The following is a 144179-nucleotide window of genomic DNA, read 5'->3' as shown; positions in this document are numbered from 1 at the left end:
TTTTCATAAAAGAAGGCTACCTGAGATATTTGAGATGTCTCACCGGAAGTAGAACTTTTTTTGTTTTTTTACCATGCGTAGATGACCGTTTGTATTTCTACAGCTTAAATGTTACTTCCATCTTAAGTAACCAAACTATTTTTTTTTAAATTGAAATGGGTGTACTTCCTGTGACGACTGGAAGTTACGCCGGATCAAACAAAATAGTGTTAACACGTATCCATACACAGGTCTATAATCCTACAAAGTTTGGTTGTTGAAGTCGTTACCGTTTTTGAGATCTCGTCGATATAAGTTTTTTTGTCTCGGGACAGGAAACGGACAAACGGAAGTGCTTAATGAAATTTAAATTTTTATACCTTGTTTACTTTCCTGTTTTACATTATTATTCATCGAAGTAGCTAAAACTATCAAATATAAACAGTTTAACGGATAAACAGTTTGATTTGTTTGAACTCTTCCGCTGTGGACCGGAAGTGACGGAAGACAAAATGAAACTGTTTCAACACATCTTCAATCAAATGTCTATGATTCGTGAAAGTTTCGTGTCTTGGTAACGTACAGTACCTGAGAACTTGCGGGTACAAAATATGTTTTAAAAAAGCTTCCTGAGATAATCGAGATATCTCACCGGAAGTAGAATGTTTTTGTTTATTTAACATTGTATAGATGACATATGTACGGATCTATACTAATATTTTTATTCTATGGAAAATAAATTAAATACGTAAAAACAAAAAATTTTGAAGAGCTTCCGGTGACGACCGGAAGTTACGACGAACAAAACAAAAATGTTTAAACACATGTACAACTATAGTTCTATCATCCCAAAAAAGTTTGGATGTTCAAGTCTTTACCATTTTTGAGATCTCGAGGTGACAAGCTTTTCGTCACGGGACAGGAAACGGACGACAGGAAATGAATTTTCAAAAAATGAAAAAAACGCCTGGAGATATGATCATTTTCTATCAATCTTGAAAACTTCAAGTAAATCTATCCAGCCATCTCTGAGAAATCTTGTGGACAAAAACTGGGAAAAAAATAATAATAAAAAACCTTACAATCTCTATAAGGTCTTCCGTTGGAAACGGAAGACCTTAATAATAACTAGACTCTTGTTGCTATAGCAACAAAAAGGTCGTCCGTTCTTCATGTATTAATCTGCACAAAAACTCCAGTTATCTTGTAAACAGAAAATTGATATAATATATATGAGTTTTGTGTCTTGATCTCTCACAGTTTCTGAGATCTTATTTATACTTTGTTTTTAAAAAAGAAGGCTATCTGAGATATATGAGATGTCTCACCGGAAGTAGAATTTTTTTTACCATGTGTAGATGACTTTTTGTATTTCTATAGCTAAAATGTTACTTTAATGCTTAATAATCAAAATATTTTTAAAAATATCGGATAAAACAAAATAGTGTTAACACATGTACATACATAGGTCTATCATCCCACAAAGTTTGGTTGTTCAAGTCGTTCCCGTTTTTGAGATCTCGTCGAAATAAGATTTTTGGTCTCTGGACAGGAAACGGGTAAACGGAAGTGTTCAATGTAAATTGTATTAAATATTTTTTGTATACTTGCCTTTTGTACATTATTTTTCATTTATCTAACTAAAAATATCAAAGGAAAACAGTAAAACTGATAAACACCTCGATTTGTTTGAACTCTTCCGGTGTGGACCGGAAGTGACGGAAGACAAAATGAAACCGGTTAAACACATCTTCAATCAAATGTCTATCATCCATGAAAGTTTCGTGTCTTGATCACTTACAGTTTCTGAGATCTCGCGGGTACAAAATATGTTTTAAATAGCTACCTCAGATGATTGAGATGTCTCACCGGAAGTAGATTTTTTTTGTTGATTAAACATCGCATAGATGACATATGTAAGGATCTATACTAATATCTTTATTTTACAGAAAATAGATTAAATACGTAAAAACAAAAAAAATTGAAGTGCTTCCGGTGACGACCGGAAGTTAAGCCAAACAAAACAAAAATGTTTAAACACATCTACAACGATAGGTCTATCATCCCTCAAAGTTTAGATGTTCAAGTCTTTATCGTTTCTGACATCTCGATGTGACAAGCTTTTTGTCGCGGGACAGGAAACGGACGAACGGAAGTGAATTTAGAAAATCTTTTACAAAAAACCTCTGGATGTTTTATTTTCAGTCATTCCTGAAAATTTCATACGAATGCATCAAGACATCTCTGAGACATTCATGAAACAAAAAGGGGGAAAAAAATAATAATAACTAGACTCTTGTTGCAAAAGCAACAAAAAGGTCTTCCGTTTTGATATACTTGTATCAATTTAACTGTAAGACATTGCTTCTCTCACATAGAAAAAAAGTGGATATGATAATGATTGTGAATGATATATCAAGACGTTACTTACATGTAAAACAACGAGAATGAAAAAGAAATCAATTTTGAAGTACTTTCTGTGACGACTGGAAGTAATGCCGAACTAAACAAAAATGTTAACCATTTGTACAATCATATGTCAATCTTTCCTCAAAGTTTGGTTGTTCACGTCTCTTCCAAATCTAAGATCTCTTTGAAACATTTTTTAGCTCACCTGAGCTGAAAGCTCAAGTGAGCTATTCTGATCACATTTTGTCCGTCGTCCGTCTGTCCGTCTGTCTGTCCGTCCGTCTGTAAACTTTTTACATTTTGAACTTCTTCTCTAAAACTGCTTATCCAATTTCAACCAAATTTGGCACAAAGCATCCTTATGTGAGGGCGAATATAAATTGCAAAAATAAAAGTCCGATCTGTATTCAAAGCGGAGAAAACCTTGAAACTGTAGAAAAAGGGGGGTGCATTTTTAAAAATCTTCTTCTCAAGAACTACTGATTCCAATTCAGCGTAGTTTAGCATAAATTATCCTTATGGGAAGGAAAATATAAATTGCAAAAATTATGTGCTAATTCTGTTTCAAATCTGAGTTATTACGAAAATAATAATAAAGGAAATGAGTGTTTCAATCAGTTTAATAGCTTCGGGTTCGGCATCCGGTAATCCGGCATCCGGTAAAATGGGTAGGCAGGACTTGGTCTGGGCAAAACAAAGATTGGCAGTTATTAATCTGCCAATCTCATTAAAATTTCAGGATATTTGATGGACTAGTATATTTGTATTCGCTGTAAATATTGCTGCAAAATAATGCGTATTTGGAATCGACGATTGTCGATCTGCCTTGGCTTTTATTTTGCCACGGCCCGGGTTTGCATACCCATTTTACCTAGACTCGTATTCCATACTTCTAAAACGAGGTTCTTTGTTTAAAGCAGCCATGACATTATACGAAAAAGGGTCGATCTGACTATGATGAATTTGCTTGTTGTGCAACAGTTCGCGTATGAAGGGAAATCTTTGAAACATGCAAAATATATTGTTGCCGATTTTGTGAAGTAAATTGAGGCTAAATATTTCAATGCGTTGACAGTTTTCACACATGACGTTGGTGTTAGCTTGTTCCGATTTTCGTTTCGTTTTCATTATTTCTGCTTGTAACCTGGGAACTATCGTCTGTATTATTTCGTGATTTTTACGTATCAAATCAAACAGAGACTTTGGTAAATCAAACAGTTAACTGTTTACCTGCGCAAATTAAGCAAAATCTGATGTATCAAAAAATAATGAAATACAATTCATTCTATCGGTAATTCGATCGGCATTATCTTTTGCGTAATGGTAGATTAATGCAATAGGTTTTGTTGCGATGCTCGTCATTTTCTCGAGTTTATTCAGTTTAAATAAAGTTTGACATTGCTGACGGAAATATGTAGGTATATACATGTATATATATGATTCATTTCGAAAAAATAAATTGTGTTCTTTATTTGTTATAGTGAATGTTTCTTGTGTTTAATTGTTTTCAATTTCTATTTACTAACCATATTTGAGTGTTAAGCTTCAAATTATAAGCAAGATACAGAAATTTTCTCACAATTCTATGTTTGTACACATGATCTTAAAAACTAAAGATTAAAAAAGTAAAAAAATTGTCAATATTTATTAAGAAAATTTTCAAAGTCTGTTCGTTCAGAAACAAACTTTAACATCTTATTGTATTGTATACTTAACATGTTTTCGTCATTATTACTCCTACTGTACTTGTGATCCTTCACTGTGTTTGTGTACATTTGGATAAACTGATTTTGAACCTCAAATACCAGTGAACTGGTCTTGAGTGAATAAAAGAATATAAAATCTTAGGCCATTCTTTTTTTTCATTTTAAATGCTGAATAGGAAATACTAAGTTAAAAATCATAAGCTGAATGTAATAAACTCATGTGAACAAAATATGAATCAAACCTAGGCGAACTGTGAGCTCTGTATCTTGCTTATAATTCTACGATTGACGCTGAAATTTTGGTTGAACATTAGAAAATCTCTATGAATTAGAATATGTTAAATACTTGTACAAACAAAATAAAAGAATGATACTAGTATTCTGTATATATCTACCCGGTACTCTCTGGGGCCCTCTCTTTATACAATAAATAATGTGAAATCTACATCAATTTTGATAGTTTTTCAGACACGAGTAAATAAAAACATCTTTAAAACAGTTTCCATATTTCTGACACATTTCTGTTGCGGGGATAAAGTTATTATCGCTATTCCTAAGAATATCACATCGGAAAATTATCCTGGTTTGTACGCGAGGTAAATAACAGTCATTTACTTATAATGGAGAAGACAAATAAAATTTTTGAATGTTTTTAATTTGAGGAATTGAGCACATTGAGGTACAATTTTCTTCTTCACATCTATACATGTAGGGTTTTTAAAATAAAAAACATAACTATTATTTTTTTTAATACAATAACTAGTAAGTACTGAGTAGTTGATGAAAAAATGTACCTATATGCACTCATATATTTTGATCGCTTTACAACGTGGGGGGGGGGGGGCAGAACGAAAATATAGGGATTTGGAAGTTAACAACTTAACAGTATACCTCTACCAAATGTTTAGTTTTATATCTTGCGTAGAATTTTCTTATTCTGGTAAAAAATAGTATTTCATGAAGGTACAATAATTATCAAAGATTACATGTATACAAAAATAAGTGTAAAATTCGAATACTTTACAATATTTATTTTTTGTTTTTCTACCGAGGGACCATATGACACAATATCTTTTGAACGCCCATTGTTGCTCAGGTGAGCGATGTGGCCCCATGGGCCTCTTGTTTTTGTCTCGGGACCGAAACAGACGAACGAAAGTGATTAATTAAAACAAAAGCTGGTATTTCTCGTACATTTGCTTAATGTACATCACTGTTAATCAGGCTAGATGAAATTCCAAGAAAGTCGGTTAAACTTGTTAAAAACAGGATTTGTTTGAACCATTCCGGTAAGAACCGGAAGTGACAAAATTAAACCCGTTAAACACATCCCCAATCAAAATTCTATCAATCATGAAAGATTCGTGTCTCAATCACTTAAAATGACGAAAATCTCGCGGACATCAGATTTGTAAAAAGGAAAGCTACATAGAGATATTTGAGATATCTCACCGGAAGTAAAATTTATTTGCCAATTTAACATTATATAGATGACATATGTAAGCTTGTATACTGATATTTTTATTTTATGTAAAATGAATAAAACAAATTTTTGAAGTGCTTTCGGTGACGACCGGAAATTACGCCGAACAAAACAAAATAGTGTATACACATGTACATACATAGGTCTATCATCCCACAAAGTTTGATCATTCAAGTCGTTACCGTTTTTGAGATCTCCAGGAATCAAGGTTTTTTGTTTCGGGACAGGAAACGGACAAACGGAAGTGCTCAATGTAAATTGTAATTAATATTTTTTTGTGCTTGCCCTTTCTACTTAATTTTTCATCGACTTTACTACAAATATCAAAGGAAAACAGTTAAATTGATAAACAGCTTTATTTGTTTGAACTCTTCCTGTGTGGACCGGAAGTGACGGAAGACAAAACGAAACCGGTTAAACACACCTTCAATCAAATGTCTATCATCCATGAAAGTTTTGTGCTCTGATCACTTATAGTTTCTGAGATCTCTTTGGTACAAAATGTGTTTCAAAAAGCTACCTGAGATATTTGAGTTATCTCACCGGAAGTAGAAGTTTTTTGTTGAGTTAACATCGCATAGATAACCTATGCATAGATTTATACTTATATATTTATTTTATGGAAAAGGAATTTTATGCGAAAAAGAATTTATTTTTGATGTGCTTCCGGTGACGACCGGAAGTTACGACGAACAAAACAAAATAGTGTGAACACATCTACAAAGTTTTGATGTTCAAGTCTTAACCGTTTCTGATATCTCGTTGATACAAGCTTTTTCAACGCAGGACAGGAAACGGACAAACGGAAGTGCTCAATCTAAATTGTATTTAATATTTCTTGTAAACTTGACCTTTGTACTTCGTTTCTCATCCAGCACACTACAAATATCAATGGAAAAAAAGTTAAACTGATAAACAGTTCGATTTGTTTGAACTCTTCCTGTGTGGACCAGAAGTGACAGAAGACAAAACGAATCCGGTTAAACACATCTTCAATTAAATGTCTATCATCCATGAACGTTTTGTGCTTTGATCACTAATAGTTTTTGAGATCTCATTTGTACAAAATCTGTTTCAAAAAAGCTACCTGAAATATTTGAGATATCTCACCGGAAGTAAAATGTTGTTGTTGATATAACATTGCATAGATAACCTATGTATAGATTTATACTTATATATCTATTCTATGGCAAAAGAAATGAATGCGTAAAAGTATTTATTTTTTAAGCGCTTCCGGTGACGACCGGAAGTTACGCCGAACAAAAAAAAAAATGTTAACACATGTACATTCAAAGGTCTATCATCCCACAAAGTTTTATTGTTCAAGTCGTCACCGTTTTTGAGATCTTATCAAAATAAGGTGTTTTGTCTCGGGACAGGAAACGGACAAACGGAAGTGCTCAATGTAAATGTTATCAAATATTTCTTGTACACTTGCCCTTTGTATTTTATTGTTCATCGAGCACACTACAAATATCAAAAACAAAAAGTTAAACTGATAAACAGCTTGATTTGTTTAAACTCTTCCTGTGTGGACCGGAAGTGACGGAAGAAAAAATAAAACCGGTTAAACACATCCTCAATCAAATGTCTATCATCCATGAAAGTCTTGTGCTTTAATCACTTATACTTTCTGAGATCTCGTTTGTTCAAAATGTGTTTCAAAAAGGCTACCTGAGATATTCGAGATATCTCACCGGAAGTAGAATTTTGTCGTTGATATAACATCGCATGGATACCTTATGCATAAAATTTATACTTATATATTTATTCTATGACAAATGAATTAAATGCTTAAAATTTGTTATTTTTTAAGTGCTTCCGGTGACGACCGGAAGTTACGACGAACAAAACAAAATAGTTTAAACACATCTACAACTATAGGTCTATCATCCCACAAAGTTGGAATGTTCAAGTCCTTACTGTTTTTGAGAGCTCGAATGTACAAGCTTTTTCAACGCGGGACAGGAAACGGACGACCGGCAATGTTTTTTGAAAAAATGAAAAAAACGCCTAGAAATATTATAATTTTCTATCAGTCCTGAAAAATTCAACAGAATCTATCCAACCATCTCTGAGAAATCTTGTGGACAAAAAACGGACAAAAAAAAATAATAACTAGACACTTGTTGCAAAAGCAACAAAAAGGTCTTCCGTTTTGATATACATGTATCAATTTAACTGTAAGACATTGCTTCTCTTACATGCAAAAAAAAGTTGATATGATAATTATTGTGAATGATATATCCAGACGTTACTTACATGTAAAACAACGAGAATGAAAAAGAAATCAATTTTTTAAGTACTTTCTGTGACGACCGGAAGTAACGCCGATCTAAACAAAAATGTTAACCATTTGTACAATCATAAGTCAATCCTTCCTCAAAGTTTGGTTGTTCACGACTCTGCCAAATCTAAGATCTCTTTGAAACAATATTTTTTGTCTCGGGACCGAAACGGACGAACGAAAGTGATTAATAAAAACAAAAGCTGGTATTTCTCGTACATTTGCTTAATGTACATCACTGTTTATCAGGCTAGATGAAATTCCAAGAAAGTCAGCTAAACTTGTTAAAAACAGGATTTGTTTGAACCCTTCCAGTAAGAACCGGAAGTGACAGTTGACAAAATTAAACCCTTTAAACACATCCCCAATCAAAATTCTATCAAACAATCTATGAAAGATTCGTGTCTCAATCACTTACAATGACGAAAATATTGCGGACATCAAATTTGTAAAAAGAAAAGCTACATAGAGATATTTGAGATATCTCACCGGAAGTAAAATTTATTTGCCAATTAAAAATTATATAGATGACATATGTAAGATTGTATACTGATATTTTCATTTTATGAAAATGAATAAAACAAATTGTTGAATTGCTTCCGGTGACGACCGGAAGCTAAGCCGAACAAAACAAAATAGTGTATACACATGTACATACATAGGTCTATCATCCCACAAAGTTTGATCGTTCAAGTCGTTACCGTTTTTGAGATCTCCAGGAATCAAGGTTTTTTGTCTCGGGACAGGAAACGGACAAACGGAAGTGCTCAATGTAAATTGTAATTAAAATTTTTTTGTACTTGCCCTTTCTACTTAATTGTTCATCGACTTCACTACAAATATCAAAGGAAAACAGTTAAACTGATAAACAGCTCGATTTGTTTGAACTCTTCCTGTGTGAACCGGAAGTGACGGAAGACAAAACGAGTCCGGTTAAACACATCTTCAATCAAATGTCTATCATCCATGAAAGTTTTGTGCTTTGATTGCTTATAGTTTCTGAGATCTCGTTTGTACAAAATGTGTTTCAAAAAAGCTACCTGAGATATTTGAGATATCTCACCGGAAGTAGAATTTTTTTGTTGAGTTAACATCGCATAGACAATCTATGCATAGATTTATACTTATATATTTATTTTATGGAAAAAGAATCTGATGCGAAAAAGTAGTTATTTTTGACGTGCTTCCGGTGACGACCGGAAGTTACGACGAACAAACAAAATAGTGTGAACATATCTACAGCTATGGGTCTATCATCCCACTAAGTTTGGATGTTCAAGTCTTTACCGTTTTTGAGATCTCGTTGATACAAGCTTTTTCAACGCGGGACAGGAAACGGACAAACGGAAGTGCTCAATCCAAATTGTATTTAATATATCTTGTAAACTTGCCCTTTGTACTTCATTTCTCATCCAGCACACAACAAATATCAATGGAAATAAGTTAAACTGATAAACAGCTCGATTTGTTTGAACTCTTCCTGTGTGAACCGGAAGTGACGGAAGACAAAACGAAACCGGTTAAACACATCTTCAATCAAATGTCTATCATCCATGAAAGTTTTGTGCTTTGATCACTTATAGTTTCTGAGATCTCGTTTGTACAAAATGTGTTTCAAAAAAGCTACCTGAGATATTTGAGATATCTCACCGGAAGTAGAATTTTTTTGTTGAGTTAACATTGCATAGATAACCTATGCATAGATTTATACTTATATATTTATTTTATCGAAAATGAATTTTATGCGAAAAATAGTTATTTTTGAAGTGCTTCCGGTGACGACCGGAAGTTACGACGAACAAAACAAAATAGTTTAAACACATCTACAACTATAGGTCTATCATCCCTCAAAGTTTGGAGGTTCAAGTCTTTATCGTTTCTGAGATCTCATTGTCCATAGCTTTTTGTCGCGGGACAGGAAACGGACGACAGGAAGTGAATTTTGAAAAAATGAAAAAAACGCCTAGAGATATTATCATTTTCTATCAGTCCTGAAAATTTCAAGAAAATCCATCCCGCCATCTCTGAGAAATCTTGTGGACAAAAAAAGGAAAAAAAAAAATAATAATAACTAGATTCGATCTCGTTGCGAGCAACGAGTGGGTCTTCCGTCCGATTTTTGAATAGATAAGATTAAACTTATCAATTTAAAGATAAAATCGTAGATCTAAGCGAAAAAAAGAGAAAAAAATTTTGCGGCACTCGAGGCTTGAACCCGGGTCGCCTGGGCCATGTCCACGACTATAACGACTGAGCTACTCGGACTCCGCTTCAGAATTTTGACGCTTAATTTCTCGAGAATGCCTTGATCGATTTTAAAACTAATTACATATTCTTAATCAGTAAAAGGGTCACTATAAGGTGTAAAAATTTCAAAGAAAAATATTAAAAAATAAAAAAGTCGAAAAATTCAATTTTTCAAATTTCCTTCCAGTGACGACCGGAAGTGACGGCGGACATTCTCTTGACCGAGGTACATTAGAAAAACGGTAGATCTATCATCTCTGAAAATTTCAGCCTTTTATCTTTACTCGTTTTTGAGAAACCCGACAGACAAAATTGACTTTTTAAAATCGTAAACGGACGATAACTTCTGACCGGAAGTGTTTTTCCAAAAAATAAAAATTATATATCAGCTTTAGATAAAAACACGTCTGTATTGAAAATGTGGGCGTAATCGAGTCACTAATCTTCGAGAAATCGTCTGCACAAAATCGGTAAGAAAAAAAAAGAATAATAATAACTAGATTCGATCTCGTTGCGAGCAACGAGTGGGTCTTCCGTCCGATTTTTGAATAGATTAGATTAAACTTATGAATTCAAATATAAAATCGTTGATCTAAGCAAAAAAAAAGAAAAAAAAATTTGCGGCACTCGAGGCTTGAACCCGGGTCGCCTGGGCCATGTCCACGACTATATCGACTGAGCTACTCGGACTCTCGCTTCAGGACTTTGACGCTTAATTTCTCGAGAATGCCTCGATCGATTTTAAAACAAATTACATATTCTGAATCAGTGAAAGGGTCACTATAAGGTGTGAAAATTTCAAAGAAAAATATTAAAAAATAAAAAAGTCGAAAAATTCAATTTTTCAAAATTCCTTCCGGTGACGACCGGAAGTGACGGCGGACATTCTCTATACCGAGGTGCACCAGGAAATCGATAGATCTATCATCTCTGAAATTCTCAGCTCTCTATCTTTGCTCGTTTTTGAAAAACCTGAGCGACAAAATTGACTTTTTAAAATCGTTTATTGACGATAACTTCCGACCGGAAGTGAATTTTCAAAATTTGTTTCAGCGGTATAAATTTCAGATAACGAGGCTTTAGTCCTGAAAATTTGAGAGAAATCGATCGTCCCATCTCTGAGAAATCGCCTGCACAAAATTTGTAAGACAAAAAAAGAATAATAATAATAATAATAATAAGAAAAGTGAAAAAGAAACCGAAGAATAATAGAAGGGTCTTCCGCTGAAGACGGAAGACCCTAATAACTAGACACGATCTCGTTGCGAGCAACGAGGAGGTCTTCCGTCCGATTTTTAAAAGGTAAATCACGTCATCGACTTTAATTTTCGAAAACAAAACATGATATGGAAATAGGAGTGAAGTACTAATGCTTACCTGTAATGCTTTTATAAGTTCTCTTACGTTGCTTTTTTAAATACTTGCATTTCTTTCAATTGAAATAGACAAGATTAAACTTTTTTACCTCTGGCCCCTAATATCCCTAGTTAGGTAACGCATGAGAAAATCATTATATTGTAAGGATATATAAACGTATTATACCTAAAGTCTGTCCCAAGATATTTTTGCCACACATTCTCTTAAATTATTTGATATTTGTAAATATCTCTTGATTCAGACGATGTTCATTCGATAGTATGAAAAAATCCCAAGATTTCCCTTTTGAAACGCCCCCTCTAGCTTGTCAGGTTTTAATACACGGCTAAAAAAAAGAACGTCTACGGGGATTTTGCATTGCATCAGCCATTATAAAGCCCGGATGATAACTTTAAAAAATTGTGCTAGATATTCCGAAAGACTTCCGAATTGAGGAAAGATGTAAACATTCCCCATTATAAATATCCGTAGGAAATCTGTTTTCGATCCTGTGAATGTTTACGAAGGAAAAATGGTAATTTGTAAATGAAGTTTGACCCCTAAAAACGTTATTACCTAATTACGTAACACATGTTAAAATCAATAGATTTCTTGGATACATAACAGTTGAGATCGACACAAAATTTTAAATTTTGTTTAATTCATGTGATTTTGAATGACAACAGTTGTGAATGGAATTGGAGATCATTGTGGAGAATAAGCAGGTATTGAAAATAATTAATGCACATGATCATGCACATGACAAATAAAGTGTCTTACACATGTAAATCTTAATGTTAAAGCTGCTTGGTCCGATTTTCAATAAAATAATTGTACGCTTTTAAACGATGGTTATGCTAAGTATGTGTGCAATAATATACGTTGCAGTACATGTAGTTTTCCCTGTCAATTAAGCCATATTTCAATGAAAAAATTATGTACATGTTGAAACTCGTTGAATCCGGATGTTGTTTATTACGGCATGCTGCCCAATCCGGCGACATTATTCAGCCCGTTGACATTTTCCCATTATTTTTGTTTAAAAAAAATTTGTGCAATCCGGATCCTATCTATTCTCTTAACTGGCGCAATGAAAAAGCCTACTGCATATTATTAGTGAGAGTTATCTCCCGTAGTCCGTCCACTTATCGATCGATCGGCCTTCTGCGAGATATTGACCAATTTTTCTGACGTTGTTATTGATTCAAACAACTCTTAATATAGATCCAAAGAAGCAACTTTTTTCAGTTAATACCGTAAAGTCTTGTTATGAATTGCAATTGAATAATTAGATTATAGTTCACCCAATTTTTTTCAGGCCGTGATTCAGGATACTGCGGGAGTAAGACTGCCGATATCGTTTGTTATCCCCGTTGCATGGCTACACGTACAGAGTTGCTGTCAAAATGCTCAATTTTTTTTTTTTTATATAAAATTCTCATTTATATTAATATTTATCTATTGTTTCCCTGCATCAAAACAGTTCTCGCCATCAGGTATTTCAGCCACCTGTTGATTTGTTAATGTTTTGTTTAACAATTTACGGTTAAGCATGCACTTTTCAGGTAAATCGGATGTTTGAAAGATTATCAATAACGACGATTTAATTCAAGGATTTCCATCGTATGTATTCCGTTATGGATTTATTGTTTGAAAAAAAATATCTAAAATGAAAATTTGTACCGTAAATAAGATCGATGAAATCTAATATAATTCAGAACAATTGAACATTTTGCAAGAATACACGATCAGGACCTACTGCATTAAATACTAAAATTAATTTGCAACAATATCCTCTAAACCGGATGTTGCCTAATCCGGCCATTTTTTTTTCAGAACCACCCTCCGCCGGATTAGACAAGTTTTGTTGTGTATTCGCAAAATAATCGACATAAAAGGGTTTTGCGTTATTTCGCCGCGTGTTTAAACTGGCCCCTCTCGAAGCTAGTATGATTGTATTACGACTTTGACATCTGTTTTTTTTATATAATCTATTATAACATATAAAATATACAGCATGACTATTTAAACAAAAATAAAGCAGTGTACATTTGTTCATTAATAGTTTTGATGTTTACGTTGTTTATAATCATTGCAAAACATGCAGGATGAATAAACTCAATCATTCGGAGGATGAAACCCAACGGTTTCCTTTTTTAAACATTCCAATGATGTATTTTGGGGGGGTTTTGTATGCCCCAAATTTATTTTTATTTACTTTGAATATTTCTAACGTTGAAAGGAGAGCACTTCCGTTTAAATACGTCTATAAATTTGTAAGATTATTCATTAGGTTTGCAAGGAAAATTATTTGATACTGTAATGGCAGACAAATCGGAACATGCAGCTTGAAGAAATTTCTCAACTTATTATACCTCGAAACGTTATTTCAAATCAGGCACCAAACAATGAAGGGAAATGGAAATATTCGGCGGATCCAAATGTTAAAATATTCTTATGATAAAAATTGGTATTTATGGCAAACAGATTAATCATTTTTTATCTCTTAAAGATATAATCGCACCTGTGTTTTGTATCCATCTCTTTTAAACTCTTTGTAGCCAAATCTGTCAAAATTCGTGGTCGTTTCACCCTCTTGTTGCAACCCCAAACCCCGCTGAAATGTTCACAATCGATGCGCTGATGAACGAAAGACTCGACTAGAAAAACTTGCTGCATGGGCCGTCTAACATTATTAATTTTAATGATGAATTCAGAAACTTTTACATTTCAAAAAGTGTCATTTTTTGTTAAGTTACAGGAACATTGTCATTCATGCACATAAAATTTGTACAAATTAAGTTATAAGTTATTCAACCAGTGTTTGAAATTTGAGACCGTTCTTGAAATATTTGGGAAAGAAATTTTAGGGGTCATCCTTTCATCTTCTTATCGGGCCCGTGTAACAAATTTGAGCCATTTCCGAATAAATGTGTGCACAAAATCGTTAATAAAAGAATGCAGGTAACGGGAGCTTTTAACACGGGAGCAGGGAGTGCTTTAAAACTCATATTTACATGGTCAAATTATCAGTCATAGGCATTAGATAACTGATATTGCCTGATTGGCGAATTTGATTTGCCTATTGACTCCATGACATCTACAATTTCGCTTAGTTAAACGTACACATTTTAAAAAAATTGTATATATAATAAGCATGTACTCCAATCAGGTGTTGTACTTTACAGAACGTTTTTTACGCGATCGCCGAGCGCTTCTTTTTGGGGAAGAACAGTCCTAATCAGACAGCAAATACATAATACAGCATACAGACGTTTTTATTAATATAATTATATATAATTTATGAATAAACTATTTAAGTGTGCTTGAATATGCAAATTTTAAAGCCAATTCGATTTGTATTAGACAATTAATCTACTAAGTCTAGTGTTCGCTACTCGATCTTCAACTGTCCGAATACAGTCAAAACTTTTACAATGAATGTACATGTACATTACATTTTTAAAACTCACATATTCTTTCAGAATCAAAAAAAATTAATTTATAAATGAATAAAATCAGCATTGAGTTTGCTTTTTAATGAATCTGACTACCACTGAGAAGAGGTTATACCAATATTGTGACCCTTATTATTTTACGGCCTGAATGTAAATAAAACCTCAACTTGTTTAAAAATGGTTTGTTTTATCGTGCCCGTACCTACCGCAAGCATGTAACATTGGACTTCTTAAGCTGCCTTATCTCGAACGCTTTTTAAATATATTTCAACTTTTACTTACTTCATCCTGCTTAACTCTCTCTCTCTCTCTCTCTCTCTCTCTCTCTCTCTCTCTCTCTCTCTCTCTCTCTCTCATAACTCATAAAAATTCTAATATTTTGTTAGCCAAATGAAGTATCACATTATCATAGATATGTGAATATCGCCTATATTTTGTTGAAATTGGTATTGTAATGCATTTAATTCTCAACAGCAAAATGTCACAAACGGACACAAGTGAATTTATTTACATTTCAAATCGTACGACTGTAAAACGTACAATTGTATTATATTCATTGATGGCAGCTTTTTTTTCCCCTTTATTATACGAACTATGATTTAAATCAATGGTTTGATGCATCGTTAACCAATATAATTGGAAATGAAAATAACAACGAATCAATGGGCATTGGAATGTGTGATAACGTATAAACACGAGAAGCATGTGTCCTACAGTGAATCGGCTGTCCACTAGCGCGGCATCTCCTCGGCCCGTGTTATGAAAATGTACACTCAACGTGGTGGGTTTGAACTGTTAACGTTTGCAGTTTGATAACTGAATTTTATTTTCCAACAATAAAACTGTTTCATGACATAGACAAGAACACAAAGAACGCCTTTTTTCAATGACAGCCATACTATCTATTTTTTTTTTTAATTACGAGAGCAAAACAGCAATACTTCGTAGGTAATAATATAGTCTTTTTTTTATTTACTCTTTAATATCGTTAAAATCTGAATTCATTGTGTTTGCAGCTACATAAATAAACCCGTGTGTGCATTACAACAATGCGTATATCTTGTGTATTGGATAACGGCAGACCGCTCGCTTGTCCAGCCGCGACCTATTTTCTCGGCCACGGGCAAGGATCGGATACGTATAATTGTTTACATACATGAAGCTCGGAATACAGCTAGCAAGATATTAAATGCGACTCAAATACATTGCATAGAAGCAATTCTTATACACATAATATATTTCCCTAGAAAAGAATTAAACTGTTTAAACACTTTCCGAATGCATGCTAGTACACTGTCTATGGTATTAGGTAAAGGTATAATCTTTTTTATTTACTATTAAAATCATTAAAATCGGAAGTTTTGTGTTTGCAGCTACATAAAAAAAACCCATGTGTGCATTACAGCAAGACGCAAATCTTGTGTATTAGATAACGGCAGACCGCTCGCTAGTCCATTCGTGACCTATTTCCTCGGCTGCGGCAAGGGATCGGATACGTAATTGTTAACATACACAGTTCGGTATACAGCTAGATTTTAAATGCGACTCAAATGCATTGCATAGAAACAGTTCTTTTATCCATAATGTGTTTCACTAGAAAATAACTAAAATGTTTAAACACTTTCCGTGTGTAAACCGGTACCCTTTATGTCAGTTATACGCACAAATACCCCGTTTATTTGCCAAATAAAACACAAATACATGGTAACAAGTCTGGCTTTTTACACTCATATTACGCAATACCCGAACAAAATATTATTGTAACGACATTAATAAGATCATAATGAACAACTTTTGCCGCGACAGCCATATCGAAATCTTAACCGCTTTTGAGTTATAAAGTGAAAACTTTGAAGGGTTCTAGGTCCTTAATTTGAGGGGCCAGCCCCTTTTTCTAGGAGTCAAACAAAAGATCTTGTAAATATAAATTTTTGTTCTTCTATATGTCTTAACAAAATATTTGTGAGAAAAAAGATAATCTAAGAAAACCAAGCAAAATCACAACGCTTTTTTCATCTCATTTTTTGAGCCCTACCGAGCTTTAGCGCCTTTTGTGCCTGAAATTTACTAATGCCTTATTACATATCTACAATCTTATGTCTATCATTCCTGAAATTTTGAACTTAATATCTTTTATAGGTTCTGATAACTCTCTTGGACAAGCCGACACTCTGAAAATCAAGAAAACGTCGATATTTCAAAAACGGAAATGACGTCATCAACCAAAAAAATTTCCGATCAAGTTTAAACTAATGTCAATAAGATCTGCAAATTTTATTAAAATCGATCAAACAGTTTTCGAGTAATCGCTGACACAAAATCGGTAAGAAAAAAAAAGGAGAAGAATGAGAAAAAAAAACCGAAGAAAAACAATAAGGTCTTCCGTTGGAAACGGAAGACCTTAATAATAATAAGAAAAGTGAAAAAGAAACATTACAATAATAGAAGGGTCTTCCGCTGAAGACGGAAGACCCTAATAAGAAAAGTGAAAAAGAAACAATAGAATAATAGAAGGGTCTTCCGCTGAAGACGGAAGACCCTAATAAAGAACTAGATTCGATCTCGTTGCGAGCAAAAAAAAGAGAAAAAAAAATTGCGGCACTCGAGGCTTGAACCCGGGTCGCCTGGGCCATGTCCACGACTCTATCGACTGAGCTACTCGGACTCTCGCTTCAGAACTTTGACGCTTAATTTCTCGAGAACGCCTTGATCGATTTTAAAACAAATTACATATTCTGAATTAGTAAGAAGGTCACTATAAGGTGTAAAAATTTCGAAAAAAAATATTAAAAAATAAAAAAGTCGAAAAATTCAATTTTTCAAATTTCCGTCCGGTGACAACCGGAAGTGATGGCGGAAATTTTTTTGAGTGTGTTGCACCAGAAAAACGGTAAATCTATCATCTCTTAAAATTTCAGCTCTTTATCTTTACTCGTTTTTGAGAAACGTCGCAGACAAATTTGCCTTAAAAAATCGTTTTATGACGATAACTTCCAACCGGAAGTGATTTTTAAAAAACTGTTCCGGCGGTACAAACTTCAGATGACAAGACATCATCCCTAAAAATTTGACTGAAATCAGGCAAGCCATCTCCGAGAAATCGCCTGCACAAAATCGGTAAGAAGAAAAAAAAAGAATAAGAATAATAAGAAAAGTGAAAAAGAAACAATAGAATAATAGAAGGGTCTTCCGCTGAAGACGGAAGACCCTAACTAGATTCGATCTCGTTGCGAGCAACGAGTGGGTCTTCCGTCCAATTTTTGAATAGATAAGATTTAACTTATCAATTCAAAGATAAAATCGTAGATCTAAGCGAAAAAAAGAGAAAATTTTTTTGCGGCACTCGAGGCTTGAACCCGGGTCGCCTGGGCCATGTCCACGACTATACCGACTGAGCTACTCGGACTCCGCTTCAGAACTTTGACGCTTAATTTCTCGAGAATGCCTTGATCGATTTTAAATCTAATTACATATTCTTAATCAGTAAAAGGGTCACTATCAGGTGTAAAAATTTCAAAGAAAAATATTAAAAAATAAAAAAGTCGAAAAATTCAATTTTTCAAATTTCCTTCCGGTGACGACCGGAAGATACGGCGGACATTCTCTTGACCCAGGTACATTAGAAAAACGATAGATCTATCATCTCTGAAATTTTCAGCCTTTCATCTTTACTCGTTTTTGAGAAACTTGACAGACAAAATTAACTTTTTAAAATCGTAAACGGACGATAACATCTGACCGGAAGTGTTTTTCCAAAAAAAAAAAATTATATATCAGCTTTAGATAAAAACACGTCTATATTGAAAATTTGAGCGAAATCGAACCACCCATCTCCGAGAAATCGTCTGCACAAAATCGGTAAGAAAAAAAAAGAATAATAATAATAATAATAATAATAATAACAATAAGAAAAGTGAAAAAGAAACAATAGAATAATAGAAGGGTCTTCCGCTGGAGACGGAAGACCCTAATAAGAATAAGAAAAGTGAAAAAGAAACAATAGAATAATAGAAGGGTCTTCCGCTGAAGACGGAAGACCCTAATAATAAAAGGCTGTTTTGTCTAAATCTTAAAGGAAGAGTGTTTTTCAACTTGTACTACAGTCCAACAGCCCCTTTATGTTGAATATTTTAGTTAGAAAATCAAAAAAAAAAAAAAAAAAAAAAAATGGAGAGAAAGAAATAGAGAGAAAGAAGAAATTTTAGCTCCGGCGAGGCCTTTGCAGGTGTCATAACAGTATTTCAGCAAAGGTTCACGTCAAAACATGGCTGACGCGAAATAATTCCCGAATTTCTCTTTGAATTTGGGGCGTTTCCGCCCGGGACAGGAGCTGAATTTTTGTATGAGATGAGGAACGATGTGTGAGATGTCTGACTACACAGGTTTGGTAACAGTGCAAAGTCATTTGAAATATTGATGCGTGTTTTTGTCTGGAGGGGGGTGAAAAGACCCGAGCTTGATTTTCGTCGTAAATAAATCGAAAGTAGAATTTTGAGGTGTGGATCTCGGATTCGGTTAACGACAATTAGGGGAAGTAAAGTCCTAAAGCAATGACTGATGCATTTTACACATGTATTTCAGTGTTGAGATTTTTTTTCGTGTCGTTTACTATTGTGTTTGACTGTTTTATTTCAACAGGATTGATCAAATCATTATAAATGTAGAAATAACGAAATCAGTAAGACGTAAATTTATTCGGTAAAAATTTGATGACAGTAATTTCCACAGTTTTAACATTCATAAGTAGTTCACACGCTATCGTATATACAGACTAAACGGAAAGCAAGAAATATACATGCAACAGAAATATTACGCGGCTGCTTACATCCCTTGTACTGTGTAAATTTGAAGTCCCCGTACAGACTATAAACGCCGCTTGATCTCAGGAATTTCTTCTGAATTGTTCAATCCGCTGCATATTTGGCAGACAATAAGAATGGGGTCCTAGTTACATTTACACAAAATTTCATTAGGATTGAGTGAAGGGCTCGGGAGTTAGAATTTTTTTCTACAGTACATGTCAAGCACGCCAATCGAAACTCAAATGTCCAAAAATTCATAACTCTCTTAAAAGTGAACGAATTGGTCTGGTAATTAGTACAGTAATCTAGAATGGTACTAGGTTGAAAATAAAGGTTCAAGATGAAAGATTCAGTAAAATCTGTCCAGAAAAACTTAATGATTTTGTGAATGGGGGGGGGGGGGGGGTCGGGGTCGGTGCGTATAGTGTGTAAATTTTATTTCCGCGTATAGGCTATAAACGCCGTTTGATTATTCTTAATTGTTCAATCCGCTGCATATTTGACAGACAATAAGAATGGGGTCCGAGGTTTATTTTCACGAATTTTCATTAGAATTGAGTGAAGGGCTCGGGAGTTAGAATTTTTTTGTACAGTACGTGTCAAACACGACGATTGAAACTCAAATGCCAAAAAGTTCATAACTCTGTTAATAATGAACGAATTGGTCTGGTAATTAGTACAGTAATCTAAAATGGTACTAAGTTGATATTAAAGGTCCAAGATTAAAGATCAAGTAAAATCGGGTCAGAAAAACTAAATGATTTTATGAATGGGGGGGGGGGGGGTGGGGCGGTCAGTGACTTCTATATTAAACGGAGAATATTAAATTCTAAATATCACATATGACACAATTTTTAAACAAAATACATATGTTAGAACAATTTATAGGCGTTGTTTTAAAGATGTAACTTTTGATGTTTTTCAACATGTTAACTTTATTTCAGTATGAATACATAGCTATGGATCTCAATACTCAAATACGAGGAAAAGCGATATTATTGTAACTTCTTTTACTAAATCAAAACAGAATAGAACAGAACCCATCATTTTAAAGATAAACAAATCAGATCTAAGCACAAAAAGAGGGGGAAAGAAATTCGGAACTCGGGGCTCGAACCCGGGTCGCCTAGGCACATGACCGCGACTCTAACGACTGAGCTACTCGGACTCTCGCTTCAGGACTTTGATGCCTAATATCTCGAGAACGCGTTGATCGATTTTTAAACAAATTACATATTCTGAATCAGTAAGAGGGTCACTATAAGGTGTAAAAATCTCAAAGAAAAATATCAAAAAATAAAAAAGTCGAAAAATTCAATTTTTCAAATTTCCTTCCGGCGACGACCGGAAGTGACCGCGGACATTTTCTTGACCGAGGTTCACCAGAAAAACGCTAGATCTATCATCTCTGAAAATTTCAGCCTTTTATCTTCACTCGTTTTTGAGAAACCCGACAGACAAAATTGACTTTTAAAAATCGTAAACGGACGATAACTTCTGACCGGAAGTGTTTTTCCAAAAAATAAAAATTATATATCAGCTTTAGATGAAAACACGTTTATATTGAAAATTTGAGCGAAATCGACCAAGCCATCTCCGAGAAATCGTCTGCACAAAATCGGTAAGAAAAAAAAAGAATAATAATAATAATAAGAACTAGATTCGATCTCGTTGCGAGCAACGAGTGGGTCTCCCGTCCGATTTTGAATAGATTAGATCAAACTTATCAATTCAAAGATAAAAACGTACATCTGAGCGAAATAGAGTAAAAAAAAAATTTCGGCACTCCAGGCTTGAACCCGGGTCGCCTTGGCCATGTCCACGACTCTATCGACTGAGCTACTCGGACTCTCGCTTCAGAACTTTGACGCTTAATTTCTCGAGAATGCCTTCATCGATTTTAAAACAAATTACATATTCTAAATCAGTGAGAGGGTCACTATCAGGTGTAAAAATTTCAAAAAAAAATATTCAAAAATAAAAAAGTCGAAAAATTCAATTTTTCAAATTTCCTTCCGGTGATGACCGGAAGTGACGGCTGACATTCTCTTGACCGAGGTGCACCAGATAAACGATAGATCTATCATCTCTGAAAGTTTCAGCCCTATATCTTTACTCGTTTTTGAGAAACTTGACAGACAAAATTGACTTTAAAAAATCGTTTATTGACGATAACTTCCGACCGGAAGTGAACTTTGAAAAAATGTCACTGGGGTACAAACTTCAGATGGCGAGGCATCATCAGTCAAAATTTGACGGAAATCGAATCAGCCATTTCCGAGAAATCGCCTGCACAAAATGTGTAAGGAAAAAAAGAATAATAATAATAATAGAATTGAAAAAGAAACCGAAGAATAATAGAAGGGTCTTCCGCTGAAGACGGAAGACCCTAATAATAAGAAAAGTGAAAAAGAAACATTACAATAATAGAAGGGTCTTCCGCTGAAGACGGAAGACCCTAATAAGAAAAGTGAAAAAGAAACCGAAGAATAATAGAAGGGTCTTCCGCTGAAGACGGAAGACCCTAATAAGAAGAAAAGTGAAAAAGAAACAATAGAATAATAGAAGGGTCTTCCGCTGAAGACGGAAGACCCTAATAATAAAAGGCTGTTTTTGTCTAAATCTTAAAGGAAGAGTGTTTTTCAACTTGTACTACATTCAAACAACCCCTTTATGTTGAATATTTTAGTTAGAAAATCCAAAAAAAAAAAAAAATGGAAAGAAAGAAATAGAGAGAAAGAAGAAATCTTAGCTCCGGCGAGGCCTTTGCAGGTGTCATAACAGTATTTCATTGAAGGTTCACGTCAAAACATGGCTGACGCGAAATAATTCCCGAATTTCTCTTTGAATTTGGGGCGTTTCCGCCCGGGAGAGGAGCTGAATTTTTGTATGAGATGAGGAACGATGTGTGAGATGTCTGACTACACAGGTTTGGTAACAGTGCGATGTCATTTGAAATATTGATGCGTGTTTTTGTCTGGAGGGGGGTGAAAAGACCCGAGCTTGATTTTCGTCGTAAACAAATCGAAAGTAGAATTTTGAGGTGTGGATCTCGGATTCGGTTAACGATAATTAGGGGAAGTAAAGTCCTAAGGCAATGACTGGTGCATTTTACACATGTATTTCAGTGTTGAGATTTTTTGTTCGTGTCATTTACTATTGTGTTTGACTGTTTTATTTCAACAGGATTGATAAAATCATTATAAATGTAGAAATAACGAAATCAGTAACACGTAAATTTATTCGGTAAAAATTGGATGACAGTAATTTCCACAGTTTTAACATTCATAAGTAGTTCACACGCTATCGTAGATACAGACTAAACGGAAAACAAGAAATATACATGCAACAGAAATATTACGCGGCTGCTTACATCCCTTGTACTGTGTAAATTTGAAGTCCCCGTACAGACTATAAACGCCGCTTGATCTCAGGAATTTCTTCTGAATTGTTCAATCCGCTGCATATTTGGCAGACAATAAGAATGGGGTCCGAGGTACATTTACACAAAATTTCATTAGGATTGATTGAAGGGCTCGGGAGTTAGAATTTTTTTCTACAGCACATGTCAAACACGACGATTGTAACTCAAATGCCAAAAAATGCATAACTCTGTTAATAATGAACGAATCAGTCTGGTAATTAGTACAGTAATCTAGAATGGTATTAATTTGAAATTGAAGGTCCAAGATCAAAGATCAAGTAAAATCAGGCCAGAAAAACTTAATGATTTGATGAATGGAGGGGGGGGGGGGGGGCGGTCGGTCGGTGACTTCTATATTTAAAGGAGAATATTAAATTCTAAATATGACATATTACACAATTTCTAAATAAAATACATAGGTTAGAACAATGTATAAATGTTGTTTTAAAGAGTTAACTATTGATATTTTTCAATTTGTTAATTTTATTTCAGTATGAATACATAGCTATGGATCTCAATACGCAAATACGGGGAAAAGCGCTATTATTGTAACTTCTTTTACAAACTCAAAACGGAAAAGAACAGAATCCATCATTTTAAAGATAAAAAATCGGATCTGAACACAAAAGGAGGGGGAAAAAAAATCGGCACTCAGGGCTCGAACCCGGGTCGCCTGGGCCATGTCCACGACTCTATCGACTGAGCTACTCGGACTCTCGCTTCAGAACTTTGACGCTTAATTTCTCGAGAATGCCTCAATCGATTTTAACACAAAATACATATTCTGAATCAGTAAAACGGTCACTATAAGGTGTAAAAATTTTTAAAAAAAATATTAAAGAATAAAAAAGTCGAAAAATTCAATTTTTTCAAATTTCCTTCCGGTGACGACCGGAAGTGACGGCGGACATTCTCATGACCAAGGTGCACCAGAAAAACGCTAGATCTATTATCTCTGAAAATTTCAGTCTTTTATCTTTACTCGTTTTTGAGAAACACGACAGACAAAATTGACTTTTTAAAATCGTAAACGGACGATAACTTCTGACCGGAAGTGTTTTTTCAAAAATGAAAAAAAATGTATCAGCTTTAGATAAAAGCACGTTAATATTGAAAATTTGAGCGAAATCGATCCAGCCATCTCTGAGAAATCCTCTGCACAAAATCGGTAAGAAAAAAAAAGAATAATAAGAAGAAAAGTGAAAAAGAAACAATAGAATAATAGAAGGGTCTTCCGCTGAAGACGGAAGACCCTAATAATAAAAGGCTGTTTTTGTCTAAATCTTAAAGGAAGAGTGTTTTTCAACTTGTACTACATTCAAACAACCCCTTTATGTTGAATATTTTAGTTAGAAAATCCAAAAAAAAAAAAAAATGGAAAGAAAGAAATAGAGAGAAAGAAGAAATCTTAGCTCCGGCGAGGCCTTTGCAGGTGTCATAACAGTATTTCATTGAAGGTTCACGTCAAAACATGGCTGACGCGAAATAATTCCCGAATTTCTCTTTGAATTTGGGGCGTTTCCGCCCGGGAGAGGAGCTGAATTTTTGTATGAGATGAGGAACGATGTGTGAGATGTCTGACTACACAGGTTTGGTAACAGTGCGATGTCATTTGAAATATTGATGCGTGTTTTTGTCTGGAGGGGGGTGAAAAGACCCGAGCTTGATTTTCGTCGTAAACAAATCGAAAGTAGAATTTTGAGGTGTGGATCTCGGATTCGGTTAACGATAATTAGGGGAAGTAAAGTCCTAAGGCAATGACTGGTGCATTTTACACATGTATTTCAGTGTTGAGATTTTTTGTTCGTGTCATTTACTATTGTGTTTGACTGTTTTATTTCAACAGGATTGATAAAATCATTATAAATGTAGAAATAACGAAATCAGTAACACGTAAATTTATTCGGTAAAAATTGGATGACAGTAATTTCCACAGTTTTAACATTCATAAGTAGTTCACACGCTATCGTAGATACAGACTAAACGGAAAACAAGAAATATACATGCAACAGAAATATTACGCGGCTGCTTACATCCCTTGTACTGTGTAAATTTGAAGTCCCCGTACAGACTATAAACGCCGCTTGATCTCAGGAATTTCTTCTGAATTGTTCAATCCGCTGCATATTTGGCAGACAATAAGAATGGGGTCCGAGGTACATTTACACAAAATTTCATTAGGATTGATTGAAGGGCTCGGGAGTTAGAATTTTTTTCTACAGCACATGTCAAACACGACGATTGTAACTCAAATGCCAAAAAATGCATAACTCTGTTAATAATGAACGAATCAGTCTGGTAATTAGTACAGTAATCTAGAATGGTATTAATTTGAAATTGAAGGTCCAAGATCAAAGATCAAGTAAAATCAGGCCAGAAAAACTTAATGATTTGATGAATGGAGGGGGGGGGGGGGCGGTCGGTCGGTGACTTCTATATTTAAAGGAGAATATTAAATTCTAAATATGACATATTACACAATTTCTAAATAAAATACATAGGTTAGAACAATGTATAAATGTTGTTTTAAAGAGTTAACTATTGATATTTTTCAATTTGTTAATTTTATTTCAGTATGAATACATAGCTATGGATCTCAATACGCAAATACGGGGAAAAGCGCTATTATTGTAACTTCTTTTACAAACTCAAAACGGAAAAGAACAGAATCCATCATTTTAAAGATAAAAAATCGGATCTGAACACAAAAGGAGGGGGAAAAAAAATCGGCACTCAGGGCTCGAACCCGGGTCGCCTGGGCCATGTCCACGACTCTATCGACTGAGCTACTCGGACTCTCGCTTCAGAACTTTGACGCTTAATTTCTCGAGAATGCCTCAATCGATTTTAACACAAAATACATATTCTGAATCAGTAAAACGGTCACTATAAGGTGTAAAAATTTTTAAAAAAAATATTAAAGAATAAAAAAGTCGAAAAATTCAATTTTTTCAAATTTCCTTCCGGTGACGACCGGAAGTGACGGCGGACATTCTCATGACCAAGGTGCACCAGAAAAACGCTAGATCTATTATCTCTGAAAATTTCAGTCTTTTATCTTTACTCGTTTTTGAGAAACACGACAGACAAAATTGACTTTTTAAAATCGTAAACGGACGATAACTTCTGACCGGAAGTGTTTTTTCAAAAATGAAAAAAAATGTATCAGCTTTAGATAAAAGCACGTTAATATTGAAAATTTGAGCGAAATCGATCCAGCCATCTCTGAGAAATCCTCTGCACAAAATCGGTAAGAAAAAAAAAGAATAATAAGAAGAAAAGTGAAAAAGAAACAATAGAATAATAGAAGGGTCTTCCGCTGAAGACGGAAGACCCTAATAATAAAAGGCTGTTTTTGTCTAAATCTTAAAGGAAGAGTGTTTTTCAACTTGTACTACATTCAAACAACCCCTTTATGTTGAATATTTTAGTTAGAAAATCCAAAAAAAAAAAAAAATGGAAAGAAAGAAATAGAGAGAAAGAAGAAATCTTAGCTCCGGCGAGGCCTTTGCAGGTGTCATAACAGTATTTCATTGAAGGTTCACGTCAAAACATGGCTGACGCGAAATAATTCCCGAATTTCTCTTTGAATTTGGGGCGTTTCCGCCCGGGAGAGGAGCTGAATTTTTGTATGAGATGAGGAACGATGTGTGAGATGTCTGACTACACAGGTTTGGTAACAGTGCGATGTCATTTGAAATATTGATGCGTGTTTTTGTCTGGAGGGGGGTGAAAAGACCCGAGCTTGATTTTCGTCGTAAACAAATCGAAAGTAGAATTTTGAGGTGTGGATCTCGGATTCGGTTAACGATAATTAGGGGAAGTAAAGTCCTAAGGCAATGACTGGTGCATTTTACACATGTATTTCAGTGTTGAGATTTTTTGTTCGTGTCATTTACTATTGTGTTTGACTGTTTTATTTCAACAGGATTGATAAAATCATTATAAATGTAGAAATAACGAAATCAGTAACACGTAAATTTATTCGGTAAAAATTGGATGACAGTAATTTCCACAGTTTTAACATTCATAAGTAGTTCACACGCTATCGTAGATACAGACTAAACGGAAAACAAGAAATATACATGCAACAGAAATATTACGCGGCTGCTTACATCCCTTGTACTGTGTAAATTTGAAGTCCCCGTACAGACTATAAACGCCGCTTGATCTCAGGAATTTCTTCTGAATTGTTCAATCCGCTGCATATTTGGCAGACAATAAGAATGGGGTCCGAGGTACATTTACACAAAATTTCATTAGGATTGATTGAAGGGCTCGGGAGTTAGAATTTTTTTCTACAGCACATGTCAAACACGACGATTGTAACTCAAATGCCAAAAAATGCATAACTCTGTTAATAATGAACGAATCAGTCTGGTAATTAGTACAGTAATCTAGAATGGTATTAATTTGAAATTGAAGGTCCAAGATCAAAGATCAAGTAAAATCAGGCCAGAAAAACTTAATGATTTGATGAATGGAGGGGGGGGGGGGGCGGTCGGTCGGTGACTTCTATATTTAAAGGAGAATATTAAATTCTAAATATGACATATTACACAATTTCTAAATAAAATACATAGGTTAGAACAATGTATAAATGTTGTTTTAAAGAGTTAACTATTGATATTTTTCAATTTGTTAATTTTATTTCAGTATGAATACATAGCTATGGATCTCAATACGCAAATACGGGGAAAAGCGCTATTATTGTAACTTCTTTTACAAACTCAAAACGGAAAAGAACAGAATCCATCATTTTAAAGATAAAAAATCGGATCTGAACACAAAAGGAGGGGGAAAAAAAATCGGCACTCAGGGCTCGAACCCGGGTCGCCTGGGCCATGTCCACGACTCTATCGACTGAGCTACTCGGACTCTCGCTTCAGAACTTTGACGCTTAATTTCTCGAGAATGCCTCAATCGATTTTAACACAAAATACATATTCTGAATCAGTAAAACGGTCACTATAAGGTGTAAAAATTTTTAAAAAAAATATTAAAGAATAAAAAAGTCGAAAAATTCAATTTTTTCAAATTTCCTTCCGGTGACGACCGGAAGTGACGGCGGACATTCTCATGACCAAGGTGCACCAGAAAAACGCTAGATCTATTATCTCTGAAAATTTCAGTCTTTTATCTTTACTCGTTTTTGAGAAACACGACAGACAAAATTGACTTTTTAAAATCGTAAACGGACGATAACTTCTGACCGGAAGTGTTTTTTCAAAAATGAAAAAAAATGTATCAGCTTTAGATAAAAGCACGTTAATATTGAAAATTTGAGCGAAATCGATCCAGCCATCTCTGAGAAATCCTCTGCACAAAATCGGTAAGAAAAAAAAAGAATAATAAGAAGAAAAGTGAAAAAGAAACAATAGAATAATAGAAGGGTCTTCCGCTGAAGACGGAAGACCCTAATAATAAAAGGCTGTTTTTGTCTAAATCTTAAAGGAAGAGTGTTTTTCAACTTGTACTACATTCAAACAACCCCTTTATGTTGAATATTTTAGTTAGAAAATCCAAAAAAAAAAAAAATGGAAAGAAAGAAATAGAGAGAAAGAAGAAATCTTAGCTCCGGCGAGGCCTTTGCAGGTGTCATAACAGTATTTCATTGAAGGTTCACGTCAAAACATGGCTGACGCGAAATAATTCCCGAATTTCTCTTTGAATTTGGGGCGTTTCCGCCCGGGAGAGGAGCTGAATTTTTGTATGAGATGAGGAACGATGTGTGAGATGTCTGACTACACAGGTTTGGTAACAGTGCGATGTCATTTGAAATATTGATGCGTGTTTTTGTCTGGAGGGGGGTGAAAAGACCCGAGCTTGATTTTCGTCGTAAACAAATCGAAAGTAGAATTTTGAGGTGTGGATCTCGGATTCGGTTAACGATAATTAGGGGAAGTAAAGTCCTAAGGCAATGACTGGTGCATTTTACACATGTATTTCAGTGTTGAGATTTTTTGTTCGTGTCATTTACTATTGTGTTTGACTGTTTTATTTCAACAGGATTGATAAAATCATTATAAATGTAGAAATAACGAAATCAGTAACACGTAAATTTATTCGGTAAAAATTGGATGACAGTAATTTCCACAGTTTTAACATTCATAAGTAGTTCACACGCTATCGTAGATACAGACTAAACGGAAAACAAGAAATATACATGCAACAGAAATATTACGCGGCTGCTTACATCCCTTGTACTGTGTAAATTTGAAGTCCCCGTACAGACTATAAACGCCGCTTGATCTCAGGAATTTCTTCTGAATTGTTCAATCCGCTGCATATTTGGCAGACAATAAGAATGGGGTCCGAGGTACATTTACACAAAATTTCATTAGGATTGATTGAAGGGCTCGGGAGTTAGAATTTTTTTCTACAGCACATGTCAAACACGACGATTGTAACTCAAATGCCAAAAAATGCATAACTCTGTTAATAATGAACGAATCAGTCTGGTAATTAGTACAGTAATCTAGAATGGTATTAATTTGAAATTGAAGGTCCAAGATCAAAGATCAAGTAAAATCAGGCCAGAAAAACTTAATGATTTGATGAATGGAGGGGGGGGGGGGGCGGTCGGTCGGTGACTTCTATATTTAAAGGAGAATATTAAATTCTAAATATGACATATTACACAATTTCTAAATAAAATACATAGGTTAGAACAATGTATAAATGTTGTTTTAAAGAGTTAACTATTGATATTTTTCAATTTGTTAATTTTATTTCAGTATGAATACATAGCTATGGATCTCAATACGCAAATACGGGGAAAAGCGCTATTATTGTAACTTCTTTTACAAACTCAAAACGGAAAAGAACAGAATCCATCATTTTAAAGATAAAAAATCGGATCTGAACACAAAAGGAGGGGGAAAAAAAATCGGCACTCAGGGCTCGAACCCGGGTCGCCTGGGCCATGTCCACGACTCTATCGACTGAGCTACTCGGACTCTCGCTTCAGAACTTTGACGCTTAATTTCTCGAGAATGCCTCAATCGATTTTAACACAAAATACATATTCTGAATCAGTAAAACGGTCACTATAAGGTGTAAAAATTTTTAAAAAAAATATTAAAGAATAAAAAAGTCGAAAAATTCAATTTTTTCAAATTTCCTTCCGGTGACGACCGGAAGTGACGGCGGACATTCTCATGACCAAGGTGCACCAGAAAAACGCTAGATCTATTATCTCTGAAAATTTCAGTCTTTTATCTTTACTCGTTTTTGAGAAACACGACAGACAAAATTGACTTTTTAAAATCGTAAACGGACGATAACTTCTGACCGGAAGTGTTTTTTCAAAAATGAAAAAAAATGTATCAGCTTTAGATAAAAGCACGTTAATATTGAAAATTTGAGCGAAATCGATCCAGCCATCTCTGAGAAATCCTCTGCACAAAATCGGTAAGAAAAAAAAAGAATAATAAGAAGAAAAGTGAAAAAGAAACAATAGAATAATAGAAGGGTCTTCCGCTGAAGACGGAAGACCCTAATAATAAAAGGCTGTTTTTGTCTAAATCTTAAAGGAAGAGTGTTTTTCAACTTGTACTACATTCAAACAACCCCTTTATGTTGAATATTTTAGTTAGAAAATCCAAAAAAAAAAAAAATGGAAAGAAAGAAATAGAGAGAAAGAAGAAATCTTAGCTCCGGCGAGGCCTTTGCAGGTGTCATAACAGTATTTCATTGAAGGTTCACGTCAAAACATGGCTGACGCGAAATAATTCCCGAATTTCTCTTTGAATTTGGGGCGTTTCCGCCCGGGAGAGGAGCTGAATTTTTGTATGAGATGAGGAACGATGTGTGAGATGTCTGACTACACAGGTTTGGTAACAGTGCGATGTCATTTGAAATATTGATGCGTGTTTTTGTCTGGAGGGGGGTGAAAAGACCCGAGCTTGATTTTCGTCGTAAACAAATCGAAAGTAGAATTTTGAGGTGTGGATCTCGGATTCGGTTAACGATAATTAGGGGAAGTAAAGTCCTAAGGCAATGACTGGTGCATTTTACACATGTATTTCAGTGTTGAGATTTTTTGTTCGTGTCATTTACTATTGTGTTTGACTGTTTTATTTCAACAGGATTGATAAAATCATTATAAATGTAGAAATAACGAAATCAGTAACACGTAAATTTATTCGGTAAAAATTGGATGACAGTAATTTCCACAGTTTTAACATTCATAAGTAGTTCACACGCTATCGTAGATACAGACTAAACGGAAAACAAGAAATATACATGCAACAGAAATATTACGCGGCTGCTTACATCCCTTGTACTGTGTAAATTTGAAGTCCCCGTACAGACTATAAACGCCGCTTGATCTCAGGAATTTCTTCTGAATTGTTCAATCCGCTGCATATTTGGCAGACAATAAGAATGGGGTCCGAGGTACATTTACACAAAATTTCATTAGGATTGATTGAAGGGCTCGGGAGTTAGAATTTTTTTCTACAGCACATGTCAAACACGACGATTGTAACTCAAATGCCAAAAAATGCATAACTCTGTTAATAATGAACGAATCAGTCTGGTAATTAGTACAGTAATCTAGAATGGTATTAATTTGAAATTGAAGGTCCAAGATCAAAGATCAAGTAAAATCAGGCCAGAAAAACTTAATGATTTGATGAATGGAGGGGGGGGGCGGTCGGTCGGTGACTTCTATATTTAAAGGAGAATATTAAATTCTAAATATGACATATTACACAATTTCTAAATAAAATACATAGGTTAGAACAATGTATAAATGTTGTTTTAAAGAGTTAACTATTGATATTTTTCAATTTGTTAATTTTATTTCAGTATGAATACATAGCTATGGATCTCAATACGCAAATACGGGGAAAAGCGCTATTATTGTAACTTCTTTTACAAACTCAAAACGGAAAAGAACAGAATCCATCATTTTAAAGATAAAAAATCGGATCTGAACACAAAAGGAGGGGGAAAAAAAATCGGCACTCAGGGCTCGAACCCGGGTCGCCTGGGCCTTGTCCACGACTCTATCGACTGAGCTACTCGGACTCTCGCTTCAGAACTTTGACGCTTAATTTCTCGAGAATGCCTCAATCGATTTTAACACAAAATACATATTCTGAATCAGTAAAACGGTCACTATAAGGTGTAAAAATTTTTAAAAAAAATATTAAAGAATAAAAAAGTCGAAAAATTCAATTTTTTCAAATTTCCTTCCGGTGACGACCGGAAGTGACGGCGGACATTCTCATGACCAAGGTGCACCAGAAAAACGCTAGATCTATTATCTCTGAAAATTTCAGTCTTTTATCTTTACTCGTTTTTGAGAAACACGACAGACAAAATTGACTTTTTAAAATCGTAAACGGACGATAACTTCTGACCGGAAGTGTTTTTTCAAAAATGAAAAAAAATGTATCAGCTTTAGATAAAAGCACGTTAATATTGAAAATTTGAGCGAAATCGATCCAGCCATCTCTGAGAAATCCTCTGCACAAAATCGGTAAGAAAAAAAAAGAATAATAAGAAGAAAAGTGAAAAAGAAACAATAGAATAATAGAAGGGTCTTCCGCTGAAGACGGAAGACCCTAATAATAAAAGGCTGTTTTTGTCTAAATCTTAAAGGAAGAGTGTTTTTCAACTTGTACTACATTCAAACAACCCCTTTATGTTGAATATTTTAGTTAGAAAATCCAAAAAAAAAAAAAATGGAAAGAAAGAAATAGAGAGAAAGAAGAAATCTTAGCTCCGGCGAGGCCTTTGCAGGTGTCATAACAGTATTTCATTGAAGGTTCACGTCAAAACATGGCTGACGCGAAATAATTCCCGAATTTCTCTTTGAATTTGGGGCGTTTCCGCCCGGGAGAGGAGCTGAATTTTTGTATGAGATGAGGAACGATGTGTGAGATGTCTGACTACACAGGTTTGGTAACAGTGCGATGTCATTTGAAATATTGATGCGTGTTTTTGTCTGGAGGGGGGTGAAAAGACCCGAGCTTGATTTTCGTCGTAAACAAATCGAAAGTAGAATTTTGAGGTGTGGATCTCGGATTCGGTTAACGATAATTAGGGGAAGTAAAGTCCTAAGGCAATGACTGGTGCATTTTACACATGTATTTCAGTGTTGAGATTTTTTGTTCGTGTCATTTACTATTGTGTTTGACTGTTTTATTTCAACAGGATTGATAAAATCATTATAAATGTAGAAATAACGAAATCAGTAACACGTAAATTTATTCGGTAAAAATTGGATGACAGTAATTTCCACAGTTTTAACATTCATAAGTAGTTCACACGCTATCGTAGATACAGACTAAACGGAAAACAAGAAATATACATGCAACAGAAATATTACGCGGCTGCTTACATCCCTTGTACTGTGTAAATTTGAAGTCCCCGTACAGACTATAAACGCCGCTTGATCTCAGGAATTTCTTCTGAATTGTTCAATCCGCTGCATATTTGGCAGACAATAAGAATGGGGTCCGAGGTACATTTACACAAAATTTCATTAGGATTGATTGAAGGGCTCGGGAGTTAGAATTTTTTTCTACAGCACATGTCAAACACGACGATTGTAACTCAAATGCCAAAAAATGCATAACTCTGTTAATAATGAACGAATCAGTCTGGTAATTAGTACAGTAATCTAGAATGGTATTAATTTGAAATTGAAGGTCCAAGATCAAAGATCAAGTAAAATCAGGCCAGAAAAACTTAATGATTTGATGAATGGAGGGGGGGGGGGGGGGCGGTCGGTCGGTGACTTCTATATTTAAAGGAGAATATTAAATTCTAAATATGACATATTACACAATTTCTCAATAAAATACATAGGTTAGAACAATGTATAAATGTTGTTTTAAAGAGTTAACTATTGATATTTTTCAATTTGTTAATTTTATTTCAGTATGAATACATAGCTATGGATCTCAATACGCAAATACGGGGAAAAGCGCTATTATTGTAACTTCTTTTACAAACTCAAAACGGAAAAGAACAGAATCCATCATTTTAAAGATAAAAAATCGGATCTGAACACAAAAGGAGGGGGAAAAAAAATCGGCACTCAGGGCTCGAACCCGGGTCGCCTGGGCCATGTCCACGACTCTATCGACTGAGCTACTCGGACTCTCGCTTCAGAACTTTGACGCTTAATTTCTCGAGAATGCCTCAATCGATTTTAACACAAAATACATATTCTGAATCAGTAAAACGGTCACTATAAGGTGTAAAAATTTTTAAAAAAAATATTAAAGAATAAAAAAGTCGAAAAATTCAATTTTTTCAAATTTCCTTCCGGTGACGACCGGAAGTGACGGCGGACATTCTCATGACCAAGGTGCACCAGAAAAACGCTAGATCTATTATCTCTGAAAATTTCAGTCTTTTATCTTTACTCGTTTTTGAGAAACACGACAGACAAAATTGACTTTTTAAAATCGTAAACGGACGATAACTTCTGACCGGAAGTGTTTTTTCAAAAATGAAAAAAAATGTATCAGCTTTAGATAAAAGCACGTTAATATTGAAAATTTGAGCGAAATCGATCCAGCCATCTCTGAGAAATCCTCTGCACAAAATCGGTAAGAAAAAAAAAGAATAATAAGAAGAAAAGTGAAAAAGAAACAATAGAATAATAGAAGGGTCTTCCGCTGAAGACGGAAGACCCTAATAATAAAAGGCTGTTTTTGTCTAAATCTTAAAGGAAGAGTGTTTTTCAACTTGTACTACATTCAAACAACCCCTTTATGTTGAATATTTTAGTTAGAAAATCCAAAAAAAAAAAAAATGGAAAGAAAGAAATAGAGAGAAAGAAGAAATCTTAGCTCCGGCGAGGCCTTTGCAGGTGTCATAACAGTATTTCATTGAAGGTTCACGTCAAAACATGGCTGACGCGAAATAATTCCCGAATTTCTCTTTGAATTTGGGGCGTTTCCGCCCGGGAGAGGAGCTGAATTTTTGTATGAGATGAGGAACGATGTGTGAGATGTCTGACTACACAGGTTTGGTAACAGTGCGATGTCATTTGAAATATTGATGCGTGTTTTTGTCTGGAGGGGGGTGAAAAGACCCGAGCTTGATTTTCGTCGTAAACAAATCGAAAGTAGAATTTTGAGGTGTGGATCTCGGATTCGGTTAACGATAATTAGGGGAAGTAAAGTCCTAAGGCAATGACTGGTGCATTTTACACATGTATTTCAGTGTTGAGATTTTTTGTTCGTGTCATTTACTATTGTGTTTGACTGTTTTATTTCAACAGGATTGATAAAATCATTATAAATGTAGAAATAACGAAATCAGTAACACGTAAATTTATTCGGTAAAAATTGGATGACAGTAATTTCCACAGTTTTAACATTCATAAGTAGTTCACACGCTATCGTAGATACAGACTAAACGGAAAACAAGAAATATACATGCAACAGAAATATTACGCGGCTGCTTACATCCCTTGTACTGTGTAAATTTGAAGTCCCCGTACAGACTATAAACGCCGCTTGATCTCAGGAATTTCTTCTGAATTGTTCAATCCGCTGCATATTTGGCAGACAATAAGAATGGGGTCCGAGGTACATTTACACAAAATTTCATTAGGATTGATTGAAGGGCTCGGGAGTTAGAATTTTTTTCTACAGCACATGTCAAACACGACGATTGTAACTCAAATGCCAAAAAATGCATAACTCTGTTAATAATGAACGAATCAGTCTGGTAATTAGTACAGTAATCTAGAATGGTATTAATTTGAAATTGAAGGTCCAAGATCAAAGATCAAGTAAAATCAGGCCAGAAAAACTTAATGATTTGATGAATGGAGGGGGGGGGGGGGGGGGGGCGGTCGGTCGGTGACTTCTATATTTAAAGGAGAATATTAAATTCTAAATATGACATATTACACAATTTCTCAATAAAATACATAGGTTAGAACAATGTATAAATGTTGTTTTAAAGAGTTAACTATTGATATTTTTCAATTTGTTAATTTTATTTCAGTATGAATACATAGCTATGGATCTCAATACGCAAATACGGGGAAAAGCGCTATTATTGTAACTTCTTTTACAAACTCAAAACGGAAAAGAACAGAATCCATCATTTTAAAGATAAAAAATCGGATCTGAACACAAAAGGAGGGGGAAAAAAAATCGGCACTCAGGGCTCGAACCCGGGTCGCCTGGGCCATGTCCACGACTCTATCGACTGAGCTACTCGGACTCTCGCTTCAGAACTTTGACGCTTAATTTCTCGAGAATGCCTCAATCGATTTTAACACAAAATACATATTCTGAATCAGTAAAACGGTCACTATAAGGTGTAAAAATTTTTAAAAAAAATATTAAAGAATAAAAAAGTCGAAAAATTCAATTTTTTCAAATTTCCTTCCGGTGACGACCGGAAGTGACGGCGGACATTCTCATGACCAAGGTGCACCAGAAAAACGCTAGATCTATTATCTCTGAAAATTTCAGTCTTTTATCTTTACTCGTTTTTGAGAAACACGACAGACAAAATTGACTTTTTAAAATCGTAAACGGACGATAACTTCTGACCGGAAGTGTTTTTTCAAAAATGAAAAAAAATGTATCAGCTTTAGATAAAAGCACGTTAATATTGAAAATTTGAGCGAAATCGATCCAGCCATCTCTGAGAAATCCTCTGCACAAAATCGGTAAGAAAAAAAAAGAATAATAAGAAGAAAAGTGAAAAAGAAACAATAGAATAATAGAAGGGTCTTCCGCTGAAGACGGAAGACCCTAATAATAAAAGGCTGTTTTTGTCTAAATCTTAAAGGAAGAGTGTTTTTCAACTTGTACTACATTCAAACAACCCCTTTATGTTGAATATTTTAGTTAGAAAATCCAAAAAAAAAAAAAAATGGAAAGAAAGAAATAGAGAGAAAGAAGAAATCTTAGCTCCGGCGAGGCCTTTGCAGGTGTCATAACAGTATTTCATTGAAGGTTCACGTCAAAACATGGCTGACGCGAAATAATTCCCGAATTTCTCTTTGAATTTGGGGCGTTTCCGCCCGGGAGAGGAGCTGAATTTTTGTATGAGATGAGGAACGATGTGTGAGATGTCTGACTACACAGGTTTGGTAACAGTGCGATGTCATTTGAAATATTGATGCGTGTTTTTGTCTGGAGGGGGGTGAAAAGACCCGAGCTTGATTTTCGTCGTAAACAAATCGAAAGTAGAATTTTGAGGTGTGGATCTCGGATTCGGTTAACGATAATTAGGGGAAGTAAAGTCCTAAGGCAATGACTGGTGCATTTTACACATGTATTTCAGTGTTGAGATTTTTTGTTCGTGTCATTTACTATTGTGTTTGACTGTTTTATTTCAACAGGATTGATAAAATCATTATAAATGTAGAAATAACGAAATCAGTAACACGTAAATTTATTCGGTAAAAATTGGATGACAGTAATTTCCACAGTTTTAACATTCATAAGTAGTTCACACGCTATCGTAGATACAGACTAAACGGAAAACAAGAAATATACATGCAACAGAAATATTACGCGGCTGCTTACATCCCTTGTACTGTGTAAATTTGAAGTCCCCGTACAGACTATAAACGCCGCTTGATCTCAGGAATTTCTTCTGAATTGTTCAATCCGCTGCATATTTGGCAGACAATAAGAATGGGGTCCGAGGTACATTTACACAAAATTTCATTAGGATTGATTGAAGGGCTCGGGAGTTAGAATTTTTTTCTACAGCACATGTCAAACACGACGATTGTAACTCAAATGCCAAAAAATGCATAACTCTGTTAATAATGAACGAATCAGTCTGGTAATTAGTACAGTAATCTAGAATGGTATTAATTTGAAATTGAAGGTCCAAGATCAAAGATCAAGTAAAATCAGGCCAGAAAAACTTAATGATTTGATGAATGGAGGGGGGGGGGGGGGCGGTCGGTCGGTGACTTCTATATTTAAAGGAGAATATTAAATTCTAAATATGACATATTACACAATTTCTAAATAAAATACATAGGTTAGAACAATGTATAAATGTTGTTTTAAAGAGTTAACTATTGATATTTTTCAATTTGTTAATTTTATTTCAGTATGAATACATAGCTATGGATCTCAATACGCAAATACGGGGAAAAGCGCTATTATTGTAACTTCTTTTACAAACTCAAAACGGAAAAGAACAGAATCCATCATTTTAAAGATAAAAAATCGGATCTGAACACAAAAGGAGGGGGAAAAAAAATCGGCACTCAGGGCTCGAACCCGGGTCGCCTGGGCCATGTCCACGACTCTATCGACTGAGCTACTCGGACTCTCGCTTCAGAACTTTGACGCTTAATTTCTCGAGAATGCCTCAATCGATTTTAACACAAAATACATATTCTGAATCAGTAAAACGGTCACTATAAGGTGTAAAAATTTTTAAAAAAAATATTAAAGAATAAAAAAGTCGAAAAATTCAATTTTTTCAAATTTCCTTCCGGTGACGACCGGAAGTGACGGCGGACATTCTCATGACCAAGGTGCACCAGAAAAACGCTAGATCTATTATCTCTGAAAATTTCAGTCTTTTATCTTTACTCGTTTTTGAGAAACACGACAGACAAAATTGACTTTTTAAAATCGTAAACGGACGATAACTTCTGACCGGAAGTGTTTTTTCAAAAATGAAAAAAAATGTATCAGCTTTAGATAAAAGCACGTTAATATTGAAAATTTGAGCGAAATCGATCCAGCCATCTCTGAGAAATCCTCTGCACAAAATCGGTAAGAAAAAAAAAGAATAATAAGAAGAAAAGTGAAAAAGAAACAATAGAATAATAGAAGGGTCTTCCGCTGAAGACGGAAGACCCTAATAATAAAAGGCTGTTTTTGTCTAAATCTTAAAGGAAGAGTGTTTTTCAACTTGTACTACATTCAAACAACCCCTTTATGTTGAATATTTTAGTTAGAAAATCCAAAAAAAAAAAAAAATGGAAAGAAAGAAATAGAGAGAAAGAAGAAATCTTAGCTCCGGCGAGGCCTTTGCAGGTGTCATAACAGTATTTCATTGAAGGTTCACGTCAAAACATGGCTGACGCGAAATAATTCCCGAATTTCTCTTTGAATTTGGGGCGTTTCCGCCCGGGAGAGGAGCTGAATTTTTGTATGAGATGAGGAACGATGTGTGAGATGTCTGACTACACAGGTTTGGTAACAGTGCGATGTCATTTGAAATATTGATGCGTGTTTTTGTCTGGAGGGGGGTGAAAAGACCCGAGCTTGATTTTCGTCGTAAACAAATCGAAAGTAGAATTTTGAGGTGTGGATCTCGGATTCGGTTAACGATAATTAGGGGAAGTAAAGTCCTAAGGCAATGACTGGTGCATTTTACACATGTATTTCAGTGTTGAGATTTTTTGTTCGTGTCATTTACTATTGTGTTTGACTGTTTTATTTCAACAGGATTGATAAAATCATTATAAATGTAGAAATAACGAAATCAGTAACACGTAAATTTATTCGGTAAAAATTGGATGACAGTAATTTCCACAGTTTTAACATTCATAAGTAGTTCACACGCTATCGTAGATACAGACTAAACGGAAAACAAGAAATATACATGCAACAGAAATATTACGCGGCTGCTTACATCCCTTGTACTGTGTAAATTTGAAGTCCCCGTACAGACTATAAACGCCGCTTGATCTCAGGAATTTCTTCTGAATTGTTCAATCCGCTGCATATTTGGCAGACAATAAGAATGGGGTCCGAGGTACATTTACACAAAATTTCATTAGGATTGATTGAAGGGCTCGGGAGTTAGAATTTTTTTCTACAGCACATGTCAAACACGACGATTGTAACTCAAATGCCAAAAAATGCATAACTCTGTTAATAATGAACGAATCAGTCTGGTAATTAGTACAGTAATCTAGAATGGTATTAATTTGAAATTGAAGGTCCAAGATCAAAGATCAAGTAAAATCAGGCCAGAAAAACTTAATGATTTGATGAATGGAGGGGGGGGGGGGGGCGGTCGGTCGGTGACTTCTATATTTAAAGGAGAATATTAAATTCTAAATATGACATATTACACAATTTCTAAATAAAATACATAGGTTAGAACAATGTATAAATGTTGTTTTAAAGAGTTAACTATTGATATTTTTCAATTTGTTAATTTTATTTCAGTATGAATACATAGCTATGGATCTCAATACGCAAATACGGGGAAAAGCGCTATTATTGTAACTTCTTTTACAAACTCAAAACGGAAAAGAACAGAATCCATCATTTTAAAGATAAAAAATCGGATCTGAACACAAAAGGAGGGGGGAAAAAAATCGGCACTCAGGGCTCGAACCCGGGTCGCCTGGGCCATGTCCACGACTCTATCGACTGAGCTACTCGGACTCTCGCTTCAGAACTTTGACGCTTAATTTCTCGAGAATGCCTCAATCGATTTTAACACAAAATACATATTCTGAATCAGTAAAACGGTCACTATAAGGTGTAAAAATTTTTAAAAAAAATATTAAAGAATAAAAAAGTCGAAAAATTCAATTTTTTCAAATTTCCTTCCGGTGACGACCGGAAGTGACGGCGGACATTCTCATGACCAAGGTGCACCAGAAAAACGCTAGATCTATTATCTCTGAAAATTTCAGTCTTTTATCTTTACTCGTTTTTGAGAAACACGACAGACAAAATTGACTTTTTAAAATCGTAAACGGACGATAACTTCTGACCGGAAGTGTTTTTTCAAAAATGAAAAAAAATGTATCAGCTTTAGATAAAAGCACGTTAATATTGAAAATTTGAGCGAAATCGATCCAGCCATCTCTGAGAAATCCTCTGCACAAAATCGGTAAGAAAAAAAAAGAATAATAAGAAGAAAAGTGAAAAAGAAACAATAGAATAATAGAAGGGTCTTCCGCTGAAGACGGAAGACCCTAATAATAAAAGGCTGTTTTTGTCTAAATCTTAAAGGAAGAGTGTTTTTCAACTTGTACTACATTCAAACAACCCCTTTATGTTGAATATTTTAGTTAGAAAATCCAAAAAAAAAAAAAAATGGAAAGAAAGAAATAGAGAGAAAGAAGAAATCTTAGCTCCGGCGAGGCCTTTGCAGGTGTCATAACAGTATTTCATTGAAGGTTCACGTCAAAACATGGCTGACGCGAAATAATTCCCGAATTTCTCTTTGAATTTGGGGCGTTTCCGCCCGGGAGAGGAGCTGAATTTTTGTATGAGATGAGGAACGATGTGTGAGATGTCTGACTACACAGGTTTGGTAACAGTGCGATGTCATTTGAAATATTGATGCGTGTTTTTGTCTGGAGGGGGGTGAAAAGACCCGAGCTTGATTTTCGTCGTAAACAAATCGAAAGTAGAATTTTGAGGTGTGGATCTCGGATTCGGTTAACGATAATTAGGGGAAGTAAAGTCCTAAGGCAATGACTGGTGCATTTTACACATGTATTTCAGTGTTGAGATTTTTTGTTCGTGTCATTTACTATTGTGTTTGACTGTTTTATTTCAACAGGATTGATAAAATCATTATAAATGTAGAAATAACGAAATCAGTAACACGTAAATTTATTCGGTAAAAATTGGATGACAGTAATTTCCACAGTTTTAACATTCATAAGTAGTTCACACGCTATCGTAGATACAGACTAAACGGAAAACAAGAAATATACATGCAACAGAAATATTACGCGGCTGCTTACATCCCTTGTACTGTGTAAATTTGAAGTCCCCGTACAGACTATAAACGCCGCTTGATCTCAGGAATTTCTTCTGAATTGTTCAATCCGCTGCATATTTGGCAGACAATAAGAATGGGGTCCGAGGTACATTTACACAAAATTTCATTAGGATTGATTGAAGGGCTCGGGAGTTAGAATTTTTTTCTACAGCACATGTCAAACACGACGATTGTAACTCAAATGCCAAAAAATGCATAACTCTGTTAATAATGAACGAATCAGTCTGGTAATTAGTACAGTAATCTAGAATGGTATTAATTTGAAATTGAAGGTCCAAGATCAAAGATCAAGTAAAATCAGGCCAGAAAAACTTAATGATTTGATGAATGGAGGGGGGGGGGGGGGGCGGTCGGTCGGTGACTTCTATATTTAAAGGAGAATATTAAATTCTAAATATGACATATTACACAATTTCTAAATAAAATACATAGGTTAGAACAATGTATAAATGTTGTTTTAAAGAGTTAACTATTGATATTTTTCAATTTGTTAATTTTATTTCAGTATGAATACATAGCTATGGATCTCAATACGCAAATACGGGGAAAAGCGCTATTATTGTAACTTCTTTTACAAACTCAAAACGGAAAAGAACAGAATCCATCATTTTAAAGATAAAAAATCGGATCTGAACACAAAAGGAGGGGGAAAAAAAATCGGCACTCAGGGCTCGAACCCGGGTCGCCTGGGCCATGTCCACGACTCTATCGACTGAGCTACTCGGACTCTCGCTTCAGAACTTTGACGCTTAATTTCTCGAGAATGCCTCAATCGATTTTAACACAAAATACATATTCTGAATCAGTAAAACGGTCACTATAAGGTGTAAAAATTTTTAAAAAAAATATTAAAGAATAAAAAAGTCGAAAAATTCAATTTTTTCAAATTTCCTTCCGGTGACGACCGGAAGTGACGGCGGACATTCTCATGACCGAGGTGCACCAGAAAAACGCTAGATCTATTATCTCTGAAAATTTCAGTCTTTTATCTTTACTCGTTTTTGAGAAACACGACAGACAAAATTGACTTTTTAAAATCGTAAACGGACGATAACTTCTGACCGGAAGTGTTTTTTCAAAAATGAAAAAAAATGTATCAGCTTTAGATAAAAGCACGTTAATATTGAAAATTTGAGCGAAATCGATCCAGCCATCTCTGAGAAATCCTCTGCACAAAATCGGTAAGAAAAAAAAAGAATAATAAGAAGAAAAGTGAAAAAGAAACAATAGAATAATAGAAGGGTCTTCCGCTGAAGACGGAAGACCCTAATAATAAAAGGCTGTTTTTGTCTAAATCTTAAAGGAAGAGTGTTTTTCAACTTGTACTACATTCAAACAACCCCTTTATGTTGAATATTTTAGTTAGAAAATCCAAAAAAAAAAAAAAATGGAAAGAAAGAAATAGAGAGAAAGAAGAAATCTTAGCTCCGGCGAGGCCTTTGCAGGTGTCATAACAGTATTTCATTGAAGGTTCACGTCAAAACATGGCTGACGCGAAATAATTCCCGAATTTCTCTTTGAATTTGGGGCGTTTCCGCCCGGGAGAGGAGCTGAATTTTTGTATGAGATGAGGAACGATGTGTGAGATGTCTGACTACACAGGTTTGGTAACAGTGCGATGTCATTTGAAATATTGATGCGTGTTTTTGTCTGGAGGGGGGTGAAAAGACCCGAGCTTGATTTTCGTCGTAAACAAATCGAAAGTAGAATTTTGAGGTGTGGATCTCGGATTCGGTTAACGATAATTAGGGGAAGTAAAGTCCTAAGGCAATGACTGGTGCATTTTACACATGTATTTCAGTGTTGAGATTTTTTGTTCGTGTCATTTACTATTGTGTTTGACTGTTTTATTTCAACAGGATTGATAAAATCATTATAAATGTAGAAATAACGAAATCAGTAACACGTAAATTTATTCGGTAAAAATTGGATGACAGTAATTTCCACAGTTTTAACATTCATAAGTAGTTCACACGCTATCGTAGATACAGACTAAACGGAAAACAAGAAATATACATGCAACAGAAATATTACGCGGCTGCTTACATCCCTTGTACTGTGTAAATTTGAAGTCCCCGTACAGACTATAAACGCCGCTTGATCTCAGGAATTTCTTCTGAATTGTTCAATCCGCTGCATATTTGGCAGACAATAAGAATGGGGTCCGAGGTACATTTACACAAAATTTCATTAGGATTGATTGAAGGGCTCGGGAGTTAGAATTTTTTTCTACAGCACATGTCAAACACGACGATTGTAACTCAAATGCCAAAAAATGCATAACTCTGTTAATAATGAACGAATCAGTCTGGTAATTAGTACAGTAATCTAGAATGGTATTAATTTGAAATTGAAGGTCCAAGATCAAAGATCAAGTAAAATCAGGCCAGAAAAACTTAATGATTTGATGAATGGAGGGGGGGGGGGCGGTCGGTCGGTGACTTCTATATTTAAAGGAGAATATTAAATTCTAAATATGACATATTACACAATTTCTAAATAAAATACATAGGTTAGAACAATGTATAAATGTTGTTTTAAAGAGTTAACTATTGATATTTTTCAATTTGTTAATTTTATTTCAGTATGAATACATAGCTATGGATCTCAATACGCAAATACGGGGAAAAGCGCTATTATTGTAACTTCTTTTACAAACTCAAAACGGAAAAGAACAGAATCCATCATTTTAAAGATAAAAAATCGGATCTGAACACAAAAGGAGGGGGAAAAAAAATCGGCACTCAGGGCTCGAACCCGGGTCGCCTGGGCCATGTCCACGACTCTATCGACTGAGCTACTCGGACTCTCGCTTCAGAACTTTGACGCTTAATTTCTCGAGAATGCCTCAATCGATTTTAACACAAAATACATATTCTGAATCAGTAAAACGGTCACTATAAGGTGTAAAAATTTTTAAAAAAAATATTAAAGAATAAAAAAGTCGAAAAATTCAATTTTTTCAAATTTCCTTCCGGTGACGACCGGAAGTGACGGCGGACATTCTCATGACCGAGGTGCACCAGAAAAACGCTAGATCTATTATCTCTGAAAATTTCAGTCTTTTATCTTTACTCGTTTTTGAGAAACACGACAGACAAAATTGACTTTTTAAAATCGTAAACGGACGATAACTTCTGACCGGAAGTGTTTTTTCAAAAATGAAAAAAAATGTATCAGCTTTAGATAAAAGCACGTTAATATTGAAAATTTGAGCGAAATCGATCCAGCCATCTCTGAGAAATCCTCTGCACAAAATCGGTAAGAAAAAAAAAGAATAATAAGAAGAAAAGTGAAAAAGAAACAATAGAATAATAGAAGGGTCTTCCGCTGAAGACGGAAGACCCTAATAAGAAAAGTGAAAAAGAAACAATAGAATAATAGAAGGGTCTTCCGCTGAAGACGGAAGACCCTAATAACTAGACACGATCTCGTTGCGAGCAACGAGGAGGTCTTCCGTCCGATTTTTAGAAGGTGATATGCCATCATTGACTTTGATTTTCGATAACAAAACATGATTTGGAAGTAGGAGTGGATTACTTATGCTTTTCTGTTTCATTTTTTATAAGTTCTCTTACGTAGCTTTTTTAAAAATAATTTGCATTTCTTCCAAATAAGATAGAAAAAATTAAGCTTTATTACCTGTAGCCCCTAAAAACCCTAATAAGGTAAACACATGAAAAAATATTTACAGGGTATATAAACGTATTATTATGCTTTTGTAACATTTCACAAAATATATCTCAGTAAAGCGCTACAAATACAATTTTTTAGAGCCTTTTGGTTCCCTAATTTGAGGGGCCAGCCCCTTTTTCTTGATATCAAATAAAAAGCCATTTAATTCTAATCACATTTTTTTGAATCAGTGTTTGGGATCTGTTACCGTTTTTGAGATATTTGAGAAAGAATGTTTTAGGGGCCGATCCCTAATCTCCTTTTAGGGGCCGTTTAACGAAATTTTGAAGGTTGAATATTCTTAGGACATCACTTTGAGCATCTTTCCTTCTATACTGCATTTTAAAATCCTTTTCGTTTCTGAGATATGGGTGATCAAAATTTTGGACTTTTGGCCCCTAAAAACCCTTAATTACGTAACATATAATAAAATTATTACATTGTTTGGATTCATTACTGTTAGAAAAACATATTTGCTTCTTTAACATTTCACAAAATATCTCTTAGTAAAGGGCTACAGATGAAAAACTTTCGGGCCCTTTAATCCCCTAATTTGAGGGGCCAGCCCCTTTTTCTTGATAACAGATAAAAGGTCATTTAATTCTACACACATTTTGTTCAATAAGTATTTAAAAATGTGTTACCGTTCTTGAGATATTTGAGAAAGAATATTTTAGGGGCCGATCCCTTATCTCCTTTTAGGGGCCGTTTAACGATATTTTGAAAGTTGCATATTTCTAAGGACATCATTTTGAGCATCTTTTCTTCTGTGCTGCATTTCAAAATCCTTTTTCTTTTCTGAGATATGGGTGATCGAAATTTTGGACTTTTGGCCCCTAAAAACCCTTGGTTAGGTAACACATGATTAAATCATTACATTGCTTAGATACATAACTGTAAGATAAACATATTTGCTTCTTTAACATTTCACAAAATATCTCTCAGAAAGGGCTACAGATTAAAGACTTTAGAGCCCTTTGGTCCCCTAATTTTAGGGGCCAGCCCCTTTTTCTTGATATCAAATAAAAGGTCATTTAATTCTACACAAATTTTGTTCAACAAGTGTGTAGAAATTTGTTACCGTTCTAGAGATATATGAGAAAGAAGGTTTTAGGGGCTGGTCCCTTATCTCCTTTTAGGGGGCTTTTAACGAAATTTTGACGGTTGCATTTTGTTAAGAACATCATTTTGAACAACTTTTCTTCTGTACTGCATTACAAAATATTTTTCCTTTCTGAGATATGGGAGATCGAAATTTTGGACTTTTGGCCCCTAAAAACCCTTAATTACGTAACACATCATAAAATCATTACATTGCTTGATTACATAACTGTAAGATAAACATATATGCTTCTATATTCTATTACAAAATATCCCTCGGTAAAGAGTTACTGGTAAAAGACTTTAGAGCCCTTTAGGTCCCTAATATTAGGGGCCAGCCCCTTTTTCTTGGTATCAAATGAAAGGTCATTTGATTATAAAGACATTTTGTTCAGGAAGTGTTTAAAAATTCGTTACCATTCTTGAGATATCTGGGACAGAATGTTTTAGGGGCCGGTCCCTTATCTCCTTTTTGGGGCCGCTGAACCAAATTTTTTAGATTGCATGTTGTTAAGTACATCATTTTAAGCATCTTTTCTTTTATACGGCATTTCAAAATATTTTTCCTTTTTGAGATATAGGTGATCAAAATTTTGGACTTTTGACCCCTAAAAACCCCTAATTACGTAACATATGAGAAAATCGTTATACTGCTTGGCTTAATAACTGTAAGATAAATATATTTGCTATTATAATTTATTACAAAAAATCCCTCGGTAAAGAGTTATGGGTAAAAGACTTTAGAGCCTTCTAGGTCCCTAATTTGAGGGGCCAGCCCCTTTTTCTTGATATCAGCAGAAAGGTCTTGTAAATATAAACTTTTTTTACATTACATGTTTTAACAAAATATTTTCCAGAAAAAAGATAAAGAAAGAAAAGCACAAAAATTCACGACGCTTTTTTAATGTAAATTTTCGAACCATGGCGAGCTTTGGCGCCAGTAGTGCTAAACATACAAAACAACAATCATGCAAAACTTCAATCTTTCCTTTACTTACCGTAAAAATTTGAGCTCAATATCTCTTATAGTTTAGGAGAACAACAGAAGACAAAATACCCATATAAAAATTAGAAAAATCTCAATATATCAAAAACGGATGTGACGTCATCAATATAGAAAATTTCCTATCAAGTTCAGACCACTATCTATCACATCCTAAAATTTGATTGAAATCGGCCGAGCCGTTTCTGAGAAATCGCGTGCACAAAAAAAGGCAGAAAAATAATAATAACTAGATACGATCTCGTTACGAGTAACGAGTAGGTCTTCCGTTCAATTTTTAAACGATACGATTAAAATATCAATGAAATTTCAAATAACCACTCCATTTCAGATATTGTAAACGATCGTCAATATCCTTTAAAATGCTTAACAAAGAGTTTTGCTTTTTCACATACAGCACATTAAAGATTTAAGATTTTAGTCCCCTAAAATCCCTAATTACCTCATCAATGGGTTTGGAAATTAGTTTTACAAACTGATATTGTTACGATCGACAACTTCGTTAATATAATGCATTTCAATGTTTTGATCGTTTTTAAGGTATGTGTAATAAAGTTTACAAGAGTCTTGGCCCCTCATTTAAGGGGCCAGCCCCTTTTTCTTGAGTTTATTCGAAAGGTCTCACGAATACTAACATTTTTTGTTCTTACACCTATCTAGAATTGCTATTCCCTTTTAAGATACAAATGATTGGATATTTTAGGGGCAAGCCCTCTAGATCCTTAATGGGGACAGACATTGGTGCTTTGATTAATGGAATCGATTAGAATCATCAATGCAAACATTTTCTCTTCTATAATGCTTAACAAAATATGTATCCTTCTTTAGATATATTGTGTCGAATTTTCAGTACTTTGGCCCCTAAAAATCCCTTATTACGTCATAAATGGGCAAAGCAATGATCGTACCTGATAGATATTGTAACGATCAACAACTTTGCTTCTATAATGCATTACAAAATCTTGATCGTTTTTAAGTTATTTGTAATAGAGTTTACGAGTATCTTGGCCCCTAATTTATGGGGCCAGCCCCTTTTTCTTGATTTCTTTGAAAAGGTCTTATGAATACGAACATTTTTTGTTCTTTCACCCATCTAAAATTGTTGATCATTTTTGAGATACAAATGATTGAATATTTTAGGGGCCAGCCCTCTAGATCCTTAATGGGGACAGACATTGGTGCTTTGATTAATGGAATCGATTAGAATCATCAATCCAAACATTTTCACTTCTACAATGCTTAACAAAATATGTCTACTTCTCTAGATATAATGCGTCAAAGTTTAAGTACTTTGGCCCCTAAAAATCCCTAATTACGTAATAAATGGGCGTGGCAATGATTTTACCTAATAGATATTGTTACGATCAACAACTTTGCTTCTATAATGCATTACAAAATCTTTATCGTTTTTAAGTTATTTGTAATAGAGTTTAAGAGTGTCTTGGCCCCTTATTAAAGGGGCCAGCCCCTATTTTTTGATTTTGTTCGAAAGAACTTTAGATTATCTACTGCTTTTATTATACATGTTTTAATAAAATATCAACTCATAAAAAGATAGAGATCAAAACGTATGAAAATTTTGAATGAAAATTCGAACCCAATTTTCGAGCCCAGGCGAGCTCCAAGAAATGGCGCCACTGGCGTAAAACAAAATAATAGTGCACAACGTCAGACTATAGACTACCTATCCTAAAAATTTCATAGTCATATCTCTGATAGTTTCTAAGATCAGCTCTGCACAAAATAGGTCGTAAAAAACACCAAAATGGCCGATAAATCGGTACCGGAAGTGACGACAACAACATTTTCAAAAACATATAAAATTCAGATCATGACTCATCATCTGTGAAAAAATGTTGAAAATCGGCCGAATAGTTTTCGAGAAATCGCGTGCACAAAATTTGGAAAAAAAAATAATAATAATAATAATAAGAAACAGTACGAAAACAATAAGGTCTTCCGTTGGAAACGGAAGACCTTAATAAACAAAGCAATAACAAGAAGGTCTTCCGTTGGAAACGGAAGACCTTAATAATAATAACAATAAGAAAAGTGAAAAAGAAACAATAGAATAATAGAAGGGTCTTCCGCTGAAGACGGAAGACCCTAATAATAATAATAAGAATAAGAAAAGTGAAAAAGAAACAATAGAATAATAGAAGGGTCTTCCGCTGAAGACGGAAGACCCTAATAATAAAAGGCTGTTTTGTCTAAATCTTAAAGGAAGAGTGTTTTTCAACTTGTACTACAGTCCAACAGCCCCTTTATGTTGAATATTTTAGTTAGAAAATCAAAAAAAAAAAAAAAAAAAAATGGAGAGAAAGAAATAGAGAGAAAGAAGAAATTTTAGCTCCGGCGAGGCCTTTGCAGGTGTCATAACAGTATTTCAGCAAAGGTTCACGTCAAAACATGGCTGACGCGAAATAATTCCCGAATTTCTCTTTGAATTTGGGGCGTTTCCGCCCGGGACAGGAGCTGAATTTTTGTATGAGATGAGGAACGATGTGTGAGATGTCTGACTACACAGGTTTGGTAACAGTGCAAAGTCATTTGAAATATTGATGCGTGTTTTTGTCTGGAGGGGGGTGAAAAGACCCGAGCTTGATTTTCGTCGTAAATAAATCGAAAGTAGAATTTTGAGGTGTGGATCTCGGATTCGGTTAACGATAATTAGGGGAAGTAAAGTCCTAAAGCAATGACTGATGCATTTTACACATGTATTTCAGTGTTGAGATTTTTTTTCGTGTCGTTTACTATTGTGTTTGACTGTTTTATTTCAACAGGATTGATAAAATCATTATAAATGTAGAAATAACGAAATCAGTAACACGTAAATTTATTCGGTAAAAATTTGATGACAGTAATTTCCATAGTTTTAACATTCATAAGTAGTTCACACGCTATCGTAGATACAGACTAAACGGAAAACAAGAAATATACATGCAACAGAAATATTACGCGGCTGCTTACATCCCTTGTACTGTGTAAATTTGAAGTCCCCGTACAGACTATAAACGCCGCTTGATCTCAGGAATTTCTTCTGAATTGTTCAATCCGCTGCATATTTGGCAGACAATAAGAATGGGGTCCGAGTTACATTTACACAAAATTTCATTAGGATTGAGTGAAGGGCTCGGGAGTTAGAATTTTTTTGTACAGTACGTGTCAAACACGACGATTGAAACCCAAATGCCAAAAAGTTCATAACTCTGTTAATAATGAAACGAATTGGTCTAGTAATTAGTACAGTAATCTAAAATGGTACTAAGTTGATATTAAAGGTCCAAGATTAAAGATCAAGTAAAATCGGGTCAGAAAAACTAAATGATTTTATGAATGGGGGGGGGGGGTCGGTCAGTGACTTCTATATTAAACGGAGAATATTAAATTCTAAATATCACATATTACACAATTTTTAAACAAAATACATATGTTAGAACAATTTATAAGCGTTGTTTTAAAGATGTAACTTTTGATGTTTTTCAACATTTTAACTTTTTTTCAGTATGAATACATAGCTATGGATCTCAATACTCAAATACGAGGAAAAGCGATATTATTGTAACTTCTTTTACTAAATCAAAACAGAATAGAACAGAATCCATCATTTTAAAGATAAAAAAATCAGATCTAAGCACAAAAAGAGGGGGAAAGAAATTCGGAACTCGGGGCTCGAACCCGGGTCGCCTAGGCACATGACCACGACTCTAACGACTGAGCTACTCGGACTCTCGCTTCAGGACTTTGATGCCTAATATCTCGAGAACGCGTTGATCGATTTTTAAACAAATTACATATTCTGAATCAGTAAAAGGGTCACTATAAGGTGTAAAAATCTCAAAGAAAAATATCAAAAAATAAAAAAGTCGAAAAATTCAATTTTTCAAATTTCCTTCCGGTGACGACCGGAAGTGACCGCGGACATTTTCTTGACCGAGGTTCACCAGAAAAACGCTAGATCTATCATCTCTGAAAATTTCAGCCTTTTATCTTTACTCGTTTCTGAGAAACCCGACAGACAAAATTGACTTTTAAAAATCGTAAACGGACGATAACTTCTGACCGGAAGTGTTTTTCCAAAAAATAAAAATTATATATCAGCTTTAGATGAAAACACGTTTATATTGAAAATTTGAGCGAAATCGACCCAGCCATCTCCGAGAAATCGTCTGCACAAAATCGGTAAGAAAAAAAAAGAATAATAACTAGACACGATCTCGTTGCGAGCAACGAGGAGGTCTTCCGTCTGATTTTAGAATTTGTTCTATCTTGATTTTGCTATTTAACAGTTAAACATGATTTAGAATAAAAAAAACAGGGTCTACATTCTAGGGGGCCAGATACTATTTTGTTACAGGTGTAAGAGCTTTGTTCAACAAGTGTTTAGAATTCGTTACTGTTCTTGAGATATCTTAGAAGAAAAAGTTTTAGGGGCCGGTCCCTTATCTCCTTATTGGAGCCGCTGAACCAAATTTTGAAGATTGCATGTTGTTAAGTACATCATTTTTAGCATCTTTTCTTCTATACTGCATTTCAAAATATTTTTTCTTTTTGAGATATAGGTGGTCATAGTTTTGGACTCTTGACCCCTAAAAAACCCTCATTACATAAAACATGACATTACATTGCTTGGATACATAATTGTGAGATAAACATATTTGCTTCTATAGCCTTTCACAAAATATCCCTCAGTAAAGAGCTACAGATGAAAGACTTTGGAGCCCTTTGGTCCCCTAAGTTGAGGGGCCAGCCCCTTTTTCTTGATATCACATAAAAGGTCATTTAAATCTCAACACATTTTGTTTAACAAGTGTTAAGAGATTTGTTACCGTTCTTGAGATATATAGGAAAGAACGTTTTAGGGGCCGATCCCTTAACTCCTTATAGGGCCATTAAACGAAATTTTGAAAATTGCATATTATTTAGTACATCATTTTGACTATCTTTACTTCTATACTGCATTTCAAAATATATTTCCTTTTTGAGATATGGGTGATCACGAAATTTTGAAAATTGCATATTATTTAGCACATCATTTTGACTATCTTTACTTCTATACTGCATTTCAAAATATATTTCCTTTTTGAGATATGGGTGATCAAAATTCTGGACTTTTGGCCCCTAAAAACCCCTAATTACATAACACACGATAAAATCATTACATTGCTTGGATAAATAACTGTAAGATAAACATATTTGCTTCTATAACCGTTCACAAAATATCCCTCAGTAAAGGGCTACAGATAAAAGACTTTAGAGCCCTTTGGTCCCCTAATTTGAGGGGCCAGCCCCTTTTTCTTGATATCAGATAAAAGTTCATTTAAATCTCAACACATTTTGTTCAACAAGTGTTTAGAAATTTGTTACCGTTCTTGAGATATATAGGAAAGAACGTTTTAGGGGCCGATCCCTTAACTCCTTATAGGGGCCATTTAACGAAATTTTGAAAATTGCATATTATTTAGTACATCGTTTTGACTATCTTTACCTCTATACTTTATTTCAAAATATTTTTCCTTTCTGAGATATGGGTGATCAAAATTCTGGATTTTTGGCCTTTAAAAACACCTAATTACGTAACACATGCATTTATTGGATACATAACTGTAAGATAAACATATTTGCTTCTATAACTGTTCACAAAATATCACTCAGTAAAGGGCTACAGATGAAAGACTTTAGAGCCCTTTGGTCCCTTAATTTGAGGGGCCAGCCCCTTTTTCTTGATATCAAATGAAAGGTCTTGTAAATATAAATCTTTTTTGCATTACAAGTGTTAACAAAATATTTTTCAGAAAAGAGACAAACTAAGAAAACCATTAAAAATTACGACGTTTTTTTAGTCTCAATTTTCGGGACCAGGCGAGCTTAAACGCCTTTTGAGCATGACGAATATGAACGCCAAATAGCACATCTACAATCTCTTGTCTACAATCCCTGAAAGTTTGAACTCAATATCTTTTACCGTTTAGGAGGAGATCCCTGGACAAGCCGACCCTCTGAAAATCGTTAAAACGTCATTTTCTCAAGAACGGAAATGACGTCATCAAAATAAAAAAATGTTTTTTAAGTTCGGATTAATATCTATTAGATCTGAAAGTTTCACGAAAATCGGTTCAGCCATGTTCGAGAAATCGCCTGCACAAATTTTGTAAGAAAAAAAATAATAATAATAGGGAAAAAGAAACCGAACGAAAACAATAAGGTCTTCCGTTGGAAAACGGAAGACCTTAATAACTAGATTCGATCTCGTTGCGAGCAACGAGTGGGTCTTCCGTCCAATTTTTGAATAGATAAGATTAAACTTATCAATTCAAAGATAAAATCATAGATCTTAGCGAAAAAAAGAGAAAAAAATTTTGCGGCACTCGAGGCTTGAACCCGGGTCGCCTGGGCCATGTCCACGACTATAACGACTGAGCTACTCGGACTCCGCTTCAGAACTTTGACGCTTAATTTCTCGAGAATGCCTTGATCGATTTTAAAACTAATTACATATTCTTAATCAGTAAAAAGGTCACTATAAGGTGTAAAAATTTCAAAGAAAAATATTAAAAAATAAAAAAGTCGAAAAATTAAATTTTTGAAATTTCCTTCCGGCGACGACAGGAAGTGACGGCGGACCTTCTCTTGACCGAGGTACATTAGAAAAACGGTAGATCTATAATCTCTGAAAATTTCAGCTCAATATCTTTGCTCGTTTTTGAGAAACCCGACAGACAAAATTGACTTTTTAAAATCGTACACGGACGATAACTTCCAACCGGAAGTGTATTTTCAAAAATGGATAAAAAACAATAAACTTCAGATAAAGTCGCGTTAATCTTGAAAATTTGAATGAAATCGGTTGAGCCATCTCTTAGAAATCGTCTGCACAAAATCGGTAAGAAAAAAAAAGAATAATAATAATAACTAGACACGATCTCGTTGCGAGCAACGAGGAGGTCTTCCGTGCGATTTTTAGAATGAAATATGACATCATCGACTTTGATTTTCGACAACAAAACATGTTTTGGAAAAAGGAGTGGAGAACTTATGCTTTATTGTATTGCTTTTTATAAGTTCTCTTGCTTTTTTAAATACTTGCGTTTCTTTCAATTAAGATAGCAAAGACCAAACTTGTTTACCTCTGGTCCCTAAAAACCCTGATTGGGTAACGCAAGAGGAAATCATTATCTAACTTTAATAACCTTTCACAAAATGGCTCTCATTAAAGGGCTATAGATAAAAGATTTTAGAACTCTTTGATCCACTAATTTAAGGGGCAGGTCCCTTTTTCTTGGATTCAAATGAAGGACATTTAATTCTGAACACATTTTTTTCAACAAGTGTTTAGAAATTCGTTTTTAGGTTTTAGGGGCCGATCCCCTATCTCCCTATAGGGGCCGTTTAACGAAATTTTGAAGGTTGCATTTTGTTGAGAACATCATTTTGAACAACTTTTCTTCTGTATTGCATTACAAAATATATTTCCTTTCTGAGATATGGGTGATCAAAATTTTGGGGTTTTGGCCCCTAAAAACCCTTAATTACGTAACACATGATAAAATCATTATATTGCTTGAATACATAACTATAATATAAACACATTTGCTTCTATAACATTTCACAAAATATCTCTCAGTAAAGAGCTACAGATTAAAGACTTTAGAGCCCTTTGGTCCCCTAATTTAAGGGGCCAGCCCCTTTTTCCTGATATCAAATAAAAGGTCATTTAATTCTACACAAATTTTGTTCAACAAGTGCTTAGAAATTCGTCACCGTTCTAGAGATATATGAGAAAGAAGGTTTTAGGGGCCGGTCCCTTATCTCCTTTTAGGGGGCGTTTAACGAAATTTTGACGGTTGCATTTTGTTAAGAACATCATTTTGAACAACTTTTCTTCTGTACTGCATTACAAAATATTTTTCCTTTCTGAGATATGGGTGATCGAAATTTTGGACTTTTGGCCCCTAAAAACCCTTAATTACGTAACACATCATAAATTCATTATATTGCTTGAATACATAACTGTGAGATTAACATATTTGCTTCTATAATCTATTACAAAATATCCCTCGGTAAAGAGTTATGGGTAAAAGACTTTAGAGCCCTTTAGGTCCCTTATATTAGGGGCCAGCCCCTTTTTCTTGGTATCAAATGAAAGGTCATTTGCTTATAAAGACATTTTGTTCAACAAGTGTTCAGAAATTCGTTACCATTCTTGAGATATCTGAGACAGAATGTTTTAGGGGCCGGTCCCTTATCTCCTTTTGGGGGCCGCTGAACCAAATTTTTTAGGTTGCATGTTGTTAAGTACATCATTTTGAGCATCTTTTCTTTTATACTGCATTTCAAAATATTTTTCCTTTTTGAGATATAGGTGATCAAAGTTTTGGACTTTTGACCCCTAAAAACCCCTAATTACGTAACATATGAGAAAATCGTTATACTGCTTGGCTTCATAATTATAAGATAAACATATTTGCTTTTATAATTTATTACAAAATATCTCTCGGTAAAGAGTTATGGGTAAAAGACTTTAGAGCCATCTAGGTCCCTAATTTGAGGGGCCAGCCCCTTTTTCTTGATATCAGCAGAAAGTTCTTGTAAAAATAAACTTTTTTTACATTACATGTTTAAACAAAATATTTTCCAGAAAAGAGATAAAGAGAGAAAAGCACAAAAATTCACGACACTTTTTAAATGTCAATTTTCGAGCCATAGCGAGCTTTGGCGCCAGTAGTGCTAAACATACAAAACAACAATCATGCAAAACTTCAATCTTTCCTTTACCAACCGTAGAAATTTGAGCTTAATATCTCTTATAGTTTAGGAGAACGACAGAAGACAAAATACCCATATAAAAATTAGAAAAATCTCAAAATCTCAAAAACGGATGTGACGTCATCAATGCAAAAAAAATTTAATCAGGTTCAGACCAATATCTATCATATCTGAAACTTTCATTGAGATCGGCCGAGCCGTTTTTGAGAAATCGCGTGCACAAAAATAGGAAGAAAAAAAATAATAATAACTAGACACGATCTCGTTGCGAGCAACGAGGAGGTCTTCCGTTCGATTTTTAGAATGAAATATGACATCATTGACTTTGATTGTCGACAACAAAACATATTATGGAAAAAGGAGTGAGGTACTAATGCTTTATTGTATCGCTTTTTATGAGTTCTCTTGCTTTTTAAATACTTGCATTTCTTTCAAATAAGATAGAAAAGATCAAACTTGTTTACCTCTGGTCCCTCAAAAACCCTAATTGGGTAACGCAAGAGAAATTCATTATATTGTTAGGATATATAAACGTATTTTACCTAATCTAGCTTTAATCACCTTTCACAAAATGGCTCTCATTAAAGGGCTATAGATAAAAGATTTAAGAGCCCTTTGATCCCCTAACTTAAGGGGCAATCCCTTTTTCTTGGATTCAAATGAAAGGACATTTAATTCTGAACACATTTTGTCAACAAGACTTAGTGTTTAGAAATTCGTTACCGTTTTGGAGATATATGAGAAAGAAGGTTTTAGGGGCCGATCCCTTATCTCCTTGTAGGGGCCGTTTAACGAAATTTTGAAGGTTTCAATTTGTTGAGAACATCAGTTTGAACAACTTTTCTTCGTACTGCATTACAAAATATATTTCCTTTCTGAGATATGGGTGATCAAAATTTTGGACTTTTGGCCCCTTAAACCCTTAATTACGTAACACATGATAAAATCACTACATTGCTTTGATACATAACTATAAGATAAACACATTTGCTTCTATAACATTTCACAAAATATCCCTCAATAAAGGGTTAAAGATAAAATACTTTAGAGCCCTTCGGTCCCCTAACTTTAGGGGCCAGTCCCTTTTTCTTGATATTAAATGAAAGGTTATTTAATTCTAAACAAATTTTGTTCAACAAGTGTTTAGATATTCGTTACCGTTTTGGAGATATATGAGAAAGAAGGTTTTAGGGGCTGATCCCATAACTCCTTATAGGGGCCGTTTAAGGAAATTTTGAAGGTTGGATTTTTTTGAGAACATCATTTTGAACAACTTTTCTTCTGTATTGCATTACAATATATATTTCCTTTCTGAGATATGGGTGATCAAAATTTTGGACTTTTGGCCCCTAAAACCCCTTAATTACGTAAAACATGATAAAATCATTACATTGCTTGAATACATAACTATAAGATAAACACATTTGCTTCTATAACATTTCACAAAATATCTCTCAGTAAAGGGCTACAGATTAAAGACTTTAGAGCCCTTTGGTCCCCTAATTTCAGGGGCCAGCCCTTTTTTCTTGATATCAAATAAAAGGTCATTTAATTCTACACAAATTTTGTTCAACAGGTGTTTACAAATTTGTTACCGTTCTAGAGATATATGAGAAAGAATGTTTTAGGGGCCGGTCCCTTATCTCCTTTTAGGGGGCGTTTAACGAAATTGTGACGGTTGCATTTTGTTAAGAACACCATTTTGAACACCTTTTCTTCTGTACTGCATTTCAAAATATTTTTCCTTTCTGAGATATGGGTGATTGAAATTTTGGCCCCTAAAAACCCTTAATTACGTAACACATCATAAAATCATTACATTGCTTGAATACATAACTGTGAAATAAACATATTTGCTTCTATAATCTATTACAAAATATCCCTCGGTAAAGAGTTATGGGTAAAAGACTTTAGAGCCCTTTAGGTCCCTAATATTAGGGGCCAGCCCCTTTTTCTTGGTATCAAATGAAAGGTCATTTGATTATAAAGACATTTTGTTCAACAAGTGTTCAGAAATTCGTTACCATTCTTGAGATATCTGAGAGAGAATGTTTTAGGGGCCGATCCCTTATCTCCTTATTGGGGCCGCTGAACCAAATTTTTCAGGTTGCATGTTGTTAAGTACATCATTTTGAGCATCTTTTCTTTTATACTGCATTTCAAAATATTTTTCCTTTTTGAGATATAGGTGATCAAATTTTTGGACTTTTGACCCCTAAAAACCCCTAATTACGTAACATATGAGAAAATCGTTATACTGCTTGGCTTTATAACTGTAAGATAAACATATTTGCTTCTATAATTTATTACAAAATATCCCTCGGTGAAGAGCTATGGGTAAAAGACTTTAGAGCCTTCTAGGTCCCTAATTTTAGGGGCCAGCCCCTTTTTTCTGATATCAGCCGAAAGGTATTGTAAATATAAGCCTTTTTTACATTACATGTTTTATTAAAATATTTTCCAGAAAAAAGATAAAGAGAGAAAAGCACAAAAATTTACGACGCTTTTTTAATGTCAATTTTCGAGCCCTAGCGAGCTTTGGCGCCAGAAGTGCTAAACTTACAAAACAACAACCATGCAAAACTTCAATCTTTCCTTTACCAACCGTAGAAATTTGAGCTTAATATCTCTTATACTTTATGAGAACGACAGAAGACAAAATACCCATATAAAAATTAGAAAAATCTCAATATCTCAAAAACGGATGTGACGTCATCAACATAAAAATTTTTTAATCAGGTTCAGACCAATATCTATCATATCTGAAACTTTCATTGAGATCGGCCGAGCCGTTTCTGAGAAATCGCGTGCACAAAATTAGGAAGAAAAAAAATAATAATAATAAGAATAGGGAAAAAGAAACAAAGCAATAACAATAAGGTCTTCCGTTGGAAACGGAAGATCTTAATAATAGAATTAAAAAAGGAACCGAAGAATAATAGAAGGGTCTTCCGCTGGAGACGGAAGACCCTAATAATGAAAGGACATTTAATTCTGAACACATTTTGTCAGCAAGTGTTTAGAAAATTTTTGGCCCCTAAAAACCCTTAATTACGTAACACATGATAAAATCATTACATTGCTTGAATATATAACTATAAGATAAACACATTTGCTTCTAGAACATTTCACAAAATATCTCTCAGTAAAGAGCTACAGATTAAAGACTTTAGAGCCCTTTCAATTTTTTTGATTTTTGGCCCCTAAAAACCCTTAATTACGTAACACATGATAAACTCATTACATTGCTTGAATACAGAACTATAAGATAAACACATTTGCTTCTATAATATTTCACAAAATATCTCTCAGTAAAGGGCTACAGATTAAAGATTTCTGAACCCTTTGGTCCCCTAATTTGAGGGGCCAGCCCCTTTTTCTTGATATCAAATAAAAGGTCATTTAATTCTACACAAATTTTGTTCAACAAGTGTTCAGAAATTCGTTACCGTTTTGGAGATATATGAGAAAGAAGGTTTTAGGGGCCGGTCCCTTTTCTCCTTTTAGGGGCCGTTTAACGAAATTTTGACGGTTGCATTTTGTTAGGAACATCATTTTGAACAACTTTTCTTCTGTACTGCATTACAAAATATTTTTCCTTTCTGAGATATGGGTGATCGAAATTTTGGACTTTTGGCCCCTAAAAACCCTTAATTACGTAACACATGATAAAATCATTACATTGCTTGAATACATAACTGTGGGATAAACATATTTGCTTTTATAATCTATTACAAAATATCCCTCGGTGAAGAGCTATGGGTAAAAGACTTTAGAGCCCTCTAGGTCCCTAATTTGAGGGGCCAGACCCTTTTTCCTGATATCAGCCGAAAGGTCTTGTAAATATAAGCCTTTTTTACATTACATGTTATAATAAAATATTTTCCAGAAAAAAGATACAGAGAGAAAAGCACAAAAATTTACGACGCTTTTTTAATGTCAATTTTCGAGCCCTAGCGAGCTTTGGCGCCAGAAGTGCGAAACTTACAAAACAACAACCATGCAAAACTTCAATCTTTCCTTTACCAACCGTAGAAATTTGAGCTTAATATCTCTTATACTTTAGGAGAACGACAGAAGACAAAATACCCATATAAAAATTAGAAAAATCTCAATATCTCAAAAACGGATGTGACGTCATCAACACAAAATTTTTTTAATCAGGTTCAGACCAATATCTATCATATCTGAATTTTTCATTGAGATCGGCCGAGCCGTTTCTGAGAAATCGCGTGCACAAAAATAGGAAGAAAAAAAATAATAATAATAAGAATAGGGAAAAAGAAACAAAGCAATAACAATAAGGTCTTCCGTTGGAAACGGAAGACCTTAATAACTAGACACGATCTCGTTGCGAGCAACGAGGAGGTCTTCCGTCTGATTTTAGAAATTGAGATTTATGATCGATCTTGATTTTGCTATTTAACAGCTATACATGATTTAAAACAGGAAAAGAGGATCTTCATTTTAGGTGCCTGATACTATTTTGTTTCAGGTGTAAGAGTTTTGTCCAACAAGTGTTTAGAAATTCGTCACCGTTCTTAGGATATCTCAGAAAGAATATTTTAGGGGCCGGACCTTATCTCCTTATTGGGGCCGCTGAAAAAAAATTGTAAGGTTGCATGTTATTAGGGACATTATTTTGAGCATCTTTTCTTTTATACTGCATTACAAAATATTTTTTCTTTTTGAGATAAGGGTGATCAAATTTTTTGGCTTTTGGCCCCTAAAAACCCTTAATTATGTAACACATGATAAAATCATAACATTGCTTGAATACAGAATTATAAGATAAACACATTTGCTTCTATAATATTTCACAAAATATCTCTCAGTAAAGGGCTACAGATTAAAGATTTTAGAGTCCTTTGGTCCCCTAATTTGAGGGGCCAGCCCCTTTTTCTTGATATCAAATAAAAGGTCATTTAATTCTACACAAATTTTGTTCAACAAGTGTGTAGAAATTTGTTACCGTTCTAGAGATATATGAGAAAGAAGGTTTTAGGGGCTGGTCCCTTATCTCCTTTTAGGGGGCTTTTAACGAAATTTTGACGGTTGCATTTTGTTAAGAACATCATTTTGAACAACTTTTCTTCTGTACTGCATTACAAAATATTTTTCCTTTCTGAGATATGGGAGATCGAAATTTTGGACTTTTGGCCCCTAAAAACCCTTAATTACGTAACACATCATAAAATCATTACATTGCTTGATTACATAACTGTAAGATAAACATATATGCTTCTATATTCTATTACAAAATATCCCTCGGTAAAGAGTTACTGGTAAAAGACTTTAGAGCCCTTTAGGTCCCTAATATTAGGGGCCAGCCCCTTTTTCTTGGTATCAAATGAAAGGTCATTTGATTATAAAGACATTTTGTTCAGGAAGTGTTTAAAAATTCGTTACCATTCTTGAGATATCTGGGACAGAATGTTTTAGGGGCCGGTCCCTTATCTCCTTTTTGGGGCCGCTGAACCAAATTTTTTAGATTGCATGTTGTTAAGTACATCATTTTAAGCATCTTTTCTTTTATACGGCATTTCAAAATATTTTTCCTTTTTGAGATATAGGTGATCAAAATTTTGGACTTTTGACCCCTAAAAACCCCTAATTACGTAACATATGAGAAAATCGTTATACTGCTTGGCTTAATAACTGTAAGATAAATATATTTGCTATTATAATTTATTACAAAAAATCCCTCGGTAAAGAGTTATGGGTAAAAGACTTTAGAGCCTTCTAGGTCCCTAATTTGAGGGGCCAGCCCCTTTTTCTTGATATCAGCAGAAAGGTCTTGTAAATATAAACTTTTTTTACATTACATGTTTTAACAAAATATTTTCCAGAAAAAAGATAAAGAAAGAAAAGCACAAAAATTCACGACGCTTTTTTAATGTAAATTTTCGAACCATGGCGAGCTTTGGCGCCAGTAGTGCTAAACATACAAAACAACAATCATGCAAAACTTCAATCTTTCCTTTACTTACCGTAAAAATTTGAGCTCAATATCTCTTATAGTTTAGGAGAACAACAGAAGACAAAATACCCATATAAAAATTAGAAAAATCTCAATATATCAAAAACGGATGTGACGTCATCAATATAGAAAATTTCCTATCAAGTTCAGACCACTATCTATCACATCCTAAAATTTGATTGAAATCGGCCGAGCCGTTTCTGAGAAATCGCGTGCACAAAAAAAGGCAGAAAAATAATAATAACTAGATACGATCTCGTTACGAGTAACGAGTAGGTCTTCCGTTCAATTTTTAAACGATACGATTAAAATATCAATGAAATTTCAAATAACCACTCCATTTCAGATATTGTAAACGATCGTCAATATCCTTTAAAATGCTTAACAAAGAGTTTTGCTTTTTCACATACAGCACATTAAAGATTTAAGATTTTAGTCCCCTAAAATCCCTAATTACCTCATCAATGGGTTTGGAAATTAGTTTTACAAACTGATATTGTTACGATCGACAACTTCGTTAATATAATGCATTTCAATGTTTTGATCGTTTTTAAGGTATGTGTAATAAAGTTTACAAGAGTCTTGGCCCCTCATTTAAGGGGCCAGCCCCTTTTTCTTGAGTTTATTCGAAAGGTCTCACGAATACTAACATTTTTTGTTCTTACACCTATCTAGAATTGCTATTCCCTTTTAAGATACAAATGATTGGATATTTTAGGGGCAAGCCCTCTAGATCCTTAATGGGGACAGACATTGGTGCTTTGATTAATGGAATCGATTAGAATCATCAATGCAAACATTTTCTCTTCTATAATGCTTAACAAAATATGTATCCTTCTTTAGATATATTGTGTCGAATTTTCAGTACTTTGGCCCCTAAAAATCCCTTATTACGTCATAAATGGGCAAAGCAATGATCGTACCTGATAGATATTGTAACGATCAACAACTTTGCTTCTATAATGCATTACAAAATCTTGATCGTTTTTAAGTTATTTGTAATAGAGTTTACGAGTATCTTGGCCCCTAATTTATGGGGCCAGCCCCTTTTTCTTGATTTCTTTGAAAAGGTCTTATGAATACGAACATTTTTTGTTCTTTCACCCATCTAAAATTGTTGATCATTTTTGAGATACAAATGATTGAATATTTTAGGGGCCAGCCCTCTAGATCCTTAATGGGGACAGACATTGGTGCTTTGATTAATGGAATCGATTAGAATCATCAATCCAAACATTTTCACTTCTACAATGCTTAACAAAATATGTCTACTTCTCTAGATATAATGCGTCAAAGTTTAAGTACTTTGGCCCCTAAAAATCCCTAATTACGTAATAAATGGGCGTGGCAATGATTTTACCTAATAGATATTGTTACGATCAACAACTTTGCTTCTATAATGCATTACAAAATCTTTATCGTTTTTAAGTTATTTGTAATAGAGTTTAAGAGTGTCTTGGCCCCTTATTAAAGGGGCCAGCCCCTATTTTTTGATTTTGTTCGAAAGAACTTTAGATTATCTACTACTTTTATTATACATGTTTTAATAAAATATCAACTCATAAAAAGATAGAGATCAAAACGTATGAAAATTTTGAATGAAAATTCGAACCCAATTTTCGAGCCCAGGCGAGCTCCAAGAAATGGCGCCACTGGCGTAAAACAAAATAATAGTGCACAACGTCAGACTATAGACTACCTATCCTAAAAATTTCATAGTCATATCTCTGATAGTTTCTAAGATCAGCTCTGCACAAAATAGGTCGTAAAAAACACCAAAATGGCCGATAAATCGGTACCGGAAGTGACGACAACAACATTTTCAAAAACATATAAAATTCAGATCATGACTCATCATCTGTGAAAAAATGTTGAAAATCGGCCGAATAGTTTTCGAGAAATCGCGTGCACAAAATTTGGAAAAAAAAATAATAATAATAATAATAAGAAACAGTACGAAAACAATAAGGTCTTCCGTTGGAAACGGAAGACCTTAATAAACAAAGCAATAACAAGAAGGTCTTCCGTTGGAAACGGAAGACCTTAATAATAATAACAATAAGAAAAGTGAAAAAGAAACAATAGAATAATAGAAGGGTCTTCCGCTGAAGACGGAAGACCCTAATAATAATAATAAGAATAAGAAAAGTGAAAAAGAAACAATAGAATAATAGAAGGGTCTTCCGCTGAAGACGGAAGACCCTAATAATAAAAGGCTGTTTTGTCTAAATCTTAAAGGAAGAGTGTTTTTCAACTTGTACTACAGTCCAACAGCCCCTTTATGTTGAATATTTTAGTTAGAAAATCAAAAAAAAAAAAAAAAAAAAATGGAGAGAAAGAAATAGAGAGAAAGAAGAAATTTTAGCTCCGGCGAGGCCTTTGCAGGTGTCATAACAGTATTTCAGCAAAGGTTCACGTCAAAACATGGCTGACGCGAAATAATTCCCGAATTTCTCTTTGAATTTGGGGCGTTTCCGCCCGGGACAGGAGCTGAATTTTTGTATGAGATGAGGAACGATGTGTGAGATGTCTGACTACACAGGTTTGGTAACAGTGCAAAGTCATTTGAAATATTGATGCGTGTTTTTGTCTGGAGGGGGGTGAAAAGACCCGAGCTTGATTTTCGTCGTAAATAAATCGAAAGTAGAATTTTGAGGTGTGGATCTCGGATTCGGTTAACGATAATTAGGGGAAGTAAAGTCCTAAAGCAATGACTGATGCATTTTACACATGTATTTCAGTGTTGAGATTTTTTTTCGTGTCGTTTACTATTGTGTTTGACTGTTTTATTTCAACAGGATTGATAAAATCATTATAAATGTAGAAATAACGAAATCAGTAACACGTAAATTTATTCGGTAAAAATTTGATGACAGTAATTTCCATAGTTTTAACATTCATAAGTAGTTCACACGCTATCGTAGATACAGACTAAACGGAAAACAAGAAATATACATGCAACAGAAATATTACGCGGCTGCTTACATCCCTTGTACTGTGTAAATTTGAAGTCCCCGTACAGACTATAAACGCCGCTTGATCTCAGGAATTTCTTCTGAATTGTTCAATCCGCTGCATATTTGGCAGACAATAAGAATGGGGTCCGAGTTACATTTACACAAAATTTCATTAGGATTGAGTGAAGGGCTCGGGAGTTAGAATTTTTTTGTACAGTACGTGTCAAACACGACGATTGAAACCCAAATGCCAAAAAGTTCATAACTCTGTTAATAATGAAACGAATTGGTCTAGTAATTAGTACAGTAATCTAAAATGGTACTAAGTTGATATTAAAGGTCCAAGATTAAAGATCAAGTAAAATCGGGTCAGAAAAACTAAATGATTTTATGAATGGGGGGGGGGGGTCGGTCAGTGACTTCTATATTAAACGGAGAATATTAAATTCTAAATATCACATATTACACAATTTTTAAACAAAATACATATGTTAGAACAATTTATAAGCGTTGTTTTAAAGATGTAACTTTTGATGTTTTTCAACATTTTAACTTTTTTTCAGTATGAATACATAGCTATGGATCTCAATACTCAAATACGAGGAAAAGCGATATTATTGTAACTTCTTTTACTAAATCAAAACAGAATAGAACAGAATCCATCATTTTAAAGATAAAAAAATCAGATCTAAGCACAAAAAGAGGGGGAAAGAAATTCGGAACTCGGGGCTCGAACCCGGGTCGCCTAGGCACATGACCACGACTCTAACGACTGAGCTACTCGGACTCTCGCTTCAGGACTTTGATGCCTAATATCTCGAGAACGCGTTGATCGATTTTTAAACAAATTACATATTCTGAATCAGTAAAAGGGTCACTATAAGGTGTAAAAATCTCAAAGAAAAATATCAAAAAATAAAAAAGTCGAAAAATTCAATTTTTCAAATTTCCTTCCGGTGACGACCGGAAGTGACCGCGGACATTTTCTTGACCGAGGTTCACCAGAAAAACGCTAGATCTATCATCTCTGAAAATTTCAGCCTTTTATCTTTACTCGTTTCTGAGAAACCCGACAGACAAAATTGACTTTTAAAAATCGTAAACGGACGATAACTTCTGACCGGAAGTGTTTTTCCAAAAAATAAAAATTATATATCAGCTTTAGATGAAAACACGTTTATATTGAAAATTTGAGCGAAATCGACCCAGCCATCTCCGAGAAATCGTCTGCACAAAATCGGTAAGAAAAAAAAAGAATAATAATAACTAGATTCGATCTCGTTGCGAGCAACGAGTGGGTCTTCCGTCCAATTTTTGAATAGATAAGATTAAACTTATCAATTCAAAGATAAAATCATAGATCTTAGCGAAAAAAAGAGAAAAAAATTTTGCGGCACTCGAGGCTTGAACCCGGGTCGCCTGGGCCATGTCCACGACTATAACGACTGAGCTACTCGGACTCCGCTTCAGAACTTTGACGCTTAATTTCTCGAGAATGCCTTGATTGATTTTAAAACTAATTACATATTCTTAATCAGTAAAAAGGTCACTATAAGGTGTAAAAATTTCAAAGAAAAATATTAAAAAATAAAAAAGTCGAAAAATTAAATTTTTGAAATTTCCTTCCGGCGACGACAGGAAGTGACGGCGGACCTTCTCTTGACCGAGGTACATTAGAAAAACGGTAGATCTATAATCTCTGAAAATTTCAGCTCAATATCTTTGCTCGTTTTTGAGAAACCCGACAGACAAAATTGACTTTTTAAAATCGTACACGGACGATAACTTCCAACCGGAAGTGTATTTTCAAAAATGGATAAAAAACAATAAACTTCAGATAAAGTCGCGTTAATCTTGAAAATTTGAATGAAATCGGTTGAGCCATCTCTTAGAAATCGTCTGCACAAAATCGGTAAGAAAAAAAAAGAATAATAATAATAACTAGACACGATCTCGTTGCGAGCAACGAGGAGGTCTTCCGTGCGATTTTTAGAATGAAATATGACATCATCGACTTTGATTTTCGACAACAAAACATGTTTTGGAAAAAGGAGTGGAGAACTTATGCTTTATTGTATTGCTTTTTATAAGTTCTCTTGCTTTTTTAAATACTTGCGTTTCTTTCAATTAAGATAGCAAAGACCAAACTTGTTTACCTCTGGTCCCTAAAAACCCTGATTGGGTAACGCAAGAGGAAATCATTATCTAACTTTAATAACCTTTCACAAAATGGCTCTCATTAAAGGGCTATAGATAAAAGATTTTAGAACTCTTTGATCCACTAATTTAAGGGGCAGGTCCCTTTTTCTTGGATTCAAATGAAGGACATTTAATTCTGAACACATTTTTTTCAACAAGTGTTTAGAAATTCGTTTTTAGGTTTTAGGGGCCGATCCCCTATCTCCCTATAGGGGCCGTTTAACGAAATTTTGAAGGTTGCATTTTGTTGAGAACATCATTTTGAACAACTTTTCTTCTGTATTGCATTACAAAATATATTTCCTTTCTGAGATATGGGTGATCAAAATTTTGGGGTTTTGGCCCCTAAAAACCCTTAATTACGTAACACATGATAAAATCATTATATTGCTTGAATACATAACTATAATATAAACACATTTGCTTCTATAACATTTCACAAAATATCTCTCAGTAAAGAGCTACAGATTAAAGACTTTAGAGCCCTTTGGTCCCCTAATTTAAGGGGCCAGCCCCTTTTTCCTGATATCAAATAAAAGGTCATTTAATTCTACACAAATTTTGTTCAACAAGTGCTTAGAAATTCGTCACCGTTCTAGAGATATATGAGAAAGAAGGTTTTAGGGGCCGGTCCCTTATCTCCTTTTAGGGGGCGTTTAACGAAATTTTGACGGTTGCATTTTGTTAAGAACATCATTTTGAACAACTTTTCTTCTGTACTGCATTACAAAATATTTTTCCTTTCTGAGATATGGGTGATCGAAATTTTGGACTTTTGGCCCCTAAAAACCCTTAATTACGTAACACATCATAAATTCATTATATTGCTTGAATACATAACTGTGAGATTAACATATTTGCTTCTATAATCTATTACAAAATATCCCTCGGTAAAGAGTTATGGGTAAAAGACTTTAGAGCCCTTTAGGTCCCTTATATTAGGGGCCAGCCCCTTTTTCTTGGTATCAAATGAAAGGTCATTTGCTTATAAAGACATTTTGTTCAACAAGTGTTCAGAAATTCGTTACCATTCTTGAGATATCTGAGACAGAATGTTTTAGGGGCCGGTCCCTTATCTCCTTTTGGGGGCCGCTGAACCAAATTTTTTAGGTTGCATGTTGTTAAGTACATCATTTTGAGCATCTTTTCTTTTATACTGCATTTCAAAATATTTTTCCTTTTTGAGATATAGGTGATCAAAGTTTTGGACTTTTGACCCCTAAAAACCCCTAATTACGTAACATATGAGAAAATCGTTATACTGCTTGGCTTCATAATTATAAGATAAACATATTTGCTTTTATAATTTATTACAAAATATCTCTCGGTAAAGAGTTATGGGTAAAAGACTTTAGAGCCATCTAGGTCCCTAATTTGAGGGGCCAGCCCCTTTTTCTTGATATCAGCAGAAAGTTCTTGTAAAAATAAACTTTTTTTACATTACATGTTTAAACAAAATATTTTCCAGAAAAGAGATAAAGAGAGAAAAGCACAAAAATTCACGACACTTTTTAAATGTCAATTTTCGAGCCATAGCGAGCTTTGGCGCCAGAAGTGCTAAACATACAAAACAACAATCATGCAAAACTTCAATCTTTCCTTTACCAACCGTAGAAATTTGAGCTTAATATCTCTTATAGTTTAGGAGAACGACAGAAGACAAAATACCCATATAAAAATTAGAAAAATCTCAAAATCTCAAAAACGGATGTGACGTCATCAATGCAAAAAAAACTTAATCAGGTTCAGACCAATATCTATCATATCTGAAACTTTCATTGAGATCGGCCGAGCCGTTTTTGAGAAATCGCGTGCACAAAAATAGGAAGAAAAAAAATAATAATAACTAGACACGATCTCGTTGCGAGCAACGAGGAGGTCTTCCGTTCGATTTTTAGAATGAAATATGACATCATTGACTTTGATTGTCGACAACAAAACATATTATGGAAAAAGGAGTGAGGTACTAATGCTTTATTGTATCGCTTTTTATGAGTTCTCTTGCTTTTTAAATACTTGCATTTCTTTCAAATAAGATAGAAAAGATCAAACTTGTTTACCTCTGGTCCCTCAAAAACCCTAATTGGGTAACGCAAGAGAAATTCATTATATTGTTAGGATATATAAACGTATTTTACCTAATCTAGCTTTAATCACCTTTCACAAAATGGCTCTCATTAAAGGGCTATAGATAAAAGATTTAAGAGCCCTTTGATCCCCTAACTTAAGGGGCAATCCCTTTTTCTTGGATTCAAATGAAAGGACATTTAATTCTGAACACATTTTGTCAACAAGACTTAGTGTTTAGAAATTCGTTACCGTTTTGGAGATATATGAGAAAGAAGGTTTTAGGGGCCGATCCCTTATCTCCTTGTAGGGGCCGTTTAACGAAATTTTGAAGGTTTCAATTTGTTGAGAACATCAGTTTGAACAACTTTTCTTCGTACTGCATTACAAAATATATTTCCTTTCTGAGATATGGGTGATCAAAATTTTGGACTTTTGGCCCCTTAAACCCTTAATTACGTAACACATGATAAAATCACTACATTGCTTTGATACATAACTATAAGATAAACACATTTGCTTCTATAACATTTCACAAAATATCCCTCAATAAAGGGTTAAAGATAAAATACTTTAGAGCCCTTCGGTCCCCTAACTTTAGGGGCCAGTCCCTTTTTCTTGATATTAAATGAAAGGTTATTTAATTCTAAACAAATTTTGTTCAACAAGTGTTTAGATATTCGTTACCGTTTTGGAGATATATGAGAAAGAAGGTTTTAGGGGCTGATCCCATAACTCCTTATAGGGGCCGTTTAAGGAAATTTTGAAGGTTGGATTTTTTTGAGAACATCATTTTGAACAACTTTTCTTCTGTATTGCATTACAATATATATTTCCTTTCTGAGATATGGGTGATCAAAATTTTGGACTTTTGGCCCCTAAAACCCCTTAATTACGTAAAACATGATAAAATCATTACATTGCTTGAATACATAACTATAAGATAAACACATTTGCTTCTATAACATTTCACAAAATATCTCTCAGTAAAGGGCTACAGATTAAAGACTTTAGAGCCCTTTGGTCCCCTAATTTCAGGGGCCAGCCCTTTTTTCTTGATATCAAATAAAAGGTCATTTAATTCTACACAAATTTTGTTCAACAGGTGTTTACAAATTTGTTACCGTTCTAGAGATATATGAGAAAGAATGTTTTAGGGGCCGGTCCCTTATCTCCTTTTAGGGGGCGTTTAACGAAATTGTGACGGTTGCATTTTGTTAAGAACACCATTTTGAACACCTTTTCTTCTGTACTGCATTTCAAAATATTTTTCCTTTCTGAGATATGGGTGATTGAAATTTTGGCCCCTAAAAACCCTTAATTACGTAACACATCATAAAATCATTACATTGCTTGAATACATAACTGTGAAATAAACATATTTGCTTCTATAATCTATTACAAAATATCCCTCGGTAAAGAGTTATGGGTAAAAGACTTTAGAGCCCTTTAGGTCCCTAATATTAGGGGCCAGCCCCTTTTTCTTGGTATCAAATGAAAGGTCATTTGATTATAAAGACATTTTGTTCAACAAGTGTTCAGAAATTCGTTACCATTCTTGAGATATCTGAGAGAGAATGTTTTAGGGGCCGATCCCTTATCTCCTTATTGGGGCCGCTGAACCAAATTTTTCAGGTTGCATGTTGTTAAGTACATCATTTTGAGCATCTTTTCTTTTATACTGCATTTCAAAATATTTTTCCTTTTTGAGATATAGGTGATCAAATTTTTGGACTTTTGACCCCTAAAAACCCCTAATTACGTAACATATGAGAAAATCGTTATACTGCTTGGCTTTATAACTGTAAGATAAACATATTTGCTTCTATAATTTATTACAAAATATCCCTCGGTGAAGAGCTATGGGTAAAAGACTTTAGAGCCTTCTAGGTCCCTAATTTTAGGGGCCAGCCCCTTTTTTCTGATATCAGCCGAAAGGTATTGTAAATATAAGCCTTTTTTACATTACATGTTTTATTAAAATATTTTCCAGAAAAAAGATAAAGAGAGAAAAGCACAAAAATTTACGACGCTTTTTTAATGTCAATTTTCGAGCCCTAGCGAGCTTTGGCGCCAGAAGTGCTAAACTTACAAAACAACAACCATGCAAAACTTCAATCTTTCCTTTACCAACCGTAGAAATTTGAGCTTAATATCTCTTATACTTTATGAGAACGACAGAAGACAAAATACCCATATAAAAATTAGAAAAATCTCAATATCTCAAAAACGGATGTGACGTCATCAACATAAAAATTTTTTAATCAGGTTCAGACCAATATCTATCATATCTGAAACTTTCATTGAGATCGGCCGAGCCGTTTCTGAGAAATCGCGTGCACAAAATTAGGAAGAAAAAAAATAATAATAATAAGAATAGGGAAAAAGAAACAAAGCAATAACAATAAGGTCTTCCGTTGGAAACGGAAGATCTTAATAATAGAATTAAAAAAGGAACCGAAGAATAATAGAAGGGTCTTCCGCTGGAGACGGAAGACCCTAATAATGAAAGGACATTTAATTCTGAACACATTTTGTCAGCAAGTGTTTAGAAAATTTTTGGCCCCTAAAAACCCTTAATTACGTAACACATGATAAAATCATTACATTGCTTGAATATATAACTATAAGATAAACACATTTGCTTCTAGAACATTTCACAAAATATCTCTCAGTAAAGAGCTACAGATTAAAGACTTTAGAGCCCTTTCAATTTTTTTGATTTTTGGCCCCTAAAAACCCTTAATTACGTAACACATGATAAACTCATTACATTGCTTGAATACAGAACTATAAGATAAACACATTTGCTTCTATAATATTTCACAAAATATCTCTCAGTAAAGGGCTACAGATTAAAGATTTCTGAACCCTTTGGTCCCCTAATTTGAGGGGCCAGCCCCTTTTTCTTGATATCAAATAAAAGGTCATTTAATTCTACACAAATTTTGTTCAACAAGTGTTCAGAAATTCGTTACCGTTTTGGAGATATATGAGAAAGAAGGTTTTAGGGGCCGGTCCCTTTTCTCCTTTTAGGGGCCGTTTAACGAAATTTTGACGGTTGCATTTTGTTAGGAACATCATTTTGAACAACTTTTCTTCTGTACTGCATTACAAAATATTTTTCCTTTCTGAGATATGGGTGATCGAAATTTTGGACTTTTGGCCCCTAAAAACCCTTAATTACGTAACACATGATAAAATCATTACATTGCTTGAATACATAACTGTGGGATAAACATATTTGCTTTTATAATCTATTACAAAATATCCCTCGGTGAAGAGCTATGGGTAAAAGACTTTAGAGCCCTCTAGGTCCCTAATTTGAGGGGCCAGACCCTTTTTCCTGATATCAGCCGAAAGGTCTTGTAAATATAAGCCTTTTTTACATTACATGTTATAATAAAATATTTTCCAGAAAAAAGATACAGAGAGAAAAGCACAAAAATTTACGACGCTTTTTTAATGTCAATTTTCGAGCCCTAGCGAGCTTTGGCGCCAGAAGTGCGAAACTTACAAAACAACAACCATGCAAAACTTCAATCTTTCCTTTACCAACCGTAGAAATTTGAGCTTAATATCTCTTATACTTTAGGAGAACGACAGAAGACAAAATACCCATATAAAAATTAGAAAAATCTCAATATCTCAAAAACGGATGTGACGTCATCAACACAAAATTTTTTTAATCAGGTTCAGACCAATATCTATCATATCTGAATTTTTCATTGAGATCGGCCGAGCCGTTTCTGAGAAATCGCGTGCACAAAAATAGGAAGAAAAAAAATAATAATAATAAGAATAGGGAAAAAGAAACAAAGCAATAACAATAAGGTCTTCCGTTGGAAACGGAAGACCTTAATAACTAGACACGATCTCGTTGCGAGCAACGAGGAGGTCTTCCGTCTGATTTTAGAAATTGAGATTTATGATCGATCTTGATTTTGCTATTTAACAGCTATACATGATTTAAAACAGGAAAAGAGGATCTTCATTTTAGGTGCCTGATACTATTTTGTTTCAGGTGTAAGAGTTTTGTCCAACAAGTGTTTAGAAATTCGTCACCGTTCTTAGGATATCTCAGAAAGAATATTTTAGGGGCCGGACCTTATCTCCTTATTGGGGCCGCTGAAAAAAAATTGTAAGGTTGCATGTTATTAGGGACATTATTTTGAGCATCTTTTCTTTTATACTGCATTACAAAATATTTTTTCTTTTTGAGATAAGGGTGATCAAATTTTTTGGCTTTTGGCCCCTAAAAACCCTTAATTATGTAACACATGATAAAATCATAACATTGCTTGAATACAGAATTATAAGATAAACACATTTGCTTCTATAATATTTCACAAAATATCTCTCAGTAAAGGGCTACAGATTAAAGATTTTAGAGTCCTTTGGTCCCCTAATTTGAGGGGCCAGCCCCTTTTTCTTGATTTCAAATAAAAGGTCATTTAATTCTACACAAATTTTGTTCAACAAGTGTTTAGAAATTCGTTACCGTTTTGGAGATATATGAGAAAGAAGGTTTTAGGGGCCGGTCCCTTATCTTCTTTTGGGGGCCGTTCAACGAAATTTTGACGGTTGCAATTTGTTGAGAACATCATTTTGAACAACTTTTCTTTCATACTGCATTACAAAATATTTTTCCTTTCTGAGATATGGGTGATCAAATTTTGGACTTTCGGCCCCTAAAAACCCTTAATTACGTAACACATGATAAAATCATTATATTGCTTGAATACATAACTGTGAGATAAACATATTTGCTTCTATAATCTATTAAAAAATATCCCTCGGTGAAGAGCTATGGGTAAAAGACTTTAGAGCCTTCTAGGTCCCTAATTTTAGGGGCCAGCCCCTTTTTCCTGATATCAGCCGAAAGGTCTTGTAAATATAAGCCTTTTTTACATTACATGTCTTAATAAAATATTTTCCAGAAAAAAGATAAAGAGAGAAAAGCACAAAAATTTACGACGCTTTTTTAATGTCAATTTTCGAGCCCTAGCGAGCTTTGGCGCCAGAAGTGCTAAACTTACAAAACAACAACCATGCAAAACTTCAATCTTTCCTTTACCAACCGTAGAAATTTGAGCTTAATATCTCTTATACTTTAGGAGAACGACAGAAGACAAAATACCCATATAAAAATTAGAAAAATCTCAATATCTCAAAAACGGATGTGACGTCATCAACAAAAAAAAATTTAATCAGGTTCAGACCAATATCTATCATATCTGAAACTTTCATTGAGATCGGCCGAGCCGTTTCTGAGAAATCGCGTGCACAAAAATAGGAAGAAAAAAAATAATAATAATAAGAATAGGGAAAAAGAAACAAAGCAATAACAATAAGGTCTTCCGTTGGAAACGGAAGACCTTAATAAGAATAAGAAAAGTGAAAAAGAAACCGAAGAATAATAGAAGGGTCTTCCGCTGAAGACGGAAGACCCTAATAAGAAACATTACAATCACTATAAGGTCTTCCGTTGGAAACGGAAGACCTTAATAAGAAACATTACAATCACTATAAGGTCTTCCGTTGGAAACGGAAGACCTTAAAAAACATTACAATCACTAGAAGGTCTTCCGTTGTAACGGAAGACCTTAATAAGAAACATTACAATCACTATATGGTCTTCCGTTGGAAACGGAAGACCTTAAAAATGTCATATTTTTCAATCTTTTTATAATGGAAAATATCCAACCATGAGCTTATGACTGTACCTTTTGTTTACCGTTTAAAAAAAAAACGAATTCAAAAAGTAGATTTCAAAGTATGTGTTAAGGATCCGAAAAAGAAAAATATAATGTATATTTTTGAAATTTAAGCATTTCAGTTGTTGCTATATGTGCTCATATTTAAGAACTTCAGTTTGCTGGGAAAACTTGATCTCATAGTTATTCTGCACATAAAATGATTTTGATAATTTTTAAAGTTTATTTCAATAATTGATTTGTATCCAAAGAATGATCTTTAGGACTACAATAATATAAATTTAACTTTAATTAGGGCCTCAAATTGAATAGCTCTTAATTTTCTCCGAAGTTATGACAACAAAAAGTTTATTAATTGTGATGCTTTTGTCAATTTAGTGGTAAATTACAATTTCATAATGTAACCGACACGGACATTGCAGCTCAGTTTGCTCTAAACAAATGAACACTAAAGTCATCGTATTCTGAGTTCTTTATAACTACTTCGGATACAAGAATTGCCACGACATGAATCAACACAAAATTACAGTAGTAAAAGAAAGCCCGAGTATCGAGAGGCTCTCCAACAGCAGACGATTATATTTAAATTCAATCTTTGTGTCAACAAAAGTCATTTTATCTCAATTTACGTGTTTGAACAAAATATTAAAAGCAATATCGCCCAATTTAGTTTTTTAAAGCCCCTGAATCGATTTCGCCTTCAACGAAACTATAGAAGGCGCGAAGGTTTATCTTTTGATGAGTTTATTCGGCGTGATTTTGTTGGTTTTGTAATCTCCCAGCCAAGATTCAGTTCGATCGAAATGAATAGACACTTAAAAATCCGTATTGTCCCTTCTTGATAACAAATGCACCCCAGTGAATATACAGACACTTGCATTGAATTTCATAATGGCATTTCTTTCATTGAGAAAGAATTTTTCCCTTCACTACATAAGGTAAAGTGAAAAGAAATATTTATTTTGTGCAGTATGTTGAAGAAGAGCCTCGTGCCCCGTGTGCTCCCAAGGAACGAGAAATAACACTACAATGGACCCAGACAGTTACAATGCACAGAATGCTGGTAAGTAGCAATAGTAGTGTTACAGTGTTGACCAAGAGTTCAGGGGACTTCTATATATTTGTTAAAACCAAACACTGAACCAGTAAATGAACTTCAAACATCGTCCGCGAGTATATATATATACAGCAAACACTGAAAGTTAGATAACATATAGGAGTTTTAAATAGATGCAGTTTGCATGGCTTTTAATGCGCTGTGGCAACGCACTTTGAAAAAATTACGCACATTGAAATATTTTCAAAATGCGTTAAATCTGAGACCAAATCAGCGTACTATGCAAAAAAAAAAAAAAAATCAAACTACGTTAAGAACGTACATCAAGACACTTAACGCACTTCGCAAAAATATGTATAAATCACAAATTCTTGATTTGAATTTCTAATTTGATGATAGTATGGTGATTTGTTGACAATAGTGAATCTTATTTACCGTCTTTCAGAACGGGGGGGGGGGGGGGGGGGAGGTAACCAATGATACATGCCAATTACCAGTGCCCCACTTAATTGATTACAGGAAGAAGGTCTCCTTCGCCTCATCTTTCCATCCAAAACATGGTATTTAGCAACTTGGGGTAAAATATAAGAAAGGAAAACGAAATACGCTTTGTTGTAGATTAAGTACAGTGATATTGTAGTATATAAAACGAGCAGGCCAAACAATAATTTTTCAAATGGTATGTTAAATAATCTGTAAGTGTTTCAACATAAACCCTATTTTCAAATTTCTAATCAAATAAATCACAACAATATTTAAAAATTTTACACTGAAAAACGTAAAGGTAATTATAAATTTAAGAAATGGAGTGTGTTGGGTTTTTTTTCTCGCAGTGATGTTCTATAAGATCATATTATTTTTGATAAACAAAACTAACATATCTTTTTTTGCACACCAAAGAAATGTTTGTTTATAAGCACATGCTATTAAAGCCAGTTGATTATTATGTTATGCATTGATATCAGAAATCAATATATATCAATCGGTTGTGTTTCTTGCATAGCCCAATGTACCAGACAAAAAGAAAATTTGCGGCATACACACACCCACACACACCAAAAGAAAAGGCAGTTGCTAAGCGATGCAGTTTATGTCATATTTGGATAATTCAAATCTCCTGAGTTGTTCTTTTTGAGTAAATTGTCAAACTACGTAAGCTAATGAGTAAAGAAAAAGACAATCGAGAAACTGTTTATTAAGTTAGCTAAGAATGTATTGGGTTCTTTTCTAAATATATCTCATTGAGCTCAACAATGTTAACACAATCACTTGTTGCTTATAAAAGTATCAAGTATTTCGTCCAACTAATGCACTTTGAAATGTTTTTCAAAGTCCAAACTGTTTCAAAGTGCGTTCGAACAATGCACCCATCATACCATTTTACATTTTACGTTCAACATAATTTTACAAAAAAAGCTACATTCTGAATTTTTATTACATTAAACGGTTTAACATAGAAAGAATCTATAAATAAAACGTTTTGCAAAAAGTTTTCGAATATTTAAAAATAATTATTTAACTTTATCTTAAATTCTAAATTTCAATGTAGAATTTTCAAATTGACTTTCGCGATTTAAACACATCTAACGAAATGCAAAAATCGTCTTTAAAATTTTCATTGATTCATGAAAATATAGTTTAAAAACCCCATGCGATTGTAAAAGAGGGTGGAAGGGGGATACACTGAACCCGTGACAGCGTATTACTGTATCGACAGTGTAAGATACCATGAACACGATAAATGGCATTGACACCTCAATACCTTCAAATCTGTCATACTTAAACTATGAAAGCAGTAATTCCTTCAAGTGTGTAATAATTGTGTTATGGACGCCTGGATACCGTTATTAAGTGTATTATACTTATATTATGGACGCATCATTACCTTTAGGTGTATTATATTATGGAAGTCTTAATACCGTCAAGTGTACTATATTTGTGTTATTGACGCCTAAAAATCCCAGATTACTATGACTAAAAAATGACGTCACTTCCTGTTGTAACAGTGCCGTGATATCTCGCCAGAAATCTATTTACCGGAGGCGTGTTCAGCAGAGCAAGTGCTCTTGAGCGTTCGCAAAAAATGTTGCGTATATAGGGAATTTGGGCGAGCGCTTGTGAGCAACTGTTATGTTGATCACGCCTTTGTAACACAGTTTTTGGCAAGCGCTTGCTCTGCTGAACCAGCCTCTTTGTGTATGACGTCACTTCCTGTTGTTTCAGTGCCGTGGTTTTCTCCCTCAATGCCCCACGTTTACATTAACCAGTCTGAATTCATATCTAATCTACTGCAAACAGTTCATGTTAAACAAGCCGGTGATATGGTTTGACATCCGATACTGTTTCCTGATAGAAACCATAGAAAATATCTTTGACAGATACTTTATAAATTAAAAACCTTTCTGGTCTGCTTTCAGAAAATTTTTCAGAGTTTATAAATATTCGACAGTTGAATGTACCAGTAAACGCTGTAGCAGTATATTCATAAATTAACATGCCTGATTTAAAAAGTAAATTCGTTTATCGTAGAAAAAGGATACAAACGTGACTTTTGTGGTAAGTACAATATTTTATAATCAGACATAAATATTTCTTCATTTAATAAAGAAAAAAGTTTCTTTATTGAGAAACATGGTCCCCTTGTCATAAGGTAGACAAAATCAATTGATCTCTTTTAACAAGGAAAATCGACAGGTGCCATCCAAAAAATAACAATGGATTGAAAATTTATTAGAAATTCCCATTTGTTATGGTCATGTTTTCATATACCTCCACACTGGGATTGTGCAAGGCCAACTTTTATCATTCTTCTCGAAGAATGGTATGGTAAAATTAACAACAAAATACTTTAAAATACAGTAAAATCAATTTAGACTTGTAAGAATTGAAATATTGATCTAAATTTGTACGATTCACAAACATATCTCTTATATTTTTTCTGTACCTTCTCCTCGATAAATTTATATAAATCTGTCAAATTACAAGTTCCGGGGCTACAAGATTAAAAGACTCTCTATACTCTGATTACATAGTTCCATTCTTAGACATTGATTATTGGGAGTTGATTTTAATCAACTCTCCTATGCAGTTACTCTGACAAACTGAAAATGAAACAGTGTTTGGACCAAAGCACAAATCATCGCCGCTGACAAGAATCAGTTCTTGAGAATAATTAATAAATTAGAAATTATATATGTTAAAGCATTGTTTTTCAAGGAAACATATTTATAAATACCTTGAAAATAGTCAGATTTAAAATGGTACGAACAATTTAAATTTTTTTGTGGTTGTATGTATTCTTACTCTAGAGTTCAATATAGTCTCGTTCAACTCGACGCTCGGCTGTCTCCGTAAATCTCCGACAAGCAGAGAGTCTCTCTTGCTTGTCGGAGATTAACGGCGACAGCCGAGCGTTTGGTTGAACGAGACGAGAGTTCAATATTGCTTGGATCCATAAATTCTGCAGAAATATTTCTATCACTGATACATAGTTTGATTGAATTTATTCTATGTTTAAATATTACTTACATGAAACATGATTCATAGGGGTTTTATCAACATTCTTGTGTCGAAAAAGTCCCAAAAATTCATATTATAAAAATGTGCGTAATTCAAATACAGATTAGAAACTACCTGTACTTGTCTTGCAAAATAACATATCATTGATTTTAAAATATATAAACATCGATAAAATCAACTCCCGTCAGTTCTTCGGTACTTTGATTTTTTTTGTTATAAACATCGATAAAATCAACTCCCGTCAGTTCTTCGGTACTTTGATTTTTTTGTTTTGTTATAACTCTCAGTGTATAATAATTATTCTTTAATTCCTTTCATGCAAATGCTTGAAATTTGAAAACTGCCAACCTAGCTTGTCATTTTTTCTAATATTTTTTCGGGTACCATCAAGCTTAATTTGAAGCAAACTACAACGAATCAACAATTTTATAGCTACTTTATTTTCTCCAAGGTCGATTTTTTTCCAAGTGTGAACATCTATAATGTTTACTTTTAAATTCAAATTAATTATAAATCATTTACACATAAATAATTTTAGACTTCTTTTGTAGACCCGGTCGAGGCACCTTCGTTCGACCCTGACATGCAGAGACGGTCAGACGGACGGGCAGTACGCCCACTGGGCTTGGTCGCCCGGGAGAGTCGGTTAGAACGACACATGGAGAAAGCGCTCTTTCGAAACCAGGTCAAGCTGTTAAGTGATCTTATTCAGGCCAGAAAGACACAAGGCGTTTCTTTTCACGACTTGTCGCCGAGACTCGTATCTAGTCGCCTTTCACAGCATTCAGTCACGATCGCTGAAAAGTACAAATATGTAAACAATGCTTTTCATGCTCGTTACTTCAATACCGTCTCTCAGAGTGTACTCAATATAGCGGACAGACGGATGGAGGGATACAACCTTCGAGTTGTCCCTCCTGCATGTCACCGCCAGGCGGAAGCCAGAAACAGGATGAAGTCGGCCCAGTGTGATGTTTTTGGTCCCAAGTTTTGCTCAGACTGCACTCGCATCAAGAAAAGGGTAAAAAGCGCCCAGGATCAGAGGATGTATTTTCCGAACATTTCAATTCAATCTAAAGCTATTGTGGCACCGGAAAGAGTGGAGCGGATTCTGCGGAGTCGGGAGAGGGACTATTTCGTGAGTCCGCGCGGCGGTGATACGACTGTCTACGATCTGAGCAGTATATGTAAGGGTCCCGATGGAAGCGGGCCACACGTTTTTCCGGAAAGTGAAATTCTGAACAGAGTGAGAAGTGCCAAAAAATTGGAAGCTCAAAGGGAGGCGGAAATAGCCGAAAAAGACACTGCTCCTATAGCGCCACCTAGTAGCAGGAGAAACTCGGTGACTCAGTTACCTCCCTTCCCACAGAACAATGACATGCGCGTCACTGTATCGTTTGCCGTATGATACACAATTACCCATCATAACGAAGTTACTTAATCGTTGTTAAAAACTTCTCAAAGGATTATGAGTGATGTATACTTCACGGACATCTTCTCTCATTCATGTTTTCGTTCACACATGAGATTTTTTTTAATACAATATACACATGTAAAAACCAAGATATAAAAGTATTAAAAACATATTTTTCTAAATAATTTTTTTATAAACCTGAAAACGTATACACAATGCATAAACTTTTAAATGTTAGTACATATGTTCATTTAGAAGTTTTAAGTATGCTTATCTGTGTATCTGTGCGCGGAAGTCTTAAATTTTATTACACGCCTTCACGGGAGCCGACCGTTTTGGTAAACTTTATTTCAGAATCATTGGATTATGTTGTTTACAAAACATTAAATAAAGCTTGATTGTTTGAATATTCTCTATAAAAATGGGTTGTCAATTTTAAAGAATTTTTATCTAAATGTCATATTATAACAAACGTTTCAAAGTTAGAATGTTTTTTTTCTCAATCATTGAAGTTATGTGTTACACAATCTACATCATTTGAATTTATTTACCCAAAGATCGATTCCTTTAACAGTTTCGAATATTGATTCAGAAAATTGTTCATAATTTGTCTTGAATGTAGTGAAGAGGGAAAAATCAGAGCATCAATAAATTAAAATTGATTTACCGGTACAAGCATGGATATAAAGTAATACATCGATATATATAATTATATTAAATCAGTGACCATTGGTTGAGGCTAAAACTATTGTTATGTCAAAGATGCTTGTTGGTGTTTTTTTTTTTAAAAAATGATGGGTTTGAACCTTGCCTGGTATATGTAGTGTTAAACTTTTTAAAAAGCTTAACTTAGTTTGGGTCCGAAGTAGAATTGAAAGGTTAAAATGTATAATGCAAAAAACCCAACCCCAACAATAATTGCGTCACGCCCTGTCCGCCTTCGAAATGTAACAGAGATCATCACATGGTGTCGTGACGTCATGGAGACCATTTACCGAACAACTGATTGAACTTACAAAAGTTATATAATGCATCAAAGACGAACGAGTTCCGATCATCAGCGATTTACGAGTAAGTCCATATATTTAGTATTCTAGATTCCTTCGTCTTTTGAATCCTTTGAAAAGTACAGAGTAACACACACTTTGTGAACATTGGTGGTAACGCCTTACGCTCCTTCACTGGTCACAGAATACAGTTAACCAACGAAGGAAAATCCGTTTTAATCAAATTAATTACCCGTTACGCTTGTAATAGGTAAATCAATAGGAAATCGGTCAGCTTAACAAGCGAGTCATCCATAAGTTGTGATCCCTGTTCACCATCAAGTTACCATAACGTTACTCGTGCGTATCAAACAACTGAAGAACTTACACTATATGTTAAATAAACAAATTTTGATAAAATACTTTGTGTCTTTAAAGAGGTTCGATCCTCTGATTTTGGGTAGCCATTTTGTGTCACCTCTAGTCTGGAAATTCTGTGTCATATATGAATTCTACTTGTAAATTCCTTTTTTATAATGCCAAATAAACTCTATTGAATAAAATAGTTAAGAAAAAATTCCATATTTAGAGAGTGTAGTAAGGAACTATATTTTGTGGCGGAAGGTTTTTAAGAAGAAAATGAACTTTTTTCATAACTCAGTTGTTTAAGAGTACCGTAATTTTAGCTTTCTTATTTTCCGTGCAGACCAAATTTTCAGATAGTTTATGCATTGGGATATCTTCGTATTGTTTCACAGAACATGCATATTTCAACAATATTTCAATATTTCTATCGACATATTCGGTCTTCCCATAAACTAGAGTTATCGTTACTGAAATAGTTATCTTCCCCTCATAGCAGGTATGCAGTACTTCCGGTTATTCGAAGATGAGCAGTGCGGGAGTTTACATCTACGACGTCAATTAATAACGACTTTTCTTACAGCAAAAACATTTGATGATATTAAAATTACCAAACAGGAAACATCTAAAAAAATTAAAATGAATGCAAAGAATACGTTTGATTACAATGTATAACGTGGTGTACATACATGTAGTTTTGCTTATTCGGCAAACATTGCGGGTGAAAGACATTGCAATTCTTTTTTGGGGGTGACAATTACTCCTTTTGTGTGCTAACGGATGGATGGTGGTATTGTGGTTTCTCTGATAAAATGAACCCACCTGTTACACAGAAATAAAAGATGTTATAAATATTAGAGAGGCAGGAGTTGAAAATCAACTTTTTTCTTGAGAAATCAAATATAGAAATATAAATTCTTAACGAACTGTCCCTATTTTTTTTCTTCTGAGGACAACGCAAAACAATATAAACCTAAGGGAAAGTATGCATTTATATAATTCTGCTTATATATATACGAGATACCCCCCCCCCCCCCCCCCCCCGCCCCGCTATCTTCACAGACTGGGATTTTGAAAATGTGTTAAGTGATTATTTTAGTTTATTAATTGTTTTTCGTCTTGATTTTTGGTTGTCGTTCTGCTCTTCTAACCCCCCGCACACTCTTTCAAAATACGATGTTTGCGCTAGCCTGTTGAGATGCATTCGTTCGAAATGCCATGCTTTCATAAAAAAAATATGTATGTACACGCAGTGGGTATTGGTATCTTACCAGGCACCGACGGTCATCAATTCAGGCAGCTGTACCTGTCATGCAGGATGTTTAGTCGATGACAATCATTTGAATTTCTCAACAAAACAGATTTGTTGTATAAAATAGATACCGGTATTATAGGGTTAAGAGGAATGACAGCATTGAAAATAGATCTCAGTGCTTTGAAATGTAGATTTCATCGAAATTTGAATTTGTCTTTGGTTTAAAATAAGAGATCCCCTTTCTTTTAAGTCTTTGAGGAGACAGCTTAAACAATTGTTTGTAGTTTGTTTGTTTTACTATATTAGTACCTTTATTGCTTTTATCATTTATCTCAATGCCCTTTCTTTAATTGAACCGTACCTTATTCACGTACCATCTATAGCAAACACCATTTTAGGAATAAACTTTTCATGAAAAATTAAGAATGGAATGAACTATATATAAAAATATAACCGTGAATGTTGTCAATCAAAATCGGAACGCAACTTTAAATGAAAACATGATTGCAAGCGGTTTTTGCGAAAAATTGCGCAAAAGCTAGGTTGCAGATGTTTTTATCCATTATCTCTTAAATTCCCATGATGATGAAATAGAAATAGTCATTTATTTATCTAAATGAAATCCATCAAGAGTAAGTATAGTAAGGTCCACCAATGTTTAGTGCTGATACATACATACGTAGGTATAATGCCTATCTTTGTACTTCGACCTCCTGATAAATTGAAATATTTTCTTTTGAGAGGTGGAAAGACAAAACCATCCATGTCTTTAGGATTGCTTTGCATGTCTACTTCTCTGTATAATACAATGCACATGTATCAGCAGCGCTCTCCTAAAACCACGAACTTCACCGCCAGCAACTGCTTAATTTAACGGAGGGGGGGGGGGGCTATCCTCCCCTCTTCTTGCAACATATATTTTTCATAAATTTACATATAAAAGAAGGGAATAAAAAAGTTACCCCCTCCCCTACCTTTTTCGGAGCAAATAAATAAATAGTGAATCTGTAAAAAGGATGAAATGATTCATGATTTAAGGTCTGCAGTACAGTAAAGTACATGACCCCCCCCCCCCCCCCCCCCCCCCCCCCACGGATTAGGATTTTCACAATTTGAGAGGTTGTAATTTTCTTTTTCTTTTTAAATTTTATGAGCCCCCCCCCCCCTCCATGTTCAAAAACCATGGTATGTGCCTTGATATGGTACGATTAGGCGCGGTCGTCAAATCTCTCTACTTTTTTTTATAGTATTTTAGTATAACAGCATCTTTTAATTGCACATTCGTCTTTCTATATTGACAATTTACACCAATAACCAATTAAACAAGACAAAAAATGTTTGTTTCAACCATTTGTTTATACTGGTTACATAGCGCTATACCTGCTCTAATGGTGAGATAACTCGTGTTACGAACGATAACTCCAGGTTATGAAAATCCCGAATATTGGCATGTTTAAGTGATATTTCATAAAAGTAAAGAAAAAATCAACTCCAATTTACCCCTAAAATTAGCTTATTTCATGCCATATCTCAAAATTTACATTATAGACCCATACTTTTGGTTTGATTTTCTGAATATATAAGTTTTTTTTGACAAGTCTGTCATAATTTGAGAAAAAGTTTGAGACTTTTAAATTATCTAATTGCATGTTGAATCGTTTATGAATAAAAATAGTATTTTTTCAGTGCAAAAAGGTCAAAATATCAATAAGGGAAAAAAAATTGCAAACTTTTTCATTATGATAGTTTTAATTTTATTAATTCTAAATAATGTAAATTTGTATTTGATACCATGGTTCATTTCGATAAAAAATTATAGAGGGAAAAGCGATTTAAGTGCAATTTGCAGTCTCGGTGCAGAAAGGTCATACTAAATACACCGTAGCACCAAAAGGAGCATATAGACCCCAACATTTTGTTTTGAATTTTGGTTTAGATATGTGTGTAGATATTTAAAAAAAACACTTTAGAAAAAATGTTAGAGACTTTTGATCGCAGGATCCAACGTCCTTAAAAAAAGGAGTCAAGAGGGAATGAAATTGAGACCAATCTTTTTTATCCATGATGAAACTGTTTTGTAAAAGGCCAATCAAAGATCAACAAAAAGTGGTAATGATACAGTTTTTATAAAATGCATTGAAAGATGTGATACCCATGATATTCAATACACAAAGTACAGCCAAGTAACATGACATATAAAGACTGAAAGTTATTGACATGCCTGTTGTCGTTCAAACACTTTTTCTATTTGTAATCTTGGAGTTGTTAATATATTCAATAAAAATAGTTGTCGCATTGCTGAATCGAACCAAGCTCCCTGCATACAGGACTAGTGTTTCTTCCATCATATACTATACAGACAACTGTAATCGACCATTGTAGGCCAGTGTATAACATCTAGACAAGTTAAGTTAAGTTACACCTGTAAACGACCATTGTGAACCAGTGTATTTCATCTAGACAAGTTATAATAAGTTACAGCTGTAAACGACCATTGTGGACCAGTGTATAACATCTAGACAAGTCATGTTAAGTTACAGCTGTAATCGACCATTGTGGACCAGTGTATAACATCTAGAAAAGTTATGTTAAGTTACAGCTGTAATCGACATTGTAGGCCAGTGTATTACATCTAGACAAGTTATGTTAAGTTACAGCTGTAATCGACATTGTAGGCCAGTGTATAACATCTAGACAAGTTATGTTAAGTTACAGCTGTAATCGACATTGTAGGCCAGTGTATAACGTCTAGACAAGTTATGGTGGTGAAGGATATATCATTTTACCCTGTCTCGATCGTTGCAATAAAATCAATATGTAGATAATGGATTCGATTTTAACTTATTCCCTCGTTAATTTTACCTCAAATTATTTTGTCTATTTAATTACATACATACAGGACATTATTGAATCGTCGACATGATTTTTTTTTTACGTAGAACCTGTCTCGAGTAACAGAGAGTGAAAGGTTCTTGTCCTCAAACAAAGCGTGCTTACACTAGGGCATAGTTACGGTTGACTGCTTTTACATGTAGTGAAGTAGTAAAATATATACTTTTTCCATCGATATCTTCAATTCAAAGAGCAAATGTGCATTTAAGGAAAAGGGTTAAGTATAGTTTAGTACATAAAATGCACAATTCTGCATAAGAAATAAATCGATGTTAATAAATGCCGTTAATTTAAAAAAGAAAAGTATGCCCAAAGATGGAATCGAATCAGGGCACAAAAACATCATGTGTGACACAGTCAGCGCTTAAACCTAAGCTATCCAGGCCTAAGTGTTTTACATATAGATTTTGTAAAAATAGACAAGCATGATAGAAATCAGTTTCCGAAATTTTTGTCGTTTTTTTGTGTGTAAAATTCGACCCCAGGGCCGGGGTGTCCCTCAGAATATTCTATCTTAATCTATTCCTTTGAACAAAACCTGTCGAAATATCTAAGATTCGTTAGGGGCAGGCCGGTTCTGAAGGAGGTCCTCTAGGTAAAAAAAAAAATGCAACAAGCAGAAATATACCATTTTACTGAGAAAATGCTGTTTTGGGCAACTTTGAAGATTAATTATAAAATTGAAAGAGCAATATGATAGATTTAAAATGCAAATTCGAAAAATCTAGAACTATTTACGATTGAAAATAACCGAAATTTTTTTTTTCAAAAAGTGATTTTTTTTTTCGGGAAATCCTTCTCCCCTATAAGTCAATTCAATTGTTATTCGTAATAGATCCTTTGTTGACCATCCAGCTCAGTATGTTTGAAACACGCATGCATTTAGCTACTCGACGAATGCCAACATGCCGTTAAACGCAGAAAACATGCATGCAGTACAAACATAATAGTATGGACAAGCCAACAAAATTCATTCTAAATAGATGAGACTTGTGTTTATTGCTGAAAAAGATTACCCATAGGAGCTCTAAAACCCACTCAAAAGGCCGAGTTGCGATTTCATCTGCACTGCGCAAAGTTTGAATTGCATGGTCAGCTTTGAAGTCTGTTTTTGAATTCAAATCAGCTTTTCTACGTTTATAAATAAATGAGTATCTGCCCCGGCTGTTCGATGACGTTAATGAGCTTCTTTGGGAAAAATACTCGATTACATGTATACAGATAACCAAAGCTAAAGGCAGTTTTCAAGGCATTTATTAAATCTATCAGATATAATATGGTGTCATGTACGTGTGCAGCTATTTTATAGGTAAAGACAACAGACATTGATAATTATTGTGACACAATCGCCCTTTGCTCAGACTGTAATGATTGAAGTAGTACATGTACTTTCTTTTCGACAATTGTTTTTAATCAGTCACAAACTGGATTTGAATATATACAGAGTGACTGCTTTTTTTGAAAACAGAAAGAAAAACTGAGTTCAAGTGTGAAATGCTAAGACCAAGATCTGTAATAATAATTCATGTATCCCTTCCATTCTCAAGGATATTTTGTTGTTGTGAGGATCTGTAAGAATATCTAATGTGTCCGCTCTATTCTCCGTAGCATGTCATGCGCTATATCTATATTTCAAGCATCTTTCATTTATTATTGATATCATGACCAGAGTTTTTTTTTCAGTTAAGTGATTTTAAATACAATAGTTTCACAGTCACTGGGAGGAAGGAATAAAGTCTATCAAATATTTAGGAGCATCCGCTTGAAATCAAATAGAAAGAGTATCAAATATTTAAGCGCATCCGCTTAAAAAGTAAAAAGTTCAATCATGGGGCGAGAAAATGTGAAATAGCAATAAATAAGGACTTTTAGTGGTCTATTTTGACAAAGTGCATGAATATTATAATTTATTAAGACAAAAATTATTTTACTGTAAACCAATTCTTATTCGCGAATTATCCGAGATAAACTGGTATGCAGGGACTAATTTTCGCGTTAAATACTTATCTTCACTCCTGTTGTTCATTAACTCATACTATATAGGTCAAACTTAAGACTCGTTGCGGCAACCCCCCCCCCCCCCCAAAAAAAAAAGCAAACCAAAACAAAAACAAAAACAACAACAAAAACGCGACGAAAAGGTTCTTGCGAAACTCGCTAACATTTTTTAGACGCGAATAATGTTGGTTTACAGTACTTTAGTCATGGACTTTTGTATAAAAATAATCCAATCAGTTTTAAATAAAACGATGTTAAATGTTTACAAAACAAAATTCCCTTAGAGAAATTCATGTTTAATTTGGCCGAAGTGCCATTGTAGGTTACGAAAGGACCATGACAACCCCCTTTAGATCCATGCATAGGAAAGAAGTTTCAGTATACACATTCATTGCATTAGCAAATTCTATCTACCTATCACAAACTATAATTGATTATTTTAAATAATTCTATCTAGCTTAAGTTTGTAACTATCTTGATTCTGCTGCATTCTTCATGCAATTCACTACTGATATCGTCTTTTCACTTGCCTCTGATAGTCTTTTAAAAACCATAACAACCCCTGTAAATTGAAGTGGTGCAGTTTGTTTACATGTAAAAATGGCGACTCTTGATCTCGATTTAAATTCAAAATACTTGATTTTCCAGGGTCAGTAGCGTGTTCCGGAAAAAGTCTGAGGCGAGTAAAGAGACGATATCAGTAGTAAATTGCATGAAGGATTTTATGTTACTAATTTTGTCACAGAATTTGCGTATCATCAGGTAAATCAGTCCAAAACTAGCGCATGTTTTATTGCGCAATATATACACAATTTTTTCAATGGGTGGCACTGTAGCCCCCAGGTCGTCCATCTGAATTTTTTCAGACCGGGAGCTACAGACCTGCAGCTAGCAACTTACATTCAACATTAAAAAAAGTAAAAAAAATCTTAAGCTTCTGAAATATTTATGGAATCAATCAGTTAGAATCACTCAAATGATTCAGATTTATTCACACATTAGTAAAACATCAGTGTCAACCAAGTATTCCGGGAATAGATATTTCGGTCTGGTTTGGTTTTGTGCTATAGTAGCAGAAATGCAGCCTCATGTTGGCATGGCTGCAACCGGAATCCACGAACGGATGAGCACCGCCGCATTTGTCCGAATTCGCTCCATCCTCGTCATCAAAGAAGATGAATTCTTCGGCAACATGCATCCCAAGCACCTGTTGACAATCACTGGTGAATCGCAGAAGATAAAATGGCGAGTCGATCGGCATCAGTATTTGGGAGTGCGTGTGGCCATCTTGTCTGTGTTAACCGGAAAAAAACAATCAATTTTATTCAATGCAATATCCATATCAATTATCCGTGATTCAATGTCTGTGATTCATACGCTTCTATACCTAATCGCTAACCTGTTATACTTATCGGTAAAAAAGTATACTCTGACCGATTTTCGGTTAACTGTTTAAAATCGACACCATAAATATATTTGGGCACCGAACAGTAATTAAAAAATCCAAGTGGCAGCGATGACTTTGGATATTTTATGCGCAGATCACTCTGTAGAGGACGTAACCCCCCCCCCCCCCCCCCTCACTGGTAAATACCTACTTGCAGCAGAAGAGAATATCGATATTTGAAATTAACAGCAAGATATACATGTATTATCGGTGTTCGAAAAATTTGGTAAAAATCAGATATTGGCGTTTGTAAAAACCTGCATTAGTAGTAGATTTCAGTGTTCGTAAGTACCTGCAATAGATATCGGCGTTTGTACGTACCTGCAGAAATAGTAGATATCGGCGTTTAACATACTAGTACATGCAACAGTAGTAGATATAAGCGTTTTACATACTAGTACCTGCAGCAGTAGTAGATATCGGAGTTTGTACCTATTTTCAGCAGTTGTAGATATCAGTGTTTAGATACCTTCAGCAGTAGTAAACATCGGGTAATGTACTTACCCGCAACAGCAGTAGATATCGGTGTTTGTACGTACATGTACCTGCAGCAGTAGTAGATATCAGCTTTTGTACGTACCTGCAGCAGTAGAAGATATCTTTGTATGTACCTACCTGCAGCAGTAGTAGATATCGGTGTATGTACGTACCTGCAGCAGTAGTAGATATCGGTGTATGTACGTACCTGCAGCAGTAGTAGATATCGGTGTATGTACCTACCTTCAGCAGTGGCAGATATCTTTGTATGTACCTACCTGCAGCAGTAGTAGATATCGGTTATTGGACGTACCTGCAGCAGTAGTAGATATCGGTGTTTGTAGTGTAGCTACCATCAGGCAGAATTCCGCCATGACTGTTCTCGTTGTTACCATCTTCATCATCCCAGTGTAGATATCCGGTGCTAAATCCTGGTAATTTAAGATATCTATTTCTTAATCATATGTATTAATTTATAAGATATCCAGATAAATATCCTGTTATTTATAAGATAAAGAATGTTAGATCCATGTATTTTATTATTCATATAAAGCAACATCCTGGTGATTAGTAATATATTCAAAGCTGTACCCTAGAAATGAAGTAAATATCAGTCATTGAAAGTGAAATTACAGTATATCTGGTTCATCACATGCGTCTTATTTACCTTTAAAAGTCTATAAAACTTTCATGACTATACACTGTAAAAAAAAATTCATCTTCCAAAAGCTACTTTTATTAAAAAATAATTGCTTCCATTAAAGAACATTGAATTAAATTTTTATTTTGTTGAGAGGTGGTGGGTGGGGGTGGGGGTGGGGGTGGGGCACGTGTAATACTATACCGGAGGGACAGTTAAACTTCTTGGCGATGCAGTAGTTTCCCTTGGGCCAGGCTCTGCTGTACTCCGTGGAGGTTGTCGTCTGCTTCACACAGAAACGTGTCGTGATGGCGTCATTATTTAATGGCCCTGATAAAATAGTTTATAGACAGTTGTATTTCTCTCTTATTAATCAAGACCAATGCCCGTACATTATTGTTTGCAGAGAAAACTGTATAACCATTAAAATTCGTGGAAACTAAAATTATGCGGGTTTCGAGGTAATCCTCACCAAAAAGAAATGTGTACAGGGAAATATTCACCCCCATTTTATTTTCGCCTTTTCGCCCTTTTTGTCAGTGGGCGAGTTTTAGTATGGGCGAATTCCAATGTTTTACATGTAAGTCTCACTTTAAACACAACCATGTCATTATATGTGTGTACGAAACGAACCATGCAATTAATTAATTACATGGGATCGTTCTTTGCTAATCCTCGATATTATATCCACACGAATCTGGGAAAGATTAAAATTCCCAAAATTTAATTTTTACCGCAAGAAGAAGAAGATCTAAAAGTGTTTAAAAGATTTTAAAAATGAATAGATGTTTAAAGGAAATGAGAGCCATGAAAGGGGTTTGTTCATTAGAACCTCGCTCCCCACAATGATTGAGAGATCACGATTATACCGGGCGTCACCTGTCATGTGTATCCCGCCCGACCATTGGTTTGAATTACTGCGATCCTCCGTATCTTGTGTCACGTATCCGGTTTCAAATCCTATTGGGTCTGTCGGACAACCGGAAGTTGACATGTACAGCCCGTATGTTCCGGAAGGCCAAGTGACTGGAAGCTTTATTTCCACTTTGAAAAAAGTATTACACTGTGATTATAAACATTATACAGGACAAAAAGGAAAAAAAAAAACACAGATTCGATTTCGTCTATAAATATCCGGTAATTTTAGCTTTTTCACGATCTCTTTTAAATCGCAAATGATTGAACTAATTAAAAAAAATAAAAAGACATAAATTATATCTTGTATCATTTTCTACAAAAAAAATTTAAATCGCAAAAAATGACTGACGCAAATTAAAAATGTTACAGATTTTACCCCTTTTCGCAAATTTTGTGACACGTGAAAAAACCCGGAAATACGGTATTCAATCATCTAGTACTACTAACACGGGGGTGGGACTTCGCCCCCTATGAGCGAAGGGTAATCAATCAGTGCTCTCTCTAAATTCATTTTCCATACGGTCAGGTTTATTTCTCGACAAATCCCGCTGTCGACGAGACTGTCTTGCACTCGCCAATATTCTTCCGCCATGACGTCAGAAATGGGAATCATAGTCCAGGAAATGGGAGCCTGGACTTGCGCACCGGTGCTGAACTCGGTGAGAGAGGCACCGTGGGGGAGTTTAGGGAAGTCGCTGTGGTGAATGTTGGACATGTTCAACTTGATGACCGAGCCGTACCCCATGAGATCCTCTGTTTGTAATACTGCAGCTCCATCACGGCCCTGAGACAAAATGGAAGGAATAAGATGGCGGACCGATGTGTCTCACTCGGGATTTACTAAATCTAGATACTTAGTTTTGCGTTAATTTTAAGTAAGCATCACGTACAGTGTACATGTAATTTCGTTTAAGAGTTCATGAGAGACACAATTGGCATTAGATTCTCATTGTTAAACTGTAATGTGTAAACTTTTAAGAGACGAAATGTAGACACTAAAACGAACTTGCCGAATCTAGTAGGTAGGTAGCTAGGTCTGAAATAGACAGCCGGTGTCTAGACACATTACGTATACCCAGGTCTACCTCCATAGTGACGTGCTGCAATGATAATGACGAAGGTGTGACGACAATGGTCATTATATTGATTACTAGTTAAGTAGTCGATATGTCTATAAAGCTTATTTTTGAAAGCAGATCGAAATGATCAATTTTATTGCTTAAAGTATTAAATTAATAATTAATTGTTTTGCACAAGAAAGTTTGGGGATATATTTAATCTGATTGTGGTGATGGTCCTCCACACCTATGTATGTATACAGTTTTTCAAAATGTGCAAACGAGCATTTTTATACATATGATATACTAGCATTCGTAGGATTAAAAATTGACTGATAAAGTAGCATTATTTTCGGGGGAAAGGGGGTGTAATTTTTGAAATCAAAGATCTAACCGTTCCCCATCTATCCAAGAAGCTTCGGTAAGAATCCCGGTCATACGTCAGCGGAAGTTTACAAACATCGTGGGAAAACTCGTTGGAAACCAAATTCCGCTCAACGGGAACAATCGGATGTACGTATCGCGCATGCTCAGATGTACATGAAGTAATGTCGTCCCGGAAGACATCATGTTGGGACAAGGTTCTTTGTTTGATGTCCTGGTACACTGCAATCATAATAATTTTTGTCGAATATTAATTTTAGTCAAAGATGAATAAAACCCCGCCAAAATTTCAACTTATCTAAGAAAGGCACATGTATTACGTAAAATGCTTAATGCGCCTCCTTTCATGGGAGCTAAATAACACAGCTGACCTTTGATTATTTATTCCCTTGTGTTAATAAAAGAAAAAAAATTGTGTACGCTCATAATGCATCTTTTCGTACAAAACGTGAAGAAATTAAAGTGTTTACTTGCATGGATTTGCAGAGAAGGCAGACGATGAAAATTTTGGTGCATTCCCATCTACAAATTAAAAATACAAATGTACTAAAGACAACACTTGATTACATAAGAAAATGACGTAAGAAATGGCGGAAAGTCAATCAATATTGAATTAGGGTGTCAACAGATTTTAATTTCAGCTATTTGTAGTAAATTTAATTTTTTTTAAGGAAGTCACGACGGTTCTCTACCGGGAGTCGATATGTAGTGCAGGAGATATTCTTTGTAGGACTCCGGATCGTAGAAGACTGAGGTGGACGACATCTGAGTACACTGGGGATACGAGGTCCTCTTGATGTAGGAATTTCCGTCAATATCAGTCTCCAAAATGTTTCTTGTCAGCTGTAGCCCCGGGTCCTGCCCAAGCTTCGCCCATTCCCCTCCGTCGGGGTTCCCCTTGATTAAATTGTAGCCTATCCCCAAGTATAAGTCGTCTGCCGCCGTGTGTGCCGAGTTTGCCAAATCAGGCAACGCAAGGAAAAGTAGGAGACATTGAAACTAATAAATGAAAATAAACAGGTATATGTAAGAACAATATCAATGAGAGAAATCGGGATAATTATGGCAAGATTATGACATGATGCAAATTGTTAATTCAGAATTAAAATATAACCCTTCAGATAGTATAGAATGTTACATATAATAACTTATTAGATAATGATTTACTATGTCGAAAATCCAACATTGATGTCACAGTTTATCTCAGACCAAAGACGCATAATGTTCATATAATAAGAAATCCGCACGCTATTTACGCACTAAAATTAGTGGGAATAATATTTAGCGCCTTTTGCGCTACGTCTATCTGTTTTACGATTTTGCTCATTATGAGCGGCAGACAGGCATGGCACTGCATTTTGAGAGAGCTATATAATTTATGTATTGATGCAATTTTAGACTCATTTTTCATAAAATTTTCAAACTCTTCATGACTCAAAAAAAAACCTGCTGACCACTTTACTGATTGCTTTAATGTAACTGCCCTGTATTAGGACCGTGGTACTTTTGTTTAATTAGAGTGATCCGCCCTTTGATATAAAATAGAAGAAACATCAATCTACAATGCAAGATCACAAAATGTGTGACCACTTTAATACATATAAACTTGAATCGGATCAAGACCAAATAATTGAAAACAGAAACACACACTCATTGCGCAGTGCCATATAGACGTACAATTTTGATACGTTATTTGACGTATTTCGTGCGTGTTACATGTAATAATTTTATAAGACAGACTCCTCTGTTAGCGAATTCATTCTTGCCGTATTCATTATATCCATGTTTTACTGCATTTTTCGAGGAGTGTTCTGTCTTTATTGGAGTGCATGTATGCGAGATTGCTCTCGTTTTTCCATGCATTTTTTTGTAATGAAAGGTAAAATAGAGATTAAGAACCTGTGGAACTAAGTACATGTAAACTGACTTTGTTCTTCGGACTCTGAACAACCACCATCATTTCATTAACTTTGTTGTCTTTGAAAACAAAATTGTAAACAAAATGGCATGTACTCAACTTTGAAAACTGAATTAGATATTAACCATTTATTTTTATGTAAAACTGAATGCTATTTAATTCTAGAGCACACACAACTTGTCTTTGTTATACATGTATACTGGTGCCAGAACGTCAGATGGTTATTTTCTCACAATTAAACCGTGACCTTAGATTGGCCTAGTTTATGACCTAAATTACGACCAAAAATTATATCAGGCATGAAAATATCCTAACGGATTAATTCTTAATATGGCGAATAGCTGATCTTACCTCCATGGCAAATATTTAATACACAACAAATCTCATTTGAAGATTAAAGTTTATCACGATGTGTCACGTGACATTAAGCCTCCCTCGTGCTTATCTTTTAATCTTTGAATTCTTATTTGCGTTCTGAGATCTATTCGATCGAATCTTAGTACCGGGATACTAACACTAGTATTATACAACCCCTACCCTCATCTTTTTCACTTATTTATTATTAATAAAAAAATCACGAACATCTTTACATTGGTCTATTCCCCATCAAACACACCTTCCCTAATGAAAAACTGTATTTTCTTATCGAGTCATGAATTTGAAATATTATAATAATCAGATAATGTTTTTATATTATATGCATGGACGTACACTTTTAACATTTTTGATGTTTGACATTGTGTTGTATTGAAATGAAATGATCTGCAGTAGGATCAGCGCTGACTCATTATGATAAGCGTAGACAAATGTCTATGTCTAATAATTTATTTGTCTCGACACTGCTGTGAGAATAAATTGAGTGTCATTCATTCACAAATGTATAACAGATTACAGATATGCAGGCTTGGGGCGAATTACATTGTAAAGTAATGCATTACATTACCATTACTTCATGAATTTGGGCATTAAATTACCATTACCATTACTTGGTTTTCTTGAAGTAATGCATTACATTACAATTACATGTGTAAAGTAATGCATAACAATTAACATTACTTTGTTTTAAAAAAGTAAAGCTAATAAAGAGATTTGGCAAATGTTTCAAATATAAAACACTCTTTAACATATATCTACAGGTTCTTGTTCAGTATCAGGTTCAAATTCAATGACTATATATACAAGAGTCATTCTTTATTTGCTCAATATATATCATCTTGTAGCATTATAAACAACATATTACATATTAAGGAAAAAGATATTTATAGACATTTGGCATGATACAATGTCGACACAGAATTCATGCATAATAGAGAACACTTTATGGAATTATGTTGCCGTTGTTAAAAAGCTAAATAGACATATTTCCCCAGATTACACAATTTTTTATAATTTTTATAATTTTGGACACTTCTATTGTATTGTATTAATCTATCAACAGAGGGTTTCTTTATGCTGAGGACACTTTAACACAAAAGATTGCTGTTGCACTTTATGATCAAAGTTTCAAAGGTTTCATCTTTTAACCTGCATCCTATTAGTTTGAAATCTTTCCAGCTATACTAAATAAACGTCTACAGGAGCAGTGGAAGCTGGGACTGAAAGATTGTTTGATAATCTTTATCTTAGGATATATTAAGTGTAAAAATAGAAAAAATACACTAATCTTGTATTTTCTAAAGTCCAAACTAATGCCCCAGTCACACATTCGCGGATCAACTCCACGGTTGACACTGGAAAATCAAATAATCGTTAATGCCCCAGTCACACATTCACAGATCAACTCCTAGGTTCTACTACGGAATATTTTCCACGGTTAACACCGGAAAATCTAATGATACGGAGTTAGTACGGATGCACTACGGAATTGATACAAACTGATACATACGAATTACTACGGATTTATACGGAGTTTAAACGGACTTCTACGTTCTAAAACGGTTTAGTAAGATTTTCTAAGGAAGTACTACGGTGGTTTCATCCGTAGTGGAATTTTGAACATGTTCAAAAATTGTCGCAGCTATACAAGTATTGCTACGTTTGGATACGATAACAGACGGAAAAGCCACGGGTCAATACATATCGCCACGAATGATTCCGGATCGCTTCCGTAGCTAATCCGGCATTTAATCCGTGAATGTGTGGCTGGGGCATAATATACAACAGAGAGAGAGAGAGAGAGAGAGAGAGAGAGAGAGAGAGAGAGAGAGAGAGAGAGAGAGAGAGAGAGAGAGAATAAATTATTTTCAAATGGGTTATAATATTGAAAGTGATTTTGATTTTCATCATGGATGGACAGTTTAGTTTATTCCAGGTGCATGTCTGTCCTCTATTCTATTGGGACATGGCGTAGGGAAGGGGATTGGGGTGTATAGCACTTCTGATAACAATAGATTGTTTTGATACGTAGGTTATCCTGGGGGGCATAATGTGTTGTTGACACATCTTTATTGAAGTGCAAACTAATTGGAGTAAATTGTTTAAATGATTTAAAACTCTAAATAACAACACTCATAAAAATGTTATGAAACTGTGTTGTTATATCTAGTAATATGAACAATTTAAAAATGAATTTTTATAAATCTTTTTTAATAATACATTTAAAACATTTTTATTTCAAGAATTATTTCTTTATTCTTTATAATAAAATTATTCAAATTCAATTTCAGCTATTCATTTATGCATCACATTTTTTAAAGTGAACATTCATAAATAAGCATAGTAATGCAAAGTAATGCCATGTAATGTCAGCATTACACTAAATTTTGGAAAGTAATGAATTACATTACCATTACTTGTAATGCTAATTTTGTGGCATTACACATTACTAGCATTACTTTGAAGACATGTAATGCATTGCAATCCATTACCATTACATTTAGCATTACCCCAAGCCTGGTGCTATGTATAACAGATTACAGTGCTATGTATACCGGAGGAATAATTCCTGTCCTGTAATGTATAACAGATTACAGTGCTATGTATACCAGAGGAATTATTCATGTCCTGTAATGTATAACAGATTACAGTGCTATGTATACCAGAGGAATAATTCCTGTCCTGTAATGTATAACAGATTACAGTGCTATGTATACCGGAGGAATAATTCCTGTAATGTATAACATATTACAGTGATATGTATACCAGAGGAATAATTCCTGTACTGTAATGTATAACAGATTACAGTGATATGTATACCAGAGGAATTATTCGTGTCCTGTAATGTATAACAGATTACAGTGCTATGTATACCGGAGGAATAATTCCTGTCCTGTAATGTATAACAGATTACAGTGCTATGTATACCAGAGGAATAATTCCTGTACTGTAATGTATAACAGATTACAGTGCTATGTATGCCAGAGGAATTATTCAGGTCCTGTAATGTATAACAGATTACAGTGCTATGTATACCAGAGGAATAATTCCTGTACTGTAATGTATAACAGATTACAGTGCTATGTATACCAGAGGAATAATTCCTGTACTGTAATGTATAACAGACTACAGTGCTATGTATACCGGAGGAATAATTCCTGTACTGTAATGTATAACAGATTACAGTGCTATGTATACCGGAGGAATAATTCCTGTACTGTAATGTATAACAGACTACAGTGCTATGTATGCCAGAGGAATAATTCCTGTACTGTAATGTATAACAGATTACAGTGCTATGTATACCAGAGGAATAATTCCTGTCCTGTAATGTATGACAGATTACAGTGCTATGTATACCAGAGGAATAATTCCTGTACTGTAATGTATAACAGATTACAGTGCTATGTATACCAGGGGAATAGTTCCTGTCCTGTAATGTATAACAGATTACAGTGCTATGTATACCAGAGGAATTATTCCTGTCCTGTAATGTATAACAGATTACAGTGCTATGTATACCAGAGGAATAATTCCTGTCCTGTATTGTTTAACAGATTACAGTGCTATGTATACCAGAGGAATAATTCCTGTACTGTAATGTATAACAGATTACAGTGCTATGTAAACCAGATGAATTATTCCTGTCCTGTTATGTATAACAAATTACAGTGATGTGTATACCGGAGCAATAATTCCTGTCCTTTTATGTATAACAGATTACAGTGATATGTATACCGGAGGAATTATTCCTGTCCTGTAATGTATAACAGATTACAGTGATATGTATACCAGGGGAATAGTTCCTGTCCTGTAATGTATAACAGATTGCAGTGATATGCAATCCATTACCATTACATTTAGCATTACCCCAAGCCTGGTGCTATGTATAACAGATTACAGTGATATGTATACCGGAGGAATAATTCCTGTCCTGTAATGTATAACAGATTACAGTGATATGTATACCGGAGGAATAATTCCTGTAATGTATAACATATTACAGTGATATGTATACCAGAGGTATAATTCCTGTACTGTAATGTATAACAGATTACAGTGATATGTATACCGGAGGAATTATTCCTGTCCTGTAATGTATAACAGATTGCAGTGATATGTATACCAGAGGAATAATTCCTGTCCTGTATTGTTTAACAGATTACAGTGCTATGTATACCAGAGGAATAATTCCTGTCCTGTAATGTATAACAGATTACAGTGCTATGTATACCAGAGGAATTATTCCTGTCCTGTAATGTATAACAGATTACAGTGATATGTATACCAGGGGAATAGTTCCTGTCCTGTAATGTATAACAGATTACAGTGCTATGTATACCAGAGGAATAATTCCTGTACTGTACTGTATAACAGATTACAGTGATATGTATACCAGAGGAATAGTTCCTGTACTGTAATGTATAACAGATTACAGTGCTATGTATACCAGAGGAATAATTCCTGTACTGTAATGTATAACAGATTACAGTGATATGTATACCAGAGGAATAGTTCCTGTACTGTAATGTATAACAGATTACAGTGCTATGTATACCAGGGGAATAATTCCTGTCCTGTAATGTATAACAGATTACAGTGCTATGTATACCAGAGGAATAGTTCCTGTACTGTAATGTATAACAGATTACAGTGCTATGTATACCAGAGGAATAATTCCTGTACTGTAATGTATAACAGATTACAGTGATATGTATACCAGAGGAATAGTTCCTGTCCTGTATTGTTTAACAGATTACAGTGCTATGTATACCAGAGGAATAATTCCTGTCCTGTAATGTATAACAGATTACAGTGCTATGTATACCAGAGGAATAATTCCTGTCCTGTAATGTATAACAGATAACAGTGCTATGTATACCAGGGGAATAATTCCTGTCCTGTAATGTATAACAGATTACAGTGCTATGTATACCAGAGGAATAATTCCTGTCCTGTAATGTATAACAGATTACAGTGCTATGTATACCAGAGCAATAATTCCTGTCCTGTAATGTATAACAGATTATAGTGCTATGTATGACAGATTACAGTGCTATGTATACCGGAGGAATAATTCTTGTACTGTAACAAAACGTCGTTTAAGAAGGAACCTTGCTTGAACGTACGAGAACCTTAACCTCTGTATACTGTGTATTCAATTTAATCGATACCCGATATAAAGCCTTCGATATACATATAAATACCGGTACAATGTATAACTATAAAACCAACATAAAAAATTAACGCAATTGTCGATATGTCAGGAGAGTAATACTATACTGCTATAACCACTAATTGGGGATATTGGGATTATGTTTTGCAGTATGTTGCTTTTCTGTTTCTTTGTCCGTCTTTTTGATTGCATGTCCGTCTTGTTGTCTGTCCGTCCGTCCTTCTCTTTGTTTGTCCATCCGTCTGTCTTTTAGGCTGTCCGTCCGTTCGTCTGTCTTTTTGGTCATTTGTTTGTAAAACGAGGATGACAAATTTCCACAACACTTTCATCTTTCCCGGGAAAAATCTTATAGCCTTGTCAAAGGGCAATACAATCCAAATTCTGCTATTTTGTTGAACAGTAGTTTTTGAATAGCGAAAAAGCTTTGTTATATATGTAGAAATGCAAACTTTCGATATGAGGCTCTATTGACAATGGACCAGCTCAAGCTGGGCATGTTGTAAGCGAACCCCAGTCGTGGAGAGGACTTGTTGGTGGGGTGAAGACCTGCATAGACATCGTCCATGGTGGTTCAAATAAAGGTTCTGAAAGTACTGAAAGTAAACGAGATTGCAACGCTCCTTTTGCCAGACAAGTTGTGCATGCGGATACAAAAAAAAAGCAAAGATCCGTATTTTGGTTTGTAACCATGTCCCATAGGACTCTATATTAATTAATGACACAGGGATTATGAATACACTCATTATATTGTGTACTTTTAATTATATCCGTCGTCCGCTATTTACATACCCTAATACCGACGTTATGGGTATTAATTATATTTTTGTTGACGTATTCATCTGGGGTGAGTTTAGATTTAAACATTCCGTTGTCGTACTTCACACCCCAACACTGAGGGAAAAATCAATGCCCATTACTGGAATGAGCTGATTTATGGGACTCCAAACAAAGATGCTGTCTCAATGCACTACCCGGCATACAATAAGTTCACCAGATTTAAAATGCCACAATGCGTACATATATATACACAGTGTACACACGGTCTGTTTTCACTAGGGATCAGAACGACCAATTGTTGTGCGTGTACTCAAGGTGTTTAAAGAGCGATTGTAAATGGAGTACCTATATGTAAAAAGTGAATTCAGAGCTAATTAAGAAGGTCCAGGGAACAGTTAACCCCCCGCATTAAGGTAAGGGTTCCTCTTAACTTAGAAATTACGTTAATCTCACCAGCTTGCCTCAATTGAAATGTCACAATTTCATATGAATATAATGACTGCAGAATATAGGTTCCGAGGGAATAAAATTCAATAAATAGCTAAGCTTAATCTTTTAAAAAAAAACCATAAATGACGTAATGGCTTCCTTTGTTCTCTTGGATCAATGTTTGTTCAATTTATCTACTTTCGTGTATTTGTTAAAGTCTATTCTTTTTTATGCCCAGCAAAGAATTTTCTTAAATTTACATACAAAAAATGGAAACAAGGAGTCCCCCCACACTTTTATGGAACCGTGTAAAAATAAACAGTGAAATTAAAGTGTAAGGTAACCTTGCTGCAAATTCCCTCCATGGATTACGATTTTCAGGATTTTTAGAAAGTAACCTTTTCTCCCCCCCCCCCCCCTTTTTTTTTTGCTTGTCAAGATTTTTTTAGATGAGTCTGCCTCCCCCCTTTCAAAAACGATGCTCCGTGCCTGACTAGCACCGTGAATACAAGTATTCGAAACGAACCCTTACAGTCCTATAACTTTTCTTTTAAGTTACTTTGAATTCTTTTCTATATCTAGTTTCTTTTTTTTTCTTCATTTTTCCCCCATTAAAACATGGTTTCTTGATTCAAAATTTAATAACATTTGTATAGTTTTTTACTCACCGGGAGAAGGAGAAGGGAGAGGTGTAATTAGCTTCAAACATGTTTAATTTAGATATACGAAATAGTTATTCTCAAAACAAGTCGGTGTGAGTGTGTATGAGGGGGTGGGTGGGGGTGGGGTGGGGGTTGTGGTCTTCTGGTTACAATACACGAGGATATCTTACATACATATAATACACTGAGTGGCATCCCGCATAAGCGAGAGAATTAACATTTTACACATTGATTAATATGATACAATGCTAATATGTTGAACAATATTTATTGTTCATTGTTGTATAAAGTGTGTCCGAAAATTTTCTTTTAAAATTGCTTTGCTTTCTTAATCTATTCTTTAAAATAAAAAAAAAAATAAAAAAAAAATAGCTTGATATATTTAGAGAAGCGAGCACCAAGGGATGAAAATTCTAAACTGAAAAGTACTAAAATCTCAATCAATGTCCCCATAGAGAGTTTCAGAGATAAAACAATTTTGGGAAGGGGGTCTCAATTTCTTCATTGTTTACAAAATGTATAAGGTTTACAGCCAATTTGTCGTGGTTTAAAAATGTCTGAAATAAAAATAAACGCTTGTGAATGCATATAAATTATATTTGCGTATTTCAAACTAAAAGTAATCCGATCCGAAGCATCCGCATTCCTGGGCACCCCGCTCTGGAAATTGTTTTTCCATCAATACTAAAATCGCATCAAATTGTTTCATTTTATTCATCAACTTGTTTATATTACCAAAGATGTACGATCCAAGGTAGCTTCTACCCTTTTCACCAAGCCATTTATTAGTCAACCCGCGTTCTTGGTTACCCCGTTCTGGAAAATTCTATTCTTTTCTCTCACCAGAGGTCGCGCTTCGCAAGCTTTCTATCCAATCGCAACTTCTCGTGTCTTTCCGGCAAGCTCGGAAAAACCCGAGAAGTTGCGATTGCTTTCTATCCAATGAAACTGAAATCGCGCTTTCAAGAAACGAATTGGCTAATTTTAATTATCCAACATCTGCCAAATCTTAATTTCTATGTAAACCCTAAATAAGATCCTACTAAATATATTCACTCTTTACCTAAATATTCAATATTATTTCTTTGCAAGTATATATTTTGATGCTTACTACCACTAATCTGGATCCGCCAAAGCGTGTCCACCACCTTATTCTCATTTTTAACCGGACTCTCCTGGCTGTAGGCAGGCAAATTGCCAATGTTACTATAAATAGCACAACTTCAAAAGTAAACAAAAAACCAAACAGCGTCAAAGTAAAAGCTTCCGCTATACCAAATAGTTACACAAAGAGCCACGTTTTGTCTTCTTTTTTTTAATATCAAGAGAATTGTCTATCTTTTTTAGTTTTCTTATTAATTACGTGTTTTAAAAATAAGACTATGCATTTTGGACACATACAATGCGCATGAATTTCCATGAACTACTTTGCTGTGCATTGAAGAAATGGGTATTGGATTTATAACGCTTGTTGCAAAATTCAAAGCAGCAACTGTTGAATTTTTTTCTGCTAGACAGACATATTTTTGTTTATAACCGCTTACAAAATGTGGTCGCTCTCTGACGCTTTGCCGACATTGAAAGCATATGAGAGAGAGAGAGAGAGAGAGAGAGAGAGAGAGAGAGAGAGAGAGAGAGAGAGAGAGAGGGGAGAGAGAGAGAGAAAGAGAAGGAGAGAGAGAGAGAGAGAGAGAGAGAGAGAGAGAGAGATTTTCAGTCTTTACTACACAATATGCATAAAGACACATCAAAAGAGTCCGGCTTTCAGTACTTTCAGTACTTTGATTGCTATTTCGGGCTGGTTTATGGAAAATAAAAGAAGGTTTTTACAGGCACGTAGCATCAGGGGGGGCCAGGGGGGCCTGGCCCCCCCACTATTTCTCGCAGCAGCAAATTTTTTAAAATTTACATATAAAAAAATGAATTATAATGGAGTTGGCCCCCCCCCCCCCACTTTTTTGGAAGTTAGTAAAAAATTGGTATGAAAAGTTGGCCCCCCCCCCCCCACGGATTAGGAATTTCAAGATTTGGAGGGAAAAAAATTATGGTAGGGAAGAATGTTTTTTTTTTTAGCTGAGTCTACCCCCCCCCCCCCCCCCCCCCCCCCACGGATTAGGATTTTGAAGATTTTTGAAAAACTTTAAATTTCCCTTTTTTTGCTTGTCAAGATTTTTTGGATGGGTCTGGCCCCCCCCCCCCCCACTTTCAAAAACGATGCTACGTGCCTGTTTTAATTAATATTACAAAAATTACTCACCATGTAAAATTCAAATATAGTTTACGGACATTACATCATAAGTGTTGAAATACCAAATGTGTAAGCAGTTACTTAGGTTCAGCACTGTTCAGTTTATTGGCAAACTGTCTTAATCTATAAATATAGAATATGGACAAATTGTATGTCACGAAGACATTTTTGAAGTGAACTTCTTCGTGTGTTCTAGCTTTGCACTATTTGTTTATTTCTAAAAGGTTATCATGATTTTTTTAAAAGGGCTTTACTTAAGGCAGAACCTTCAAAAGATTATTAAAACGATTTTCCCTGACATTCAAGTGGTTCTGTTTAATCTAAACGAGAAATTTTAATGACTTAGCATCAAAACCAAGATAAAAAGCAAGGATCGGGATAAGTAACTCTAGATATTGGCTAATTAATAAAAAATATCCTTTCAATTATCTAGAATCAATGCATTGCAAATAGTAGATTTTTGGTTTTGTTGATTTAGCCAACATAGAATATTAATGATTATAAACAATGTGGTGAAAAATTTATAGTGAAATGCCTTTAGATATTAAATATATATTCACTTCGCAAGGTTTCTCATAAAATATATTTAGTACTCTGCTGTATTGTAATTGTTGCTTTGGGCCAGATATTTATTCGACAATAAACCTCAAAATGAAAGATTGGACATAATCATTAAGGTTTTTGCTCCGACAAAATCAATTCCGGGGTTTCGTAACTAGGTCATTGGTTCTTTTTTTTATTGTCAAATTGTCGTAAAACTCTAAATGCCGTTGTTCTCAAAGGACTTCCATCTGCTCATACACCTTATTAAGAGGGCTGAGTGGTCGTAGCCATTTTTATGCTATATTGATCTCATTAAAGGCCCTGTCACACTAAAGGCCCTGTCACACCAAGCTGCGTCCCCACAGCGTGTTCACGGCGTTGTAAAATTCATGGAATCGCCGTGGGATCGCAAGGAAAATGAAGAAAAAATGTACAGTTTTATTTGAAAATTTTACAAGTGGAGTGCTCACGGCGTCCTGACGGCGACCGAGGCGTTCTTACGGAGCTCCCACGGCGTGTAACTGCGTTTCCACGGAGTTCTAGTTGGCAATTACCTGCGCTCTCGCTGAGTATCCGCCGCGCGCTCATGGCGTGCTAGGAGATTTTACCGCGCGTCCACGGCGTGCTCTGCGCGCTGACTGCGTGCACAAGACGTTTTTTACTTCTTGGTAGGTTAATATTAATTTGTACAATTGTATGGGAAACAAACAAGAATTTACAACTAGTAAACAAATGATTAAAACATTGTTTTGATTTTATGAAAAGGTACATTGTAATTGAAACATAGTTACTTCTAAACAATTTGTGAAGGACTAGGATTAACCTCTTATATAGTAGTCATGTCTACAAAAAAGATCCGTTATTAGTTGTTAGAAAACATAGAAAAAAAATTGAAAACATCAGAACCAAATGGCATGAAATCCATCTACGTCCATTGATAGGTCTTGGAATATTAGCAAATTCTACTTTTTACATAGTCATCCACATCCAGTTTGATAATTATTACATCGCTTGCTATTGTACAACAGCCATTTTTCGAGTTTTCGTGGTCTTGACGACAACGCAGTAGAAACGCCGTGGGAGCGCGGTATAAACGCAGAAGAAACGTCACGAGAGCGCGATGAACGCAGCAACAGCTTTTTGGGGTCGCAGTGTAAACACAACCAAATGAAAAACAACTTGTTTAAACGATGTGGATGCGCAGTGAGAGCGCGATAGAGACGCAGTGAGATCCCAAAGGACTCCGTGAGGTCTACGTGCAAGCGCAATAGACTTATCACTGCGTCTACACTGCGATTAGTTGCGTTCCTTGAGCGCGCCGACGGAGCTCTCGTGGCGCTGTTGGAGATCTTATGGCGCTGTCACGGCGATCTCACTACGCTTCTACGGCGTGTTTATCAGAACGCAGAGCCACGGCGCGTACTTTGTGCATGTTCAAAGTGCGCGCCGTCGCATGGCGTTCTTCAATGTTCATGGCGATCCCACAGCGACGGACGAAGATGCCGTTGCGTTCTTACGGCGCTGTAGGAGACTCTACTGCGTTTACCTTGGCGTTTTACATTATTAAAGGACGCAGCGGGATCCTCGTGAGGACGCAGCTCCGGTGTGACAGGGGTTTAAGCTGCGTTCCCACGACGTGTTCACAGCGTTGTAAAATTCATGGGATCGCCATAGGATCGCAAGGAAAATTCAGAAAAAATGTACAATGATATGGAGATGTCACTGCGTCCTGACGGCGACCGAGGCGTTCTTACGGAGCTCCCACGGCGTGTAACTGCGTTTCCACGGATATCTACTTGGCGATTGACTGCGCTCTCGCTGAGTGTCCGCCGAGCGCTCATGACGTGCTAGGAGTTTTTACCGCGCGTCCACGGCGTGCTCTGCGCGCTGACTGCGTCCACAAGACGTTCTTTTCTTCTTGGTAGATTAATGTTAATTTGCACAATTGTATGGGAAACAAACAAAAATTTAAAACTAGTAAATAAATGGTAAAATATTGTTTTGTTTTGATGAATTGTTACATTGTAATTGAAAGGTAACTACTTCTAAATAATTTGTGAAGGATTAGGACACAACTCTTAGTAGTTAGATCTACAAAAAACATCCGTTATTAGTTGTTAGAAAACATAGAAAAAATGTGAAAACATCGGAACCAAATGACATAAATTTCATCTATGTCCTTTGATAGGTCCTGGAATATTATCAAATGCTACTTTTAATATAGTCATCCACATCCAGTTTAATAAATACTACATCTCTTGCTATTGTACAACAGCCATTTTTCGAGTTTTCGTGGTCTTAGCGACAACGCACTAGAGACGCCGTGGGAGCGCGGTACAAACGCTAATAAACGCAGAAGAAATGTGATGAGAGCGCGATGAACGCAGCAACAGCTCTTTGGGGTCGCAGTGTAAACACAACCAAATGAAAAACAACTTGTTTAAACGATGTGGATGCGCAGTGAGAGCGCAATAGAGACGCAGTGAGATCCCAAAGGACTCCGAAAGGTCTCCGTGCAAGCGTAATTGACTTATCACTGTGTCTACACTGCGATTAGCTGCGTTCCTGAAGCGCGCTAACGAAGTTATCGTGGCGCTGTTGGAGACCTTATGGCCTTGTCACTGCAACCTCACTACGCTTCTACGGCGTGTTTATCAGAACGCAGAGCCACGGCGCGCACTTTGCGTGAATGTTCAAAGTGCGCGCCGTCGCATGGCGTTCTAAAATATTCTAGGCGACCCCACCGCGACGAACGAAGATGCCGTTGCGTTGTTACGGCGCTGTAGGAGACTCTACGGCGTTTACCTTGGCGTTTTACATTATTTAAGGCCGTGATGACGTAGCTCCGGTGTAACAGGGGTTTAAGAGGAAGAGCTTTGTATAACGATAAAGGAATATGTTCAAATTTTAATGCCTTAAAATATATGACCATATACCTTATACGTACTAACGATAGCACCACGTCTTTGATATCCCCCTCCCCTTACGTGCCTGTTCGTGCATGGCTGATTTTAAAGAAAAAATGAAACCCTGTAGTGAGTTTTAGAAATCAATGGGATTTTTTTGGGTAATCGATAAAGAAAGTTTTTTTCACAAAAATTTCAAAGACTTTGGCAAGATAGAAATGATCCGTCGATTTCCAGTTGTCCCCCTTAATCATTTGAACGCATGCATCTCTTTGAAAGGAACTAGATTTTATTTTATACCTTGTGTCGTTTTTAACAAAACAAAATGGAGGAAGGGCGGGCGGGGAAGGGGGGGGGGGGGTGCGGGGGGGGGGGATTATTATCAAAATAAAGTATCTTGCTGTCCAGAATCTCATGGTAATGGTTGAATATATTCCTTTAGTGCAATTTTCGATATAATAACATTTAACATTTCAAACGTTTTTTTTTTTTATGTTATCAGCTTAGATAATACATTAGCACTTAAATTTGTTTCAACCAAAATAAAGTAGGAAACAGTATAAAATTAATAATTAATAGGGTTTATACAAGCACTTAAATATTGAATATTAAAGGTCAGCATGTGAAAATAAAAGCTGAGGTGCACTGTAGTTAAAAGTGCACGATTTCATAAAACAATGTTACAAAACAGGCCTTTTAATGATCTAGCCAAAATCGAAGATTACTGTCAAATGAGTCAATTAGAGTAACAAAGTGTACGTTGGAAGCATTAATTCATTGTTCTGGATAAAACCAGTCGCAGAGATTTAAAACTTTCAGGCAAAGCTCGTAAATATATAAACAGCTTTATTTATTATTAAATGATTGTGTTGAATTAAACTTCGGAGAGTTTACACCTACATATATAATTGAAAGTAAACTACGAGCATACATTTAAATGGTGGACTCCTGATCATAAGAAATCTGGTGAGATTGAATTTAAAAATCTTTTTAACTTTGTTAAAACCAGGCAGTGACTGTGGTATTAAGATTAATTTCTGTGATCACAAAAACTTGAATCGATTTCGTCAGAAAATGTATGTGTGATCTGATTTTATTAGAATTACAAAGCGTGTGATGTTCATTTGCTTTGTTTGATATTTTTTTCTTTTTTGTACATCAATGGGATAAATGTTTGAGGACTTTTAATGATTTATTTTGAAGGACGGATAAATCTATCTTTGCTTTGAGTATTTGATTGAACAAAAAATCTAATTTTGTAGTACATATTTATTTTTTGATGACAAAATATATATAATGCGTCTCAGTTGAACAAATGAGTTTTTGTTTGGTGGAATGATTATAAAATTTAATTCTGGATTTTAAAAATCCCATTGTGCATGAAGCTGATATAAACACTGTCCGTCCGTCTGTCTCTGTCTCTCTTGAATAGTATCATAGTGTCATTGACATATACAATGTAATACTGGTCTCGTGCCAACCACAGGGGCCAAGCCCGTTTTAACATTAATTTCAATGTAACCATAAATAAAGAAAGGGGTCGAACTCTGACCCAAATAAAAAACTACCAGCTCGCTTCAAAAGCCCAATAAATCAATTAATTTTTTTAAACACTCGCAATAAGCATGTATTTTTCAGAAAAGTAATGTCTGAGATACACTCATGCCGAATTTCAAGTTGATGGGTCTTAAAATAGCGGAGATATACGTCATTATTCTCTCGAAGTCGCCAGTTTATTTTTACTCGGACATTTACAGGTCCAGGGCTCACGATGGGATTTTGCCTCTGACAACAGCAGTATTGCAACAAGTCGAGAAACATTCGCACTAATCTTTGAAAATCTCACATCAATTGCACGCTACTTACATACAAAAACTCCGATAAAATGCCTTAAATACTCTCCATTCTGTACTTTTATTCTGCAACCACATTGACTTCTGACAGGGCCAGCCATTTTGACGTCTTCGAGAAAGGCTGATTCTGATTGGACCATCTGGAATATTAACCAATGAAATTGAGTTTAACATTAGCTGTCACAATGGCCGGTCTAGTCAGAAGTTGATGTGGCTGCAGAATAAAAGTTCAGTTTGGAGGGTATTTACGGAATTTTATCAGAATTTAAGGATGTAAGAAGCATGCGCTTGATGTGAGATTTTCGAAGATTAGTGCGAATGTTTCTCGACTTGTTGCAATACTGCTGTTGTCAGAGGCAAAATCCCATCGTGATCCCTGGACCGGTAAATGTCCTAGTAAAAATAAACTGGCGACTTCGAGAGAATAATGACGTATATCTCCGCTATTTTAAGACCCATCAACTTGACATTCGGCATGAGTGTACCTCAGACATTACTTTTCAGAAAAATACATGCATATTGCGAGTGTTTTTAAAAATTGATTGATTTATTGGGCTTTTGAAGCGAGCTGGTAGTTTTTATCCGGGTCAGAGTTCGACCCCTTTCTTTATTTATGGTTACATTGAAATTAATGTTAAAACGGGCTTGGCCCTTGTGGTGCCAACTAGAACAAACTAAAAAATAGTATCCTCTAGCGTGCTGGATGGCTGTAGCAATTTTAGACTTCATTAATCTCATTGAGAAGAACAGCTTTTCTGTTTATCAAGTTAGCCAAAAATGCAATGGATTCTATTTTTATATAAATCACATTAAGCTATTCCTCTTTCCTAAACGAGGTTAAAACAAACATTTATTGTATATAAAAGTATCAATTATTTTGACTCGACCCATCACAGTTGTGTTTATATGAGTCATCCGTCAAATTTAACTATTTGCGCACGCATTGCGCCTTGCATTAATTTATTCACTTTGCAATGACAACTTTATTTAAATCTTTAATTAAACGTAGATTACTAAAACGGTAATCTAATCCGTTTACCCTGAAAATAAAACATTTATAGAGTTACTTACATAATGATTCAAATCACGTTATTTTCACACACGCGTAAGAATATTAGTCGGAAGTATAATTCGCATACGAAAATCAAGCTCATTCATTCCTTGCCATTTCGAAAATCAATTAAACGGTGTTATATATAGTTTACTGCATGTAGCGTATATTATATAAACAGAGCTGACCAATGATATTTCATGCCGATCATTCCTTTAAAAGGAATACTTGTTTTCAAAGTGCGTTAATATCGACGATATCAACGCACTTTGAAAAAAAAAATATTTTTTTCAAGGTGCGCCGACTTGGTCTTAAAATTAACGCACTTTGATTTTTTTTTTTATATAAATGGGTAAGTGCGTTGTGACTTAAATAATGGGATTCCGTATTTCTTAACCAAATGTTTGCTTGGAGCAAATGCATTTTTCTCACTTAGCTTCATCTTTGAAGATGTTCGGCTTTGATAATATCCGAATAATTAATCACTTGGAAATCTGTAAATTTACAAATCCATGAAGAAGTTAAATTTTTTAGCGACAAAAAACCCCGTATTCGTATCCATGGTTCACAGTTCCTTGAATAGTTATAAAATAACCACGAGTTTTTTAAGGGGGCTCAATGGCTCAATCTAAAATTTTATGATATGATTGTTTACCTTTAACTAAACAAAAACCCATAAATTTGTACCTTTAAACTTGGGTACATTCATGTTGAGTTCTTGTAAAGGAGATAAATACAGTCTAAAAAATTGCCGCGACAATCGAGCCCTCTTAATACAAGTAAAAAATTACATAGTTTTTGCTTTGATAACAAATATAGAACCTTTTAAAAAGGCCTTGGACTTTCAGTAGGACGTAACTATCTATTTCTTGCGTCAAAACAAGTTGAAAATGACGCTGGTTTCAAATGATATATACACCGATTGCGTAGTCTTAACTCAAAAGCCAGACAAATCTTGTTGATTTCAAAGAGCAATGACTGAGTGGCCTACAATGAAATAGACAAGCCTACGTCACATTGATGTTTGACACAACTACCCAAAGTCCAAGCTTTTGTTAAAATGGTTCTAGTTCTAATCATTCATATGATAATACATGTAATATTTCAATTCGATCGTATGGAATAATGATGTACAGAGTCAAACAGAGATCAGAGAGAAAAAACCATCGATATGTGTGAAATAATATATACACATACAACTGCACTCACTTTACTCACAGGAAATTTTATATATTTTGATGCATTTCCAGTGCTACAAATAATGAAATATTTATGAGGGGAAAAATCGAATAATAAAATTCGATGTTTAATTTTTCTTCTCCAGACAATGGGACAGAACGCCATGCTCTACCTGCTTGCAACAGTATCATTATTATGTCTAGAACCAGTCCATACAACTTCTCCAATTAACATCAGGTAAGGTGTTTTCTTCAATTTAATTTGTTCTTCGATATAAATAATTGATAAATATTGATAAGTATTGCATTCTGTATCCCAAATTTTCTGTAGAAAGGATATCGATGTCGAGTGCACACAATGCTTTAGGTGCCATGATAAATTAGCGTTCAATAAGACTCTACATGTAAATACACATGAATTATTTATTATTTCTCCAAAATCAGGAGATAATAAGATGTTGGAGGAAATCTCTAGGTGTTAAAGGAATTTGTACTGAATTAAATTGCAACAATTTGTTCGTTTTTTAAATAAATATTCTTATGTAGTATTGACTTTGCATCGATTTTGGAGAAATCTCGGTCTGCATCGAATTTTAAATTTACTCTGATTTAACTGCATGCTTAATGAATGAGTTGCTAGGTAACCTCTGTCAATAGATGTTTTTGACGGGAAAATATGCAACAGGAATCAACCACATTCCGATTACAACCCCCTAACCCAAAATAGATTCGAAACGTTAACTACACGTGTTCTCTACTGTCCAAGATTTTTGGAAAAATGTTTCATTAAATCTAGCAACTTATATAGTATATGCATGGTCAGTCGAACGACAAAATATAATGATTGGACTTATTTTGTAGACACAGCCTAGTTAACCAATTGCTGGACGGGTACGAGGCGACACAGGCCCCCGTGGCGGACGGTAAGTCATCAACGTTGTCAAGTTAAGCTATACAGTTATATTGTGACGTCACTTTATAGATATATTTAAAATTTTATACATAAGTGAATGATGGTGCTTGTTATTCTAAAATACCAAAACAATTGATATATTTGATATACAAACATGTTTTATTGCAGCTCTTGTCTGTCACGTGACTTCTGAGTCCAAAAGGCAACGCAAAAATCAGAGGCGTGTTCAGCAGAGCGGTTACTCGCGAGGGCTCACCAAAATGTGTTTTAGGAAAAGGGAATTTTGTCGAGCATTCGCGAGCAACCGCTCTGTTAAACACGCCTCAGCTTAAAAATCCAGCCAATCGCAACCCCCTAGAAGTTGCGAGTGGAATATAGCGTCTGAACCGGAAGTGTTTGAATGACTCAGTGATTTCTTTTGCCTTAATATAAATGAACCACTTGCACTGACAGGAATGGTAACATTCAATATAACATCTGCCCTGTTATTTTTTGATCAGTTTTAAAAGAGTTGTGTAGTTAACAGAAATTAACTAAAGTTAATTAAGCGGTATGGAGTGAACATTCCCGAATGGTACGACAGCAATCATTTTGTGTCAATTTTCAAGCTGATGTTAGTAAACTACTCATAACTTCAAGATCTGAAAGAGTACTTTATTTGAAACAAGTTATTCTAGAAAACGTCTGGTACAATTTAATAATATGAGCATCTAAATGTTTTGCTTATGTTCTTTTATTTCCTAATGTGCACTGTTACACACATTTTTGATATTCAAAATATGGATGTATTGATTTGCATATTTTCTTGATAAATGATTGGTCAATTATGTAATGAATATTGAAATTCAAACGTTGGCCGTCACGTGACATTCTTCTTATCCTTCACAGGTTTACCAGTTACAGAGAACGTCCAGCTGTACATTCTGAGCATCGACTCCATCAGTGATTCCAGCATGGTATGTCAAATCCCTGTCCACGAATTGATATAAAATATTCCAAGAATTTGCATTTTTTTTTTACCTGTATAGACATGCATAAGACAACATGTCTATTTGGCCGTTAAAGTTTAGGTTTACGAAATGTCTTTTTACCTGTATATATTCTAGGACTACGACATTTTAATTTACCTGTATAATGTTAGGCATACGAAATGTATTTTACCTGTATGATTCTAGGACTACGACATGTCTTTTTACCTGAGACAAAGGTGGTATGATCCGCGCCTCCGCTTCAACGAATCCCTGGGGATAGAAAACATCGAGCTTGACCCCAAACTGATGGACAAAATCTGGGTACCCGACCTGTACATAATCAACGAAAAGACCGCCAAATTCCATACTGTCACTGTACCCAACAAAATGATGTACATATATCCAGACGGATTGGTGCTGTACAGTGCTAGGTGAGAAACAAACAGATTTTATACTTTCTAAGCAGTTGGATTTCATTTAACTCTATGATATTTGAATAGTTTGTTATTTTTTGTGGACTTTAATTAGAAATGGTGATCGAGTGGGAGCTTCAAGCATCCGTAAAAAACGCTTGTTCTGACCTTTAGGAAGGTTTTCTAATATTACTTTGCAAATCGCCACAATTATTTTGATTCACCTATAGAAGTAAAATATTCTGCAAAAGGTTATTTATCTTACATAAGAAAGTGGGGTTATTTATCTTACACAAGAAAGAGGGGTTATTGATGTTACACAAGAAACAGGTGTTGTTAATGTTAAACAATAAACAGGGGTTATTTATCCGACAAAAGAAAGAGGAATTAATTATCTTACGCAAGAAAAAGGGCGTATATATCTTATACAAGAAGGAGAGGCTATTTATACAGGTATTCATATTACGCAAGAAAGAGGAGTTATTTATCTTACGCAAAGAGAGGGGTTATTTATTTTACACAAGAAAGAGGGGCTTATCTAATACAATGAAAAAGTTTATAAGTCAATATTGATTATATATTCTTTTTTTTGCAAAATGTACTAGTATTTATATTTAATGCACCCCTACCCATTTAAATCAGCTTATAAAAATTTTCGTCCTTATAATTTATAATCTTACATCGTTTGTTTTTTAATACATGTATTAAATCTTAATTAAAATATTTTTACTACATTAATTGTAAAATATATAGAGAAAGGAACAAATAAATCATTAGCATTATCAACATTGTATAGTCAGCTTCTTTCTAAAACTGACATAATTTAATTTAGACAATGGGTTACGCTAAAACCATGGTTTCGGCATAGGGGATTAACTTTAAAAGATATATCACGAACTATTTCCTTGATTCAATTAGAGTTTCCGGGGTGTTAGATATATAACAAATTATTTCATTGGTCCAATTAGATACATAACGAATTATTTGATTGGTTCAATTAGAGTTTCCGGGGTGTTTTCCTGTATGATGGACCTCCATAAATATCCTCTGGACAAACAGATCTGTGACATCCGGATGGAAAGCTGTGAGTTATCATTTTCCAAACTTCATATCTGATAAATTTGAAATAAATCAAACACTTGTATATTCTTGCCATTTATCAGTAGAAATTATATATGTATCATCTGATGTTAGCTATCTCGAACTCATATTTGAACAGTTTAAAGATTCAAAATCATTTTCTTAGAAATCAAAAAAAAAACACAAAAGAAAATATATTTTTTGCGTATGAACACATCCGCTGCTATATAACCTACCGGCAATATAACATGCCACAATCACACCAGCTGTGTAATGCACATACCTGCAATACAACATACCCGCAATTACATACATAAACGCTTTATAACATACCCACAATCACAACCGCTGTCCAACACAGCCGCTATACAATATACAATGTATACGTTACATTTCAAAACACCCTAGATAAAACATACCCGCTATATAAAACACCTCCTATATAACATACCCGCTATATAACACACCTCCTATATAACATACCCGCTATATAACACACCTCTTATATAATATACCCTCTATATAACACACCTTCTATATAACATACCCGCTTTATAACACACCTCCTATATAACATAACCACTATATAACACACCTCCTATATAACATTACCACTATATAACACACTTCCTATATAACATATCCGCTATATAACACACCTCTTATATAACATACCCACTATATAACACACCTCCTATATAACATACCCGCTATATAACACACCTCCTATATAACATAACGGCCATATAACACACCTCATATGTAACATATCCAGTATATAACACACACCATACATAACAAACCCGCTATATAAAACACCTCCTATTTAACATACCCGCTATATAAAACACCTTCTTTATAACATACCCGCTATATAACACACCTTCAATATTACATGTCCAGTATATAATGCACCTCCTTTATAACATACCCGCTATACAAAACACCACCTATAGAACATACCCGCTTTAACACATATTCTATATAGCATACCCGCTATATAACACACCTCTTATATAACATACCCGCTTTATAACACACCTACTATTTAACATACCCGCTATATAAAACACCTCCTATATAACAAACTCGCTATATAACCCACCTTCTATATAACATACCTGCTATATAACACATCTCCTTCATAACATACCTGCTATATAACACACCTCCTATATAACATACCCGCTATATAACACACATTCTATATAACATACCCGCCATATAACACACACTCTATATAACATACCCGCTATATAAGACACCTCCTATATAACATACCCGCTATATAACACACATCCTATATAACATATCTGCTATACAACACACCTCCAATATTACATACAGGTGTGCTATACAAAACACCTCCTATATTACATGCGCGCTACATAACACAACACCTATATAGCATACCTGCTTTATCACACACACCATATCCGGTATAAAACACACCTTCTATATAACATACCCGCTATATAACACACCTCCTATATAACATACCCGCTATATAACACACCTCCTATATAACATGCCCGGCTACAATTGTACATTTCGTCCACAGACAGTCACAGCGCCTCTACCCTGGTGGTCCGGTGGCGGGACACACCCGCCGAGATCTCCAGCACCCTCAGGCTGCCGCAGTTTGACATCACCCTGATGAGGTCCTTCTTCTGTGACCAGCAGTACATGGGCAGTAAGGGGATTTTCCTCAATTTTTAATCGGAGAACTTTTTTTCTGAGTCATCTTTCGACTTCCATCAAATCGAATTATATTCCGTCAGCAATCGATATTTAAGGCGTGTCATATATTGTGGATAGATATATTATCCAGTAAACATGCTTGGATGAGCAGTATGTTAAAATATTTGATATATTCTGTGGTTCAGCCGGGGTAATATTGGCAACAAAGTAATGTAACTTTGAAGAATGAAATAGTGTTCTTTTTTGGGTTGAATAACTCATGGTTGAATAATTACGGGTTGAAAACCTTGTCATAAATTATATACAAATGTTGTTTGAAAAGCCAGTGCATGCAATACATACCATTTTCAGTAAATTACACCTGTATCGGACTGGACATACACCTGGAGAGGAACATCGGCTACTACCTGACCCAGACCTACGTCCCGTGCGTTCTAGTCGTCATTCTGTCCTGGGTCAACTTCTGGCTGAGCATTGACGCTGTTCCCGCCCGAATTTCCTTGGGCCTCCTGACGGTGCTCACCATGACGACACAGAGCTCAGCCGCCGTGCGCGGGCTGACGGTCGTCTCATATGTCAAGGCCATGGATGTCTGGATCTTTGCCTGTCTGTTCTTTGTGTTCGCCGGACTCCTGGAGTTTGCTTGGGTAAACGTTTCCAACCGAGTGGAAAGTCGGCGGAAATCGGTGTTAGATTTACCTTCCCTTGTTAACGGAAACGCCAAGGTAATACTGTAAATACAGTTAGTCTAAACCAAAATTTTAAGTGCTATGTACTCGTCTTTAATTTTGAAACCAACAGAATCTCTTCACCTCGTTATCATGAATATGCATTACTATAATTCCACCAGTAAGAAAGTGAAACTCTAAATTTTTGAAGGAACATAATCAAAAACACTAGCATGATGTTGCGTATTCATTCTCGCAATTAGTTTAAAATTTCCTCACAAGACTAGAGCAAGAAAAATGTAGCAATTTGGCTCCGTTTACGAGACTGACCGGGAGGTTGGCAGCTTATATAAGCTCAATTTTGTCCGATAACACAATTATTTGGGATCGTAGCTTTTTATACAGTCAATAGCAAAATTGTTGAAAAACCGGATTTTATATTTTTTTTTAAACAGTTTTGTTGATTAAACTGAAGACATATTGAAAAAAAATTAAAAAACATTTGATCTTTTGGTCAAAGATGGATAAACGTCGTTTTGTATAATTTATACTAAGTTTAAAAAGAACTTCATTTTTTTTTATTACTTTTAAGCATTCCAAACATGTAAAATCTATAAAACATGTCTATGGTTTTGTCTTTCAGCGTTCACCAAAGACAGAGAGTCCGACCAGTCAGAGGGAAGGCTTCTCTTTCACGCCATCCAAAAACCGGGAAAAAGCCCGGAATATAGACCGAGTGTCGCGCTTCCTGTTCCCCGCAGCGTTTATATTATTCAATGTCGGTTACTGGTTGGTATACCTCGTACTTTGGGAACCAGTTATAGATAAACACTCAGACAGTGAGGGAGTTACTATGACTGTCAATCTTAATGACGACTGATGACGTCATTATTCCCGCCAATATTCAAATGCCAGTATGACCATTCAGAATGTAACGCATTGACGGTGTCGAGTCCATTTTTAGATTCCCACGTTTGTGTTCGGTGTTTTCTATTTTATTTTTACTAGATCTCCAACAATCAGTGAAAATGACTGTGATACATGCAGGTACTTGGTCAAGGATAAAAAGGAACAGAGTGCCAAATCTAAGTGTTGATTTGAATAAATCATATAAAATGTGATGAAGTCTATTTTGTGAATCGTTTTTTTATAAATATAAATGTTTTACTTGAAATTTTGTTGCCATTTCAAATAATATGTAATTAATGAATAATTTATGAATGCTATGTTTTATCACAACAGTGAACTTATTATCAGCCTACTGAATGTGGAGGCCGGAGATTATAAATTATGTTCTTAATTTATGTCTGTAGTGCTATGAATTAATTTAAATTGCAAATTAACACTGTATGATATTGTTTTAAAACTTGAAAGAAAATAAAGGGAAGGAGTAAAAGATGCAAATGAACAATAAAATGAATTTGAAACTTTATGAAACATATGCATTACGAATTCATGTATAATATGAGTATTTAGAACCATTTAAACGAGAGTTTGCATTTTGGGTAGTTGTGTCAAACAGCAATATGACGTAGGCCTTTCTATTTCATTGCTAGCACCACAGCCATGACTCTTTGATTTAATTTGAACATATTTTATCATGCAAGTATTTATCTATATAAATGGATTAGGCAGCAGGCAACCCATATGTCCATATGTAAGCCTTCTCCATGACTCTTTGAAATCAACAAGATTTGTCTGGTTTTTGAGCAGAGACTACGCAATGGTGTATATTTCAGCGTCACCTTTTAAAACTTGTTTTGATGCAAGAAAAAGATAGTCACGTCGTATCAAAAGTCCATGGCCTTGATAAAATGGTTCTAATTGTCAAATTATTTTTTTACTTTATAAAATCAATTTCAACAGAAATATTTTGTGAAAAATTGGGTCTGCGACAAAATCTATCTGTTGAAATTATAAGGAAAAAAACCTATTTGTGTTGTAATGATTAATTAATATTCAGTTTTTGTGAATTCAATGAAAATCTAAGATTCAAGGACACATTAATTCTTGGACAATGATCCAGTTATATTTAATACAATTTGTTATTAAAAATTGCACTGCTAAGAACAATTCATATCGTTATTGAACTCGGCAACAAAATCTACAAAATTTGGTAATTAACGAATACTGATAAAATCACAGTGTTAAACATTTTTTTGTATGTAGAAAAAGGGGCACAGCTCTTGTCGATGTGGAATCAGGTCAAGTCGTATCCAAACTGACTCTAACTCAAACAGACTCATAATAAATGCTAGTGATTATTTCATCATTATTTATGTAAGCACAAGGAAAGACATCAAATAATGACCAGTAATAGTGACAATTATGTTGGACAAGGGCTACATAAAACTACTGCATGTATCTTTATTGCACAACTATGTTTCTTGGCCTAGTGTGTTCTGAAAATACATGTATTGAAATTAATACTTTAAGACTTGGGGGCTTCAACAAAATTAAAGCAAAAATAACTCATCATATGAATAAATACTTCATTTAATTTACACCCATCTTCGATTATATATTACAATACTTTCCCATTTTATAAAGCACCCTCATTTACTACAAGCAATTTTATGTCTGTTAAAAATTAATTCTATATCACTTTTCTCCAAAGCATTGGCTGATGTCTATTTCAAATGGAGAACAATTCAGATGAGTTCCGAATGAGAAGCAGTTGCCCCCGCCCCCAATCACCAGAATTCTGTTGTTGCCAAGGTAACAGCTTGTGTGTTTATGTAACATCAACAGCTGTTCTCCATATTCCACCTAAAATAGAACAATTGTATTTGTTTGATAAGAATTAAACAACAGACACAAGGAAAAGAATTTATCAGTGACAGAAGACAATATTTTTTCTCCAATCTTTGAATCACTTTTGGTATTGTATAGTAATGAATGTATGAGATGCATATCTCTCAATCACAAAATACTTGCCACAAACCATTACACATAACACAATGCGTTAGCGTAATAATGTGACCTTTTTCATTTTGCGATTTTGGCCAAATTCTATTTTTCTGTTTTTGTTATTTAAAATGCTTTAGAAATGCATTTTTAATGATCACACGAAATTTGAGAGTCAGTCGTAGAGCTATAAGCAAGATACAGAGGTCACAATTCTTTGTCATGTAAACAAGGCTTGTGCCCTGTTTTTGTTTACATAGGTTCAATATACCAATAAGAATTCTTTTTTAAGCTAATTTGTCTAAATTTTTATTCATTTTAAGCATAAAAAAACAGTTCCTTACGTTTAACACATTCATTTTAGGTCTAAAACTGAAATTTTCACTTCAACATTCAAAAATTTTGTTTACATAGCAAAGAATTGCAAGCTCTGTAACTTGCTTATAACTCAATGAATGGCACAATGAATTTTGGTTGCCTATTAGCAATGCCTTACTGAAGCATAGTAACTTAAAAAATTGGAGAAATAATTTTCAACCAAAATCGTGACCATGCCCCTTAAAAAGTTTTTACATCTAAACTGGACATTAATTCTGCAAATAGTAATTTTTGCAACATGTGAATGTAATTGTTAAAAAGATATAATAAGTTCATTGTGCAAATAGCATGATACCTGTTACATTTATTATTAATTGCCCATGACAACTAGGTCTAACATTTTTACAATGTACTATGGTATAATCAGAAGTAGCTCACTTACTGGTATAGAGAACTCCCTCACTTTCTTGCTGTCAATATCAATGACAGCCACGCCTGGCACTGAGTGATTGACATTGACTCCGCCCACCAGTATCAGCTGATTGTCAATCACGTGGGCTGTATGGGAGTACCTGTCAATCATCAACACTGGATAGAACATTCATAAAAATATAATAATTGGCTGAATTAACAATGAACTTTTTTTTTGGAGGGGGGGGGGGGGGAGGAGGGGTCCAAGATAATTTTTTGTACCTTGGCAGGAGGCTTTCTTGAACCTGCAGCAGTGTGTGCTGTCTTGTGTGAACACTGAACATGAACACAGAGGCTAAAGGTCGGAGTCCTTGATCCATACCTCCCGCAATGATCACATGATCTCCCCACACTGAGGCAGTATGGGATTGCCGTCTTCCAGGACCTTTGTCCTCAATCTATAACAGATAGTTGCAACATCACTCTTTACATGCAAATAACATTGAAAATTTGTACTAGTTTTCAATTTGAATGCTTAATTTTGACCGTAAACATATTTCTGCATGACTTATCAGAAATACATGCATCTCTTTTAATTAGATGATTTTGTGAATCGGTCATTTTACAGTTTTACATGAAAAAAAAGTTGCTGATTTATTGAAAATACAATTGTGTTTTTAGCAGTTAGTTGCAGGAGTTAGCTCACCTTTGTCCAGGTAAAAGTCTGTGTGTCCAACAGGTAACTGTCGTCTAATGCCAGCTCCTTGTCTGTCCTGCCTCCATGTAAATACAACAGGTCAAGACCTGGCAAGATGCATGATGGGAAAATTTTTAATGATGGACACTTGTTTTAAACATGCATTTCAAAATCAGAGATTTTCTAATGAATGATGTGTACTTGAATCAAACAAGTCGTAGGGCTGGAACAATATTGTAATTATTGTCAAATAGTTGGGGAAATTATTAATCATTTGCTTTTTTAAAACTGTAAACTAAAATAAATTAATAAGAAGTCAAGCAGAACTACATGGCTATACATAATTGTCATTTTTGCAAAACGATAAACGAATTAATCTCGATGACAACTTTAAAATCTGTTGAAATTGTTGAAATGCTATAGCCTGGTATTCAATTTGTCTGCACAGCTTGGTGTGTATAGGACAAACAATATCCAAATATCAGCATTCAATGCTTATATTAAATTTATTTTGATGATTATCTGTTTGAAATATTTTTGCATTGTTTAAAGCCAATGTATACGCTTTTTGTTAATAGATGGAACAGCCTTAAAACATGCCATTTTGTGCGCTTCTGTCGTTAAACATATGGTGCCAGAAGATTTGTGGGGAAAACTCTTTTTTGAGATAGGATAGATGTGATTAAATGATAATTTTTCAAAAGTACATATCAAATTTAGATAAGTTATTCAAAACGCGTGATGACGTTTAATCAGAGTGAAAAAAAAAATCAATATTACAATTTAAAGCAAAAACAAAAAAAATGCAATCTGAGTTTTTTCCCTTTTCAAATCAACCTACCTGCCACATAACATTTGAAATGTTCGCCCAAGAAAACAGAGGATTTTTTTAAAACCCTAATTCCATGCTAACTGACCTTCATAATGAATCAGCACAGCGGCGTGTCTCCAGCGTGGGGACGGACTGTCCCCCGACGTCTTCATCTCCTGGAACCTCACCCCTGAATACTGACCACCCTGCCCCCCATCACCCCTCACAGCACCCTCCCCTGACCCCCCACCACAGGCACATCTATCACAGGCACCATTATCTGCACACTTATTATTACTATTCATCAATCTATTTTCACTGATTTCACTCGGTCTGTGGTTCACACTATTGACACTGTGAGGTCTACTGCTTGGTCTCTGGTCACCACTGACCTCTGTATTGTGTTCTCCCTGGATTTCACTTTTAGAAGGACACAAAATATTTGTAAATGAATGGGATTCACTTTTAACACTGGATACCTCCACAAAAACTTGCTCTTGGGGACTACTGTTCTCTCTGTGCTGACACACATCCTCTGCCATAAGACCACACCTCGTGCAGATCAGAGCTGAGCTTGGTGGATCTTTGCTGGAGAATTCTACTTTTAGAACCTGGGTACACATATGAATGGGGGAGGTCCTTCCACCCACCAGAAGCACGGATCCATCCCTCAACAGGATGCTCTGGTCATGCATTCTGCTCACTGTAAGAAGAGCATGTTCATTAAATACATGGAATTTTATATACTTTGGTTTCATCAATATTCGTTAATTTCTAATTTCATGGATTTCGTTTTATCATCAATAAAATTAAATGTTCATAGCGAGGCAATTTCTAATAACAAACTGTATTGTTAGGTTATCATTATCCAAAAATTTATGTATCCTTGAAACTGAGATTTTCATTAAATTCATAAAATCTGATGACCATGAGTATTAATGAAGCCATAGTACATGTATACTTATATGTTTAGCATTTGTTTAGTGTCAAGTAAACAGTTTTCAGAAATGAGAGTAGAGTCAAAATTGATGAGATTAGAAATTCTGGATTTTACATTTTACAGGAAACAGAAATAGATAACTTAGCTTGATAATTAAAGCACCCCCCCCCCAAAAAAAAAAATGACAATACAACTTATGACAACAAATTGACTTCATCAAGTAAGGTCTATTTATTTATATATGTAAGTTCCGACCTTGAACTTCCCTTGGGTTGACCTTCACAGGAACCACGTAGGACTGAAGTGTCCAGATATCTGTTACGGTCAGGTCCAGGATCCTGCAGTGTTTGCCTGCCTCCTCCCCGAATCCCCCGAAGCTGACCAGTGAGTGTTTGTCCCTCAGCATCACAGAACTGTGTCCAAACCTTTTAACTAGGTCACAGCCCGCCCGCCCCTCTACTGGGAGACATCCTGGGCTGTCTGTCTCGGTTGGAGTCCCAATGTCTAATCAACAGTGACAAAAAGTTCTTATGAGATTTAAAATCTTAACAAAATCCAAACAACTTTTACCTATGGTAAACAAAGATCAGAAGGCCACAATATGCATATGGTCTACAATCAAATTGTTAATGACAAAATGACCAATTAACCTATCAATTAATACAAAATTTTCAGAGAGAGAAAGCGATAGTAGAAAAAGAAATGCAGACTATTAAAATAACTTAGAGTAAGATTTCTATGGAACCAATAGTATTAACTTATATTAACTTAAAACAAAAAAATCTTTTGAATACCTGACAGCAGTGAGGGGAAACCACTAGACTTTGTGGCTACCATGAGTAAATATATCACTTACAAGACAACACTGAGGGGAAACCACTGGCGTTGGAGGCTACCACCACCATGTAGTGGCTACACTTCAGGTGCCACTCCTCGTACTCATCAAACGGCTCCAGGGATTCAACGCGGTGATGCTCGTCAGGTGGCACCAACTCGCGGTAGAAGTAATTCATGTCCGCGGCTTCACTGCGGCTCCAGCCCTGTAAAACAAGTACATGTATCAATGTGTAGCCTCAAGATGTCACCAAACTGTTTAATAGAATTTTTGGGATAATTTTCTAAATACTGTATAAAGGAAAAAATTTGCCCTCATTGTCAGCTGGCAAATTCAAGACTTGGTGAATTCCAATGTCTCAAGTTATCTTTCTATTAACACAACTGAGTCTGAGCAAGTTAAATATGGTTTGAAACTGTTTGCAAAAATAGAAAGGCAAAAATAACATGGGGCAAAAATAACCCTGTATACAGTATATGTACATGTATATATTTTTTATCTCTATGCATCTATAAGAAATTTCCTTGTTCAGAAAGGATTTAATAAAGAATGATTTTTATCAATCATCTATTGGTTTCAATCTATCTTTATATCTTGCATGTATTCTGCAGTTCTTTCAAACCATTCACAAAACCTATAATTAAAATTTCATTTTATTTTTGTTCATTAACAAGAAGAACAAGAAGAAATGACCTCTCTCTCTCTCTCTCTCTCTCTCTCTCTCTCTCTCTCTCACCAGTTTCAAGAACCTGTCCTTTTGGTCACATAGGGTGGGAAATGCATTGATACACTTCAGTGGAGAGCCAATCAACTGGAAATGTTTCTGCCTGCAAAAACCCCACATATTGGTAGGTTTATACAAATGTACATTTACAAAATCTCAGTTAATAGTAACAAAATATCATAAGTAAATTGATAAGATTTAGAAATTTTAAAACAAAACAAGTTACATGTAGTATATCTAAATGATACCATTCTTATTATTTACACTCAGATTGCAATTCTGTGCTTGAATACAGTACAAATTTGAAACAAATTAGAATATTTTTGCCTTTCCTGATGCAATGAAAATAAATCTAAAGAGTAAAATTAGGCTTTTCAGAAAATCATGGTTTTTATACTCACATGAACTTTCCAAATGCATCATTTGGATTTATCTAAGGAAAAAATAATGTAAAAATATGATTTATTTTTTGGCCTCTGATTTATGGGAAATCAATATTAATATCTTATATTTAGCTAAAGGCATACATATATACATGTTTCTTTAGTTTATTATACTGATAAAATTCAATGTTTACAATGCTGTAAATACACTCTTGAAACCAAAGTGTGTAATGCTGTAAATGAACTTTAATATGCTGTAAAATAAATGAGTAATGCATAATTGATGCTTTTTATGCTGCAAATTAAGTACTAATACTCGGTACATCAAAACTTCTGTTACAAATCAGTTGGGTATTTTATTACCTGCTCATACAGAATGAACACAGCCTCAGAGAACGCCTCTCCAGCCCACTTCACCACTGCCGAGGAACTGAAAGATAGCAAGTCTCAGATGTTTATCATCTTTGAACAGTAGGTAATAGGTAGTAGAACAATGGGTAGGACATGCATTAAGGATTTATTTTTTTCATACATCTCAGATAATCTTAGGCAAAATATGGTGAAAAATTGTTGTTAACTTTTTCAATTTTATTCCTTTTCAGTTTCCATCTACAAGAAGTTTTGATCACATACAGTTCAATTAGTAATTGCCCTCCTCCTCCTTTGACATTCCATTCATGAAAATGAAAATTTTATTCCCAAAACAATCAAAGTTATTTGTAGTCAGCTAAAACTTTACACTCCACATGTACAAACACTTATAATCTATCTGGTATCCCCTTTAGTACAACAATGAATTACTGTAAATCAGCTTTTATTTGCGTTTGAGAAATAATCGCGAAGTTTGCAAGAGCCTCGTCGTAGTGAATAATTCTTGCCGCAAACCAGTCATTGGTGTAATGGTGCAATAAGAAAACACGTGAGGATAAGGCTTGATTGCAAAAAAATAATCATTGAATTCCAATTTACCATTGCGAATAAAAGTTGGTTTACAGTATACAAATTTATTATCCTAATATGTTGAAGGTTAGAAGTGACCCCCCCCCCATCATCCTACAATTCAATCCTCCCAACTGAGGCCATTTTGACTAACACCTATAATATATGTCAAAGGCAACAGTATTTTGTTGTTATATATATTCTGGACAAAAAATGCCCTTCCAAAGCTCTCTCGCTCCCCTCCCCCAAAGTCTTACCATCTGCGGGTCATGTAGGTCATGACACACTCTGAGAGCAGCAGGGTGGGAGTGTCCCAGTCCACCCCACACAGATTCAAGCAAGCCTCCAGGGTGTTAAGCTGTGTTAGATCCACCCCAAGAAGTTTGTAATCCTCCGTGTTGATTTCTTCAAAATAAACAAAATATACCTCTCATTTGTTGAGCTGGGATTTGACTATTCATCCAAACAGTTGTGTGTTTTTATCCCCTGCTCTTAGCAAGAAGACGAAAACACAAAAGAATCATATCATCTACTTTACTTAAAAATCAAAAGGATTGTCTCCCTGTAATCTGTTTTAACCATTTATAAATATGCTGACCAATCAAAATGTTTATTTCATTGACAGGTGACCAATCAAAACTTAAGGTTCTCTGACTAACCAATCAGAGGGTTTCCTTTCTCTCCCTGAGACTGTAGCCCAGGAATCAGCTTCTGTAAGTCCTTGTTGTTTTGTATCAAGGAGTTCTTCCGCTGAACCACATCAGGAAAATCAACCTGTACAATGTTAAATTTACAGTGTTTAGTACAATGCATCACATTGCAGTACATTCATTTTCTATGATCAAATAATCTACTATTATTTCATGTATTTGGCAAATAACAACATTATTAAAAGTTTTGCTTTACTTTCAAAATAAATTGTAATTTCTTGATGCTGTATTAAAGATACTGTGTAAACAGCATTTTCTTCTAATATAATAATTGATAATTAAAAAGTATTCATTCAAAAAAGGATGGATGAGCAACTAAAATTTTATTATATTTTCATAACAGAGATCCTTAAAACACAATCATAAAAACAACTGAAACACTGACAAAATATTTCTTGCAATTTTCTATAATTTGTTTTCATAAGAGGACAGTAATACTGCGCGTAAGTAAATACGTTATCTCTAGTACCTACCTCATAAAACGATGTACTAGACAACACTCCTTCAGATCTGAGGCGGAAGTAGGTGGAGTCGAACCCAGCGCCAAGGGAGACAATCTAGATCAGAACAAGAATTAAAAGGTACATTGAGCTTTAAATATAATTCTGATGATAATGAAAATGGGGGGGGGGGGGGAGATTGATTTAATTTTACTTGGCATACATCCATTGTTGGGTTTTTTTTGTGCCATGAAATATGCAAAAATGGGGTAAATTTTTAAAAAATTATTTGTGTCAGGCATGTATTAGATTTCAAAAATTTCTTAGCGCAAAAATACTGAATATAATTTATGCATACTGAATTTTTTGCAGTGTGATAGTGATTACAAAAAAGCAAAATTTAGATAAAATAGTACAATATTCATATAAACACAGTCTGGAATACTCACATACTCATACTTTGTATGAAGAATATGCCTATCTAATATTGTAGTTAAAATTTCCTATCTTTAGAAAACTGAATGATGTGCAAATGGAAATTTGACCTTGATAAATAACCTTGACCTTGTTCAAAAGTTATGACTTTAACTGAACTTTGACTTTGGAATGGGCATTGAGTGACCTAGAGAAGGGATGTGGGGGTAAAAACAGAATACAAAGAGTTCTACTTACCTGATTTTTCTCAGGGTATGATGTAAGGAATTTTTTCAGGAAAAAATCGACAGCCTTTGCTCGAATATAATAACCCCTGAAAGTAAAGCATTGTAGCGACTCAAATCCACTAATGGACAATTTTCTTGAATAAATCACTTATTTATAATTTAAACAGTCAACAAAATACAGGCTTTCACACAACTTCATGCACTAAACATTAATTATGTAAAATGAAAAATAAATTCATGTTAGGCCCAATAGGCAGAGTATATGACTAAGAGATTAAATGTTTGTCCATTTATACAGGTACAAAGACTGTTACCTGTGAATGAGGGGAGACCTCCTGGTCGTCTTGGAGACAAAGCAGTGAAGGTACGGGTCACTGAAGTAACCGACAGCGGCCATAGAGCACTTGCTGACGATGGAACTATCATTGGTGCCTTGTACCTGAATCATATTGAAATACACACAGTTTCATTGTAATAAGATGTTTATAAGACATGTCAGGTTTCTTGATGATTTCTCTGCCAGAATTAAAGTTGATTATGATAAATATACTGATAGTCTGTAAAACTAGGAAAAGTTGAACATTGTTGCAGAGGTCAAATCATAAATTATTCGAATTTGCCAAGTATAATTGAGGAGTATTGTTTTACAAAAAGCAGATTTTTAAAAAAAGTATTTTTGAAGAGAAATAATGGTTAACCGGACCGCGGATAATCCCTACATTTTCCCACTTAGTACGGTAATTAGAATTAAAGAGTAGAATTGTTAAATTTAATTATAATGATCTGGCAGACGAGACAAAATTGTTAGTCCAACTAAATAATTGATTGTGAGACTGCATAGTACTAAAAATGTAAACTCTGTATTGCTTTCTAGGAGTTCATTCAATTATTCTGCCATCATATGTTTGCAATGGCCATATGTTTCCAACAACTTGTTTTCAGTGCATGATATTTAGAAATGTTCCTAAAATGATGTCATGTTCTTATTAATTGGGACACGAGTCATTATGCTTCGTTCAAATGTTAATATCACACAATAACTAATGTGAATTATAAAAAAAACAATTTAGCTATTCACTTAATAATAAAAGTAATTAAAATTGCCTAAAATCCTAACTATGAATAATAGCACTGCATGTATCTACAGGCACTTATCATCTGGTGAAATATGTATAGAATTACAAAAATATATCAATGCTAAAATTGTCAAGTGATTTTGTAAAGTTTTTCTTAGTTTTAAAGCCTATGACAGATATAAGGTAAGCTTTTTTCTGAACTATAAAAATAATAATGTTTTATGGTGCGACTGTTGGGACGAGCGCAGCTTATGATTAAATATGTATATATGTATCATTAATAATAAACATATAATCTCTGAATAAATGCTCTCATTTGTTAGCTTTTGTAAGATTTTGAGAGGATTTCATTTTTGGGTTATTCAATTTACAGTATTACAGCTGGAGTTATTTCCCCTTATTTAACGTGAATGTGACATCAGAGTTCACGTTGGTTTATAGTCTGTCCCAAGATATTTATGTTGCACATTTGAACGATTTTTAATAATAACAATATTATACACATACCTGTGAAAGAAGTGCAATTGAAATCGATGAATGGGAAAATTTCCAAGATAACTTCATTCACACATTATCAATTTTCCCTCATAAAAATTCACAGGAACGAAAACAGATTTCCTACGAAGATTCATAATAGGGAATGTCAACATCTTCTCTCCATTCGGAAGTACTTGGGATACCTCGTGCAATTTTTCAATATTATCATCCGGGCTTATTAATGGCTGATGCAATGCAAAATCCCCGTAGACTTTCTATTTTTCGCTGTGTATTGAAACCTGACAAGCTAGAGGGGGCGTTTCAAAAGGGAAATCTTGGGATTTTTCATACTATTGAATGAAAATCGTCTGAATCAAGAGGTATTTATAAATATCGAATAATTTAAGAAAATATGTGGCAAAAATATCTTGGGACAGACTATATTGTCTTCCTGTTCTATAAAAACTCTCCTGATATTTAAAATTACTTGTAGTATATCATATATGTATTACATATACATTGTATACTACCCGTAATTTTAAATATCATTATACATATTATGTAGTATATATACACTGGTATAAAGCCCAACGGTCACACCTTTTACTAGATAGAATGTTCTATTGTTAAAGTGACAGATGTCCTAACCATAACCTGGTAACAGTAAGATTATTCTATCTAACCGTTTACATATTGTGGTATATTGAATTACTAAATAATTAAGTCAATCTGATTATTAAAATCATCTGTACTGATAAACATAATTTTATGGTATCTTATTTCGTCTCAACATTCTTAACATTGGCAAAAATTTGTCAGTCATTAACCTTAATGAAAAAGTTTCATTTTTCATTTTTAGTTCAGATTAGTCATCATGTTACTGTAAGCCGTTAAACATTTGAACGTACAAGTACCATGTCATTTTATCAGTTTATCGGACAAAAGTTCGAGGGGTTCGGAGGGTCAGATGGTAAAATTTGAAATAAAATTATGGCAACATAAAATTCACAATACTTACCGCTGTTTCTCGTCGGCTTTTACATGTCTTGGTCTTCTTGTCGGCATTTTTACTGCTAGTATGCACTGAACCCGTCTGCGCCATGGGCGCAGCCATATTTGAAAAATGGTCAAGTTGTTCGTGTTTTATTCGGTTTGATTCCCCCCTCCCCAATCCCTCTTATATTTCCGATATTAAACTCTGAATATCTATAGATTTTTTTATATCTTAACTTTATGAAGTATGAAATGCTTTTTATGTTATGAGAGTAGTAACATCAAAGGAAGAAAAATAAAATTTGTTGATTTTTTAGATATGCTTGCACATCATTTATTATCTTAATTAGAATAATGAGTACAGTATTGATCGTATTTAAAATAAGACCCATATTTATAAAGATAATATAATGATAAGAAAATGCTAAAATCTAAGACCAAATACATGTACATGTGGACTATTTCTTTACAAAATCACATTTAAAATTTAGGGTAGATCAGGGGTAAGACCATCCAGCCATCCTAATGATCGATTGTTAGAGGATATATAGATTTTTTTGACAAAGGTGAAACTTTCTAATGCTATATATAGATCTATAAATTATAACTACACAAAATTAAGGACATATAATCATTGTGTTTTATAAGGTGTCAGGAAAAAATTATCTCGTGGAAACGAGATATTATCTCCTGAAAACGACATATTTAAATATTGTCGTTTTCACGAGATCTCGCTATCACGGGACAACTTCTTCTTGAGATTATTTCCCCTTGTTTTCTTAAAAAATATAATAAAGTGTCCTAAATATACCATCATTTTAATCATTATCATTTTAATTAATTCATTAAATCACCGTAAACAACCCATAACGCGGGGGAGACGACAAAAAGTAAAAATAGAATTTGCAATCTGTCAAATAGTTTCGAAGTGTTTGAAACTACTAGACACATAGAGCACTCGGACCAATGACCGACACAAAGTTTGATTATCGCTGTCTTCGGTATATACTTTTTGGAAATACTTATAAATACCTACAAAGGCGTGACCTTAATTCCTTCGGTCTTCGAAGCGAAGAAAATCGACTCCCCCATGCGTTGGAATCGACTCCCCCCTATTTTTTGTTGACTCCCCCGCGTTATGGGTTGTTTACGGTGTTAAATACATGGCTGTATTTTCACCTTGTGAAAAATCGACCCTTTGGGAAATATAGGATCCAGTTACTTTTGCCATTAAGGTACATCTGTACAGGTAACTAAAATCAATAAAAATAAGATTTTATTTGATTGATAAAAGAATTTAATTATAGCTGCAGGTCTGTAGCTCCCGGACTGGAAAAACCCCCAATAATGTTCGTCAATCAGAATTTTTTTTTTTTTTTGGTTACAGACCGAGAGATAAAGATATGCAGCTATGGTAATTACATGTAATACATGCTTCAATGGTCAACATTTCACAAAAGGACTAGAAGTCCACCCGCTGGAGGTTTCTCTAAACATGAAAGATATCATCGTCGGAAACCCACGGCCAGTCTCGCGTAAGCGTATGTGAGACTGGCCGTAGGTGTCCGACGATGGAAAGATATATAACATAACATTCATTAGAGCTCTCGACACCCTCACTGAACTTTTGAGATATTGAATTAAATGACTTGTGGTAATGGCTATATGCAGGTAGGAGAAATGTACTATAGAAGTGTGTCTATCACAGACGGTAAAATGACGAAATCCGAGTACTTTAAAACAACATCAAAATAACATTGTGTAGGAAAAAATGTCAACAGTACTTCATAATTTTTTCTCAATATACCAGCAGGTCTATAAATCCACTAAAGACTGCTTATATAATTGAAGGTTTAAAGTGTATACAAAAGTATATATATTCATACATGTATGCGGATCTATAGAGGGTCGGAAAGGGGAATGATTGGACCCCCGCCCCTTGCAAATTCAAAAAATTCGAATTTACGTTGTAAAATTCTGAAAAATATGCCTTGGACTTCCCCCAGGCAAACTGAAATACCTCTCGACCCCCCTCCCCCCCCCTCCCCGGAAAAAAATTCTGGATCCTCGAATGCACATTATTTATAAGTATGTGTTCAAATGTAAGTATCACTGAGCCTGTTGATCTTCATACGGGCTATTTATTATTTCTGCAATGACGCCACCTTCATATCCCCAATGAATCACAAAAAAGGCATTTTATTGTTTAATAAACACAGCTGATACCTATACATCGGAGTCATCAATACAAGTGACACTTTCATAGGTAAGATATCATCACAGATGATATAAACACACCTTGTACTAGTACATCATTAAAATATCATCACAGATGATATAAACACACCTTGTACTAGTACATCATTAAAATATCAACACAGATGATACATATAAACACACCTTGTACTAGTACATTATTAAAATATCATCACAGATGATACATATAAACACACCTTGTACTAGTACATTATTAAAATATCATCACAGATGATATAAACACACCTTGTACTAGTACATCATTAAAATATCATCACAGATGATATAAACACACCTTGTACTAGTACATCATTAAAATATCATCACAGATGATATAAACACACCTTGTACTAGTACATCATTAAAATATCATCACAGATGATATAAACACACCTTGTACTAGTACATCATTAAAATATCATCACAGATGATACATATAAACACAGCTGATACTAGTACATCATTAAAATATCAACACAGATGATACATATAAACACACCTTGTACTAGTACATCATTAAAATATCAACACAGATGATACATATAAACACAGCTGATACTAGTACATCATTAAGATATCAACACAGATGATACATATAAACACAGCTGATACTAGTTCATCATTAAAATATCAACACAGCTGATACATATAAACACAGCTGATACTATTACATCATTAAAATATCAACACAGATGATACATATAAACACAGCTGATACTAGTACATCATTAAAATATCATCACAGATGATACATATAAACACACCTTGTACTAGTACATCATTAAAATATTAACACAGATGATACATATAAACACAGCTCATACTAGAACATCATAAAAAATCAACACAGATGATACATATAAACACAGCTCCTACTAGTACATCATCAAATATCATTACAGATGATACATATAAACACAGCTCATACTAATACATCATTAAAATATCAACACAGATGATATATATAAACACAGCTCATACTAGTACATCATTAAATATCATTACAGATGATAGATATAAACACAGATCATACTAGTACATCATTAAGATATCATCACAGATGATACATATAAACACAGCTGATACTAGTACATCATTAAGATATCATCACAGATGATACATATAAACACAGCTGATACTAGTTCATCATTAAAATATCATCACAAATGATACATAAAAACACAGCTGATACTAGTACATCATTAAAATATCAACACAGATGATACATATAAACACAGCTCATACTAGAACATCATAAAAAATCAACACAGATGATACATATAAACACAGCTCATACTAGTACATCATCAAATATCATTACAGATGATACATATAAACACAGCTCATACTAGTACATCATTAAAATATCAACACAGATGATATATATAAACACAGCTCATACTAGTACATCATTAAATATCATTACAGATGATAGATATAAACACAGATCATACTAGTACATCATTAAGATATCATCACAGATGATACATATAAACACAGCTGATACTAGTACATCATTAAGATATCATCACAGATGATACATATAAACACAGCTGATACTAGTTCATCATTAAAATATCATCACAAATGATACATAAAAACACAGCTGATACTAGTACATCATTAAAATATCAACACAGATGATACATATAAACACAGCTCATACTAGAACATCATAAAAAATCAACACAGATGATACATATAAACACAGCTCATACTAGTACATCATCAAATATCATTACAGATGATACATATAAACACAGCTCATACTAGTACATCATTAAAATATCAACACAGATGATATATATAAACACAGCTCATACTAGTACATCATTAAATATCATTACAGATGATAGATATAAACACAGATCATACTAGTACATCATTAAGATATCATCACAGATGATACATATAAACACAGCTGATACTAGTTCATCATTAAAATATCATCACAAATGATACGTATAAACACAGCTGATACTAGTACATCATTAAATATCCACACATATGATACATATAAACACAGCTCATACTAGTACATCATTAAATATCAACACAGATGGTACATATAAACACAGATCATACTAGTACATCATTAAATATCATTATAGATGATACATATAAACACAGCTGATACTAGTACATCATTAAATATCAACACAGATGATACATATAAACACACACACGCCGATAATAGAGACACGGCTAACACTTTGGTTATCAACACAAATGATATTTGTATCATATATCTGTTAATGCAACTAATAATTGGAAATGTATGTTGTAAATTTTGAATTTATTGGGTAAGTGCAAATACAACAGTTACAATATGACAACATGTCGTAAATTCAGTATTTACACCCACCCAATAACTTCAAAATTTACAACATGACAGGTACATCAACACAAAAGTTTTTCATTAAAGTGTATTTTGATTTCATATTATGCTGATATGTAAAATGAAATTTTATATCAAAGATTCATTAACTTCTTTAGGTTACTGGGTTTCGACCGATCAATAGAGTGGTTAGAAAACGATCGTATAAATTGCAGTGCTGATCGATCGATAAAGTGGTTAGAAAAGGATCGTGTAGATACCAGTGCTGACCGATCGATAAAGTGGTTAGAAAAGGATCGTGTAGAATCGTGTAGATTCCAGTGGTGTCAGTTTATATATATATATATATATATATATATATATATATATATATATATATATATATATATATATATATATATATATATATATATCTCTCTGCTAACAAGATCAATTTTCGTGGATTTTTAATTTTTGCTTTTTCAAAAAGTATCACCACTCTTACACAAAGACACAGTAGTTAAAAAAAACCCAATCCAAAGACTTTAATTATTGTGATGGTTAAAAGTATTTTGTTTGACATGCAACATTTTTTTAAACGGAATATGTACAATTGAACAAGAGAAGAGCTTTCATCACTTTTATTATGAAAATACCATTTATAGTTTACATCAAAACTTAGATACTCTGAATTAATTTTTTGGCCCGGACATGGAACCCCATTTTGAAGTTTTAACACATTTTTGATTAAGTGTACTTTAATGCCCGCATAAGCTACATTTCAACGTGTTAATTTTGTTTCTCCTGTATCTATGGGTCTTTTACTTAATGGAGCCAAACAACGTACAGATAAAACCTATTAATTTCAACCATAGAAAATATAATGTTTGAAGACGTTGCCCTAGATTCACAGAAAATATTACGCCTTGTTGTTTATTTCAAGGAAAAATTGTATTTTCCTAGAATTGTTATTATGTGAATCATATCCACAGCTTTCAACTATCGTGTGGAACGCAAGAAGGATAAATGATTCTACAGATGCGTATACTAGTAGAAAGAGGTCAACAAGGTAATTGGACTTTAAACTCGTGCCGAATATAAATACAAGGGTTGACTCAAAAGTAATGTCACAGATGCGATAAAATCGTAAAAAATCGGCGTAAAGTGACACAATTCCACCTATATCAATTCAGATCTGGTAAATTTAAACCATGATGACAATTACTTTTAAAGATCATATATTTCATAGAGCGTTAGGTAAGGATAGTCGCCGCACGTTAGCGGCGTCATTTCTGGACCCGCGGCGCGCCAGTAAAATTTCAGGCTTGCTGGTCAAGATTTTTTGTTTGGATGAGTCTGCCGCCCCCTTTCAAAAACGATGCTACGTGCCCGAACTTCATGATTTAGTCCTTTATAAAAGATTGGCCATTATGATCTATTCAGTAAGTAATTATACTCTCTTTGTGATAGATGGAGTTTAGTAGTAATGTGGATTAATTAATGTGCGATCAATTATTATCGATTGCTGTATAAAAAGTCAAGCACGCAGCTTAATAATATAGCTTATGACATAAGAACAAAGCTTTAATTTTTCTTCAGAACGTGTGCGTTCTGACTATCTTATTTATTTATCAACATGAAAAAAGCTTTTATCAGATATTGGAACCACATTAAGAGTACCTTGTTCACATGCTCTCACTTGAAAATAAGGGTTATATACATTGATTCTATAACATTTTTGGGTGATTTCCTTCTATCGAAGCAAATAAATGCATCGTATCACAATTCGCATGCACGACCTTTTCAATATATTTGATCAGTGCTAACTAACTATTCAAGATGTATTACAACAGTCATATACTCTTTACACAATTGCGCTGAAAATTATAGTTCCATTCATGATCAGCAGATACATCAATACATCAAATGTTTAGAGTATTCTTGCTTGATGAAACATGTCCGTTCATTTTGTAAAATTTTTGCTGTGTATATTGTATATTGGAATCTAATGGGCTTTGACACACAGACGCTTTATTTTATAAAATGCTTCTTGTGCTTAACAGAGTGTTCAGTTTCTCCAAAATTTTCATTTGACCCATAGTCAATCAATCCTACACATCAATGACAATTTCTGAAGCTAAAAATTGATTAAATCTATTTAAGGTTAGTAAATCTAACTAAATAATATCATGTGAGGGTTTTCATTGTGATATTATAGAATTAAATAGATAAAAAAAGTAATAGTTCAAAAAATATATAAAAAAGTAGTTTAGCTAGACCTGAAGTTTTTTGAAACATCACAAACTGTTAGCTGCATGCAGCTATACTGGAAAATTTAGTAAGACAAACGATAAAGCTATACGTGCATCACATACTAACACTCTACGGTGCACATGGGCATAAATTAAACTAATTTCCTACTATATCCTTTAACTAATACCAAACAACCTTCAGAAGTTTTTTTTACTTATATGGTCATATTTGCCTCTAAATTATGTTAAACTCCCTCAATATTCCCGTAAAGTGAAGAAGTGGGAAACGCTGTGTTTTGTTTACCTGTAAAGATCAGAACGTGACATTAACATACTTAAATTTTTAAGGTCGTTGTGTATACATGTTTTTAGGGGAAAGTCTGAGGCAATTAAAGTGACGATATCAATTGAAAATTGTCTGAAAGTTATTGGTGGTTATTATTTGTATTTGTGGTTTTAAAAAGTTATTTTGTCCAAAGCTATAGTTCAAAATTATGTGGGCAGTAAATTGCATATTTTACGTAAGTGAGGCACAGTGAAGCACTACATTTTCTGACCCGGAAATTCCCCGTAGGAGTATAAATCTTAAACTAGCAAACTGCTATGTGGTTTGAGAAAAAAAAAACCTCAATGGAGACCATGCATTTTCAATTTATGCAATTTATAATTTCTGAATATGAATAGATCTTTTGTTTCTTATCTTTGCTTCAAGTTTTGAATACGTCAAAGCAATGCATGTATCTTGTTTTTGTTTTCATTTTAACAAGTTAACAAACATAAGAATATATTATAGACAATATTACGCATACATAGCATGCATGTTCAAATAATTCCACAAATAGCTCGTGGCGGATTTCAGAGAACGGCAGGCAAAGCCCCCCCTCCCGGTTTTTAAAATAAAAAAAATTAAAAAAAGAAAACAAGATGACAATTGGTGCGGCATAATTCGTGCGTTGTGTCACACCCTCGAATAACCAGTAAATGACCTAATACCGTCAAGGCATAACAACCTATGTAGGGCATGTTTTTATCACTAAAGTACAAAAATAGCACCCCCAATTGCAATGTCCCACTTAGGTCGCCTCTTTACATCATGTGATCATTTTGTTGTGACAGCTGTTGGGAGACATCGTGGCATTTTTCTTTCAATATAAATCTAAACAAATTCAATCAAAAATTCAAATGGATTGGGTAACAGACAAAGCCTATGTAAATACTTTCCAAAATACAGAGTCAAGAAATGATGTCATAATATAATTCTTCAGAATATAGCTAGTTCAAAGAGTGATATATATATATATATATATATATATATAACAGGAATAGAAAAGAACCATTTCCAAGTACTGAACCTTTGGGAACCAAGCATATAACATTTTAAATTTAGATATAAATCCTTTTAATGATACTCTCTGTTTCCTATGAATCTAATAATCTTTGATCCTGCCAAATATGTTTACTCCAAAACCTAGCATCTCAAGATTATGAATAAGACTTAAATGCCAAACTCTATCAAAATCTTTAGAAATCTCACAGAAAATAAAACGAATATCTTTTGCTGTTTTTAAACGAGATACAATTTTATCATTAATTTCTACTAGTTGGTTATATATAGTTGAATCCCCTGGCTGGAATCTAGCTGCAGGTCTGTAGCTCCCGGTCCGAAAAAATTCGGATGGACGACCCGAGGTCTCAGGTCGTCCATCCGAATTTTTCCGACCTGGAGCTACAGACCTGCGTCTAGCTGGAATCATGTCTGAAACTTTGATAGTATCTCACTGTCTTTAATATAGTTTAATATATTTGAACAATACCTTTTCCCTACTCTTACACAATGAGCTTATTATAGAAATTGGTCTATAATTAGTAAGATTGTCAACGATACCTTAGTTCTTGAACACAGGTGTAACATTGGCTTGACTGCATATGTATTAGTTACCTTTTTTACTGGGAGATAGGTTGAATAGTCAGCAAGAGATTATTATATAGTAAAAGAAGTTTCTTGATCGACCACTATTCATATCCTGGAAACTTGATATTACATTGCAGTGTATGATGGCGTGTTATCCTCATGGTTAAGGATTCCACTATGAACTTGGCTGGCATCGGTTTAAATCTTTTAAAAGTCCGTCCGGGCTTATCAAGATTTGATGACGTGACCAACCAGGTTTAGATTATTTCTCAGTTATCCCTGATTTATTTCCGTTTTTGTACGAACTTGTGGACGCCAGACAGCCAATCACAATTTCTCGGGCCTTTCCGGCAAGCTCGGAAAAACAGTGTTTTTCTGAGCTTGCCGGAAAGGCCTGAGAAGTTGTGATTGGCCAGACAGCGTGATGTACAACGTTGTCTAAGCTCCATGGAGTGTCGTTTGTCGTGACAACGGTGTGTTTCGTTTTATTTTTGGTTGTTTTTTTTTGTAAGTCTGTTTGCTTTCTTGATTGCTTGCTTGGTATTTTTATTTACACTAGCCGGATACTTAGATAACAGCAAGGGAATTTTACCAAAATATATTGTTTAGCAAATCTGCTGAAATGCAGTGTTCTAACAGTTTACCATTCGAGTTTTGTTAGCGTGTTTATGGCAAGTTTGCGGCGAGTTAAGCGACATTAAAAGTTCTATTTGTCTGAATATACCTAAGGCATTACATATTTTCACAATAGTAATAAAACTTTATACAAGATTTGGCTGTTAAGTAAAATATATTTTTTAATTCTATCATTTGATTTTCTGCGGTTACCGTCTAACCTATTAATATAATAGTGACCAATTCATCTACCATTTCATTAATATTCTAATTCATATAATGTATTCATGATATTATAGTTTAAAAGTTATAAACAGTAATCAGTGTAGCTCAAGAACACATTATAATGTTTTCCGAGAATATATAAGGAATATAGAATCATTCTTTATTTGGTCGGGTCGTGATCAAATACAATAAAGCCCTTCGGGCTTTATGATAGATTTGATCACGCTCCGACCGAAATTGTCATTTCATAATATTCGAAGAATGATTCCTGTTTATATTATATATATATAATTTTATATTATAAATATGATATATATATATATATAAATATATATAATAAATATTATATATTATATCATAGTATTTTATATTATGAAATTAAAATATTAATTAAGCAAACCCCGCTGGCGCTTTAACAATACGTTAATTGAATTCATTGGACTGAATAGTACAAAATCGATTCGTAGTGTTATAACAGACAAACAGACTGGAAAGTGTTGATATTTTGTCATAGCCCAACATAGCTCTTGGCCATAGAAAATGATACATAAATGTATATCTACAAAAATATTACTAAATGTTTCTTGGCAGAAAACATTTGTGTTTTCATCGAAATGCGATTAGGATAATCATTCTCACAGCTTGCATCTATCGTGTTTAACGCCAGCAAAATCCATAATTTGAAATAGAAGGAGGTCAACAACCTATAGGGCTATAAAGAGGTACCGGATATGAATAATACGGCAATCGTTCCATTTGGTGGAAAACGCAAAAACAATCTTTATATCTTTAGTTTTGGAAGGCTCATTATGAGAGCAATTTAAATTTTTTATTTATTTATAAATGATTTTTAAAGTTCGTTCCAACTCGATGAAAAAGAAAAGGGTCGTTCATTTTGTAAAATGTTTGCTATGCCAAAGTATATTATATACTGAAACCCTAATGGGTTTTAACAAACTGACAACACTTAATTTCCTTAAACGTTTCTTGTGCATTTATAGAACATATTTACAGAGTTGGGATTATGCTTTCTGGCGTCCAGTTTCACCAAATTTTACATTTGTTCTTTAATCTATGAACTCTACAAATTCATGACAATTTCTTGAGCCATATAAAGTTTGTAATGTAATAACATCAATTATGTTTTTTGAGAGATTCTTTTGGATTCTCATATCAAGAAACAAGTTCAACCGTCTTAAAGACAAAGTTCAGGTTGTAGCTACGTTTGTTTAGTCAAAGCAATCGAATAGGTAAACGTTGACTATATACAGCAATAACATCAACATATATATATATATATATATATATATATATATATATATATATATATATATATATATATATATATATATATATATATATATATAAGCATGTGCCTATTTAACATTGATAAAGATCCATAAATCTTCTGTAAAGGCTCTTAACATTCAAAACGTGCCTGTTTTTAAAAAAAAAATAATTGTCAAGACAGACATATTAACGTCTTATCAACTAGGTTGAAATTTTTTCAAATACATTCAAACCACTGTTTTGTTCAATTTTACTTAATATAAATAATTCAAATTAATTTTTCATTAATCATATTCCTATTCTTGTATATCAACATCGAGTGGTCAGTAAGTATAGCATTTACAGATTAGATATAAATGAAGGTCAGACGATACGTTCCACATGTTTATATAACCTTTTCCACGAATTTGTTATTGATTTACTTCTACTTTGACAAGCTTTCCTGCAAAAGATCAGGGTACCTTACCAGGCAGTCGTGCAAAATACTAGAGTATGCAATTTCCTTTATAATATATTATTGAAAAACACTTGAATTGCGGACACACACACACACACACACATATATATATATATATATATATATATATATATATATATATATATATATATATATATATATATATAATAATTTTATTTCGTATTTTATCAGGCCGTTTAAAAATTTGAAAAATAATCATCATTTTCGAGGAACGCGTCATATGACCTTAACAGAAAATCTGCCATGATGACAATATCAAAATAAATTTTTTATGCAATGATACATTTGTTTTTATAGAGGAAGTATATCCAAATATAAATACAGTGACTTAAATTTTACTACACGTTTCAAACTGGGTTAGATGTGTAAACTATCACATTATCAATCAGTAATCTATGTATGCTACATAAATGGAAAAGTCTGTAGGCATCAGCTCTATGAAGCTTCTCAAATTCTGATCAGGTATTTCGCTTAATTCTGTTACACATGAAATGCATTCTGACATACAATACGATATTGCCTATTGTTTTTGTTTACACTTTTATGCAACCATTTGATTGTATTTGGAAATGTACGAACACATCTCCTGACAATATACGATATACGGTAGATATAAACCATGTGAATTATATTAAGAAAGTGATTGGATTTTGTTGTTTGACCTTCTACTTAAATTGCTTCTCTGATGCAGAGGCGCCACCAGATAACATTATAAAGTTTCATATAGATACTTATCATTGAACTATGAGGTTTCGTTCTTGTCGGATGGAATGTCAACCTGTCCTACATTGAGTGTCATACAACGAATCCTGATACATTGCACTGTCCAAACACTCAATCATTTATCTTTGTTTTATATTTTATAAAAGGGTAAGATATAATATCAAAGTAGCATT

General features: G+C 34.5%; 4 protein-coding genes across 7 annotated transcripts; 2 read left to right on the top strand and 2 right to left on the bottom strand.

Moving 5' to 3' along the window:
- The first annotated feature begins 76150 nt into the window (after positions 1–76150).
- On the top strand, positions 76151–81742 carry LOC117691583 (uncharacterized). 2 transcript variants are annotated; one of them, XM_034477937.2, is made up of 2 exons: positions 76151–76408; positions 80473–81742. In XM_034477937.2, the coding sequence occupies exons 1-2, from the start codon at positions 76375–76377 to the stop codon at positions 81327–81329; spliced, it is 891 nt and encodes a 296-aa protein (XP_034333828.2). In that variant the 5' UTR covers positions 76151–76374; the 3' UTR covers positions 81330–81742. The 2 variants fall into 2 exon arrangements, with proteins under 2 accessions (XP_034333828.2, XP_034333829.2); XM_034477938.2 differs by lacking the exon at positions 76151–76408 and adding an exon at positions 78799–78958.
- An 8016-nt stretch (positions 81743–89758) lies between these two features.
- On the bottom strand, positions 89759–118308 carry LOC105343621 (uncharacterized). Of its 2 annotated transcripts, none has more exons than XM_066070920.1 (10): positions 118290–118308; positions 94446–94752; positions 94228–94275; positions 93764–93975; positions 93322–93411; positions 92759–93095; positions 92273–92437; positions 91598–91723; positions 91067–91184; positions 89759–90121 (listed from the first exon to the last, which is right to left on the bottom strand). In XM_066070920.1, exons 1-10 carry the CDS (start codon positions 118290–118292, stop codon positions 89845–89847), a joined length of 1683 nt encoding a protein of 560 aa, XP_065926992.1. In that variant the 5' UTR covers positions 118293–118308; the 3' UTR covers positions 89759–89844. The 2 variants fall into 2 exon arrangements, with proteins under 2 accessions (XP_065926992.1, XP_034333817.2); XM_034477926.2 differs by lacking the exon at positions 118290–118308 and adding an exon at positions 96023–96157.
- Positions 102121–120055, top strand: LOC105343614 (glycine receptor subunit alpha-2). 2 transcript variants are annotated; one of them, XM_011451033.4, is made up of 9 exons: positions 102121–102412; positions 113016–113107; positions 113731–113792; positions 114671–114738; positions 114958–115184; positions 116168–116250; positions 117808–117939; positions 118299–118672; positions 119259–120055. In XM_011451033.4, the coding sequence occupies exons 2-9, from the start codon at positions 113019–113021 to the stop codon at positions 119493–119495; spliced, it is 1272 nt and encodes a 423-aa protein (XP_011449335.1). In that variant the 5' UTR covers positions 102121–102412; positions 113016–113018; the 3' UTR covers positions 119496–120055. The 2 variants fall into 2 exon arrangements, with proteins under 2 accessions (XP_011449335.1, XP_011449336.1); XM_011451034.4 differs by lacking the exon at positions 102121–102412 and adding an exon at positions 109656–109753.
- A 1040-nt stretch (positions 120056–121095) lies between these two features.
- Positions 121096–132080, bottom strand: LOC105343620 (tRNA wybutosine-synthesizing protein 4). Its single transcript, XM_034477925.2, has 16 exons — positions 131964–132080; positions 129707–129831; positions 129403–129478; positions 128764–128847; positions 128240–128354; positions 127838–127985; positions 127005–127071; positions 126660–126691; positions 126271–126361; positions 125556–125739; positions 124955–125203; positions 123866–124462; positions 122958–123055; positions 122534–122709; positions 122283–122412; positions 121096–121384 (listed from the first exon to the last, which is right to left on the bottom strand). The coding sequence occupies exons 1-16, from the start codon at positions 132057–132059 to the stop codon at positions 121217–121219; spliced, it is 2436 nt and encodes an 811-aa protein (XP_034333816.2). The 5' UTR covers positions 132060–132080; the 3' UTR covers positions 121096–121216.
- Positions 132081–144179: the final 12099 nt, after the last annotated feature.

Source organism: Magallana gigas, chromosome 9 (assembly GCF_963853765.1).
Source record: "Magallana gigas chromosome 9, xbMagGiga1.1, whole genome shotgun sequence".
Taxonomy (NCBI): Eukaryota; Metazoa; Mollusca; class Bivalvia; order Ostreida; family Ostreidae; genus Magallana; species Magallana gigas.
The sequence above is the reverse complement of the archived record's forward strand: the minus strand, read 5'-3'. Positions and strand labels throughout refer to the sequence as shown.

Coding starts and splice junctions, on each gene's coding strand:
- LOC105343614 (XM_011451033.4), top strand. CDS start 113,019: ATGGGACAGAACGCCATGCTCTACCTGCTTGCAACAGTATCATTATTA. Junction 113,793..114,670: donor ACAGGCCCCCGTGGCGGACG/GTAAGTCATCAA, acceptor TATCCTTCACAG/GTTTACCAGTTACAGAGAAC. Junction 118,673..119,258: donor TTGTTAACGGAAACGCCAAG/GTAATACTGTAA, acceptor TTTGTCTTTCAG/CGTTCACCAAAGACAGAGAG.
- LOC117691583 (XM_034477937.2), top strand. CDS start 76,375: ATGGACCCAGACAGTTACAATGCACAGAATGCTG. Junction 76,409..80,472: donor TTACAATGCACAGAATGCTG/GTAAGTAGCAAT, acceptor CTTCTTTTGTAG/ACCCGGTCGAGGCACCTTCG.
- LOC105343620 (XM_034477925.2), bottom strand. CDS start 132,059: ATGGCTGCGCCCATGGCGCAGACGGGTTCAGTGCATACTAGCAGTAAA. Junction 127,072..127,837: donor ACCTACATGACCCGCAGATG/GTAAGACTTTGG, acceptor GCTATCTTTCAG/TTCCTCGGCAGTGGTGAAGT. Junction 123,056..123,865: donor TGTGCTGATTCATTATGAAG/GTCAGTTAGCAT, acceptor GCATCTTGCCAG/GTCTTGACCTGTTGTATTTA.
- LOC105343621 (XM_034477926.2), bottom strand. Junction 93,412..93,763: donor TCTTGGATAGATGGGGAACG/GTTAGATCTTTG, acceptor TTATCATTGCAG/CACGTCACTATGGAGGTAGA. Junction 90,122..91,066: donor GATATCTACTACTGCTGCAG/GTACGTCCAATA, acceptor CGGTTAACACAG/ACAAGATGGCCACACGCACT.